Source organism: Manis javanica, chromosome 6, assembly GCF_040802235.1.
Source record: "Manis javanica isolate MJ-LG chromosome 6, MJ_LKY, whole genome shotgun sequence".
Taxonomy (NCBI): Eukaryota; Metazoa; Chordata; class Mammalia; order Pholidota; family Manidae; genus Manis; species Manis javanica.
In genome coordinates, this window is record NC_133161.1 from 117,720,535 (window position 1) to 117,864,713 (window position 144,179).

Sequence of the window (144,179 nt, forward strand, 5' to 3'; positions counted from 1 at the left end):
TTACTTCAGTACCTTGATGTGTAATCATTTGAAACTGAACCTCTAAATGCACTACAATAATTCTTTACTTTTCTCTGTATCAGGGGTACCCAAGACCACCCTCAGCCTGAAAATTTGTCAGAAGGACTCAGGATTCAGAAAAAACTGTTATACCTACACTGACAATTTATTACAGTCAAAAGATGCAAATTAAAATTAGAAAAAAATAAAAGGCACATGAGATGTAGTATAGGAGAGACAGACCCAAGCTTTCAGGTGTCATACAGAGAGACACACTTAATTCTTCTAACAGCGACGTGTGACAACACATGAAAAGTACTGCCAGTAAGGGAAGCTCACCTGAGCCTTGGAGTCTGGAGTTTTTATTGAGTGTGAGTTATGTAGGCATTCAGTACTTGTACGACAGACCTCAGCTACTCAGATTCTAGCCAGCCCCAGAGCAAAAACAGGTATTCATCATAAAACATATGATTAGGGTAATTTATCTGGTCAATCTATAGCATGACTCAAGGCCTCAGGCATACAAAACATTCTTAAGAGGCAGAATATTCTAAGGAGTCAGTCCCGAACACAGGTCTTTATTTGGATTGTACAACCCAGACCTGCTAAGTCAACCCTTTCCTGCCTAGTTTTTCTGTCTTTAATTCCATTTGGTCGTGTGTTTTTCCAATGTTTTTATAACTGGAAAGTAGTTCTCTTTTTTGATATTATGAAAGCAAAATTGACACAGAGTAGTTTTACATTCTCTCCCTGATTCAAAATTTTATATTTGCACTAATTCATCTCTACATCAAAGAGATTCTTTTTAATGTAAAATTCAGATTTTGTTATATATTGAAACAGCATACTTAAAGTGTACTAAAACAAATTGTCTTTTGCTGTTTTGGTACAATGCATACTAGCTTTTTAGTGGTTTTCAAAAACATATTTTTCTTGTATATTCCCCCCTCTATTCATGGTCATGTGTTTTTGAGGAACAAATCTGAAATTTTAGAGAAATTTTGAAAAGGAAATAAAAGCCTCCAAACACTGACAAATAAGAAGCACCATAATGGCTGAGTGCTAGATGGCCCAGATCCCTGCTAATTGCATGATAAAATTATGACAAAAATTAGGAAATCCAAAAATTCTTAGTAAATTATATTTAACTAAATGAAATATCACTGTATTGGTCACCCATAGTTACATAGTATAAACTACCCCAAAACTTTGCCCATAAAGCACAAACTTATCTTACCATTTCTGAGGTCAGGAATGCTGTCAAGTATAGCTAGGTCCTCTGGCTCAGGGTCTCTCACAAGGCAGCAAACAAGGGGTCCCGGAGGCTGCAGTCATTTCTGGGTGCAAATGAGGGAGGATCTGCTTCTCATTCAAGTGGTTCTTAGTTGGATTTGGCTCCTTCTGAGCTATTGGATGGAGGCTTCCTTCATTTCTTTCTGTTACGTAGAAGGACAGACGTGAGCAGCTGGGAAGGGGAAGATAAGGTGCAAGAAAAATGGCCCAAACTCTGCCCAAGTAGGGGTCCCATGAGAAGACAACAAAGGCCATTCAGGGAGATAACTTCCTTGACTAATGGGACCAAGCCAAACTGGTCCCAACCAGATTCCCATGTAGGTGCAATTGAACAAAAGCAAGAACTTCCCAAACCGCACCCCATCAAGGGAAAGGAACATGTGCACTGAGAGGGATGGCTATAAAGGTGGACCTGCCAATCAAATGCCTTGTTAGTCAGAGAGGTGCCTCCCAGCCAGTAGGTAAGATAAAGGTCTTCTGCCTGACAGATTGAGGCCTTTGTCTGCCTTGACTCTACCACTCCTCCCTTGGAGTGTATTCAAATAAAACTTTCATTCTGCTTTGCTACTGTGTCGCTGCCTTTAAATTCTTTGCCTCAGTGGGGACAAGAACCAAGGAGAACAAACTCGACCTGCCACACCTCACTTGGAGCTCCCCATAAGGCAGCTTACAATACGGCATCTTCCTTTGGCACAGGGAACAAGGGGGAGAGAAGAGAGAGTGGGCAAGGAAGAAGACAGAGTTTTTTGTGACTTTATCTCTGATGTGGAATTTTATCACTTTTGTCATAGACAATTGGTTAGAAGCAAACATTAAGTCCATCTGACATTCAACAGAAGTTTGCACAAGAGTCTGAAAGGGACATGAGGACCACTGGAGGCCATCTTAGAAGCTGCCTACCACAGTCATTTGCATAAAAATATAAACACCACAGTGTATTATTTGAGTAAATATCACTGATTCTCAACTGATGTTTTGCCCTGGATATTTGGCAATGTCTGAAGCATTCTTGACAATCACAAATGCAGAGGAGGGAATATTATTAGCATCTTCTGGGTAGAGCCTAGAAGGCTGCTACACATCCTGTGTTGCAGGGAACAGACCACCACAATAAAGAATTTCCCAGTTCAACATGGCAATATTGCTGAGTTTGAGAAACCCTGGTAAATATTAGTAAATATTAAGAATATTAGATTATAATATTAAACCCATAAAGCCTCAACTGCCCTTTAGGTAAAATATGTTCAGGCCTTAGAAAATAACAGCATACCTAATCACTGACTTATTTTGGTTAATCTGAAATCCAACTGTTTTATGAAACAATTATAATAGATTTATTAAGTAGAAAGACAGACATGAGCAGGGTAGAGAGACAGTAAAGCCCACTAAAAGGGACTCAGAGTTAACCAGATAAAATCAGAGAGCAAGAAAGGACTCACAGAATTAATTAGTTAATTAGTTTAAGTTTCAAAGGCCAGGAATGTCCAGATATCCTACAGATGAAAAACAATTTCCCAGATAAAAATATTAGAGCACAAACACTCCCCAAATAAAGAAAAACATCAGAGCCCAGCCAATGTTTTCACTGTATCAGATAGATCAAGCCTCCAAAGCCAAAGATTGTCATTCAAGGACTTCTCTGCCGGGCCAAAAACCCCATAAAAAGAAGCCTTACAATAAAAGGCTGTCTGCTAACCTTAGGCAAGTGTGCTCTGTTACTGGGATCCAGAGTGTAATAATAAAACCTACTTTGCTTTATTGGCTTTGTTTTCACTCTGATTTCCTTGTGTCTCCAAACTGAATTCCTTCCCAACAGATTCATCTATGCAGAAACCATTGTCTATTTTACTGAAGAGAAAACTGCCTACCAGTCTCTGCCTCACAGATATTAAGTAGTGCTCCCAAAGTCAAAAAATAAGAAGTGATAGAGTAGAAATTTTAATGAACACAGTCTAAAATATCACAAGTATTTTAACAGCAAAATCTGACTTAATATTTAGGGCCATGTTTCTCAAGCTTTGCTGTATCTTTGAATCACTGGTCAATTTTTCTTTGTTTTAATAAAAATACTTGGACCACATTCCCAGACTAATTAAATAAGCCACTGTGAGGTGAGGCTTAGGTTTGGTATAGTTGAAATCTGCCTTCATGGGTGCAACATTTGGGAGGACTGCCTCTAGAGATGATAGGGAGATACTGGGAACCTCCCCTGTGGATGGTGGGGAGGCCCCAGTGGCTGTAGCAGTGGAAGGTGCAACTTCACCCAGGAGCCTCCTATCTGAGGGACTTCTAATTCGGTTGACCCTAGTGGGGGACTGATCTAGTGTAAAACACCTGCTAGAGGGGCAGTGTCTTCCCCAGAATCAGAGAAGAGTGGAGACACTGGAAGCTGTGAAATTCACCCTCCATGAGATAGAAGACTGCTTAGAAGCCCTGAGTGGCCATGCAGCAGAGGGGATTGTGGGATATCTGTTACTCAAGATAATGGAAAGGGTTATCAAGGAGAGAGAGAGAGACTTTGGCAGGACACACTTCAGGATCACTTGTAGGAGTTTGGCAGTGACCTGCATGATGCCCTTAATAAAGAGACAGTTATTGAGAAGACAGGTTACACTCCTGAAAGATACATTAGCAGCGAGGGAGGAGGCAGCAGGGGGCCATGGGTTAGGGGGAGGAAACAGTGGTGCCTTTAACCCTGGAGATGGTAGAGGAGATGTTGGGAGAGGATGAGGGGTGGGGCCGAGGGCCGATCTGTTGCCAAGGCCACTGCCCGAGACACCAGCCATTCCCATATTAGAGGCCCACTCAGTCGTACTTAAGAAAATTAAAATGGAACAACCACAGGCTCCTTAGGGGGAGGAGCTGCCCCCTACCCAGGTGTGGAGCACTCCATGCTCCACCCATCTAACCAGGATGAGCTGGTGGACATGAGTGTCCAGTTTAGGCAGAAGCCATTACAACTTCTGCCTACATGGCTTTTGCATCTCTGGGGTATGGGGATGGAAAATATTGTTATGTTGTGTTCTGAAATGGATAGATTATCTTCACGGATGACTCACCCTTTCTTCAACCAGTGCTTACAAAGTGCCTGTCACACCTCAGGGAATCAGGCACCTCTGGATTGGCTGACAGCAGCCATCAAGGCAGTTTTGCCTAATCAAGGTGATTTACTATACTTACCTCTAGCTAGAAAACGTATGCAGAGCTCTAGTAGATATAACAGAGTTGGGCATGAAAACATCATCTATAATATGGATCTCCAGGGCCCCGATGAGGAGCTGTTCACTGTAGGAATAAGAAATTTGGTGCTGCATACAGCTCCCCCATCTCTCTTTGGGTCCCTAGTGACTATTCTTGCCCCCACATAGGGCAACCCATTAGTGAGGCTGCTCATACTTAAGCAGATCTGGGCGAGTTTGAAGCAATAAAAGCACAGAAGGAAAACCAGGTTACAACTGAAAGGAGAGGTGCAAAGGGCTCTGTGAAGGTCTTGAGGACCCGGATGTGTGTTGATTTGATAAAGGCCGGGGCAGTGAAAGAAAAACTTGATGGGCAGCCCAATAGGATCTTGTTAGAATTGATCCATGGCACCAATTAAAGCCAGAGCAGCAGTTCCAGCCACTGAGGTTCAGGACAAGGAAGCCATAGGCAAAGCCCCATGTATGGCCTTTGCCCTTGCAAAACCTCCTGGGGGATAGTACTCAGGCTCTGCCTGGACCCCCGCCCACACAGGAGAATAATTTGGTGTTGCGGTTTACTGAGGAGGGTCAAAGCCCAACCTTGGGGGATGTGGTGGGGACTGGAGGCCACATGTAGAATTAGCAATTCATTGGTCCCCCATGAATGTACAACATGTCCTGGTACTGGTGGACACAGGAGCTGAATGTTCTCTGATTTATATCAACCCTGAACATTTTCCTGGGACCCCTGTTGTGATATAATTATGGGGGTAATGAAATTAGAGTGAAAAAGCCCCAAATTCCATTAGGGATAGGGCGTTTACCCCCAAAGGAGTATATTGCGTACTTTTCTCCCATCCCTGAAATATTTTGGGGGTGGATGTCCTGCAGGGCCTGTGGTGACAGACCACTGCAGGTGAGTTCAGACTGAAGGTATGTGTGGTAAAGGTAGTTCTGAGGGGACATGCTAAACACCCACCTGTAGCTCTGCCTATACCTTGGTGGGTGACAAATACTAAGCAGTATAAATTGCCTGGGGGGCACAAGGAAATTGGAGAAACTCTACAGAGTTGTAGAAGGTGAGCATCATAAAGCCGGCTCATAGTCCTTTTGAATCCTCAGTGTGGCCAGTGAAAAAGCCAAACCACTCTTGGCATGTGACCGTGGACTACAGGGAATTGAATAAAGTCACACCCCCTTTCCATGCTGCTGTCCCCTCTGTCACAGACCTTATGGACAACATCAGTCATGAATTAGGGACATATCATTATGTTGTGGACCTTGCTAATGCTTTCTTCTTTATTGATGTAGCACAGGAAAGTTAGCAACAGTTTGCCTTAACATGGAAAGGCCAGTAGTGGACATTCACTGTCCTTTCACAGGGATACCTCCACAGTCCTACCATTTCTCATGGACTTGTAGCCCAGGACTTGGTCATGTGGAAGAAAGCACAAATGGTGCAGCTGTATCACTACATTGATGATATCATGCTCACATCTGATTCTCTTGCAGGTTTGGAAGGGGCAGTTCCTAGACTGCTGCAACATCTGCAGGAGAAAGGATGGGCTGTGCACAGCACCAAGGTTCAGGGAGCTGGTTTTTTTGTAAAGTTCCTGGGGGTTGTCTGATCAGGTAAAACTAAAGTTATCCCAGAAGCAGCTGTAGACAAGGTCCAGTCTTTCCCTTTCCCTACCACTGTAGCAGTATTATAAGAGTTTTTGAGTCTTTGGGGCTAGTGGAGAGTGTTTATTTCACAAGTGGCTCAAATTCTGAAGCCCTTATACTGGTTGGTATGAAAGGGCATCAGGTGAGACTGGGATGAGATGTGTGCAGCTGCTTTTACTGCTGCCAAGCAGGCAGTCAAGGCCATACAGGCCTTGAGTGTAATGGACTCATCAAGGCCCTGTGAGCTAGATGTGCATATAACCAAAGATGGTTATGGATGGGGTATTTGGCAGCAGCTTGAACAGACCATCCCACCTATTGAATTCTAGTCACAACTATGGAAAGTAGCAGAAGTCTTGTACACCTTGATAGAAAGCAACTGGCAGCCATGTACCATGCCTTGCTTGCTTTGGAGCCCATCACCAGAACAGCTCCAACCAAGATAATAGCCACATATCTCATTGCGGGGTAGGTGTGAGACTGGACACAAAGGCCATGGAGTGGTGTGGCACTCATGCCTACACTGGCCAAATGGGGTGTATATTTTCAGCAGCATAGCATCCTTTCTACTGGCTCCTTAAGTGGAGAACTCCAATGTTTATTGATCCCAGTAACATATACTGGTAGAAAGTAAGAAGAACTTGCTTTTGAGCCATTGGTAGCAAAGAGTCCTTATCAGGAGGGAAAAACCCCCTATACCTGAAGATGCCTGGTATACAGACAGCTCCAGTCATGGGCATCCTCCTAAGTGGAGGGCTGTGGCTTTCTATCCTAAGACTGAGACAATATGGATGGAGGATGGAGACGGGAAGAGCAGCTGATGGGCTGAGTTGCAGGCAGTGTGGCTTGTGATCACCCAGGAGCCCTTCCCCTATAGTTGTCTGCCCTCACAGCTGGCCCGTCTATCGGGGTGTGACTCTGTGTCTACCATCATGGTACCATGACAACTGGATGGTCGGTTACTGACCCCTTTGGGGGCAGGAGCTGTGGCAAAACCTATGGGCTTTTGGTCAGACTAAGACTGTTACTGTCTATCATGTGATTGATCATTTTCCTTTGGCATCCCCAGGGAATGATGAAGCAGACACACTGGCCCAGTTGCACTGGCTAGAAGGAAAGCCTGCCTCTGATGTGGCCCAATGGCTACATAAGCATTTGATGTACATGGGACAAAAGGCAATGTGAGCTGTAGCCTGTCAGTGGAGTTTGCTACTGACCTTTGAAGAAGTCAGCAGAGCCCAAAGGAGTACCTTATGTGCTCTAAGAGGGACTAACACTAAGTACCACAGCAACATGGGACAATAGTAAAGGAGATGATACCCCTTGTCAGGTGGCAGATAGATTATATTGGGCCTCTGCCCACATCAGTAGGATATCGGTATGCCATGACTTGTGTGGACACAGCTACTGGACTGTTGGTTGCTTTTTCTGCACATCATGCAGATTAGCAAACCACCAAGAGGGGCCTGGAGCATCTCTTTGCAGCCTATGGCTGTCCACAGGTGATTGAGAGGATCAAGGCACCCACTTCACTGGCCATGTGTTCCAAGTATGGGTACAGAAATCAGGAATAAATGTACAGGAATAAAAGTCTGGTATACTAGACTATCATATAACCCTACTGGAACAGGCATGATAGAGAGGTACAATGGTTTGTTGAAATCTGGTCTGAAGTTGGACACCAACAGTCTACGGTGCTGGTCAGTTCACTTACAGACAGTGCTATGGTGTTTGAATGAGAAGCCCTAAAAAGGAGCCTTGAGCCCTGTAGACATGCTAACACACCTTGCTGTCTCTCCTATACAACTGTGTGTGCAAACCAAAGAGGAGTTATTGAAGCCAGATTATGGCCAGCAGAGCAACACCCTGCTGCCAGCCCCAACTGCATTAAACCCTGGAGACTCTGCTGAGTGGATGTGCCCTGGACATTTTGACATATGGACCAAGAGTGGCTGGCCCTTCTGGCACCTTGGGACAAGGCCTGGAAGCTGGCTTAATGTGTATTCCTGGAGAACAGTAGAGCGGTCCCCAAAGAACATGGTAGTGAACCCCCAACATCTGGGAGGTAAGAGCATCTTATAGAGAAGTTTTGTTTTATCTTTATGGCCAGTGCATGTACCTCCCATATTGACCCATCTGTAACTCCTACAGGAAAAATGGTGCAAGTCTGGTATACTAGACCAGGACAAGATCCCTTCCTGCCACTGTCCTGTCATAGGACCACTCTCTTGCATGCATCCTACCTGATGGACAAGGTTTACCTCTGCTACTGTCATCTAAACAAGTATCTTATCACTCTTAAGATTATTTCTTCTATAATCCCTGTGGCCCAGACCCACCCCCTGGCTGCAGCTGCTGTGTGATGACTGCTCTGTCCTTCTTACCTGTTCAGCTTCTGACCACCTTTGAGATGGGTGAGCTATGGACTTAATCTTCATAGGACTTTGAATTTAGCTGAATCATCCAGCTTGAGGATTGTCATAATTTTATTGGTGTTGTTACTGTAGTTTTTTTGTCTTGTTACAGTGCTCCAGTTTTCTCACACAGGGACCATTGTGGAAGATGGGGGGCATGTAGATTATGAGGTGAGATTTCTGGAAGAGTGGACTGTGGGTAAAATTGCAATAGTTCCAGAATCTCTTGCCTGGCCTTACTGCATCTCCATATCAATAGGTGTTTCCAAGGGTGAAGAGAAGTAGTCCATTTCCATATCAATATGTAATTACAAGGGGGAGCAGGACATAACTGGACCAGAGAGGTTGGGTGTGGCCTCTTTTTCTGCAGCTGGGTTGTAAGAGACACAGGAGAGCAGAAGTGGATGACTGCTTGTAAGAAATGAGTGGGTTTCTTCCACTTTCTTTCTGTCTTTGATTGATTTTGGTTCAAAGATATTTTGCCCCGGGCTGGAAAAATATATTTTCCCTGGACTTACATTGGACTATTGAAATAATTTTTTTTTCATCTCTGGTACAAAGTAGCACTATAACAAAAAATGTAGATATTCCAGAAATCATTTTTTTAAATAAATGATTTATTTCCAGGTATCATCAAACTATGCTCATTGGACTAAATCTGGATCACTGTCTGTTTCCAATAAAGTTTAACTGGAACACATCTGTGGAAGAAGAAAGATAATTTTTCCTCTATCCCTTCTAGGTTCGTGGATGAAACACTCTTATAGATTAACAGGAGAAAATCAAATTAAAGTTTAATAACATTTATATTTTCTGTATGCATAGGAGAGTCCCAGAAAACTGAGAAACTCCCTGAAATGACAGAAACTATCACCTTAAATATCTTCTCCAAATTAAGACAAAAGATGTTTGGGGGCTGGGAAGTCAGTTGTGGGAGGTTACCAGCAAAAGCACTCTAAAGAAGGTCAAGGTTATTATGCAGATTTGTCTTTATCTTCTAAGTTGATAAGAGTTTCTAGAGATTTGGTCATCCCCTGTTTACTTAGACAGCAAGTCAGACAACTTTACAAATGGAGACTACCCTCATATATGTAAATGCTTCTTACAAAAGGGTAACTTCTACCTGGTGTTCAGATCTTTTCTCTTGCTGTTGTTTGTTTAATAACCAACCTAAAATAATCCTTATGGCAAAGAGACATATTTTGGGGTGACAAATTCTCCTCCCCTTCATAGCCATAGCCATTGTTTATATACTGTTTCTGGGTGCTCAATAGAAGATTTAAGTATTTGCAACAGAGACTGTATAGCCTACAAAGCCATAAATATTTTATATCTGTCCCATTAAAGTTTGCCTTGTCCTGATCTATTCCAGTAAGAGGAGACTCTTTTTATTGACTTAGTTTTGATATAATTAATTGTTCCTGTCCCCTCTTTTTATGGTATATTTCAGCATGATGAATTTAAAAGGAGATAAGACATAAAGGGGTAAATTCTAAAATAAGTAAGATTTTCTTCATATTTATGTATGTTACATTTATTATATATTACATTTTATTATCTAAAGATGATCTCTCCTGATCAATTTTCAATTACTTCAAGGAAAATAGATACTTCTAGACTATGATTTTTTCCATTAAGTCAATTGGAGGAGTTAGTGATTATTCTAAAGAAAATAACAGCAATCATTTAAGTTACCTGTGATTACATAGTAATATGCTGATTCAACTATAGAAGGCTATTTCTGGGGTCTGGGCTATTATCCGTAAAACAAAAAAAAATGCTTCTGCCTATAGGATAACCACTTATTTTAACATCCATATTTCAAAACTCCTCAAATCCTGAATTGGACCATTTGTATTCTTTAAGTTGGCTATTCAATTGTTGTATGTAATTAAAATTAAGAAAACGTTTTTCAAGCCACATGACATCCTTTGCCTAAAAATATAGCAGATGTCTGAATGAGGGTACACTGGGTTGCACGTACAGTTAGTTCTACTATCACACTTATTTGGAAACAGAATTTTTTGCCAGTGCAACTAATCTGTTAGGGAACAGTTCTGTTTGGATTGGTCACACAATTCTCTCAATATTCTTTCATTCTTAGAGATCCTTTTTTCTCTGTGCCTCAGCTTCTTTGTATTCCTCTTCTCTAGTTTCTATTTCATTTATCATCTCCTCCACTGTATCCAACCTGCTTTTAATACCCTCCATCGTGCTCTTCAGCGATTGGATCTCCGACGTGAATTCATTCCTGAGTTCTTGGATATCCTTCTGTACCTCTATTAGCATGCTGACAATTTTTATTTTGAACTCCCTTTCAGTAAGAGTCACGAGGTCCATGTCATTTAAATCTTTCTCGGGAGTTGTATTAATAATTTTCCTCTGGACCAGGTTCTTTGGCTTTTCATATTTGTATATGGTGCCCTCTAGTGTCCAGAAGCTCTACTCTGGAGCTGTTCAGCCCCTGGTGCAATGTCAGGGGTCGCAGGGGAGTGTTATTTGTGCCCTGTTCTGTGAGGTCTGCTCTTTTCTCCAGGTGTATGCAGTCTGGTACCATCCTCTTTCCTGTTGCTCTTTCAGGATTAGTTGCACCAACTGTATTTTCTAATTGTGTACGATTTTAGGAGGAAACCTCTGTCTCTCCTCTCATACTTCCATATTTAATCCTTTCCTCTACATATCAACCTCTAAGTAATTTTACAACTACTTGTAAACCTCTGATAATGGAAGCTGAGTTCAGGGTAAAGATCAAGAAGGGACTATATTAGGGGGAAAAAATTTAAATTGGTAAATCAAGAGCCACCTGTAGTTTCAAAGGTAACTTATTGAAATAGAGTGTCTTTTCTCCACACAGTAAGATCGTTTTTTTGATCATCTGTCTACCACATTCCAGATATTGTGAAAAGTGCTGTAAGAATACAAAGATAAATAAGACACCACTCCCACCTTTAGAGAGTTAACAGTGAGGTAGTAGGAGGAAAGACACAGATTACTACACTTCAGTCTATGGAAACTACCAGTGGAAACTGTGCTCCATGAGGTCAGAGGAGTGAACTTCTGTAGCTCTGGTTCCTAGTACCTAGAACATTATCAGGTACATAGTAGGCATTTAGCAATTACACACTGAATGGATATGTGAAAAGATGGTAAGAACTTGGTGCAAAGATAGTTTAAAGAGGATCACTTGTCTGTGAAGGTAATAGCAGCCAGGAATAAGTAGCATTTATGGAGGTCCTCAAAGATGTAGGAGACGACAGCAAGAGAAGATGCTAGATGAAGAACACATGAGAGACTTCCAGAAAGAAGTGCTAACCAATCCAAAATCAAGACAAGGTGGCAGGAAAAGAAAAGAACAGTGAACAGATAACTGAATTGTCTAAATTTGGATAGATAAAAAGTAGTAGAGCTGTAGAAGTGAAATGGATTTTTGCAGGGGTAGGAGTGATAATTTGCTCACTGGGTAGAGTTCTAAGAGCTTAAAGGAAGATAGGCATGAATGGAGTGAAATAGGTATATTTCTTGATTTGTATCATGCTGGTGGGACAGTGGGAGCAAGAGATTGGACTGGGAACTGAGAGCAGAGCCAATGACCATAGCTGGTCACAACCTATAGCAATCGCATCACGTTTTCATTAAGCTACAAGCTTTTGCTCTAATAAAATTAATAATAATTATTTTCCTGAACATGCCTTAAAGAAAAATTTCCCATCCATTAAGTTTTGTAATAAATAACCACTAAAATTTTTTTAAAAGTATGTGATTGTCTTTTTTCCAAGATTTTAATGATACATTAACAGATGAAAAACATGTATGTAAAGAAGAAAATATCATTTCATTTTTTTCCTGAAAGAATGAATAAAGCACTCTCATTACTTTAAATATTTGTATTTTAGTTTTGCTACTTTTTACTTTTTAAATATTTTAACAAATTATTGAATGCAGGTTACATAATTTTAAAGCTACTGCTGTACAATGTAAATAGTATCACTTATGCTGATTATAAGTAGGTGTCAATATTTTTATATGAACATTTTAATCATCAAAACCGTGTTAGTCATTTTGATATATATTGCCTGAAGCACTGAAGTTGAAGATGCCTTGGGGATCTAGTCTGGTGCTTTAAAGAGAAAAATAACTTTTAGCTGACTAATATAAAAGTGAAGGATTTGTTTATGTATTGAAGATAGTCGCATGTCACAGATACATTTCAAATTAAATAGTCAACTTCCATTAATTGTATTCCACCTTTAGGCTTGCAAACTAAATATAATAGTTATGATATTTTTCTTTTATCTCTTAAAATTATGTCTGATTCAAAATACATTTGGGCCACATCATAGTAGTGCATTTTTATGAATCTGATACTCTTAGATGATAGTCTGAATTACTAATGCCCTGGCAATCATCTCCTTATAGAATAGAGAATATTTATTGTTTTCCAAAATGTAAAAGGTGTCTCCAGGCATAATTAGAAATTTTTAATTATATTAGAGAAACGAGTAGCCTAAGGGTGATCCAGAGGTTATTTGGGAAATTCAAAAGCCTTTATGCAAGGTAAATTTTCCATTATGGTAGCCTAGCCTTGGCTGTTGTTTCTTAAGGAATGGTAAGGGATAACATGCCTCAGAATAGGCTGGGGAAAATTCGTTAAGAATGAAGATATTTGAACTGAATCTCAGATATTTACAATCAGTATCTATCAGCAAAAGCCCATAGAATCTTCATTTAAAAAAATCTTTCTAATTCCCTAAAACTAAAGCAATTGAATCACTTCACAAATGGCAATAATTGCCATTGTTAAAAAAACAGTATTTAAAAAAATATTTTTTAAAACCACATTGTTTAGGGCAGCACATGCAGATGGACCTTGTATAAGGTCAAATAAAAATAAAAAATAAGGATATTAAAGATGCTCCACATCACTAAGCATCAGGGAAATGAAAGTTAAAACTACAATGAGATAACACCTCACACTAGTTAGAATGGCTACTATGCAAAAGATAACAAGTGTTGGTGAGGATGTGGAGAAAAGGAAACCCTCCTACACTGTTGGTGGGAATGTAAAATGTTGCAGACATTGTGGAAAGCAGTGTGGAGGTTCCTCAAAAAACTAAAAATAGAAACACCATATGACCCAGTGATTTCACTTCCAGGAATTTACCAAAGAAAATAAAATCCATGATTCGAAAAATATATGCACCCCTATGTGTATGGTTGCATCATTTACAATAGCCAAGATATGGAAGTAACTAAAGTGTCCATTAGTAGATGACTAGATAAAGAAGATAGGGTACATACACAAGAGAATATTCTTCAGCTATGACAAAGAAAGAAGTCCTGCCATTTGTGACAATAGGCTGGATAGACCTAGAGAATATTATGCTAAGTGAAATAAGCCAGGCAGAAAAAGGCAAATACCATATGATTTCACTTACATGTGAAATATAAAAACAAAACAAAGTGGATAAAGTAACAGTATACTCATAGACACTGAGAAAGGACTGGTGGTTACCACTGGGGAGGGGTTGGGATGGGTGGAGGGGGAGACAGATAAGGGGACACAAAAATTTTCAATCATAATATAAGTTGGTCATGGGGATGGTAGCACAGCATGGAGAATATAACCAATGATCTTGTAACATCTTCCTGTGCTGACAGATAGTAACTGTCCTAGTTGGGGTGAAGATTTAATAATGTTGGTAACTATTGAACCACTGTGTTGTATACTTAAAACAAATACAAGATTATGTACCAACTATATTTCAACAAAAAAAAATTTAGGGACTTAATTTTCCCTGCTGAAAGTAGGGGAAGAGATTCTCTGTGCCCCTTTTTCTTAGCACATTTACTTTAGAAAAATTACCCTTGTAAGTACTTTCTCATTTAACTGAAATGTATAAAAATCCTGAAAACTAGATAGGCCTTTGTCAGGGGTGCCTTTCTCCAGGACCTCGGACCCTTTTTTAAGAAATACAAACACTAAGGAAGATAGTGCCCCATTTCCCAATTTCTGTGGGAACATAGGAGGCTAACTGCCCCAGCACTTTGCTCCAGTTTGCAAAGCTGCCTCCTGTCATTAAAGTAGATTTGTTTTTCCTGGAGATAAAGTCAATAAGCTAACACGGATGGTCATTTATTAGTACATTCAGCTAGGAAGAAGTATGTGTGATTAAAGGTCCTGTCAAGTCTTCTTACTGTGGACTAGTTATTTATCTTGGAAACATGGGTTTTATCTGCTTGGCTCTATCAGGGGATGAGATTGCCTTTTGTCTTATTAATCTCTTAGCAGATCACTAGTGATGCATTTCACATTTTGATTAAGCACTTATTCAATAATAAAAGGGTATTCTTTCTCTACTAAGTCTGTGAGAAGAGTATCTGGGTTGGGGGAATATTTAATTTTAATTTTATTTTCCCAGTACCTGCAAACCCAACACCTTTCCAAGTTGAGCTGGTAACATGGGTACGTGAAACACTGTGGTGTACGGAAGTGTAAATAGCAGTTACTATGGCAAACTAGACCACAGATATCCCTGTTAATGACAGAATAATTCAATTTTTAAGCACCAGCCAATAAAAAAAAAAACTTCAGGTCATGGATTGCCAGTTTATAGCCTTGCTTTATACATTAGCTATGTTCTTGGAAAGGAAAAGTACACATGTATTGTTAAAAACAAGAGAACATAGCTACATGGAGTCACTTATGCTAAGCCCCATATCCCCGAACCTACACTTACTTACAGTTTTAGCTTTCCCAGAAATGGAACCTTAATTCAGTCCGTCAGGCATCACCTGATCAGCACCAGCTAGATAATCCACCTGATTGACTCCTGCCTTCACCTGAAGAAAAATAACTTGGTATAACTAACCCTCTCTTTTGCCTTGTATGACCTCCTTGTCCCTGCTCCCTTCTGTTAGTTGTACATTTTATACAGCTCCTCAGAGCTCTTGTCTATCTGCTAAATTGGACGATGCCCAAGTTGAGTAGATTTTTGCTTGTCAAATAAACTTTTAAAATTCTAATAGGTCTCAATTCATCTTTCAGCAGTTCTGGTGGCAGCTGAGGGAGCCAGCTGCCAGAGACCCCTGACAGAACCGGGCAGCAAAGAATGAGCAGATGTGGGAACCTGGGGACCCTTCGAGCTCCCTGCTTTCTGGCTGCCAACAGGAGTCATGGCAACTTTCTTTTGGGTCTTGGCTCCCCAGCTTTCACATTGGGAGCTTTCAGACTTTACTTGAGCATTTCTTTTTCTGGACTGATCCAGAAACCAGCCAGAGTCTGACATAAAAAAACAGACCAGGTCCAGACTCGAAATGAGTCCAGCATAAGTTGGACTGGGTCCAATGTGACCCTTTGGTTGAATAAAATTTTATTTTAAGGCTGAACAAGCTGGTTAAGCTTGCCAAATATAATCTTAAATTACAATGGCCACAGTGGAGAATTTTTAACCTACATAAGCATATCCATTTGTGAGTGCCTGAGAGATAGAGGGGTCTTAACCAAGCACTTAACATAAAGGGTGGAGACAAAATTACTTTTTTCTCCTCTGCAGTATCTGGTAACCAGGATGAGACCTACTGGAGCACTGCACTTGCTCCAGAGACTACAGATGAAGTCCTGGGAAAACTGGCAGAAGCCAACAAAGGATGAGATTTCTTCCAGTCAGCTCTTCCAGATTTTTATCTACAGAGCCTAGTCAAGACCAGAAGTTAAAATTTCACATTGTCCCCCACTTCCCCAATTCAGATTGGCAGGCAAAAAACATTTGTAAGATCTAAATCTTTAAATTGTGACACATGAATTTGCTTTCATGTACCCATTGATTGTTGATCCTTTTTTTCCCGGGGATGGCTACTGACATCTTGTTTGTCTCATTTTGTGTCCTGAGAACTTGGCTTGGCAATTGTCAGGTTGGGGGCCCCCAAAATATGGCCAGACAGACATGTGGACTGCACCCTATGTGGCTAGGGTCCTGCTGACTATTGCCAACTTTCAGGCAATTGTTTCAGTCTTTCTTTCTTTTGGTTATTTTTGGGAGTGGCTCTCAATTTTGGTGGTGGGGGAGTGGTTAGTATCCTTTCCATCCTCTCTGGGATGCCACTTGCACCCAGTGGGTTGTTCAAAATTACCAGGAATATTTCTTGTTTTCCCAGTTGAAACCTGACAAGATATTTGGAAGAACTTTTTTAAAGAAGTTTTATGGTCAGATTTGGCCAAATCAAGAGCTGATATTTAGAGCCTGACTGGTACTTTCTTAGGCCTGCTCCTCTAAGCTAAAATGAAACTGCACCAAGAAGGAAACAAAAACATTTTGAAGCCTTTGTGGCAAGACTTACTAAAACATTCCAAAGACACACAGCTTTAACCCTGTAACATAGGAATATTTCGATTTCCATCTTAAGATCATCTTCCTAATGTAAAGAAGGCAACTGAAGATAATGCAGGTAGATGGGTGGGGTAACCTTTTGATAACATTCAAGTTGCAACCCAAAGCTTTTGATTAATTAAAAACAACTGTACTTGTCTTACAAACCTAGTCTTTATATGAACAGAAACGTGGCTCTAGAAACGATTCAAAGCTTACCTGTCCTTTTTGCCAATCCCCAAATGTCCCCTGTTCATCTCAAATAGTATAGATAGTATTAAAGATCTGAACTCATGGAATAAAAGTTCCTCTTGGTGGAACTTGCATTCTTTCTGTGTCTTTGAGATATTAGTATTCTTCCTGGTTTTCTCCAGGAACCAAGATAATTCTCATCAGAAGAGAAAAAAAAGGAAAGGATATTTTGAAACCTAAAATTAGGTCTATGAAAAAGCATAAAAGTCTCTCCCACAAATAAGAGTTAAGAGTTTTAGGTATCTAAGCAAGTAACTTTATACTGTTTTCTAGAAACACAACTTGGATCCAATTGTTCTTTTATAAATTATTGAGTTTTCCATTAATGAACCTGTCTTGAACCTAAAATTTTAAAATAAAAGCTATAAGATCTCTGCTTGCATCTATCTGTATGTTTATGCATGTCTATGCATGCTTGTTGTAAATATACATGCTCTGGGTGGTATTGTTAAAATAAGTTTGTGAAGAACTGTATTTCATTGGCTTAAAGACAAATAACCTTATATAAATCAAGTATACTCTCAGATACAGAAAGTAACCCAAATGCTTTTCAAGTTCACATGATCTAGGATAATCTCCAGTAAATAAAAGCTAGTTTAATTATGTTGGTTTAATTAAATCAGACATGTCCTTAGAGTTAGCAACATTAAATATAGAACTTTGATCTTATCTAGGTTCATTACAAGTCAAATAAGCACATTCTATCTCTGTTAGAAAATTTGTAAGGAAGAATAACTTAAGATGATGGTTAGCTACTTACTGTCTCATGAAATTTCCATGAGTAATCTAAACATAATTATTAAGAATGAGTGAATAAAACACAGACACAAGATAAAAGCTTATAAATGAGCTTTTTAAGAATAATTGTGCTTTATGATATGTCTACTTAAATATAGTTTCCAAAATCTTTGGTAACTTGAAACCTTCGCACTATACTGAGGTAAGTTAAATGAACAATATTCATTTAAAATCTAGATTATTTCCAAATAAGATAAAATACTTAAACATTAATTATTGAACACAATTTTTTCTACTTTTTGACTTCTTATTATGAAGGAATAAAAGTTATTCAGGTCTATCAATAAACCTGTCTTCTGTCACATTGAAAAATTTACTGTGAGGAAGTTATGAAATTTACTTGTAAATTTGCCAGCCCACAAAATACTAGTCCTGACAACCACAGTTGCTTTCTTTTTAGTTTTCACCAGGAATGAAAGATTCTAAGTGTTAAAAATCCTAATCGATGTATGTGATTAAAAATACTTAGAAATAATAAGAGTGAAAGGAAACAACTGTGTGTAAAGTAGGTAGGAAAGTAAAATGACTGGTGTACTAGAATGAAAAAAAACTAGGACCAGATCTGAATGCATAAAGAAAATTGTAGAAGATTGAAAGTGTGGAAGGTGGAAGAGGAATTTTATGTGTGGTCAGTCTGGCTAAGATTGGAATAGATTTATTTACATTTTTAAAGAATAAATTCTAATATTAAAAGTACACAGATGCAAACTTAGAATTGGTTTCCTCTATGTTAAAAGGACCAAGTTTTCCCTATTATTGGTCTGCCCTTGATAAGAAATTGTGTTTTTTATTTCTTTTTTTTAACATTTTGGGTAATATACCTGGAAAGCAAGGATTTTGTGCTTTATCAAGCACAAAAGATTTGTAAGTTTTGTTCATGAATATGTAAACCTTTTGTTTTGTCTTTAACATCTTCTATTGCCATTTTGGTTACATAGATAATTATTATTTCATAATGACCTGTGATCCTATTTGTCAAATGTTTAAACCTTTTGGCAATATCCCCAAATCAAATTCTAAATGGAAACTTCTTGACCTTAAAAAGAAATTTCCAGGACTCTGGAAAATCTCAAAGTATTTATCTTTCACCCTATAAAAGAGAGTTATTAAACTAATTAGATTTATTTTGTATGTTAAATTAAATAAGACACATTGTCAAATAAGTGGTGATAAACCTTTTTGGATTTTTTGTGTGGATGAATGTTATTATTGTAGGTGTTCTAGAAATTGTATGAAATTCCTAAAAATATGCTACATCATGGTATAATGCTATGAGTCATAATTCCAGTTACTATCTTTAAATGTATGTCATAGAAATAACTGAGTTTCTTTGTCAATTCCTTTATAATGAATTCTCACCAGATCTTTTGTTACTTATAGGCAGTTATTATGTTACTTCAATGCTTTTGGAAAAGTGAATTTATAGACAGGACCTTATCAAGTGTTCTTGACCACTGACACAGCTGCCAATCACAAGGTATTGAAACTTGGGTGTCTATCTCACAGCTGAAGAAGGCTCCACCTGACATGGTCCTGTGCAAATGCTAGACCTCAAAATCAAACTGACTAGGGAGCAAAGTAGCCAACACTGAGGTAGGCTGCTTCCTCCCAAGACATTTCTTTATGAACTTCCTTCCTCTGTTGACCATCTTTTTCCTGATTCTTACACCATGAAGAATTTTGACTTTTTTGTTCGCCTTTTCCTTGAAAGATAATGCGATTGTTCATATATCTCAGGCCATTGCAACGGGAGGTAACCCAACCTTCAATCAATTGTTGAATTTGCCATGATGTTGGTTAGTCTGTAGTTCTGCCCATAAAAAAACTTCGCCCTTATTCTCAATGCCTTGGTTTCTTCAGAACACACTCAGTGCCCCCTCTATGTCATATCAGACTCTAACTCTGGAGTTACAGAGTTTCCCTGCCTCTGGTGAACAACTCCAAACTGGGGAGACCTTGCAGCAGGCTCTATATAAAGAAAGCAATACAAGGCAAAAGTAACTAGAATAAAACCACCTATGTGGTCTACAGATCCTTAAATTTGACTATCCTCTATGACTGTCAAATCCCCAGTCTTGAGCACAGACCTAAATGACAATTACTAGGAGGCATTTATGATGCAAAATCAGCTTCCACTGGCAGATCCATACTGCCCTGGATACAAGTAAGTACAAATGAGGCTATGATTAGCAACCTCTCCTTAACTCTTGAAGATATAGTGGAATCTGCTTCTAAAGCAATATTACTCAACAAAAATCCCTGGACTCTCTGGTCAAAGTTGTTTTTGATGTCAGGATAGACTTTGATTAACTTGTACCTGAGCAGGGAGGTGTCTGTGCCATGGCCAACATCACCTGCTGCAATCAAATTGACTCTTCTAAGGAAGTTGAGGTACTGAACAAACCAGTTACCTTATGAAAGTGACTCCTTCCGTAGGACCTTTGTTTGATTTATTTGACTCTAATTGATTTGGGTGCTAGGGATCATGGCTATGAAGTGCACTCCAGTCATCAGGAATTATCTTGCTTATAATAATCACAGTAGTCTCCATGGTCTACTATATTCTCTCAAAAGCTCTTACATGCATGTTCACAGCCACTAACCACCAGTAAAATGATCTTCCAAAGTCTAGAATGTCAGAAAGGGAACAAAGAGAATGACCCACTTAAAGAATGTGAACCTGACATTGTGACCTGTGAATACTACTACAGAGATTCAGCAAAAAAACTGCAAGAACTCCATAGTGGTAACTGGGAGTCATACTAATGTTTTAAATTTTGATCACATCTTTCAGGCTGAGAGTCTAATCAAAAGGGGGGAATTGTTAAAAACAAGGCAACAGGCCCCAAATGGAGTTGCCTATGCTAAGCCCAATTCCACCAAACTGAGGCTTAATTACAGTTTGAACTCTCCCAGAAATGGAATCGTTAACCAGCCAATCAGGAATCATTCAGTCAGCACTAGGTTGGTAATCAGCCTGATAGACCTTTTCCACCACCTGAAGAAAAGTGACTTTGCATAACCCACTTGCTTTTTTGCCTCATATAACTGCCTTGTTCTCTCTCCGTTTTGCCTATAGAAGCCTGTCACTTTGTACAGCTTCTCAGCTTTTTTTCTCTCTACTAGATTGAATGCTGCCTGATTCAAATCTGTTCTTGCTTAAATAAACTCTTAACATTTTAAATATGCCTCAGTTTATCAGTTTATCTTTTAGCAGTTCACATACTTGAACATGCACACAAACTTTTTACTCATTCCTAGTTATCCCTCTTACAGCTTCCTGGTACCAACAGCCTCCAATCAGGGAATCCCTAAAGCCTTACCTTTTTTTCTTTCCCACTTCTGTCAGCCTTTGAGCATCTGCCAGGATACAAGTGGTGGTGGCTCATTCCTGTACTATTACAAACTGAGAAAAATAGTTGTTGCCTTTAGGTTGTGGTCTTTAGATATTTTGGTAGTGGCCACTTTTGGAATTTCATATCCTTTTGCCAATCAGCAGCAACAAACATCTCATCTTAAATTCAGATTTCTCTCTATAAAACTACTGGAGATTTAGCACTTACTATATGGGATGAGATTGCCTGCCATGTGAGCCCCTGACCACTCCTAACCCATCAATGACCATTATGACAGACTGGATACACGGAAGCACCCCATCAACTAGATTTGTTTCAGGAAACAGGCAGCCAGAGAAAACCTCCGTTTCTAACACTCAACAGCACTTCCTGTACTGAATGCCCCAAAACTGCTGGTTTGCCCCCTTCCTGCCAACCAAAGGTGGTCAACGATACAAGAATAATTCCCCTCCACTTCCACATCCAACTTGGTGAGTTGCTTGCCAATCAGAGACTGTTCAGTATTTCTTCTTTTAACTCTATAAAATTTACTCTCCTTTCTAAAATACCCTTTCCCTCTAGAGAAATGAAAATGATGGTATTCCTTTACATTTATGAATAAACGTAATTCAATTATTGGATTGTGTGTCAAATTTGTCTCCAGCTCAGTTTTGTCTTTGACAGTAGTACAATGTCTATTTCCTTGTTATTTCCCTCACAAGATAGAGGCTCTCTGAGGGCAAGAGTGTGTATGTTGATTATTTTATCCTCTCTGCCTGATACAGTGCCTGGATCACTGAGAAACCCAATTCATATTAGGTGGACAGATACTTGATATCTCATTCAAGCTGTTGTTTTAAAAAGCAGCTTTAATTTCAATTGTAGTGCATTTTGTGGAAATAAAGAACACCCAAATGATAAAAGGCAACAACTATTTTACTCAGTTTGTAATAGTACAGGAGTGAGCCACCACCACTTGTATCCTGGCAGATGCTCAAAGGCTGACAGAAGTGGGAAAGAAAAAAAGGTAAGTCTTTAGGGATGCCCTGATTGGAGGCTGTTGGTACCAGGAAACTGTAAGAGGGATAACTAGGAATGAGACATCCTCTGTGGTTGGTTAGGAGTACATATTTGGTTTTATCTGATTGGTCCTAAATTGGAAGCAGGGATAAAAATTAGGGAAGTCTTGCCATTTTCAACTAATTGTTATTGTTTGTCTTCCTGGTTTGGTCACTAGAGCTATCAATCTGACTTCCTACACGTCTGACTTACAGATAGCAGGTTGGCCTCCTGGGCTGGTTGATGTAGATACTTGATTGGCTCACTGAATTGTTCCTGTAAATTGTGGGTCAAAGTTCTACCTTTATACATGGTCTGTCCATTGGCCATTTTTATATTAAGTCTCTCAGCTCCTAGAAAACATGATATTACTAGCCATTCTTCTTAAGGAGCAGATCTGGTCTGTTCTATCCAAACTCTAAAACCTTTAGGGAGCTTCATAACCTATGAGGAAAGTCAAAATTTTTTAGTCTAACATAATCCAGTTTCAGCCTTTATAGCCAGCTATTCTGCATGTTTCCTAGGCTGTATGCAAACTGGAGTCCTTGCTACTTTTAAACACATCCAGGCCTTCCGGCTTTTGTGCCTTTGACTTAGGCCCTTCCTTTATCTGATCTCCTATCCATCCATTTCCCATCTCTGCCAATTTCCACCCTGCTGTTCCTAAAAGGCAAGTCTAAATGTGCTTTCCTCTTTTGAAAATTTGCTTTAAATGCTTTCTCACAGTTTAGGACTAGGTAGGTAAAACATGTATGACTTGTCTATGTCAGAAAAATTAGCCAAAGCTTGAAAACGAGGAAAAATGAGGGCAGCACATTTTTTTCAATGTCATATGAAAATAACATATTATGTGTAGGAATGTAAATGGCTAAATTCATTGTTTACTCAAGTTTTCAGCTTAAGAAAGTTATGGTTTAACTTGGAGATTTATTTAAGAAAAATATTTTGTAGAAATAATTTCTCTCAGGGAGACTGCTGACCCCAAATCTCTCTCCTTTGAACATTAACTAGTTTTGTCTCTAATGCAGTGATTTCAACATAAAATCACCTATGTGTCATTACTTACAAAATGCCCTCTGAAACAGTTAAAATATCTGTTTCCCTCATTAATTTATAAGTAGAATGAAATTGATGACATGTATATTTCATTTGTTCATGAGTCATGCTTTTAATCTTTTGAAAATTACACTTTAATATAGATGTGTTAAAAACACTCTTAGGTGTGCCTAAAGTCTTTTCCATTATTTACTCTCCTAAATATTTTTATCCTGTGTCATGAACGTATGTTCAGTACATGTTGGATAAACAACCCATCATATGTTGGTTAATAATGATCACAAAGATACATTTTTTTTGATCACCAGGATATAATCTTGTATCTTTAATGAAAAATAATATTTTGGGTGTTTAAGAGTATTTGCTTGACAAATAAACTGATTAAAATGTGGAAATGAATTGTACTCATACATCAGATGATGAGAAATAATTTGCATTTTTATGGAGTTTCGTTAATGTGGAGTACACAGATAAGTTATAACATCAATAAAAAAGACAACCACCACTTTTTTTTATTAAGGTATCATTGATATACAGTCTTATGAAGGTTTCACTTGAGCAACATTGTGGTTACTACATTCCCACCTATTGTCAACTACCCCACACACACCTCATTGCAGTCAGTGTAGTAAGATGCTATAGAGTCACTACTTTTCTTCTCTGTGCTATAATGTCTTCCCTGTGTCCCCCCTACATTATGTGTGCTAATCATAATGTCTCTTAATCCCCTTCTCCCTGCCTCCCCACCTACCCTCCTTCCATTTGGTAACTACTAGTCCCTTCTTGGAGTTTGTGAGTCTGATACTATTTTGTTCTTCAGAATGAACACCACTCTTAAAGATCCATCCTACCAGGTGATATCACTCAGCTATAGGCATCTTTATTTAACCCAAGCCCATAACTTGGCCTATAATAGCCCTAGCAATGAATTTAATTTCTAGTATCAACACAAACAACAACTTCAAAGTGAAATTTTCTGCATACATGTAAGGAAGTTCTCTTAAGTTTCCTGATAGAAACCAATCTATGTACTAGCCAAAAAGATGGTCAGTGGACTCCAAACAGGAAAAGATAAGAAAATAAACTACTAAGAGACTAATGAGGATAATGATATGAGAATATTGATAGATCTCATTTCCAACTTTGAAATCAACATATAATTATCAGGAAACATACTTGTGAAGTACTTCTAAAGAAAAGCAGTTTCATATAAACTGCAGGAACAATATATAAAAAAGGTGACATATGATCTTTAGTAGGTTTTATCTAAAGAATGAAAAGCTGTGTTAACACTAAAAAAATCAATGTAATTCACCCTATAAACTGAATAAAGAAGAAAAACTATATGATCATCTTAAGAGTACAAAAAAGCATTTGACAAAATTTGATACCTATTCCTGAGAACAACTCTGCACAGACTGGAACTTCTTTAATCTGATAAGGGATATATTAAGAAAGAAAACCTACAGTTAACATTCATCATACTTAATGGTGAGATACTGAGCTCTTTCCTGATGAGATGAGAAATAAGTCATGGATTCTGATTCTCACCACTTCTATTCAGTATCGTCCTAGAGGTTTGTTTATGTAAAAAATCCTAAGGCATCTAAAATGCCCACTAGCTAATAAATGGACTTTAGGATGCAAAGTTAATATGTAAAATCAACTGTTTTTATTTACCAGCAGCAAACATTTCAAAGATTAAAATTTAAGAATGCATTTGTAATAGCAACTGGAAACATAAACTATTTAGGGCTTTTTTTATTTACAGAGGTTTGTGGGCATTGTATTTTGGGCAGTATTTTACATATGGCCTAATTTAATCTTCAAAACACCTGTTGAGGTAGATGTTTTTTCTATATTATCTGTCTAAATGACATAGCTAGAAAGAGACAGAGTTCCACTTTAGGTTTGAGGGACTCTAAACCCATTGAGAAAGATACAAAGTGTAACATTAGCCCATTAGTGTTCTAATAAATCATTTTCCATAGATATCAGTATACTCAAAGTAGCTTTAGTAAAATGTATACATCTTAAAGTACTTCTATTCATCATAAATAAATGTTACAGGATAAGAGAGACTAATTTGCTCGAAGAAAATGTAAACCAAATTTAACAAGAAAAAAGAGTAGTAATCAGTATAAAAACTGGCATACTAATATGGGGTAAAAAATATATCTTCAATATGCTTAGTTTTTTAAATGTCTTAAAATATTAAAAGTATCAGATCACATGGAATTAAAATGAAATATTAAAATATGCATGCATACAATTTTCTTTTTATCCTTAGATGATATTCTGAAGTTTTCTTATAATGTACCTTGTAGATCATTTTTCACTTTCTCTGCTAGACACTTAGTGACCTTTTCAATTTTGGAAATTCATGTTTGGAAAACTGTCTTTATTTCATCATTAAAATTTCTTCCCCCTCTAATTCCTCCTTTTGTTCTCTTTCTGGGTCTGTTACTGGACAGATATGAGATCTCCTAGTTATTTTCTTTCCAAATTCCCGCCTCTGTTACTTTATAACCTACAGAGCCTGTGGCTCAGCGTGTCTGGGAATGACAACATCAGCATCACCTACAAGCTTGCTAGAAATTCATAGCCTCAGGGGCAACCCTGGAAGTAATGAGTCAGAATTTTCATATCAAATCCTCCACATGATTTGTATGCACACTAAAATTTGAGAAATACTGCTTTAGAATCACTGAATTTGTGCTCCAGTCATTATGTTGAATTTTTAAATTTCTGCTAGCATATTTTTTATTTCTGTTTTTTTTCCTCTGATATTCCTTTTTATAACAGCATTCTTTCCTTTTTTAATGAATGAGACATCTCATTTTATGTCTCTAATGATATAATTTTATATTTTGAAGCTTTTCCTCTCTATTCTTTGCATGGTCTCTATTTCTCTAATTTATCTAGCACATTCATTTGTTCTTTTCACTCATGACAGGTTGTTTTTGGAATATCTGGTAATTTTGACTGTACACTTTTAAAGTGAGAAAGTACAAAGCTGAGCAAGAGCTTTTGTTGGCTGAAATGAAGAAGAGGTGAATACCCTGCCTTATCATATCAATAAGTAAGGGTGTTCTTTTTAAATCTTAGATTAATGAATGTCTACCATGTTTATATGGCTGAATATTCTCAGCATTCTGGTGAATTCTGGGAAGAGAACTGAGAAGCAATCATTAGTTCACAAGACAGATTTTACTTAAGCCTCTTTGTATTCAGTAAGACCAAATACCCATTTCTTTAATCGGCCTAGTAGCCCTGAGCTGAAACCTATTACATCAATATATTAAGAGACTAAATCTCCCATCTGTTGTCATAGAGGAGGGAAGAAAACCTCTGCTGTTGGTGTGTGTGATCTGAAGGTTTAAATGACCCATGCACAACTTTCCTGTGTTTAGTGTCAATTAGCATCCTCATCTTTGGATAAACTATATATCAATTATCAAAACTTTGTGAAGTTTTAGGAACACATGTCAGTTTCCTTCTTTAGAGCTTTGCTCCTGCAGATACTTGATTTTCAGCTTTCTTAACTCTAACAAAGCAGTTGCTATTCATATCTTGGCTTTCCAAATGAAAAAATGTTGTTGATGTCTCTGATATCATTTCTCCCATCATTTTTCCTTTGTGAATTGATTCTTTCTATTCACTGTCATGACAGCTGTCGAGTAAGGCAAAAGGGTTGTGATGGGTTAAGTTTTTAAAAACTTTGTGTCTTATGGTGTCTGTTTACCAGTTTGTCAATATTCTTCCTTTTTATCTTTATGACAATCGTGCTTCCTACTGATTTAATTGCTTTGAGCTAAGGTGACAGGTTAGAAAGATAACATGCTTTGCCAAAGTTAAAAAATGACAAAATAGGATAACTTGAAACCACATTTTCTGACTTTAAGTCTTCTGGTATTTCTACTATTCTACAAAATAGAGGTGGGTCAGCAAATTATAGTCTGTGTAATTTTGACCTGTTGTGTGTTTCTATGAAAAAAAGTTTTATTGAAACAAAGTCAAAAGAGGATTAAAGATGGTGGTGTGAGACATGAGACAGAGGCCTCCTCCTAAACCCATATATAATATGAAAATATAATTAATAAAACTAATCCTGAAAGATCAACAGGAAAGAAGGCTGCATCAGACTACATACACCTGGAGAAAAGAACAGACTTCACAGAACAGAAGTTCCAAAGTACCAAAGCCATGACCTGTTGGAACCCAAGCCCTTCCCCAACCCCAGGTCACTGGCAGAAGAACAGAGCTGGGAGGGAGTGGAGGCCTGGGACTACTAAACACCTAGCTCTGGAGATCTGCTCTGGGAGTACAAACCTACATTGCATGGTGCTTTGGTAATTAGAGGGTATGGAAAGCTAAGACAGGCAGAACACCAAGAGAGACTGAGGTTCCAGCTGCTTGTGGAAAACAGGTGTCCATATCCAGCTGCTCTGGGACAAAAGAAAGGCGGGTAGTCTTAGGGACTTCCTAACAGCAAGTGGACTGCTAAAGCAGCAAGGATTGCACAGAGCTTACTGCTCAGAAGAAAGGACAGGTAGACAAAATTGTCTGGGTGCACTCTGCCCAGCAGGTTGGGAACTTTAATGATCCTCAGGTACTCCAGGCCTCTGGCTGGTAATGCAGCTCCAAGGCCCCACTCTGTGATATGCAGCCTGCTGCACCTTCCACCTGGTCAGCCTACACCAGGCTCACAAACCAGCAAACCCTGCCCTGGAATCAGGCCAGCCAGAGGGAAGCCCCACCTACAGCAGCTACAAATGCAAAGCATAGAGGCTTATACCAGTGTGCTCAGCCCACTGGTTCTGGCAGTGCAGTGGAGAAAGGCACAGCAGCTGGGAAGCAGGAAACAGCTCTTTCCTCCCCCCATGCACCAGCACCACTCCCCTGTGGCCCCCAACATTGCTCCAGGGGCTGAGCAGCTCCAGAGAGAAGAGCTTCTGGGCACTAGAGGGCAACACATACAAATGCTAAACATCAAAGGAACCTGGTTCAAAGCAAAATCCTGCATACACCAGAAAAAGAGTCAAATGAAACCAATCTCATGAATCTTCCTGAAAGAGATTTCAAAATAAAAATCATAAACATGCTTATGGAGACACAGAAAAATATTCAAGGACTTGAGAATGAATTCTGATTAGAGATTCAATCAGTATGGAACACAGTATCAGAAATAAAACGTACAATAGAAGGTTATAAAAGCAGATTAGACAGGGTGGAGGAGACAATAAATGAAACAGAAATTAGAGAAAAGGAATACAAAGAAGCTGAGGCACAGAGAGAAAAAAAGGATCTCTAAGAATGAAAGAATATTGAGAGAACTGTGTGACCAATCCATACTGAACAACATTTATATTATAGGGGTACAAGAAGAAGAAGAAGAGAGAGAAAGGAATAGAAACTGTCTTTGAGGAGATAATTGCTGAAATCTTCCCCAGTATGGGGAAGGAAATAGTCTCTCAGGCCATGGAAATGCACAGATCTCCCAACACAAGGAACCCAAGGAGGACAACACCAAGACATATAATAATTAAAATGACAAAGATCAAGGATATGGACAGACTATTAAAAGCAGCCAGAGTGAGAAATAAGATAAACTACAAAGGAAAGCCCATCAGGCTAGAATCAGACTTCTCAGCACAAACCTTACAGGCCTGAAAGGAGGGGCATGATATATTTAATGAAATGAAAGAGAAGGGACTTGAATCAAGAACACTTTATCTGGCAAAATTATCAGTTACATTTGAAGGAGGGATTAAACAATTTACAGATAAGCTGAGAGAATTTATCTCCCACAATCCATCTCTACAGTATATTTTGGAGGGACTGTTATAGATAGAAGTGTTCCAAAAGTTTAATAGCTGTCACCAGAGGTAATAAAACCACAGTAAAGAAAGTAGAACAATTTATTACTGAGCAAATGCAAAATTAAATCAACTACCCCAAAGTCAGTCAAAGGATAGACAGAGAGTACAGAATATGATACCTAATATATAAAGAAAGGAAGAGGAAGAAAAAGGAGGAGAAATAAAGAACCTTTAGATTTTGTTTGTAATAGCATACTAAGTGATTTAAATTAGCCTCTTAGATAGTAAGGAGGTTAAACTTGAACCTTTGGTAACCACAAATCTAAAGCCTGCAATGGCAATTAAGTACATACCTATCAATAATCACCCTAAATATAAATGGTCTGAATGCACCAATTAAAAGACATAGAGTCAATGAATGGATAAAAAAACAAGACCCATCTATATGCTGCCTACAAGAGACTCACTTTAAACCCAAAGATACACACAGACTAAAAGTGAAAGGATGGAAAAAGGCATTTCATGCAACTAATAGAGAGAAAAAATCAGGAGTTGCAGTACTTGTATCAGACAAAATAGACTTCAAAATGAAGAAAGTCACAAGAGACAAAGAAGGACATCACCTAATGATAAAGGGGTCAATCCAACAAAAAGATACAACTATTATAAATATCTATGCACCCAACACAGGAGCACCTACATGTGTGAAAAAAACACTAACAGAATTAAAATGGGAAGTAGAATGCAATACATTCATTCTAGGAGACTTCAACACACCACTCACTCCAAAGGACAGATCAATCAGATAGAAAATAAGTAAGGACACAAAGGTACTGAACAACACATTAGAGCAGATGGACCTAACAGACATCTACAGAACTCTACATCCAAAAGCAGCAGAATACACATTCTTCTCAAGTGCACATGGAACATTTACAAGAATAGATCATATATTAGGCCACAAAAGGAGCCTCAGTAAATTAAAAAAGATTGAAATTGTACCAACCAGCATCTCAGACCACAAAGGTATGAATTTAGAAATAAATTACACAAAGAAAATGAAAAACCTCACAAACACGTGGAGGCTTAACAACATGCTCCTAAATAACCAATGGGTCAATGAACAAATAAAAACAGAGATCAAGCAATATATGGAGACAAATGACAACAATAATTAAACACTGCAAAATCTGTGGGACACAGCAAAGGCCATGCTGAAAGGGTAGTATACTGGAATACAGGCCTACCTCAGGAAAGAAGAGCAATATCATATGAATAGTCTAAACTCACAATTAATGAAAATGGACAAAGAACACATGAGGCCAAAAGTAAGTAGAAGGAAGGACATAATAATAATTAGAACAGAAATAAATAAAATTGAGAAGAATAAATCAATAGAAAGAATCAATGAAAGCAGGAGCTGGTTGTTCAAAAAAATAAACAAAATACATAAACCCTGAGCCAGAATTATCAAGAAAAAAAGAGACTCTATTCACATAAACAGAATTAGAAATGAGAAAGGAAAAATCACTACGGACACCACAGAAATACAAAGAATTATTAGAGAATACTATGAAAAATTGTATGCTAATGAACTGCATAACCTAGAATAAATGGACAAGTTTCTAGAAAAATGCTTTCCAAGGCTGACTCAGAAAGAAACATAAAATCTGAACAGACCAATTACCAGCAACAAAATTGAACTGGTAATCAAAAAAACTACCGAGGAACAAAATGCCTGTACCAGATGACTTCACAGCTGAATTTTATCAAACATTCAGTGAAGACCTAATACCCATCTTCCTTAAAGTTTTCCAAAAATTAGAAGAAGAGAGAATACTTTCAAACTCATTCTATAAGGCCACCACTATTCTAATACCAAAACCAGAGAAAGACACCAGAAAAAAAGAAAATTACAGACCAATATCCCTAATGAACATAGATGCAAAAATACTCAAGAACATATTAGCAAACCAAATTCAAAAATATATCAAAAAGATCATCCATCATGATCAAGTAGGATTTATTCCAGAGATAGAAGGAAGGTACAACATATGAAAATCCATCAACATCATCCACCACAACAACAAAAAGAAGGATAAAAATCACACGATCATCTCCACAGATACTGTAAAAGCATTCAACAAAAGTCAACATCCATATATGATAAAAACACTCAACAAAATGGTTATTGAGGGCAAGTAACTTAATATAATAAAGGCCATATATGACAAACCCACAGCCAACATCATACTTAACAGCATGGAAGCTGAAAGCCTTTTCTTTATGATCAGTAACAAGACAAGGATGTCCAGTCTCTCTACTTTTATTCAACATAGTTGTGGAGGCCCTCGCCATAGCAATTAGACAACACAAATAAATAAAGGACATTCAGATTGGTAAGGAAGAAGTTAAACTGTCCCTGTTTGCAGTTGACATGATATCGTACATAAAAAACCATACAGAATCCACTCCAAAATTACTAGATCTAATATCAGAATTCAGCAAAGTTTTAGGATACAAAATTAATACACAGAAATCTGTAGCAGTCTTATGCACTAATGATGAACTAGCAGAAAGAGAAATCAGAAAAACAATTGCATTCACAATTCCATCAAAAAGAATAAAACACCTAGAAATAAATCAAACCAAGGTAGTGAAAGACCTGTACTCTGAAAACAACAAAGCTCTCATGAGAGAAATTAAAGAAGATACCAGTAAATGCAAACACATCCCATGCTCATGAATAGGAAGAATTAATATTGTCAAAATGGCCATCCTGCCTAAAGCAATCTACAAATTCAATACAATCCTTATCAAAATACCAACAGCATTCTTCAACAAACTGGAACAAATAGTTCTAAAATTCATATGGATCTACAAAAGACCCCAATAGCCAAAGCAATCCTGAGAAGGAAGAATAAAGTGGGGGGGATCTCGCTCCCCAACTTCAAGCTCTACTACAAAGCCACAGTAATCAAGACAATTTGGTACTGGCACAAGAACAAACCCATAGACCAGTGGAACAGAATAGAATACAGATATTAACCCAAGTATATATGGTCAATTAATATATGATAAAGGAGCCATGGATATACAATGGGGAAATGTATTTTCTCTTCAACAAGTGATGTTGGCAAAACTGGACAACTACATGCAAGAGAGTGATACTGGATTATTTTTTATCCCCATACACAAAAGTAAACTCTAAATGGATCAAAGAGCTGAATGTAAGTCATGAAACCATAAAATTCTTAGAACACAGCATAGGCAAATATCTCCTGAATATAAACATGAGCAACTTCTTCCTGAACGCATTTCTTTAAGCAAGGGAAACAAAAGCAAAAATGAACACATGGGACTTCATCAAACTAAAAAGCTTCTGTACAGAAAAGGATACCATCAACAGAAAAAAAAGGCATCCTACTGTATGGGACAATATATTTGTAAATGACATACTCAATAAGGGGTAAACATCCAAACTATATAAAGAACTCACTCACATGCCTCAACACCCAAAAAGCAAATAACCCTATTAAAACAATGGGCCGAGGATGTGAAGAGACAATTCTCCAAAGAAGACATTCAAATGGCCAACAGACACATGAAAAGATGCTCCACATCACTAATTATCAAGGACATGCAAGTAAAAACCACAATGAGATATCACCTCACACCAGTTAGGATGACCAGTATCAAAAAGACTAAAAACAACAAATGCTGGTGGGAATGCAGAGAAAGGGGAACCCTCCTACACTGCTGGTGGGAATGTAAGCTAGTTCAACCATTGTGGAAAGCAGTATGGAGGTTTCTCAAAAAATAAAAACAGAAATACCAGTTGATCCAGGAATTCCACTCCTAGGAACTTACCCAAAGAATACAAGTTCTCAGATTCAAAAAGACATATGCACCCCTATGTTTATTGCAGCACTGTTTACAATAACCAAGATATAGAAGCAACCTAAGTGTCCATCAATAGATGAATGGATAAAGAAGAGGTGGTACATATACACAATGGAATACTATTCAGCCATAAGAAAGAAACAAATCCTACCATTTGCAACAGCATAGATGGAGCTGGAGGACATTATGCTCAGTGAAATAAGCCAGGTGGAGAAAGACAAATGCCTAATGATTTCCCTCATTTGTGGAGTATAACAATGAAGCAAAACTGAAGGAACAAAATGGCAGCAGACTCAGAGACTCCAAGAATGAACTATTGGTTACCAAAGGGTAGGGGTGTGAGAGGGTGGGGGGAGGGAGGGAGAGGGGATTGAGGGGTATTATGTTTAGTACACATGGTGTGTGGGGGGTCACTGGGAAGATAGTGTAGCACAGAGAAGGCAAATAATGAATCTGTGGTATTTTACTACACTGATGGACAGTGACTGCAATGGGGTATGTGTGGGGACTTGATAATATGGATGAATGTAGTAACCACATTGTTTTTCATGTGAAACATTCATAAGAATGTATATCAATAATACCTTAATAAAACAAAAGAAAGAAACACAATCAATAGATGTATTTCTTACCTGTGACTGCTTCTACCTTATAATAGCAGAATAAAATTATTTCCAAAGAGACTGAACAGCCTAAAATATTTACTATCAAATCATATACAAAAAAAGTTTGCCACTCCCCATTGTAAATCCTTACATAGGTGTTACTGCTAATCACTTTATTCTAACAACCCTTTCTGCACCTTTGCACACAGTCCACTTCTGGAAACCTACCTCTCTATCTCACTGCACTATGCCCTTTTTAAGAATTGTGTGCATGTGTGTGTGTGTGTGTGTGTGTGTGTGTGTGTGTGTGTGTGTGCATGCACATGTGTATGTGTTCAAGCAGCTCCTTAAATAATTGTATAAGATATATAATCCCTGAGGTTTTTTTACTCCCCAAACTACCCAGAACTAATTTTTCACTTTGTGATTTATTTAACTAATAAAAATATAACTGAGTAGGTTATAAGCACCTAGTAGATTTTGGAAAAGTACATTTAGATACTTTAGTTCTTTTTTCCAAAATGTTTTGTACAGTTGATGACTTCAGAATGTCATCACACACTATACGAATACATCTGGATTTGGTCAAACAGCATGATCACGTCTTCGTTAAACAAATAGAAACATGTGTCATGTTTTTGTATCTTATTAAGTCCAAAGCAATACTGGTCTTGTTAAGTGTGGAAACTCAAACAAATTCTAAGACTGTATCTCATTCATCTGATGGTAATTTACTTACATGGATCTTTTCCTATCTCTGAACTCACAAGATAAGTAAATCCAGAAGGTAATCTAGTGGCACAAATAGGCAATTCTCCAGCACAAATTTAGCAACTTTAATACTTTTATTATGCTTTCAATTTATCTCATTTAAGAGCACTGTTTTTAACTCAAGCCATGGCTACGATGAAGAGTTTTCATGCGTATAATTCAAAACACAAGGATCAACATTTCGAGTATAATGGAACTTACTGTTTTGCCATCAAAGACACGTTCTTTGGTGATTACCCATAATAAAACCTCATATTCCAAAAAAAAAAAATGAAAACCAACAATTAGGAATACATTTCAAAATGAAAATAACAATCAAAATACACTGAAATAACTCACAAAATGTGAACAGAAAGACAAATTGAGAAAGAACAGGCTAATGGTACATATAGCATTTATAAAAGAAAAAAAAGGATGATATAGAATAAAAGCACCTGCACTGCACATCAAAGGCCCTGATTTCCATTTTCATCTTTGCACTAACTCACTCTATGTTTGCTTATCATAGGTTGTAGTTTCATCATAAAAAGCAAAAACTCAAATAAAAACAAACTTGTGGGGTGAATTAAGAGATTTCATGAGTCTTCTCAGATCTCTCCATTTTGAATCCCCAGCTATAAAATTTACTGGTAATTCTGTTTCATACAATATATTAATAATCATATAAGCTTGGTATACAAATAAAATTCTCACCACATTGTCTAGTCCAATAATGAGTGAGAATATTTTTTCCTAATCTCAAATTTTCTGATCAGACCTTGCCTGGTGCTGAGCACTCCAGGGCATTAGTGTAGTAAATCTACCTCGATGTTTTGTCTGTTGGTGCTCCATTAAAAGTAAACTGTATCTTCTAATGCCGCATAATTATCCAGGTAAACCAGACATGAATGAGTATACTGATGATCTTTACATGTGCACCCCATAGATGAACAAGCCTAAGAGCACTTAAATACTTAACATATTTCATGCTAAATAGAAGAAATATTGAACTGTCACACTAAAAAAGTGAAGCTCACCATAAATTCCCAGGACCATTGTGTGAATTATTTGATGAGATATATAATTAGAGGTTTCCATTAACTGATTTCTGTCAAGAAGGTTAAATTTGGAAAATGGGCAAAAGCCGGTATTTTCCAAGTGGGTAAAACCTTACAGGATAACTGACTGTCATCTCACAGCACTATTTCTTCAAGAGAACACTCTACCATCTTTTCTTTTCCTTGCACTGATTAAAGGAAATTAGAGAAATATAACTCTGATAGCAGACTCATGCTGCACGTAGCCTTAAAAATATTTCCAGTTTCATCACATTTCAAAGGGAACTTTTTGCAGAGCAAAACCCTTACATTCAAAATCCTGAGGAGAAGAAAAAGGAGGAATAGTTTCTAAGTGAAGAGAAATTAGTGAGTCAGCCAACTCAGGAAGCAACTTCCACAAGTGCCCCTTTGAACAGAGAACTAAGGGAATGGCTCTCTGATTACAATATCCCAAGAAGATAAAATCAGAAATTGAATATTCATGTCTGAGTCAAGTGTCTTAATGGATGGCATATAATTATCCATGGATATATTGAAATGCACTGGAAAACAGTTCAAATTATGTTATGAAATGACATTTTTAAAGACCTTTTTCTTAGAGGATTTTTAGGTTCACAGCAAAATTGAGTGGAAAGTACAGAGATTTCTCATTACACCTTGTCCCCATGCATGAATAACCTTGTCCATTATCCACATGGGGACATCCAGATTGGTACATTTGTTACAACTGATGAACCTACACTGACACATCAAATCACTTGCAGTCAGGAATTTACTTTGGGTTTCACTCTTGGTGTTGCCTGTCCTATGGATCTGGACGAATGTATGATGACATGGAATGTATGATGACATGTATCCATCATTGTAGAATCATGCAGAATATTTTCACTGCCCTAAATATCCCCTATGCTCCATCTATTTATCCTTCTCTTTCCCCCTGACAATGCCTGGCAATCACTGACCTATTTTACTGTCTCCATAGTTTTGTCTTTTCCAGGATGTCATATAATTGGAATCAAAGTATGTAGTCTTTTCAGATTGGCTTCTTTCACTTAGTAGTATGTATTTACATTTCCTTCATGTATTTTTATGGCTTGATAACTCCTTTCTTTTTCTTTTGTTGAATAATATCCCATTGTTGGACTATACCACTGTTTGTTTATTTCCATTCACCTACTGAAGGACATCTCGGTTGCTTCTAAGATTTGTCAATTAGAAATAAAGGTGTTCTAAGTATCCATGTGCCAGTTTTTGTGTGACTAAAACAATATTTTGGCCAAATTTTGGAGTTACATCCAAAATTAGGTTAGATTTTGAGTATTTGATTCTCAGCATTAGGCATTCATTTCAAAGAAGATTGGGTTGACAATATTGTGGGTTGAATTGTGTCCACCAGAAAGATATGTTGAAATCTTAGCCTCCCAGTATCTGTGAATGTGACTTTATTTAGAAATGGGGTTTTTGGAGATGCAGTCTTGTTACAGTGAGTTCATACTTGGTTAGGGTGGGCCCTAATTAATATAACTAGTGTCTTCATAAGAAAAGAAAACAGACATACAGACACACAGGTAGAGTGCCATATGAAGATGAAAAGGAGATTGGAATTATAAAGCTAGAAGCTAAGGAATAGTAAGAATTGGAGGCCACCACCGAAAGCTAACAAGAGAGAAGGAAGGATTCTACCAGTCCCAGAGACTGTGGTCTTGACAACACCTTGATCTCAGACTTCTAGGTTCCCAAAGGTGAGAGAATAAATGTCTGTCGTTTTAAGCTACCCAGGTTGTAGTATTTTGTTACAGCAAACCTAGGAAGCTAATGCAAAGCTATGAAAATTAAAGAAATTCAGATTATCAGACTTATCTTCCACATAAGAATTTTTTGGTTACATTGACTATCTTGAGTACAAATAAAACAGAGTGACATATTTGAAGGAAATGACATTTGAAATAGGAAAATCTTGAGGGTGATTTATTTAATCTCATTTTTCCCCACACAACATAAGTAGTTGTTTTCCACTGAGGAGAGTATATACGAATACAAACTGCAAATAAACTACAAATTTTTCTTTGTCCTTTTCTTTTTTTTTTTTTGCCCAATAAGCATATTGATCAGTCTTATTTTAAGTCCAGATTCTCATGCACCATTTCCCTAAAACCTGGAAAAAGCCTGAGTTTCACAGTCAAATGTATTTAGGCATTTCTTTCAGATTGGTTTTGTTAGCCTTCTGGAAAACATTAGTGTAAAATATTTCTGGCCTCATGTGGGGGCTGAAAATCCATTATGTAGAGAATAGTAAGGAAATTTTTTGTTGGGGAAAGAATTGCTGGCAGCAGGTTTAATGAATATTCTATGTTAAGTCATGCTTGGTTGCCTGTTTTAGTATGTTTAGCTAGATGCCTTTGTATATCAATGTTCTACAAATTTGAGATACTGAAATCCTTCTAAGAATCATTGCGAAACCTAAAGAGTGATAACAGGAATTTGTAGTGAATGCATAGGAATAAATAGGAATAAAACAATAAAATCGCTTGTTAACCAAGAATCTGGAATCCCAGTATTTGTGGAAGATGATACTTGTGACTTTTAAACTACTTGGGTTTTAAGGTTTAAACTGGAATAGGCTCACTTGCTTCAGAGCTTTGATCTTTCCAGCTATTGTGAAAACATCTTGACCTTGAGAGGCACAGTGGGAAGAACAGCTGCCTAGAGAATTTTACTTAACAAACTAAGTCCCATATAATCTATCATATTTGATGGTTGGGGAGGAATTAATATTTGTTGAAAAATTTTGGTCAACATTATTGATTGGTAAAGTCACTAAATGTAGGTCAAATTAGCAATACACAGACTTATCCCCTCTAATTTAATCTCCATAAGGATGTGGTGGGGTATTTACTCCATGCCATTTTATTGATGAAGGATCCTAGGTTCAAGTCTCTGTGTCCCAAGTTCCAAAGATAAAATAGGAGTTCAATGAATGTTTGTGGATGAAAGAAAATAAGGAAAGAAAGAATAAAAGATGAAGGGGAAAAAAAAGAAGCAAAAAAGGAAGAAAGGCAGAAAGAAATGGAGAGAGAAAGGATCAAGGCAGGTCGGCTGAGCCTCAATAATACTGCTAAAATTTAAAGTCTAAAAACTCAAAATGAGGCAACAGTTCTAATATATTTCTTTGGTAATGTTTCTGTTTCTTGGTTTTTCTTTTTTAAGTCCTGTCAATCTTCATCTTTCCTAAGTGCTAAGAAAGAGATCTTACCCTTCTCTCAAGTATCAGACAGAATACTAAGGACAAAGAATAGAAGTTGAGCTCTTCCTGTGGTCCAATATGTTTTATTCCCATATTCTGTGGCAATTTTCACATCCCAAAATAAAGTGTGGAAATAAGGAGAAGAAAATTACTAAAGAAGTAAGCAATATGTATAACAAAATTACACAAAGGATAGTAAATTGAATGAGGTAAATTGAATTATTCTGTTAGAAGATTCTCATATTTTACATGAAATGATAGAATATTAAATCTATGCAGATTACACTAAATTAAAAAGTATATTTTAATCCTCAAAATAACTACTTGAAAAATAATGCAAGGAAGTATATTTGAAAAGCTAATAAAGGAATAAAAAAATAAAATAATACATAAATATTCTGTTAATGCAAAAGAAGACACAAAAAGAAGAGAGCAGATGAAGGGTCATATGGGAACAAATAAATAAAAAGAACTATCATGATGAATGCATAAAACTACCTTTATTCACAGTCCATTAAATGTAAAAGTATTTAAAACTCCAAATTTAAAAGATGTTCTCCAGCTGATTGAAAAGCCAAGATTCAACATATTGTTTTCTATGAGATGGATTTTAAATATAAATACAATTTCAGCTGAAAGTAAAAGTACGGAAAGAGATATACTACGCAAGTGTTTTAAGCATAAGAAAAGCTGGCATGCCTATGTAAACGTCAGACATAATAAACTTTAATACCCAAATATGAGTAGAAATAAAGCAAGGCATTTCATAAAGATAAAATGACCAGTCAAAACGGCAGAAGACACAAATACCTCTGAAAGTGTAGACACTGAAAAGTAGCTGCGAAATATATAAAGTCAAACTGACAGCAGTAAGGTGAGAAAGAACAAGAGAAACAAATCCAAACAGAATTTAATATTGTGCTTTAGACACTGACAAAGCAAACTCGACAACAGTAAGTACAGAGGATCTTAATGATGCTACTAAATAAAAGCCTTGACCTAACAGACATTTATAAAATGCTAAACTCAACAATTGGCAGGATGCACATTCTTTTCAAGGATATATGGAATGTTCACCAATATGTACTCTGACTAGAACATCATTAAATAGAATGCTACAAAATAAAATATCCAGAAACTTCCTAATATTTGAATCGTATATACACCTCACTTCTGCATGGCCAGTGATGGACAAACCAAAAGTCAAAAGAAAATTAGAAAATATTTCAAACTGAATAACAAGGAAGGCTTAACACATTGAAATATATGGGATGCAACTAAAGTAGTGATTAAACAGGAAATTTAGAGTGTTGAGGGGTTATATTGAAAAACAAGATTTAACAGTAATGATGCAAGTTTTTCCAAAGAAAATATAGTAAAAGAAGACCAAATTACACTCAAGTAGAAGGCAGAAAATTATTATTATAAAGGCAGAAATGAGTGAAACAGAAAGTGATCAATAGAAAAAAGAATCAAAGTCAAAAGTGGATTTATTGAAAAAACAAGTATAAAAAGTCACAAACCTATAGAAAAACTAAATGAAAAAGAGAGAAAAATAAATGACCAAACTCAGGAATGAAGGAGAAGATGCCACTGAGAATCTTAAGATCTTGGTGTAAAGAATATGATAAACAATTTTTGTCAATGAATATGACCACTAAGATGAAATGGACACATTCTTTTTAAAACAAATTTAACAGAAAGATAAAACAAAATCAGAAAAGGTTTTTAAACGTTGAATTATTAAAAATCTTAGCTTAAAGAAAACACCAAGCTCAGATTGTGTCACTCGTGAATTCAAACACTTAAGGAAAACATATCACCAGTTGTACATAAATTTTTAGGAAAACACAGGAAAAAACACTTATTAGGCTTTATGTGGCTGGCATAATTCTGATACCAGAACTTGAGAAGAAATTGGGATGAATTTAAAAATTGGACCAAAATCTCTAAGAAAAAGATTAAACATCCTTAAGAAAATATTAGCAATTAGCATACAATAATATATAAAAGAGTAATTAATCATTAGAAAGTGGAGTTTGTAAGAATGCAAAATAATGCAATTTGCTTAAACTGGAAAATGAAGGTTAATCACCACACAATTTATTATGCAAAAAATCCTAAGGAATATAGAAAACAACAACTTGAATCAACATAATAAAGGTGAAAATCATATCTCAAATCATCTCAATAAATGCAGAATTGAACATTTCACAAAATGCAATACCTATCATGATTTAAAAAAACGATTAAGGAAAGAAAACATCTTAGGAAACTAGGAAGAAAATGGAAGTTTTATGCCCAAGAAAGGAAATCAAAGAAGAATTATAGCTAACAGAAAAAAAATGTTGGTGAAATACTGAATGTGTTCCTACTAATATATAGAACAAGGTAAGGATGTTAGTACTCGCAATTTTGTTCAACATTGTACTAGAAGTTTTATCTAGTGTAACAGAATAAGAAAAAGTAATTAAAGCTTAATGTTTAGATAGGAAGAAGTAAAATTTCACCATTCACAAATGACACAATTTATTATGCAAAAAATCCTAAGGAATATAGAAAACAACTTGAATCAATAAATTAATTTAACACATCACAGGTTAAAAATAATTATATTTTCAATCACTAGCAGAAATAATTAAAAGTTAAATTAAAAACCCCACTTATAATACCTTCAGAAATATAAAATAAACATGAGATGTTTAAGATAGCTACACTGTATCATTAGCAAATAATTATCAAAACATATCAAAATAAAATACAGAAGAAATAAATAGATACATGCTATGTTTTTCGATTGGAATATTGAATATTGTTTAGATGTCAACTGTCTCCTAACCAATCTAGGGACTAAAAATAATCTTAGTCATAACCATAGCAGGTTTTGTAACAGAAATCAACAAATTGATTTAAAAATTTACATGGAAATGCAAAGAACTTAGGGTAGACAAAAAAAAACTTGGAAAGGAATAATAAAGGTAGAGGATTCATAATATATGGCTTCACTATATAATGTAGAGCAGCAGTAATCAAGACAATGTGATGGCATAAGGAGAGTGAAATCAATGAATCAAACAAAATAGTTTTTTGATTCTGAAACAGACCCACACAGACACAGAAATTTGATTCTCGGCAAACTCATTAAACCTATTGATTTATGAAAGAAAATTATTTTCAATAATTGGTGCTGGAACAATGGAATATCCATATGTGGAAAAAATAAAACCATCAACTTACCACATACTACACTAGAAATTAATTTGACATGGATTATTCTTAAACATATTTGTTGAAACTATTAAGATTCTAAAGAGAAACAATATTTTTGCTACTGTGGGCTAACAAATCATTATTGGAAAGGGCACAGAAACCAATAATTAAAGAAAATTGATAAAACAGACTGTCAAAATGAAAGCTTCTTATCAAAAGATATCAATAATAGACAAGGAAAAGATCTTGAGAGAATAATGAATAGTCATATCTCATAAAAGACTTGAATCCAGAATATAAAGTATTTCTACAACTTGGGGGAAAAAATGGATGAAGGACTTGAACAGACACTGCATGAAGGAAGATATAAAAATTCCAATGACACATTAAAGTGCTTAATACTTTTAGTTTTTATAAAATTATAAATTAAAATCACAGGATACTACTATAAATATACTAGAATGATTAAAATCAGATTTCAGATGATTATGGATGGTGTTATAAAATAATACAACTCTTTTGGGGAAAGATAATTTCTTTAAAAGTTAAATATTCATTAGCTTATGGACAAACAATTGCATTTCTAAATATTTACATAGGAAAATAAAATTTGTTCTTAAAAATAATATAATATTCATGGTGTCTTAATTCACATTAGTCAACAAACAAACGTATATTAAAAGGGGACTGAACAAACAAATAATGGTATATTCATTCCATGAAATGCTACGAAGGAATAAAGAAAAGAACTACTGACATATACAACAATATCAGGGAATTTGAATCATTATGATGAATAAAATAAGTCATACATTGAATACACATTGTTTGATTTCAGTTACATAACATTCTAGTTTGGACAAAACTAACCTATACAGAAAAAATCCTGCTTTTATGCAGGATTAAGCCAAAAAGAACACAAGTGTTCTTTATCCCTTATGAAATATTCTGCATCTTGATAGGGATATGGGCCGCAGAGGTGTAACTTACCTCTAAATTTGAAAATTCTAACTCTAAAAACTCACTGAATTACAAATTTAAGATCTGTGCATGCATTTTACTGTATGTCAATTGCATCTTAAAAAGGAATTGTAAAAAAATATTGAGTCACACTAATAAGTTTGTTTTTCATAGTGATAAAGGGTTAGAAAAGCTGAAACTCGTTTGAATCTTCTAAGTGTACATAAATGAATAAATACGTTGAGAATACTGGAAGCCACTTTTCTCACTGTTGAGGAGGTACAAATATAGACATGACAGCTGGAATGGAATTGGAGCTGGACTTTTAATTGTAGTATGGTAGGTACACAATATTATATTGGTTGCAGCTATACAACACAGTGATTCAACAGTTATATATATTATTAAATCCTCACCCCAACTAGTGTAGTTATTATCTGTCAATAGTTACAGAACTATTGACTATATTCTCTTCACTGTAACTTCATCCCAGTGACTAATTTACATTGTGATTGAGATTTTGTGCCTCTTTATCCCCTTCATCTATTTCATGCACCCACCTCAACTCCCCAACTTCTCCGTGGTAATCAATAGTGACTTCTTAGTGTCTGAGTCTACTTCGGTTTTGCTCATTTGTTTTGTTTTGTTTTTAGATTCCACATATCAGTGAAATCATACTTGTCCTTCTGTGCCTGACTTATTTCACTTAGCATATGTCTTGCCAACAGGTTTCAGTCCTGGACAAGTTCACTATGGATTCAATGTGACCAAAGAAATGACAGTAGAATGTTTCTTTGGGGTGAAAGGGTTTATTACCCGGCTTGTTCTCCTGGGAGTAGGTCAAGCACTAGCGTCTCTGCCTCCGCCCAGAGCACTGGGCCGAGCTCTCTATATAATAGCTTATTGCCTAAAGGTGTGGAAGCGGTAGCGTAGCAACAGACCAGTTACATCATCAGGTGGTTTAAGTTCAGTGAGGGTCCTGGCCATAGGAACCTGAACTTCCCCACAGCATAATACCCTCTAGGTCCATCCATATTGTTAAACAGCAGGATTCCTTTATTTTTATGGCTGAAGAACATTCCACTGTGTATGTACCCCACCTTATTTATCCATTTATCTATTGATGGACACTTTAGTTGCTTTCATACCATGGCTATTGTGAAATATATGGCAATAAACATAGGGGTGCATATTTCTTTTCAAATCAGAGGTTTTGTTTTCTTTGGGTAAATTCCCATAAGTGGAGTTACTGGGTCATATGATATTCCTACTTTTAATTTTTTGAGGAACCTCTATACTGCTTTCCACAGTGGCAGCGCCAATCGACATTCCCACCAACAGTGCACAAGGGTCAACTTTTCTCCACATCCTCACCAGCATTTGTTTATTGTCTTTTGGATAGTGACCATTCTGACTGATGTGTGGTGATGTCTCCTTGGGGTTCTGACTTGAAATTCCCAGATGATTAGTGATGTGGAACATCTTTTCATTTGCCTGTTGGCTATCTGTATTTCTTCTTTGGAAAAATATCTGTTCAGGTCCTCTGCCCATTTTTAATCAGGTTGTTTTTATGGTATTGAGGCATATGAGTTGCTTCTATGTTTTGGATGTTAACCCCTTATTGGATAAATAATTTATGAATATATTCTCACGTACTGTAGGATACCTTTTTGTTCTGCTGATGGTATCCTTTGCTACACAGAAGCTTTTTAATTTGATGTGGTCCCACTTGTTCATATTTTGTTTCCCTTGTCCAGGGAGACATATCCACAAAGATAATGCTCATGATATGTTCAAAAGATTTTTGCCTGTTTTCTTTTCAGAGGTGTATGTTTTCATGTCTTATATTTAGGTATTTAATCCATGTCAAGTTTATGTTTGTGTATGGAGTTAGGCAGTAATTAAGTTTCATTCTCTTAAATGTAGTTGTCCAGTTTTGCTTATACATATTTTCAAGAGAGTTTGCCTATGTTTTCTTCTAAGAATTTTATGGTTTCATGTCTTACATTCAAGTTTTTGATCCATTTTTAATTTATATTTGTATATAGAGTGAGAGAGTAATCCAGTTTCATTCTCTTGCATGTAGCTGTCCAGTTTTCCCAACACCTTTTATTGAAGAGACTGTCTTTTACCTATCCATTGTATATTCATGGCTACTTTTTTATGTATTATTTGACCATATATGCATGGCTGTGTATCTGGACTCTCTATTTTGTTCCATTGATTTATGGATCTGTTTTTATGCAATTACCATACTGTTTTGATTACCAGAGCTTTATAGTATAACTTGAAGTTAGGAAGTGTAATTCCTCCAGCCTTTTTCTTCTTTCTTTCTCAAGGTTGCCTCAGATGTTTGGGGTCTTTTGAAGTTCCATATGAATTTTAGGATTATTTGCTCTCATTCATTGAAAAATACTGTTGGTATTTTGATAGGAATTTCATTGGATTTGTACATTGCTTTGGGCAGGATGGACATTTTGACAATATTAATTATTCCTATACATGAGCATGAATTAGATTTACATTTATTTGTGTCTTCCTTAATTTCTCTCATGAGTATCTTGCAGTTTTCAGAGTACAGCTCTTTCATCTCCTTGGTAAGGTTTATAATAAAATAAAATGTATTTTATTCTTTTTATGTAGTTGTAAATGGAGTTGTTTTCCTGATTTCTCTTTCTGCTAGTTATTCGTTAGTGTATAGGAATGAAACAGATTTCTGTATATTGATTTTGTATCCTGAAACCTTTCTGAAACCAGTTTTAGTTCTAAGAGCTTTTTGGTGTAGTCATTAGGGATTTATATCCCTTGAGACAAAAGAAAAGTGGGTGCTTTCTGCAAAATATAATGTCATCTGAAAGCAGTGACAGCTTTACTTCATCCTTACCAATTTGGATAACTTTTTCTCTTTCCCTGTTTGATTGCCATGGCTAGGACTTGCAGACTATGCTTAATAATAGTGGTAAGAGTGGGGATGCTTGTCCTGTTCCTAATCTTAGAGGGAAAGATTTCAGCTTTTTGCCATTGAATATAATATTACCTTGGTTTTGTTGTATATGGTCTTTATTACATTGAAGTACGTCCCCTCTATGCCCATTTTGTTGAAAGTTCTTGTCATAAATGGATGTTGAATTTTGTCAAATGCTTTATAGCATCTGTTGATCATGTTTTTTATCATTCTTTCAATGTGCTGTATCACATTGATTGGTTTATAAAGATTGTATCATCCTTGCATCCCCGGAGTAAATCCCACTTGGTTGTGATAGATGATCCTTTTGGTATAATTCTGAATTCAGTTTGCTAATATTTTGTTGAGATTTTTGCATCAAAGTTCATCAGGTATATTGATCTATAATTTTCTTTTTTGTGGTATCTTGCTATTACAATGATGTTGGCCTCATAGAATGAGTTTGGAAGTATTTTCTCCTCTTCTACTTTTTGTAATACTTTACTAAGAACAGCTCTTCTTTAAATCTCTGGTAGAATTCAGCTGTATAGACACCTTGTCCTGTGCTTTTGTCTGTTGGGAGTTTTTTAAATTATCAGTTCAATTTCATTACTGGTAATTAGTCTGTTCAGATTTACTGTCTCTTTGTAGGTCTATCTTTCAAGGTTGTATTTTTATAGGAATTTGTCTATCTCTTCTAGATTGTCCAATTTATTGGTGGATATTTCACAAAATTCTAGTAATTCTTTGTATATTTATGGTGTCCATTGTAACTTACTCTTTTTCACTTCTGATTTTCTCTGTGCCCGCTTCTTTTCTATACTCTGTCTATCCCTTGATTGACTTTGGGGGTAGTTGATTTTATTTTGCATCTGCTTTGTAATTAATTGTTCTACTTTCTTTGCTGTGGTTTTATTTCCCCTGGTGATAGCTATTTAGCCTTAGGAATACTTCCATCTATAGCAGTCCCTCCAAAATACACTCTGGAGGAGGTTTGTGGGAGTTAACTTCTCTCAGATTTTGCTTATCTGAAAAATTTTTAATCCCTCCTTCAAATTTAAATGATAATCTTGCAGGGTAGAGTGTTCTTGGTTCGAGGCCCTTTTGCTTCATTGCATTAAATATATCATGCCACTCCCTTCTTGCCTGTAAGGTTTCTCTTGAGAAGTCTGATGATAGCCTGATGGGTTTTCTTTGTATGTAATCCTTTTTATCTCTCTAGAAGCTTTTAAAAGTCTGTCCTTGGATCACAGGAAGATGGTGGCATGAGTAGTTCAGAGGAAATCTCCTCCCCAAAACATATATATTTATGAAAATACAATAAATACAACTATTCCTTAAAGTGACACCAGTGGATGCAGTACAACAGCCAGGATACATCTACATCTGTGAGAACTCAGCATTACATGAAGGGGGTAAGATACAAGCCATGGCCAGGTGGGACATGAACGTTCCCCCACCCCAAAACCTGTGGGTGACCCCACCCCAAAAACAGTGGGAAGAAAGGAGTCAGAACAGGGAGGGAGTGAAAGCCCAGGACTGCTAAACAACCAGCTCTAGAAATCTGCACCCAGAACGCAGACACAAGGTGCACAGGGTGCTGGATATTAGAGAAATGGAAAAGCAAAACCTGTGGGCAGGTCGCCACAACTGGCGCCCTTGAGACAAAAGAAAAGCGGGTGCTTTCTGCAATTTTTAAAGAGACAGGGACCCCATAGCTGGACGAAGTTGTCCCGGCAGCTGGAAATACCGGGGAAACTTAGGTGCCCTAAATGGAGGCAGTGCAGCTCTGTAGCCCCTCACAGGACGAGGCAGCCTGCCAGTTGTTCCTCCAACTGGCAGGGACCCTGACACATGGGCCCAGTAGCAGGAGAGTGGGAGCAAGCACCGGGGGTGGAAGAGCTAGAAGGAACCAAGAGCAGATCCGTATGCCTCAGGGCTAGCCCGCAGCAGTGTGACCAAACAGCCTGAGCATGGCTCGCATACGCTGGTGGCAGTGAAGCCAGAACCCCATAGAAGCCTGCACAGAAAAGCCCCGTGCGCATCAGCAGTGGAGCCAGAGGGAGCAGGTGCACTCCGAGGAGTGAACCAGAATCCCAGCCTAACACACAGCTGCCCAGGCCAGACCCAAAGGCCGCTGCTGCCACACAGCTGCCTGGTAGGGTCACCGCTAGCATGGAGGAGTGCACCTGGTGTGCCTGCCACTCCCCGAAGGGCTCCATGCTGCTCTGACAGATACCCCACCCACAGCAGCTTAGGAGATTAACCCAGTGGCTGCTCCAGGAGTGCAGGTAGCCATCACAGGCAGCAAGGAAGGGAAAGGCATCCAGAAAGCAGGAAAGGACTTTCTTCTCCCAGCTGACACAACCGCAACCTGCCTACAGCCACTGCAATCACCATGAAAAGGCCAAAAAATCTGGTCCAGACAAAGATAGTTACACCTGAGAAAGGATCTGCAGAGGCAGACCTAACCAGTCTACCTGAAGAAGAATTCAAAATAAAAATCATAAACATGCTGACAGAGCTGCAGAGAAATATGCAAGAGCTAAAGGATGAAGACCAGAGGGAGATCACAGACATCTGGAGGGAGATCACAGATGTCCAGGGGGAGATTACAGAAGTGAAACAAACTCTGAAAGGATTTATAAGCAGAATGGATAAGATGCAAGAGGTCATTGATGGAATAGAAACCAGAGAACTGGAGCACATAGAAGCTGATGCAGAGAGAGATAAAAGGATCTCCAGGAATGAAACAATATTAAGAGAACTGTTTGACCAATCCAAAAGGAACAATATCCACATTATAGGGGTACCAGAGGAAGAAGAGAGAGGAAAAAGGGATAGAAAGTGCCTTTGAAGAAATAATTGCTGAGAACTTCCCCAAACTGGGGGAGGAAATAGTTGCTCAGACTATGGAGGCACACAGAACTCCCAAGAGATGGGATCCAAAGAGGTCAACACCAAGACAGATAATAATTAAAATGGCAAAGATAAAGGACAGGGACAGAGTAATAAAGGCAGACAGACATAGTAAAAAGGTCACCTACAAAGGGAAAACCATCAGGCTATCATCACACTTCTCAACAGAAACCTTACAGGCCAGAAGAGAATGGCATGATATATTTAATGCAACGAAACAGAAGGGCTTTGAACAAAGGATACTGTATCCAGCAGAATTATCATTTAAATATGAAGGAGGGATTAAACAATTTCCAGACCAGCAAAAGTTGAGGGAATTTGCCTCCCACAAACCACCTCTACAGGGTATCTTAGAGGGACTGCTCTAGATGGGAGCAGTACTAAAAAGAGCACAGAAAACACCCAACATATGAAGAATGGAGGAAGAGGAAAAAGAAGGGAAGGAAATAATCATCAGACTGTGTTTATAACAGCTCAATAAGCGAGTGAGGTCAGACAGTAAGGTAGTAAACAAGCTAACCTTGAACCTTTGGGAACCACAAATCTAAAGCCTGCAATGGCAATAAGTACATATCTTTCAGTAATCACCCTAAATGTAAATGGACTTAATGCACCAATCAAAAGACACAGAGTAATACAGTGGATAAAAAAGCAAGACCCATCTATATGCTGCTTACAAGAGACTGACCTCAAACCCAAAGACATGCACAGATTAAAAGTCAAGGGTTGGAGAAAGATATTTCATGCAAACAACAGAGAGAAAAAAGCAGGTGTTGCAATACTAGTATCAGACAAAATAGACCTCAAAATAAAGAAAGTAACAAGAGATAAAGAAGGACATTACATAATGATAAAGTGCTCAGTCCAACAAGAGGATATAACCATGATAAACATATATGAACCAATACAAGAGCACCAATATATGTGAAACAAATACTAACAGAATTAAAGGAGGAAATAGAATGCAATGCATTCATTTTAGGAGACTTCAACACACCATTCACTCGAAAGGACAGATCCACCAGACAGAAAATAAGTAAGGACACAGAGGCACTGAACAACACACTAGAACAGATGGACCTAATAGACATCTACAGAACTCTACATCCAAAAGCAACAGGATACACATTCTTCTCAAGTGCACATGGAACATTCTCCAGAATATACTACATACTAGGCCACAAAAAGAACCTCAGTAAATTCCAAACGACTGAAAACCTACCAACCAACTTTTCAGACCACAAAGGTATGAAACTAGAAATAAATTGTACAAAGAAAGCAAAAAGGCTCACAAACACATGGAGGCTTAACAACATGCTCCTAAATAAACAATGGATCACTGACAAAATTAAAATAGAGATCAACAAATATATGGAAACAAATGACAACAACAACACAAAGCCCCAACTTCTGTGGGATGCAGCAAAAGCAGTCTTAAGAGGAAATTATATAGCAATCCAGGCATATTTAAAGAAGGAAGAACAATCCCAAATTAATAGTCTAAAGTCACAATTATTGAAACTGGAAAAAGAAGAACAATTGGGGCCTAAGGTCAGCAGATGGAGGGATATAATAATGATCACAGAAGAAATAAATAAAATTGAGAAGAATAAAACAATAGAAAAAATCAATGAAACCAAGAGCTGGTTCTTTGAGAAAAAAAACAAAATAGATAAGCCTCTAGCCAGACTTAGTAAGAGAAAAAGAGAGTCAACACACATCAACAGAATCAGAAACGAGAAAGGAAAAATCACAATGGACCCCACAGAAATACAAATAATTATTAGAGAATACTGTGAAAACCTATATGCTAACAAGCTGGGAAACCTAGGAGAAATGGACAACTACCTAGAAAAATGCAACCTTCCAAGACTGACCCAGAAAGAAACAGAAAATCTAAACAGACCAATTACCAGCAATGAAATTGAATTAGTAATCAAAAAACTACCAAAGAATAAAACCCCCGGCCCAGATGGATTCACCTCGGAATTTTATCAGACATACAGGGAAGACATAATACCCATTCTCCTTAAAGTTTTCCAAAAAATAGAAGAGGAGGGAATACTCTCAAACTCATTCTATGAAGCCGATATCACCCTAATACCAAAACCAGGCAAAGACCCCACCAAAAAAGAAAACTACAGACCAATATCCCTGATGAACATAGATGCAAAAATACTCAACAAAATATTAGCAAACCGAATTCAAGAATACATCAAGAGGATCGTACACCATGACCAAGTGGGATTTATCCCAGGGATGCAAGGATGTTACAACATTTGAAAATCCATCAACATCATCCACCACATCAACATAAAGAAAGATAGAAACCACATGATCATCTCCATAGATGCTGAAAAAGCATTTGACAAAATTCAACATCCATTCATGATAAAAACTCTCAACAAAATGCACATAGAGGGCAAGTACCTCAACATAATAAAGGCCATATATGATAAACCCACAGCCAACATCATACTAAACAGCGAGAGGCTGAAAGCTTTTCCTCTGAGATCGGGAACAAGACAGGGATGCCCAGTCTCCCCACTGTTATTCAACGTGGTAATGGAGGCCCTAGCCGCGGCAATCAGACAAAACAAAGAAATACAAGGAATCCAGATTGGTAAAGAAGAAGTCAAACTGTCACTATTTGCAGATGACATGATATTGTACATAAAAAACCCTAAAGAGTCGACTGCAAAATTACTAGAACCAATATCGGAATTCAGCAAAGTTGCAGGATACAAAATTAACACACAGAAATCTGTAGCTATCCTATATGCTAACAATGAACTAATAGAAAGAGAAATCAGGAAAACAATTCCATTCACAATAGCATCAAAAAGAATAAAATACCTAGGAATAAACCTAACCAAGAAAGTGAAAGACCTATACCCTGAAAACTACAAGACACTCTTAAGAGAAATTAAAGAGGTCACTAACAAATGGAAACTCATCCCATGCTCCTGGCTAGGAAGAATTAATATCGTCAAAATGGCCATCCTGCCCAAAGCAATATACAGATTTGATGCAATCCCTATCAAATTACCAACAGCGTTCTTCAATGAACTTCAACAAATAGTTCAAAAATTCATATGGAACCGTCAAAGACCCCAAATAGCCAATGCAATCCTGAGAAGGAAGAATAAAGTTGGGGGGGATCTCGCTCCTAACTTCAAGCTCTACTACAAAGCCACAGTAATCAAGACAATTTGGTACTGGCATAAGAACAGAGCCACAGACCTGTGGAACAGAATAGAGACTCCAGACATTAACCCAAACATATATGGCCAATTCATATATGATAAGGGAGCCATGGACTTTCAATGGGGAAATGATAGTCTCTTCAACAGATAGTGCTGGCAAAACTGGGCAGCTACATGTAAGAGAATGAAACTGGATCACTGTCTAACCCCATACACAAAAGTAAACTCCAAATGGATCAAAGCCGAATGTAAGTCATGAAACCATTAAACTCTTAGAAAAAAACATAGGCAAAAATCTCATGGACATAAACATGAGTGACTTCTTCATGAACATATCTCCCTGGGCAAGGGAAACAAAGGCAAAAATGAACAAGTGGGACTACATCAAGCTAAAAAGCTTCTGTACAGCAAAGGACACCATCAATAGAACAAAAATGTATCCTACAGTATGGGAGAACATATTCATAAATGACAGATCTGATAAAGGATTGACATCCAAAATATATAAAGAGCTCACATGCCTCAACAAACGAAAAAACAAATAATCCAATTAAAAAATGGGCAGAGGAGCTGAAGAGACAGTTCTCTAAAGAAGAAATCCAGATGTCCAACAGACACATGAAAAGATGCTCCACATCGCTAATCATCAGTGAAATGCAAATTAAAACCACAATAAGATATCACCTCACACCAGTAAGGATTGCCATCATTGAAAGGACAAACAACAACAAATGTTGGCGAGGTTGTGGAGAAAGGGGAACCCTCCTACACTGCTGGTGGTAATGTAAACTAGTTCAACCATTGTGGAAAGCAGTATGGAGGTTCCTTAGAATGCTCAAAATAGAAATACCATTTGACCCAGGAATTCCACTCCTAGAAATTTACCCTAAGAATGCAACACTCAGTTTGAAAAAGGCAGATGCACCCCTATGTTTATCACTGCACTATTTACAATAGGCAAGATATGGAAGCAACCTAAATGTCCATCAGTAGATGAATGGATAAAGAAGATGTGGTACATATACACAATGGAATATTATGCTCCCATAAGAAAAAGACAGATCCTACCATTCGCAACAACATGGATGGAGCTAGAGGGTATTATGCTCAGTGAAATAAACCAGGTGGAGAAGGACAAGTACCAAATGATTTCACTCATATGTGGAGTATAAGGACAAAGGAAAACTGAAGGAACAGAACAGCAGCAGAATCACAGAAGCCAAGAATGGACTAAGAGTTACCAATGGGAAAGGGACTGGGGACGATGGGTGAGAAGGGAGGGATAAGGGTGGGGAAAAAATAAGATGGCATTACAATTAGCATGTATAGTGCATGGGGGACACGGGGAGGTCTGCGCAACACAGAGAAGACAAGTAGTGATTTTACAGCATCTTACTATGCAGATGTACAGTGACGTGAAGGGCTATTTGGAGGGACTTGGTGAAGGGTGGAACCTAGTAAACGTAATGTATTTTTGTAATTGTAGATTAATGACACCAAAAAACCCCAAAAAAGTCTGTCCTTATCCTTGACCTTTGATAGTTTAATTATTATAATGTCTTGGTGTTGTCTTCCTTGGGTCTCTTGTGTTGGGAGATCTGTGCACCTCCATGGCCTGAGAGACTACCTCTTTCCTCAGATTGGGGAAGTTTTCAGCAATTACCTCCTCAGTTTCACTTCCTATCCCTTTTTCTCTCTTTTTCTCTGGTATCCCTATAACATAAATATTGTTCCATTTGGTTTGGTCACACAGTTCTCTCAATATTATTTCATTCTTAGAGATTCTTTTTTCTCTCTATGCCTCAGCTTCTTTGTATTCCTCTTCTCTAACTTCTATTACATTTACCGTCTCTTCTACTACACCTAATCTGCTTTTAAATCCCTCCATTGTATGTTTCATTTCAGATATGCAATTTCTTAATGATTGACTCTCCATCCTAAATTTGTCCCTGAGTTCTTAAATATTTTTCTGTACCTCCATGAGCATGCTTATGATTTTTGTTTTGAATTCTCTTTCAGTAAGATTGGTGAGTTCAGTATCATTTGGCCCTTTTTCTGGTGTTTGTGAAATTTTGTCTGAACCAGGTTCCTTTGATGTTTTGTATTTTTATGTGGTGCCCTCTAATGCCCAGAAGCTCTGTCTCTGGAGCTGCTCAGCTTCTGGAATGATGTTGGGGGTTGCAGGGCCCAGGTGGTGGAAAGAACTCTTTCCTGCTTCCAGCTACAGTACCTGTCACCACTGTCAGAGCCAGTGTGCTGAGCCACAGGTGTAAGCCTCAGTACTTTGCATCAGTACTTTGCATCTGTAGCTACAGTAGGTGGGGCCTCCCTTTGGCTGGCCTGACACAAGTGTAGGGACTGCTGGTTTGTGAGCCGGTGCATGCAGGCAAGGAGGAATGCACAGCAGACTGTGTATCACAGTGGGGGGCCTCAGAGCTGAGTAGCCAGTCAGGAACGGAGCTCCTGAAGCTCCTGAACATTCCCTACCTGGTGGGCAGAGCATGCCCGGACAATCTTTCCCATCTATCCCTTCTCCTCTACAGCAAGCTCTGTGCAAATACCTCCCCTTCAGCAGCCCTCTTGCTGCTAGGAAGCCTCTCAGGCTGCCTGCCTTTCGTTTGTCCCAGAGCAACTGGATGTGGATCCCTGTCCTCCACAAATGGCTGGAATCTCAGTCTTTCTAAGTATTCTGCCTGTCTTAGCTTTCCAATGCCACTAATTTGTAGGGCACCATGCAATGTAGGCTTGTGTACCCAAAGCAGATCTCTAGGGCTGGGTGTTCATCAGTCCTAGACTTCCACCCCCTCCCTGCTCCATTTCTCTTCCTCCCGCTGGTGAGCTGGGGTTGGGGAAGGGCTTGGGTCCCATTGGATCAAGGCTTTGGTAAGTTACCCTGTTTCATGAGGTCTGCTCTTTTCTTCAGGTGTATGTAGTCTTGCAGAGCCTTCTTTCCAGTTTCTCTTTTAGGATTAGCTGTGTTAACTGTATTTTTGTATTATATGTGGTTTTGGGAGGAGTTCTTTGTCTCACCTCTCATGCCACCATCTTGAATCTGGTGCATATATAATCACTACATCCTCTTGTTGGACTGATCCCTTTATCATTATGTAATGTCCTTTCTACCCATTGTTATTGGCCTGAAAATTGGGGAGATTAAGAAATTACATATGTATATGAAGATACAGAATTACATTATATGAGTGTGTATTATCTTATTTGTGCAACTTCTCTGTAATTTTGAAATATCAAAGTAAAAGGAAACATAGAAAAACAACTTAGAAGATATCTACAATAGTGGATTGGTAAATGTAAAGCTGCAACTGGTTGACAGATGGGATGATTACTCAGGAGAGTGGGTTTTTATAGATGGGTTATCTTTTTCTTGAGCTGTTACTTCTGTGTGTGATACAATCAGTTCAACTTCTAGGAGACTCACAATAAAAATCCTAAAGCTACCTGGAAGTTATGTTCCTGCTAGCAACAAATTGTTTTTCACTGCAAATAGCAAATCCTTTCATTTCAAAGGCTATTTCAGAGCAATTCTTCACACCCAGCTGACTACCCCATTTATCCTATTTTCCTAAAACAGTTAGGTCATTTGTAAACTGTAACTCTGTTATTGCCTTCCAACACTTCATATCTCTGAACACTTTCCTGCTTCAGAAGGAAAGTTGCCCCTTTTTCCAAATTGAACCTCTTTCTTTCCAAAACAACCTTTTCTTTGACAATTGATGTCATCTTGCTTGGCCCTGAAAATAAGGGGTGGGAGGGCTCACTTTATCACATTGTCAAAAAGCTTCTGATCCTCACTTTCTTCTCGTATCTTCATTGTAGGTAAAATAACCAAAAGCAAAACCCAAAATTCCCTTGAATATGTTGTCTCTTTGAATGATCTTCTCCTGTACCTTCTCCTATCAACAAAATGGTCCCCCACCCCCAAATAGTTGCTATTTCTTTTTTAACAGCGTAGGTATTTTTAGAGTTGTTTTAGATTTACAACAAAATTGAGAGGGAGGTACTGAGACTTGGCATTTACCTCATGTCTTCACTCCTCCACAGTCTCTTCCATTGTCAGCATCACTTGCCAGAGCAATACATCTTTTTATCAAGGCTGAACCTACATTGAAACATACTCACCTAAAGTCAATCGCTTACCTTAGGGTTCACTCTTGGTGGTGCGTATCTAATGGGTTTGGACAAAAGTGTAATGACTTATATCCATCTTTATATAATACAGAGTATTTTCACTGCCTTAAAAATCCTCTGTGCTCTGTCTGTGCATCTTTCCTATCATGAATAAATGGTTTACAAACAATTATGTTTACTATGTACCATGATGTTTATACAGGTTGAAAACTTTCAAGAAAAGTTATTGATTTAATAGTCACTGTACACCTCAGAATTTGATACTGTTCATTCTACAGACTGGAAAAATAGAAACTCAAAAAAATTAATTAAACTTGCCTCAAATCATGTGGCTTATTGTTGGAGGTGATGGGTTTTGGACCAAAAAGTCTGACCCCAGAGTTTATTGCCTTGGTATGTTATGTTCTAAAATCCTAAAATACTTTACTGCTTGCAATATACTTTTTTCTCTCACTGTAGATCTGGAAAGAGACCACAGAAGTTGTCCATGGCTTTTCTTAATGGTTCCAAGGCTTTACAATGTTAAGAAAGAGTATAACATTGTGGTTTAAATGCTAAGCTACTGGAACAACAAAAAAAAATGAATTTCAATTCCAGTTCCCCTATATCCTAGCTGTGTGATTCCAGCATTGAGTCAGATTCTTGATCTAGAATCTACCTCATATGGTCTTTTTTAAGAATTACATTAAATGTGGTCATGCATTATAGTGTTCGGCACAGTACTTAACACTGTTAGGTGTGCCACATTTAGGTCTCAATAAATGGTAGCAATTGCTCATGAGTAGAATTTCCTTGCTTCCCATGCACCATGTTGGTTCATTTACTTGGTCACTGAAGATTTGTTGTAGTTTCCAGGCCCCTCTTTTTCAAATTGCAAAATCTCCTTTGACTCTGTCTCCACACATATATTACCTTGTACTTCCCATCAAGAAACACAGCTACAGCTGTCACATTATTGTGGGTGATAATGAATTGCTTATTCTGAACCTGCATGCTGTCTAATCCTCAGAACTAATTCAGCAATTACATGGTGGTCGTCATTTTCAGCCTTCACAGCAGCATACAAATTCTCTAAGGTTTTGACCCTCCCCATGTTCATCTACTTCTATGCTTGCCCATTTCTTCACACATCATTTTGAACTGTATTCTTACCTGGAAAATAAATGAGAATATGACCAGTGAAGCATGATGCTAACTTTTGCCATAAACTGGTCCTGTCAAAAGTGTAAAGGCAGTAATCAAATTAAGGCACACAGGAGCTGGGAATGTTAAGTGGCCAGTCCAAACAGAGAAGATGGGTAAGTTGTGGCCACAGATATGCATATTTGACAAGGTGTGAGAAGGCAGAGATTAAGATGGGCTGGCAGAAAGACAGCATCCAAGCGGTCAAACACAGCTTGGCAAAAAGAAAAATTATGTTCTGTATAGTTCCTCAGGTAAAATTTTGTACTAATGTAGTTTAAAGTTTCATTATTTTCCCAGAGGTGTTTTATTCTGTAATCTCTCTTCAATTGACTATATGTTATGCTTTGATTGAGTTAGTTTTAAGGAGATGTGATCCTTTTGCCTAGTAGGTCACTATAGACCTGGGAAAGTATTATATTTTCTCTGAATTGTCACTCTAGGAAGTCCTGTCTCTATGCCCTAGTTTAGAGTTTTCTGGTCTAAGAGTCTTTGTGTCTGGGCAATGGAATATTATTCAGCCATAAGAAGAAAACAAATCCTACTATTTGCAACAACATGGATGGAGCTAGAGGGTATTATGCTCAGTGAAATAAGCCAGGCAGAGAAAGACAAGTACCAAATGATTTCACTCATCTGTGGAGTATAACAAAGCAAAAACTGAAGGAACTAAACAGCAGCAGAATCACAGAACCCAAGAATGGACTAACAGTTACCAAAGGGAAAGGGACTGGGGAGGATGGGTTGGAAGGGAAGGATAAGAGAATTAAGGGGCATTATGATTAGCACACATAATGTAGGGGGCACAGGAAAGGCAGTATAGCACAAATAAGACAAATAGTGCCTCTATAGCATTACTCTGCTGATGGACAGTGACTGTAATGGGGTATGTGGGGGGGACTTAATAATAGGGACAATGTAGTAACCACAATGTTGCTCACGTGAAACCTGAGCATAAGATTTTATATCAATGATACCTTAATAAAACAAAAAGAAAAAAAAGAACCTTTGGATTCAGGGATGGGAAAAGACCAATCATTAGTGTTATTAGCTGAACTATATCTGCCCACGAATTCATATATTGAAGGTTTAACATCACTACCTCAGATTATAATTATATTTGGAGTTAAGGTCTCTAAAGATATAATTTTAAAAAATATATAGAAATATAAAATATAATGATATAATTAAAATTGTGTTGCTTCTGACCTAGATGGTATGGGGATCCAGGGAAGAGTAAAGACACATCATGATGTGAAGATGAATCAGTCTATGAACAACAGTGATTGGACAACAAAATGTTTGCTGATTCCCTTCCACCCTCCAAATTTCCCAGCAATAACTTTTGTAGTTCATAACTGGCAACACAGTAATAGTAACTTGGGGAAATGTAATTCATAGGCAAGGTGATGCTTTAAGAAAAAAAACATCCTCAGCTTCTATACCCCAAGGTCAGTTCTTCCTAGTCTCCCCTAACCCTATCCTTAATTTTTTCATATGTATCCAGCATCATTTCTCAGGTTCCTAGAAAAGAGCATGGGAATGAATGGTAACTTCATTTGTGTCTGGGGAACCCAGGAGTTCTTCCTGTCATGCGAGCTCACACTCCTTGTGATTCTGTAGCTCATCCAGCATGTTCTCTTCTGGGAGGTTGGGAGCAGTGCTGAGTTTCCAGATTTCTGTGCCCTGGGCAGCAGAGGTGCCAGACTCCAGATATTACCTCACTGTTCACAAATTCAGTTTCGGATATGACAATCTAGTTATTTAAGATATACTTCTTCATCATTTTTATATCTCCCATATAATGACTCCCTAGAGGTGTATGTTCCCTTAGATACAAATTTGGGTGACATTTTTCAGAATGGTGTTTGATTTAAATATGCTTATTTTAAATGAAGAAGAATCTTGACATCTATAGGACAGTGTGGAAAAGAAGTAGATTAACAACAGTTCTTATGAAGACAAACATTGATGGCATTTTAAGCTGAGAACAAACTAAATATTAGAAGACAGCCTGATGCGACTGCAAAATAAACCAATGCATGTTTTAGTTACTTTATCAGAAGAATATTTTCAGCAATGCATATTGAGAATTGGAAATGAGGAAGAGGAGTCTAAAAACAATGCCTTAGATAGAATAATTGTGGTGACTAAGAATAACATACTGGAGAAGATGGGTTTGGGAGCATCTCAAATATCAAGAACTGCCGTATGGAAGACAGAGCAGACTGTTCTGTATAACTTCATAGGAGAGAAAAATAGGTAAAGGATAGAACTCACAATGAAGCAACTGTTGCTTCAATATAAGAATGAACTAAAAATAACCAATTGGTGGTCATTTCCATGAGAACCTTTGGAATATGGAGCTGGAAGAGACAGATAAGAAATAGATCAGTAGCTCTGAATCTGCTGGCAAAAGAGCATCAGCTGGGAAGCTTATCAAATATAAAAATGTCAGGACCATTCATCCCAGAGATTCTGATTTAATAGATGTGGGTCTTGGGCACAGGCATCAGTATTTTTGAAAATTTTCCCTGATGAATCTAATATATTTAATGGCCAAGAATCAGTGGATCAAATGGTCTCTAGGACCTAATAAAGTTTTCTAACCTTAGGATACTTTAACTAGGCTTAATTTCTATCTTAAAGATGGAAAAATGGAATAGAGAAGCATTCGATTTACCACAGTTATCTTCTGAGATTGTTAAGCATAAAGACAAATCAATAAATCTGCCTTTCCCTGGCCTATTTTCTGCAGCTGTCCTATTCCATAATTGTATTCCCATTTACTTAACTAACAATTGCTGCCCAATTCATCCAATTCTCTAGCTCTTAATGGCTGCTCCAATTCTGAATTTTCTTTATCCCTGTGCTCTTCAGCCATACACTTTCTTATTTTATATATTCTTTTCAAGAATAAAGTTTCTCTGGCTTAGTGTACCCATATTAACACCATTCTATGTGGCTGAATCCTTAACCACTAAATATTTCCAAACTTTCATTTCCGTATCAGTCAAATAACTTTCTAATTTAAGCAAACATGGATATCTGTAGAAGATATCTATAGTGATAAAGACATTCTTTCCCTTCTATAATGAAGACTTTTAGTGGATTTTCAAAATTTGATCCAAATAACCCAGCATTTTGACTCTTGTCATCAAGGCCCTAATGATCTATCATCTCACTTATGTTGTAATGATTTCATTACTCTACTCATTTACTCTTCCCTAGTTTTGTAGGCATTCTTGTTCTTCTTTTTGCTTACGAAGGATACGTCTTTCTCTTTAGGGTCACTGTTCATGTTCTTTTGTCTGACTTCTGCACTTTTCCCAGAAAGCTACATAACATTCTCTCCCTCTTTCTTTAACCAATGTCACTCCATCAGTGATGCCATCCTTGACCAACCTAACTCTTAGGCTTCTGTATTTCCTTTCATAGCTCATAACACTTCATTACTTCATGCCATAACTTAAATTTATTTGCCTTTTTCTTTCCATCTTCTTTCCAACTAATATGTAGGCTCCAGAAGACAGAGATTCAGTTTTAAATACTGGTTTATCCCTGTGTTCATATCAGTGTCTTACACATAATAGATGCGCAGTAAGTATTTATTGATTGGATGAGTAACTGAAAGAGTAGGGAATTTCATTCCTGGGGATCACAATTTTGGTAGTCAATCTAGGGCTGGTGGTAGAAGTCTGGAATATCCAGGACTCCTGCTTTTTCTCTGTACTGAGGCCACTGGTTGCAGAGAGAAGAGTTAATATGAGAGGCAAAGGGACTGGGAGTTAGCTGAGTGGAGCTTTAGATTTTCATTCTTTCAGTAATGATTGTAAGAATGTGTACTACTTAATTTAACTCATAGTGGAATACACAAGAGAACCATCATGCACAAATATGGGAGCAGGTAACTATAAGGACTAGGAGGCGTGATTTCCAGACCATGCACAACAAGGGTGCATGCTATGCATTGCTATACTTCCAAGGTAAAATATTATCTTGGTTTTTACAAAGTATTTCCCTAAAGCAATAAACATAGTAATTCAATTATCAGTTCAATTTAATTACTGGGTAATATACTTAATTGGTATACTCTAATTTCAGTCCTGTTAAATACAACAAATCTCTGGTATAAAATAATTTTAACAATTAACATGAAAATAGTGATCACATTAGTGTAATTTTATATTCTGCATAGATCTTACAGTTTAGCTCAACCTATAATTAAAGCTTGCATTACAAATATGAATGGCTTGTATACCTAAGTGGTTTAAAACAGCAGCCCTATAAATATATTGTAAAGATGCATTTATCAAGTGAACTTGATTTCCAATTTCTCTGGAGGATATATTTGAAAAAAAAATTTGAGCCATCAGAAGTCTACATTTGTGAAATTTTCAATGCCACTGCTGTACATGTGAGGCATTTACCAATGCCAGTTAATCCCTGTTTAGTTTTTAGACTCTCTCCTAATATTTCTCATACCACTATGTTGATGCTCCAAAAATCTACCTGAGTCAGGAACTTGTTCACTATTTGGAAAGTCTTATATCAGCTCTAAAATAAGTCAGTATAAAATTTGTTTTCACTTGTTGCCAAATGTTTTAAGATTGAAATTATATGAAAATTTGTGTAACATAAATAAAGGAAATTGATGTGGACAAAGAAGCTATGTAATCAAACAACCCTGAGTATAGATATAAGTCAATCATCCTTGAAAATACAATGCCATGATTTAGATACACTGCAAAGTAGGAAGAAGAAAGAGTCAGAAGAAAAAGAGGAGGACCTTGAAAAGAAGAGCTCTCATTACACACTGAGGGAAAAGCATAGACAGGAAAATAAATTATGTACCAAATAAGGTGCAAAAATATTAAAACCCACTATCCCTTCATAAATAATAAAATACAAAATTTTCTAACATTTTAAGTTTTGTTAATAGTAATTATTTGCCAAAATTATCATAGCTGGCAGGAGAGAGAAAGAGATACATAGATTTAAATATGCTGAATTACTAACAGGACAGAAATGAATCAGTTGGAGGGCATGGAGACTAGACTCCTAACTTAAGTCTTACTGCAACTTCAACATTTTTGAGCCCCAGCCTGTTCATCTGAAAAATGGTATTAATAATATCTATGCTACCTACATATGTCCAAAGATTATTTTTAGAGTTCAATGAGAATTGATTAAGAAAGGCTTTGCAACTGTAGTCATGAGGAGTCCAGCGAACCAGCTGTTTGATTTTCTGTCTCTCATAATCCATCTCATTCTGACTAATGGGTATGGAAAATAAAATTTCACAAAAAGCAGGACTGTGTCTTGGCAGCAGACATGGCTTTAACCATGATCTTGTCTTCCCTCATGATCCATGGCTGACCCCAGCATTCACATCTTCATGCTGCAGACAGTCCCAGGAATCTATGTCTCTAGAATACATTACATAGTTTTCTTCAAATCTAAGCCATTGTTCATTTTTAAGACATTTTTATGGCCTCAAGAAGAATATTTTAATATACAGGATATTCTGTAAATTGCTGTGCATTGATTTAAAAAAATAATACCCTTTATTTTTAAAGCAGTTTTAGATTTACAGAAAAATTAAGTAGAAAGTACACAGTTCCCATAAAGCCCCCTCAGTTTCCCCTATTATTAATATCCTGCATTAGTGTAGTACATTTGTTATAATTGAACCAATATTGATATATTGTTAGTAACTAAGGTCCATAGTTTACATAAGGGCTTCACCCCTGGTGCTATACATTCTATGGGTTTTGACAAATGTATAATGTCATGTATTCATCATTATAGCATCATACAGAACAGTTTCAATGCTCTAAAAATCCTCCCTGCTTCACCTATTCCTTCCTCCCTTCCTCCTCCTTTCCCAGATACATTTTTACTGTTTTTATAGTTTTGCCTTTTCCAGAATGTCATAGTTGAAATCAAACCATATGGAGACTTTTCAGACTTTTTCCCCCCCACTTAGCAATAGGTGTTTAAGTTTCCTCTATGTCTTTTTGTGGCTTGGTAGCTCATTTCTTTTTACCACTGAATAATAACTATTCTATTGTATGCATATAACAGTTTTTTTTATCCATTCACCTATTGAACAACATCTGGGTTGCTTCCCATTTGGTGAAATTATGAATAAACAAAGCTGCTATAAATGAAATTTTTCTGAACATACATGTGTATCACACTGGGTAACTATAAGGAGATATGATTGCTGGATCATATGGTAACAGTACATTTAGCTTTGTAAGAAACTGTCAAACTGTCTTCAAAGTGGTTGTACCATTCCCTCCAGCAATAAATGGGAACTTTCTGTGCTCCATATCCTTGTTAACATTTGGTGTTTGTCAGTGTTTTAGATTGAAGTCATTCTAATAGGTATTTAGAGGTATCTCATTGTGATCTTAATTTTCAATTTCCTAATGAATTAAATATGATTCTGAGCATCTGTTCATATACTTGTTTGCCATTTATATATCTTCTTTGTTGAGGTGTCTGTTAAAGTGTTTTGTTCATTTTTAGAAATCATGCTGAATAGGATGATCTCTGCTTTCACAAAGCTTAGAAGGCAAGGAATGAAGTAAATAAAAGGAACAGATGTTATTCCATAACGTACGTTACGAAGCGATGGCAAAGGGGACTTATTTGAAGTGAACACAAAAACCATAGGGAGCCAGGAAAGGCCTGTTGAAGGAAATGCCTTCAGGTCTGACATTCAAAATATGCTAGTAAATGAGGAAAAGACTGAACGAAAAGGAGGCATTTTTGAGGCAAGTCTTGGACTCTAGAAGTAGCATTGCTTGGAAGGGCACCATAAGCCTTTTGGTGTCTTGAGTCAGGGAATGACAAAAGATGAGAGTGGAAGGCTTATGTGGAATAAGATGGCGGAGTTCCTCGGAAAAGCCAATTAAACAGACTGGAATATATTTAAGATATGATAAATGGGAATATTTGGAGAAACTTACACCCTGAATAAAACTGGAGTTCTGTGATTAAGAAAGAAGAATAAAAGAATAAAACCTAGGTAACAACAATAAAAATAAAACAAAACCTAAGTAACAAATAATATTTTTGCCACTACCTCTTATTTGTACAAAGTGGATTGTAATCGGAAGCAAGGGCTCCACTGAGGGAAGGGGCAGGATTCTAATAAAAGAGAGCTTGGATCTTAAGGAGTTTGCAGTAGCTCACCGGAAGAGCATGGATGTTGAATTAGGCAAACAATACAAATAGAAAAAAGTAAACAAGGAATCATACATAACTGATAACAACGAGGCAATAAGTCCCAGAAGAGGATGGATTTTCTCACTGGCTTTTTGAAACAAGTCTTAGGGGCTAATTTATATGGAAATGTCTCCATTTTTATGTGTAGTTCTGTCTTCGTGGTGTGACTATACCATAATCATAGTAGTAATTCTTTTTTATTTGCTACCTTACTTATTATATTCTGTAAAACCCCAAGTCAACTCCAAGTCATCTCCTTAGGTTTCTAAGCTGAAGACATGAATTTGCATTTAAAATATTTAAGGTATTACTGCCAGGGTTTGCATTCACTGGGTAGCTCCTAAAATTGTTAAATGTGCTTAAGGGCATCAGAAATCATAATTTGGTCTCACTGAAAACCTCATTTTTGCTAAGGTCCTACTTTGGATGGAGAAAACTGGAAGGTGCATTGTTTCTGCCCAAAGAGGAGAAAATGGACTATAAAATCACAAATGTTCTTGAATCCACCAGAAAGTTGGTGTTGTATGGCAATAAAGTAGACTGCAATCTTCCCAGAAAAGACAGGTTGTGAGCCCAGGATCACCTGTGGCAGAGCATGGAAGGAAGATATGCCAGATGGCATAACAGGCGGTAAATGCTAAGCTACATTTTTAACAAGTTCCTAAAGGTAGATCTCAGGTTAGCACAAGAGCATGAGGGAATGGGACTCCTGAAAGCCACGGACAAACTAGCATTTCATTCACTTTTATAGTTGCTCACGCATCTCCACCAGGGGCTCACCAGGACGACGGGGCCGTGGCGAGAGGCGTGGTGATGTGTATCTACCCAAATACAGATCGGCAGTTTCCTATAAAGTGAAACATACATTTACAAAACACAATTGAACCAGAACAGAGCTAAGTATTTACCCTTTAGACTGCCTTTTATTCACACAATATCCTACACGTTTATCTTTATAGCGGTTTTATATTCATAACTACCCCAAATTGGAAATAGTGTAAATATCCATTAAACAGTGAACAGATAAACAAGTTGTGATGCACCCAAATAATGGAATACTAGTTAGCAACAAAAAGAAATGAACTTTTGATACACTCAACAGCATAGAAGAATCTCATTCCCTATATTCAGTAGAAGAAGGCAGACTGGGGAAGCTGAATACTAAAACAACTTTATTTAAATTACATTCTGAAGATAAAAATATAAAAAAGGAAACAGATCAGCGCTTCCATAGGGGTATGGTTTGACTTTAAAGAAGCGTGGATGAATTTTTTGACGTGATTAAACTAAACTGATCTGTATTTTGATTGCATCAGTGGTTACATGAATGCATGCCTTTGTCAAATCATAGAACTATGCACTAAAAGGCTGAATTTACTTTAAATTATGCCATAATAAAAATAAAAAATACACAACAGAATCTCCTCCTCTGTTACAAACTGAGTGGTTGTCCCTGGCTTGATGAGTGAGAAGAACTGCATGCAAAACAATTTTAGTTTTAGAGGTCAACCAAATACCACTGTTACAGTGCTCATTGTAATTCTGTTCTCTTTTCTTTAAAACCAAGTTCTAAATGGATGAATGGTCTATTTGGAAAATTCATTTCAAAACAGCAGGTTGAATTGGTTGGGAATGGATGTAGGCCTATACGTTTTAATTTGCAGCCACACTCTAGACTAAAATACAATAATACTCTGAACAAAAATTGCATATTTATAACAATAGGAATAATAATTCTATAGCAGTTTTTAATCAGCCTGTTATTTTTAGGGTAAATATGAAACCTTGAATAAATGCCACCACCATGCACTTTTAGAAAATATACATTTTTTAATTCCAGTAAGATAATGTAAAATTCAGTCCAGAAAGGTTTATGAATGTGTGTGTTGAATGCATATGCGTGTGTGAGTGTGTGTGTGATTAGCCTACATTTTCATAAACTGCTAACTGGGACAGCAGTCTCTACTACAGATTAAATTTGCTGTGAAATGCAAAAACAGGCAGTGCCCTTGGCCTCCTCAAAAAATAGATACACATGCCACCTATAATTTTCTTTTGATTATTATTTTCATGAAAGGAATGCAACCAGGACTATTACAAGTGAGAAAAAAAATAAGGATTTAAATAACATGCTTTCTCTTCAAACACTGAAGAGAATAGTAAATGAATACCTTTGTCCCTAGTGTGGAGCAAGGGAGGACTGCAGCCCACCTGAAATCGCAGATGTCGCACGGGGAGCAATGGCACTTCCCACAGGGACCGACTGCTTGGCAGACTCCTCCAGAAGCAGTTGGTGAGACTAGCAGCTCCTGAACTGCCTGAAGGGCTGTCATATGCCTTGGTGGTTGTTGAATTAATGGTCCTCTCAGTTTGCCTGACCCAAGATTCTTCAGTTTGCTTAGATTATCAAGCTAAATGAGTCAGTGGATGAAAATGAAATAAAATTAAGATCATTTTATGATTTAAGCAGTCTCATGAAATTAAATGACAACCATTCCCAGATTTCATATTTTGCGATTGGTGTGTCAGAGTCAAATAATTGAAAATGAACAATTTATCTTGCCATTTCATGTAATCAGGCCCATTTCTTTGAGACTGCTTATTTACTGAGCAGGCGCTGGATGCCCACTATTGTGGTAGGCATTGCACACACTTCACTGAACAAGGCATGAACCTGTGCTCAGGACTGAAAGTTTAACAGAAAGACAGATAAGTAACAAAAGTGGTGCATCACTGCCCAGTGAAGTTTTATACATTTGTGAACATTAGGCCACGAAATACAAGGAAATGGCAATTAAATCTAATTCAAGGCATTAGGAAAAGTTTCACAGAGATTGGATATAATTGATGTGTCTTAAAGAATAAATATGAATTTATTTATTCATATAAATTGAGTAAATTAAAAGAAAAAAAGAAAAAGGCATTTCAGATAGAAGAAACAGCATGTAGAAAAGCAAGTATAGGGGAAAGGACATGATGTGTTGGTAAAGGGTGAAAAACTAGGAATAACTAAAGAGAAATGCGTTGAAGTTACACACTGTAAAACTACAGAGCTGGGATGTAGATTACATTGTATTTGTTTATTCTAGAAACTACCCTTCTGTTGAAAGGCATAGAGAATCTTAAATAGATAAAAAGGAATCTCTTCATATATAAGGACAGAAAGCACATAGACCTCGTACGTGCTGAAACTCCACAGGACTCTGTGCTCTCCTCGTTGCTCAGTGCAACGAGGGGAGGAGAAACGCATGGTTCCGCATTCCTGTTTTTTCTGCATTTATTCCATTATTCTCTTTTGATAGACATTCTCCCTCGTAGTCACCATTTTATTTTCCTGTAAGACAGTGTTGTTTGCTATTCTGTGGTCCTTCCCAGTGTGAAGCTTTGACGTGGTTTCCAGCAAAGAAATTTCTTTTTCTGTTTTTGCTTGTAGATTTCTTATCTCTGCCCTTTCTCCTAAATACCTTGTGGACATTGCTGGAAGGTCTGGATCAGTTCTCTGTGTACCGTAACTCTTTTCCGTCGTGTCATACACCTTTGTTCTCTTGCATTTCGATATGAGAGAATTGCTTAGGTCAGTTTTTATTACCTCATTCCATTTTCTATTATATCCATTCTATTAAAGTCCACCTGCTGAGGCATTCCTCACCGCCCCTCCCCTCCTGCCTCCTACATCTTATGAATATTCATCAGGTTAGGCTATGCTATAACATAAGCCTAAGTAGTATGTGATAAAAAGTTAATCCCTAATTATGTGATAACAAATTAACCCTGAAATTTTAGTGGCTTAACACAGTAATAATTTATTATCGACTCAATACCTTGAATCCACTCAGGGAAACTGCTTCCATTTTTGGACCATGAAATCTGAAACGTCTCCTTTGGGATCACAGTGGCAGGGGAGGAGAGACTGAATGAATGCACAGAATACTACTGAGGATCATGCCTACAGAACTTGCACACGCATCCCATCGCCTGTAACTTGTCGCTCAATCTAACAGCCAGGAGGTTTAGAGAATCCGTTCAGAAAAAGGAAAACAAAACAATACCTGATAAAGAACGCATAGCTTTGCCTCTGCCAAAATCTTAATCTCCAAGATATCCATAGGTGATACCATTGGGAATATTGCTTAGATATTACTTAAATTTATCAGAGGTTCTCTTTGTTTTCTTATACTCCCTATTAATTGTCTCTGCCGCAGCAAATTGGTCCTGATTGTAACTGATGTTCCTAATCTCCTTCTCCTGTTCTGTGATATCCATGCTGTTTACTTCCTATGCTTCTTATGTCTCATGAGACGTTCTCTAATAAATCAGTCATCTTTTCCCCTTATTCCACTCTCCTCCCTCCTTCACTAAGGATGCTACTTATAGTCTCAGATTTTTTTTTTTAATTTACTCTCAATTCTTTAGCATTTCATTCAAAGTTATGTAATCTGGCTCCAAAGCTCTCCAGGACTTCACACCACTTTTTTCCATACTTCTTTTATTTTAAGAACATCCAGATCTTCAAATATTTCTACAAACATGAGATATAAAAATGTGACATTGAACATATTTTTCTGGCTTTGTATTCTCTCATTCCTTGATTCTTCTATCCCTCCTGAATTCTGTCCCTGCGTTATTCTCCCTTTCCTGAATGTATCACATACTTTCACTTCTGCATAGTTTTGCCCCCATAGCTTTTTATGCAGTGCTGTATCTCATTCTTCAAGGCCCAAATCAGCTGTCACTCTTTCTGTGATCATTTTCTAATTTCTTAGATAAAATTAATTATTCCCACATCAGTGCTCCCACAGCACTGTTTATACCTTCAGGCGTTCGGAATCTATTAAAGCTTATTGTCTCTTGCCAATAAATTGTGAGCTTTTCAGGTCATGCACCTTCCTGATAGCTTTACACATAGTAGATGTCTAACTAAAGGCTCTTCAGTAGCAGCCAATCAGAATCAAATTAGTCACCAGATGGGATGAGAAGTACTGTTGAGAGGATGTTATTGCTTTTTCATAAGAATAATACTAAATTAACCACTCAGGATTAAAGAATGTAAGTCTTTAGTAACTTTTGAAATATGCTCATTTTATTTCCTAATCTCATTTCAGGCACTGCAGATGGGTTTGTTTTACTCTTAAAGTCCTCCAGGAAAATTAATTTTTTGAGTACAGTATAAATGAGAACCAGTTGTCCTATGGTAGAAAATGGTCCTGAATTGCTGTTGATAGACCAGTTGGTGTCCAGCCTCTGTGAATGGCTCAATTAGCACATAGGACAGACTCCACCTCACATTTTGAAATGATATTTGAAAACAAAACAGAACAAACTTAAGTAGAGTCAGCAACAAATAATATACATGATTAAATGGATAGAACTAAACCTATATGAGCAAAGGTTAATGGAGTAAGGAGTGTTTATCAAAAGGGGAAGAATATAAAGTCCCAGGATGACATTAACTATCAAAAAGTATATTAAGGATTATTTATTAAATGAGAATGCTGGCCAATTGAGCTCTACTTAAACAACACAACACAAAGTAAGTTTCTCCAAGAATTCTTGAGTAGTCAAAGACCTGATAAAGGCAAAACACAGAATCTCTATTTTCTAGGAAGATTACATTAAACGTAAAGAAAAATCTTCGTTTATTATTGCCTGTTGAGAGCAGACCAACAACCTAAGAAAATTTTGTCTTTTTAGCAGCAAGAAAATAAAATTCTAATTTTGTACCAGTGTAGTTTGACATTAAAATTATTTTTTCTTCTTAACTTAAATAAATCCATTCAAATCTTAGCTTGGCTTCAGATAGAATTCCTTTCTCAATATTCCTTTTACATAAACATTCTACAATTTTCCATACCCATTTGGCTTTTGTCTTTGTTGTTTGAAACACTCATTTTATCTAAGGGTAAACTTTTCTTTTTTCTTCTCCCTAAAAAACACCACAAAACCTCATGTCCTTCATATCTTTCCTTAGCCAAACAACACATTCTATTTTTCTTACTTATTTTTGTTTACATTCATTTTTTTCTCACCCTGATTATTTCTAGTAGTTTTGGAAAAACAAACCATAGCTCTTTCATAAATCAAGTTTGTCAGGGGGATTTCTACAGCAGTCTATTTCAAAAAGCCTTTCCCTCTCCACCCCACTTTTTTTTCTGGTCAGTCTCTGTGGGCAATGTTTTGGTTATCTCCTGGGGTGTTTATATTCGAAGATACGATAAGATTCACAACTTCAAGGAGCAGAAAAAGAATCTAAGCTTTCTCTTAGGCATTTCTGGATAATGTCTGTTTAAAATCTTCCTTTGCATTAGGGTTCTGAAGTTATGGGGCATTTAGTCCATTTTCTCTTCTATCACCTATTCATTCTCCCCACTGTCCATGAGACTCTATTTCTTAGAGTCCTAATTGGCTTTGTTTTAAATGCGTAGACCTTAATCTGAAGTATCTTGTGCCTTCCTAGCTTTGCACAAAGCACACCTGTCTCTCTAACTTCTCACAAGGCTCTTCCACCCTGTCTGCCAGCCCTGGAGCTATCAGAGGGGACCCTGCACATCCTCCTCCACCTCAGCCCTTTTCTTTACTTCCTCACTTGAGCCTCAGCCCTAGTTGGGCATCAGCGGCCAGACCAACCATCCACTGGAGAGGCCAGCCCCCTGAGGCAGTGTGACTCCAGGGAGGGGAGATCCTGGGGCAAAACACCTTTGAAATCAAAATCAGCCAAAGGGATTAATAAAGTCTAAAACCCATTTATCGCTTGCAAGCAATCATTCCACATGTCTCTCTCTCTCCTGCTGTGGCAGAAGCCAGTGAATACTCTCCCCAACCTCTTCAGTCCAGATAAACCGCCCTTGCCCATGTAATTACCCATTGATATGGAGATGGACTACTTCTCTCCACCCTTTGGAAACACCTGTTGATATGGAGATGCACTAAAGCCAGATGGGAGATTCTGGAAATACTGTGATTTTACCCACAGGTAGCCAGGCACTTTCCTCTCTTGCCACAGTGCATTTTGTGTAGTTCCTCAAACAACAGCATTAAAACAGCTGGTGTTTCTGGGGTGACCCCATACTCAGGCAGTGGTCCACTAGCATCTAACAGATAGGCCACCCCTCCCTCCCCACAGAGGTCTATGGCCAACCAGGAATTCCCTTGAAAATGCCTCTTTCTCAGGGTCCATTTCTTCGGTATCCTGGCTGGTTAGCCAATTACTGATTTGCAACCTCCTCAGGGGCTTCCTGGGTATAAACTGAAATTGGCTTCTTTACACTGAGGACCAAACAAAGAGGCAGGCCACTCCACATTGGTAGGTGGTAGGGTTAATAAGCAAGGGAACTTATTTATAAGGCTTCTTGGGCAGCTGCAAAACAAGGAGATTTCCATCCCTGTCCACCAGATCTGAAACGTTTACATAGAGTCCGTAACTGGGTTCAGTTACATTACCATCTAGATGGTCTCAATACCACATCACAATTTCAAGGCTATGTCCTTGGGGGCAATTTTCCAGAGTGGAGAAGGCAAGCAGAACACATATTCCAAAGGACGGGGAAGGGGATGAGGAGCCTCAAGGTCCAGCTGGTGGCCACGTCCTGTCAATGAGAATCTCTAACAACACAGTACAGAGTTATATCTGTAAGAATACCGGCAGAATACATGAAAGGTAAATGCGGTGAACAAACTTATAAGCATAGTTTACATGAAAAGATTCCCCATGTAACGGGCTGTGAGTATTATGGGAACATTACAAAATATAAAATAACTGTAGGATGATGCAATATTGTAAGTTATTATTGTGATTTGCATATTGTATGTGTATATGTGTGGATGGGTGCTTATTTCATTTTTATGCCAAGAAGAAAGAGGAACTTAGATCTATTATATGCTTTTTATGCAAACTACTTTCTAGTGTGCACTTTGAATGAATCTTCTACCCATGCCGATTTTATAAAAGCACGCACGCATAAGCCACTTGGAAAATATTGGTTAAAAATAGTTAAAAATATCTTCCATAGTTTGATGCATCTTATTATACCACATTTTTAAAAAAATCACATTTGTTAATACTTCCATGAATCTCAAATGAAATATTTCTAAGTATTGAAAAGCTCTCAAGTACATGATGGCAGATTTTCCCAAAAATCTAATTTTGCTTGAATGGTCTAATTTTACCATTGGCAGAAAATACTATTAGTTGTTTTCTTAAAGGTAAAAGTTTGCTTCATCTTTTGTTTTGTTGATTTTATTTTTAGAAACTATCAGCAAAATATTTAAGTCTGAATAATCAGCTTGTGTGTCTGTTGGACTTTCAAGTAAAATGGTGTTTCCTGAATAAAGAGATTTTTTTTATCTGGCCACAGAAGTAATCACACAAGGCTCTACTTAGGACAAACCATACTTCAGCAGGAAAGAGGACAGCTTTATGCACATTGCTCATACTGTCACACAGAATATTAAAATGACATATTATATACTCAAAGGTCAGTGTTTAATAAAACCAGTAATTTTTATTGCTTTATTAAGGACATTATTCATGAAAAGAAATTGGCATGTGTGTGTGTGTGTGTGTGTGTGTGTGTGTGTGTGTATGTGTGTGGTGGGGATGGACCGAAGGCATACAATGCCTACAAGTAATTTGTTACCACTGCTGTAATCTGTAATAATTTGCTGGCAGTTTTATCTACCATTGTTTTGGCACTATCAGTGAAAATGTCAGCACAGTAAAAAGGGCACATAATTTCAGTGTCATTACATAAATCCCCATGACCTTGAGGAATCCCTGCATGATTTCCGATGCCTTAAGGGGACCATGGACACCTCATGTCTGGCCCATTGCCTGAAGTTCTAGGGATAGTCTGCAGTAAGGGTATCTTCTGATTTGACCCATTAGTGACTGCCAACGGCCGAACACTTTTATCCCCATGTTAAAAAACACCTAGAGAAGCAGCCAGCACTTACACAGATGTGACACAATGCTCCCACACTGAGATGTACATACCCTACTTTTTCAATGTCTCTGACTGGTAGAAACCTGTACCATTTCTCTGTTTATATTTAGCCTCTCCAGATGGAATGCCTGATTTGTTCATTCTGGACCTCTGACCTCTGCTCTGTTTCTTGGTCTCTTGATCTCAACTTTCTCTTTCTGCCTCACCATCATATTAATAATCTTTTGTGTAAGTTTCCAGTTCATCCTTAAACTGGGATTCCTCTCACCAGTGTATAATCCTCCTGAGCTACTGAAGCATGCCCTACATTTGTGAACAGGAGATAGTATGAAATGACCACAGCTCATTAGTAGGAATTTTCCTGTAGGGGTTATCATTATTCAATACCTCTAAAATATAAGGTTTTTATCAATTATTAATTCACTGATAAATATTTTCAGAGATTAATGACTTGCTGAAATCCAGACAAGCAGCATTTCCTAATTCCTGTGCCCAAGAGTCATACCAATAAAGAAACATGCATATATATTACCTAGATTAAACATTGGTGATTAGATATTCTATTTCTAAGGAAACAAACCACTATTTTTCAGGTTTCTATTCTCTAATATGTACAATCAACTTTATTTCATCATTTTAAAAGCTAGAAACATAGTTCTTTAGTTTCAAAATTATAATTTAGTATTCTATAATTTTGTAACATTAGTTCACCAAGATTATCTCTGCTTTTTTCTGATGACAGAAATTCATATTTTTGAACTTTGAACATTTGATTCATTTAGACCATGTATGAATTTTCCTATAATCTTCTTTCATGAATTAAAATTCAATCATTTGTTGTTATTTTATCATTATTTTTGGTATTAAAGAAAATCCATGGGCCTTATAACACATTCAATTTGTGCTTTACTACCTACTTTAAAGCTTGGCATCTTTAATCAATTCCTCTGTTTTTTTTATTTATTTGTTTGTTTGTTTGTTTGTTTTGGTATCATTAATCTACAATTACATGATGAACATTATATTTACTAGACACCCCCATCACCAAGTCCTCCCCACATGCCCCATTACAGTCTCTGTCTATCAGTGTAGTAAGATGCTGTAGAATCACTACTTGTCTTCTCTGTGTTGCACATCCCTCCCTATGTCCCCCCTGACATTATACATGCTAATTGTAAGGCCCCCTTTCTGTTTCCGCACCCTTATCCCTCCCTTCCCACCCATCCTCCCAGTCCCTTTCCCTTTGGTAACTATTAGTCCATTCTTGGGTTCTGTGAGTCTGATGCTGTTTTGCTACTTCAGTATTTTATTTGTTCTTATACTCCACATATGGTACTTGTCTTTCTCCACCTGGCTTATTTCACTGAGCATAATACCGTCTAGCTCCATCCATGTTGTTGCAAATGGTAAAATTTGTTTTCTTCTTATGGCTGAATAATATTCCATTGTGTATATGTACCACCTCTTCTTCATCCATTCATATACTGATGGACACTTAGGTTGCTGCTTCCAATTCTTGGCTATTGTAAATAGTGCTGTGATAAACATAGGGGTGCATATGTCTTTTTCAAACTGGGCTGCTGCATTCTTAAGTCAGTGTCTTTGAAGATAACTGAAGAATTTGTATTTTTCTTGAGAAACTCAGGTGGTTGTTTTTCCGACCTAAAGTTTGAAAACCTCTGCTCTGGCCTGTGTTCTTGAGGCTGAAGACTGTGTGTTCTGTAAGCAAAGGCAAATGAAACTTCTCTTTCACAGGAGGGAGCAAAAGTAAGTCTCTATCCAAATACTTGTATGGGGTTTTATTTTTGTGCTTTCCAAAATGGAGAATAAAAATCACAATCTTAGATACTACTCAGCAGTAAGACAATAAATCAAAATCTTGACATATGGGAGTAAAAGGCGAAATAGAATTAATCTCCCTTATCTGTTCTAATTGCATTTTGTCAAACAGATTTCGCTTTTTTAGTTTAGTTCATGCGTAACCCCTGAACCCACTTGTCACTCAGGCAGATGGGAAAGGGGAAGAGGAGACTGAGCAAGAAGAAGAAGAAGAAAGCAGAAAAGGTTACATCTCAGAGGTTTGTCCCACTAAAAGTAGAGATATTGAAACAGGCTTGGAGCAGAAAAAAAAGTATGTTAATAATAAAAGACAATTTTTAAAATGTCTGTATCAACACAACAGGAAATATGTTTGATGCCCCCACAGTTATGAGAGATCATAATGAAATTCTGACTAAAACATAATGAGTTTTCTGGGTAATGACTAAATGTAGAAAATACAGAGGAAAAGGAAAATTATATCATAAAACATGTATAACATCCCAAAATGCCAGCCAGAAGGCAATTTTAAGCAGATTAATAAATATTTTGAACTGATATTAAAGAGACAAGAGGATATATGGTTTTATGTAAAAAGAATAGGGTAATGTTATAAAAGCAATAGCATTTATAGCAATGTATTTCCCAGAGCACTTTCTGTATATTAAAAATACAGATTTACATTGTTATCAAAATGACTACACACAATAAATGCATTACGGGTTAGCTCAGATAATAGGAGACTTAGTTTTCCTTCCTCCTGTTACCTTCCTGTGCTTAGCAAACCATGGCCGCCCTCCCTCCAACCTTACCTTCCTGTTTGCATATTTATACATATTTTCAGTAATTAATAGCAGACACATCAGTATTTCCTATGCCAAATGATGGTGATGGTAAGGATCCTCTCTTCCCCAAAGATTGTTCTCAGGAAAATGTGACACACAATTTTCAGTCTGAAATATGACTTTAAATCACTGTATAATTCTCAGAAATCAGAGTACACATTTCAGGTTTGAGATTCTAAAAGTCTTCTCATACTGATAAAGTAGTTTCAGAGACTCTGGGACAAGTGGATAGTGATATAAAATATTAAGTCACTGTGGATTTCATATTTTGAAACTATTGTTAGGGATTTGAAAGGATTGTTTCTTTGCAACAGGAAATTGGATGCCTTAATAAACTGCATATTCACAATCTTCAAGTTAATGTTTCAAACATTTAAATGATAATGGAGTCTAATGTTAATATCTATTATGAGACATGTTTTATTCACTATTTCAAATACAGGCACCTGGTACAGTTTCTGGTACTTAATAGATGATTAAGTATGTATTGAGCAAAAACATGCCTTTTTACTATATTTAAGTTTCACGTTATCTTATTTGGTCACCAAACATTGTATATGGATTAATGCAGCACATTATCTATGATACAATATTGATTTAAAAAAATAGGTGCATGTTAAACTTTATGACTTGAGAATTTTCTTTTGTATTGACTTGATTTGAGAAGACCCAATAGTTTAAAGCAAATTGCTTTTTCTTTAGTGGCAGTGACAGATTACCTGCCCTAAAAATAAAACCTTGCCCAGATGAGGAAATTTAAGCATGAGAGGACTTTGCTAGGTCCCACTGCTGTTGATGATAAGACTTTGACCTAGGCAGTCAGAATCCTATGTCTGTGTAAGATTTACATTAGGTAAGAAGATAACCAAAAGACTACAGCTGCCTGCAGTTTAGGAGAGGAAGAATTTCTAGGAACAGGAAGGAAATGGATATATAATTTCAAATAGCAAATCCAACAGAGCATTCAAGCTCAGTGAGGGTTAAGGAGAGCCTTATAGAAAGTGAGTATGAAACCACTTTGCAAGCAGTTAAGGTGGACGTGAAAGGAAGAGGAAAACAGTAAGAATAAATTATTTTGTCATGATTTTTGACAGTTAAAGAAAGAAAAGAGAATGGTTAGTGAACCATGTCAGAGGAAGACCTTTTTAAAGATAGAGGCAAAAAGTGGGTGTGTCAGAGAGGAAAAAGCTAATGGTAAGAGAGAGAAAAAATATACAAGAAGGCAAAGCGTTGATAGAACAAGTTCTCAGAGGAGAGAAACCAGGCACCCTTGAGGAGGCTGTGTTACACAGAACAGACCATGTGTCGGAATCCACCATTAATGATTAGAATACAATGGGTCACTGTAGCGAAAAGCAATGTATTTCAAAATACAACAGTCTGTTTTGATATTTCAAGTTGACTTCAGAACATCTTGATTACAGCTGTAGCTATATTTCCAAGGGTAAGATTCTTTAAGGATTTTATCTACAACTTTGACAGTGCCTATAAACTTCATTTATGCACCATGAAGGCAGTTAGGAGAGAGTCATAAATATCAGTGTGAATAGTGTAAAGTGTTGATGTGATGACTGGTAGAGTCATGGAAAATCAGCTTGTTTAAATATAACCCAAACATCTCACTGAGTAGAAGAGGTATTGAAAGCTTTTTTAACATGTTTCTTTGATGCTTTTTCTATGGGGGCAAGGATCTTCAATTTGTTATCCACATAGAAAACCGGATGAATCATTCCAAAAATGCATTGCTAAGATCCACACAGTATATTGAGTGTGTGTGTTTAACCTTTACACAGGCAGTTTGAAGGAAAGACTTTTTTTTCTAATACTTCAGTTAAAAATCACTGGAAATGTACTTTCTCAAAAGGTAATTGATTCAAGCAATACTGCTCAACTAAAGAGTGGCAGGTATGTTGGTTTACACCAGAGTCACTCCTCTGGTGTTCTGTTATAATTTTTGAATATTTTAATAAATAAGATTAAGTGTAAATACAAGGATATTAAGTGAAGTTAAATTAATATTTGTCTGTGTATCATGAATGCCCTAAGTGATGGAGAAGTATTGGGAAAGAATATTATACAAAATTTATATGCTGTTAAAAAACACAAGAGAATGTTATATTTGCCCTATCTCATGCATAAGTAGGTACATTTTATAATGGACAAAATTTCGTAAGAAAATGAGATTGAAAGGGGCTGGATCTGTCTGATGCGTGCCCTAGAATGATAGTAAGACGAAGTAGGAGACAGAAGATTTCTTCCTTTGGAGACCACATTGGAAAACATATAATCTAGCCTGCCACTAATATAGAATTTTCTCGACAGTGTCCACTTCAACTTATATAATAAGTGTTGACTACACACCGGTCACCAATTTTGCAAAGATAGATACATTTTCTATCTCAGGAAAATTATCTATAAAAATAAAAAAGAACAGGGAAATAAATAGCTTTTAGGTAATAAGTGCAAAAAAATTCTCTTTTTCAGTAATACAACAATGTAGAGGAAGAAGTAACTGGTATGTATGGGGACAGAGAAGACATCGGGGAGAAGGTAACGCCAATGTAGAAATATTATAAGACCTTCTCAGAACTCATTTGAATTCAACATTATGCAGATAAATGTCTTAAGTATGAAATAGAATGATGTGTTTTTGTACTTCTGAATGGTAGTACACATGTCTGTCTATACCTGCACTGGAGACAAAGGGAAGGTTGAAGGACAATGAGACTGGAAAGATGGGTAAGAGCCAGAACATCCGAGTTTTTGTGTGCCAGACCAACACATTCCAACCCCAAACTGGAAGCCTCAAGAGGCAGAGGAGAGGATTAAATGGTAACTGGTATGATCAAATTTGGTTTTAGATAGATCACGATAGAGAAACATGCAGAGCAGGGCCAAATTAAGGAGAGGGTGGTTACGTAGAAGGTCATTACAGTCCAGACACAGTAGAAGAGAATAGAGTTGAGAGACATGCAAGAGGTTGAATTCCAGGATCCATTCTTTGATTGGATGTGGGGTTAAAGTATGAGTTGAAGATAAGTGCTTGAGCAACACACGGTAATTTCATTGAAATTAATATTTGTGTAATGCTTTACCCCTGGATGGAACAGTGGTTTCAGCCATTGGTGCTCAGAGTTCTAAGAAAGACAGTGAGCTGCCTCTAAAGGAAGTAAAAGTTTCTGTGACAGTTTTAAGACACTCAGGATGTCACTTACTTCATGGTGCTTCTGTCCCATGTGCCTGTGATTAGTGGGCACTGCCTTCTTCATAGACCTTTAGCTGCCACATAAATTAACAGTATATGTGCTTCAGTGAGCATTTATAAATAATTTATAAATTAATTGCTCCTGTTGTTCAGATAATTCTGCAGAAAGATAAATTAAATTGAAGTTGCTCTGTGGCTTACTTGTCAGAATAGAAAGAAATTGAAGTTTCTATTAACTTATGCAAAGCAGGACATATACATACATTTTATGGTTATCATAATAATCATAATTAAGAAAAAATCCCTTTGATGTTTCAGTATGCACTGTATAAGGTTAACTCCCTCATAACAAAATGATATCTTGGATCATTTTACAAACAAAGATGCTATAAAGAACAAGGTTCATCTTTGTTGATATTCCTTTCATTGAGGTACTGGTACCAAAGTTTATTTCACAGCTAGCTTCTCTGTGCTTATGTCATCCTCAAGATGAGCTTTATAGAAAATAAAATAAAGTAGAATGACTTGCTTCTCATTTTAAACCCTTTGCATAATTCTCTTGGGACTGTTGTACTAAGTTCTTGGCTCAAGAATTTAGATTGCTGAGAAGAAAAGAAAGTGACCCAAGAAGCTTTGACATTTTACTTTTAACTTTTGAATGCCCAGTCTCGAGTTTTTTAAAGGAAAGATATCTCATCTTAATTTCTCTTAATGTATTTCTATATGTGATTATCTCTAATCCCATTTAATTATATCATGAAAAATGTAGAACTCAATGTTCTAGTGTATAAACTGATGAGGCTTGCATCATCACTGACAATCTAATCACGGGAAAATCAGCGATGTGACTTACAAATTTAAGAAATCATAAAATAACCTGGTAGAACAATTTTATTAAGATATTAATTCACATAAATTCAAGCCCACCCATTTTAAGTATACAGTTGTTGAGTTGTGAAAATTTTATAGCGTTGGGGAAATACTACCTAATCAATATTTTTCTAGAAAAAGATTTCCCTCATTCCATAAATTTCTCTTCCATTTGCAGTTGATCCCTTCACTAAACTCCTGGTCCTAGGCAAACAATGATTTACTTTTTGTCACAATAATTTGATTTTTCCAAAACTGTATATAAATGGAATCATACAGCTGTAGTCTTGTATCTGGCTAGTGTAACAGCATTATGTATTCAAGATTTATCCTCACTGTGGTTGTACCTCTTGCTGAGTAGTATTCCACAGTAGGGATGTACCAGGATTTGTTTACCCATTCACTTGTTGACAGATAGTTGGATTGCTAGAAGAGTGTTGTTGTGAATAATGCTGCTATGGTCCAGTGGGGATGTACTATGGGAACAGTAATAGGGACGGTGTGAGGATGGGTCATGAGCTAAGCGCTGCACGTGGCCTCTTAGAAGCTGAAAAATACAAGGGAGTGGATTATTCCCTGAAACCTTCTTTAGAAGGAGTGCAGCCCTGTCAACACGTTGATTTTAGACTGTCTTGCAGAACTATAAAGAAAAAATCTGTGTTGTGTTACTAGTTTGTGGTAATTTGTAACAGCAGCAAGATTAATACAGATTTTGGGTCATCCATGCTTTGGTGTTTCATTTATTTTGAATAAATATGTAGGAGTGGAAAGGCTGAGTCCTATAGTAAATATATAGGTATTATTTCAAATAACCAGATCACCTTAAAACATACTGTTTTAGGAGAGGAAAATTTTATGGTCAATGCCCAAGATTGTTGTCACAGGTGACTTGTCACTGAAATTAACTTCAGCACTGTCAGGACAAATCAATTTTTATGGTGACAAATATGGGCATGGGAATAAAACAGAATTAAGCTTTAGTACCTCATTAATTATGTAGTGTTGGGAAAGCTGTGTTATCTTCTTTAGTTTTCAGTTTCCTTATCTGCATGATGGGGATATTAACGTAAGTGAGAATATTCATATGAACTGAATTGTAGAATCAGGAACATTGTTCATATTAAATATTATGATTGCCAATATTTGGCAATTCCCACAAAGACAGTCCTTAAGACAATGTATATGTATATGCCTATCCCAAGGGACCCACTGAAATCATGACAAAATATGATTGTGAATAGTTATAAAACATATTTTCAAATTGAGATTCATATATGATCTGTCCAATTCAGGTAATATCAGTTAGAATACAACTTTGAAAAAATATATTTTAAAGTGGTATATGTCAGTCATAAGAGGCTGAGCATATAATCAAGAAGTATGTTACAGTAATTAAAGGATTTATATTATTCCTAGATTATGTAAGAAAGACTAGAATGTGTGTGTATGTGTGTGTCATGCACATGGTGAATGAGAGAGATGAATCTGATCAAGCCTCTGAATCTAAGCACCAATTATCCATATCCACACCTAATCTATATCTATATATCTGAAGCCAGGGATGGTGGTATATTCCTTTGTGTTGTCTATCTGCTTTTATGTTGACCTTAGCCATTGATGACTATTGTCTAGTTCCATTAATTCCTCTGAAGGTGCAAAATGGAGATGTCCTAATTCTATCATTCTGTCCTTATTTGTTATTGGAATATTAATATAAAAGTAAATTTCCTTTATCAACTATCTGGTGGCCTTGAGGTGACTTTGTATATGAATGACAAGATAAATGCTTCATAATATTCCAGATACCTAGCTGCTTTACTAGCATCTTCTTAAAGTGACACCACCACCCCCATCTTGGCACCTAATATGAAAGTAGCATTCTATATCCTGCTATAATTTGGAGGGTGATTATCATAACTGCACAAGAGAAACTATCTTAGGGAAAAACTAAAACACAGTTTTCATTAGAAGAGGAAACTTTTATTAAGCAATTAGATAATTTGAGCAGTAATAAATTTTTTAAAAGTTTATTCAAATATGTTTTCCATTTCAGTGGTAGGAAATTTCAGGTATGTAGGAAGATAAAAAGTTATTTATTTTCTAAATCTTTGATTAATTTTGCCTTTTACAATATATTATTAAAAATAACAACAAAACCCAACACAAAAACAACCAAGCTTAAATTTATCCTCTTTCAACATTAACATTCTAAACCATCTTTCATGTATCTAATTCAACATCAGAATTTTATATAAAAAAAAGATTCTGTAGAACTTGAATGTCTATTGCTTTGAAAATCAGTTCATTTTTAGTTATGTGCCATTCAAGTACCCATTATAGACAAACTCAAAGCTAAGAAAAATTAGAGAATAGAAACATTTACTTCAAAATAATACATATAATGAAGACCATGCATTGGATAAATCATATAGGATAAATCTTGAATGAGATTATCAAGTTACAATTCTTAATAAAATAATGAATCAAGGAAAAGCCCACCAACACTGCTAAAATTATAAGTGAAAGTTTTATGGGAACTTTATGATAATGTTGAACTTTACCTGAGTCCTGAGCTCCTGGAAAACAATGACAATTAAGAAATCTCCCCATCCTTTTGTATTCTGGGAAGTGGCTTACTGCAAAAAAAAAATCACCCTTCTACATACAACAAAAAAAGACTCACAAATGAGTCCCTTCTGGCCGTACACAGATGCTCCAAATCCCCATTCTCCATCTCATGAGTGATTAGCTGAACTGTCTGTTCCAACTGACCAATCAGGACAAAATGACTGATAACTTGAGTTGGCCAACATTGGCTAGGCCTCTTTCCATGCTGCCACTGGACTTTGACACTGCCATTTGTGCCATGTCAGAATGTGGAACAACTCTCTTAAACAGCAAGAAAGAAAACAAGGAAGGAGGGAAGAAAGGAGAGAAGAAGGAAGGGGAAGAGAGGAGAGGAAAAGGAAGGGAAGGAATAGGAAAAGAGGAAAGAAAAGAAAAAGAAGACCACAAAGAGAAACATGTGCTCAGTTTCTGATTTTGCTAAAACATGCATCTGGTTATTTTTCCCTTTGCTTACTCCTTTCAGTAAAAGGGAAGACCTTCTGCCTCATCTCTGAGACACTTGCAGGTCTTATAATCAGAGTATTCTCGATTTCAACACTCCCTTTTCTCCTGTTACCATGGCCCGCCTCGCCTTTTTAATAGTGCCTCAGCCCCTATTGCAATGGTCTTTTCCAATAAAGTCTCTCTTACTAAAGTTCAGATTTGTATTTATTTGCTGTTTAAAATGGATGGATTAAACTGATACAACCCGAACTGATCAATCTTATCACAGAGTTGAAAAATCAGGCAGTATAAAATACCTGCAGTATTAAGTACACACCACCACCTGTGAAGTATTTTAGATAAAAAAAGCCCACTTGAAGCAGAATTTAAGCAGGCCTCTAGCTCCGGCTGCCCATTAGTAGGGAATGGAGAAGATGGAAGAACAGGTCACACACACACACACACACACACAGACACACACACAGACACACACACACACACACACACACACACACACACACACACACACACACACACACACACACACACACACACACACACACACACACACACACAGACACACACACAGACACACACACACACACACACACACACACACACACGGCAACAAAAGACCAAATCAAGACCATGGAGGATTCTACATGACAAATAACCCAGTTGTTTTAATGAAACAATGTTTGAACAAAATAAGGAAAAGAGGGGAAATCTTAGGTTAAAGGAGGCTTAAAAGATGTATTAAGAACATCTTTTAAAAAAACATCTTAATACATCTTTTAAGCTTTGGATCCTGACTTTAACTATCTGTAAAAAGGGTATTTTGAGTAAATCAGGGAAAATTTAACACAGACTGAGTTTTAGATAGGATTATGGAACTATTCATTTCTTGGGGCTTAGATATTGCAATTGTATTTTTTAAATAGCCTCATTTACTAGATGATATGCTGAAATATTTAGGGGTGAAATGGTACGATGTTTGATATTTGCTTTAAAATACTGACCCAAAATAAAAACATAGGAGGCATAGATGAAACAGACTGACAAATGCTATTTGTGATCAATGGTGTGATAGACATATACAGGTTGTGTATACTATGCTTTATAATCTGTGTTCAAAAATATTCATAATAAATGTTTACAATGATGGTTATGGATGTCCAATTTCAGTTTTGTCATGTAAAGAGTTTGGCAGTCATCACTGCTGCCCTTTCAACAAGAAAAAAGCCTAACATACTGCAAACTGACAACTTTTCTTGGACCCATCAGAGAATTCAAGTCACAGGACTAACTGGAACCACAAAATCTGGAGAGACAGACAAGTAAACACACAGAGAGTCAAGCTGAGACCAGTTTATCCAGAACAAAAGCTACTGCAACCGTAAACAGGTAGGAACCCTTAAGTGGTCATTTGGATGAATTGCTAGAGGCTAGCTGCGGACTGCCATGAAAATTAGAAACTTCTGGAGGCTGAGTCTCAGGGGACAAGCACACATTCATGGGTTTTACCTGCAGGAACCCCACACCAAGTTTTCCTAGCAGAAAAAGAAAAATTTCCTTGAGTTTCTGGCAGGGAGAGGAGAAAACTAACCACTTTGAAACACTCCCAGAGCACTTCCCATTCCAGGCCTGCTCCCTGAGGAAGGCCACCAGGTCCTTATCCAGCCTAGGGGAGGGAAGCTCTCCCTCCCCAGTTCTGTCTGCCTCCCTGTCTCACCTAAGGAGAGAAAACACTTGTGAAGACTGCAGCTGTGGGGCTCAGGCCCACTAAAAAACTGAGATTTGTTCATAGAATCATAGAATACTTCTTCCCGCACTTGACTACCACATCAAAAGGACTTCAGTATTACAGTGGATTACAGCTGAAGGGGCTGCAAGACAGACGACTGCAGAAGGAGTTCTTTGTTCCTCTTTGACAAAATAACGGGAGAGAAAAACAAGGACACAAGGAAGAACTGAGCCTCTGACGCCTATGGTCACAGCAAACATTCAGCACAGCCCAGCTCCTAGCGGGATTATAACAACCCGCACACTGAAGGCCTCACTACAGGTCCTGTTACCTGAGACATCTTGTCTGGCTTTCAACAACAAAGTACACGGCACACTAAAAAACAAGAAAAATCAAAGCCTGGAGACTTCAACACGGAGCATGGTTTATTCGGATTTCAAATCTTTAGCAAATTAATTACAAAAGATGCGATTAATAAATATTTGCAACATTCTGGGTGACAATGTTTATTCTTGTTTCTTTTCATCTCAAAACATTTCTAGAAAAATTTGCTGACATCTGTAGAATTATGTGAGAGTTGATTTTATAGCAAAATACACCCATAATTTTTAAAACCAGTCATTTTAAAAAAATTGTAGTATTTTTTGCCTAAAACTATATCACTTTGATAGATTCTTTAATTTTCCAGGGAGAAAAAAAACCTCTGAACCTCCAATCCCTTTTCTTAAAAGGATTTTTTTTTGTAAATAAAAAGTTTTCTCTAAATAAAATCAGAGTGATGGAAAGCTTTGACTGTATTACTCATTCAGTGAAAAAACTCCTGCTGACTGACTTGAAGAAATAACATCTGACAAAGTTAATAGAAGCAATTTATTCCAAAGGTGAATGCTATCTCAGTAACTGTAGAAATATTTCACAGGAAAAACAGAGAGGAGCAAAAGCCACTATGGGTAAATGAACAACTTTAACTGTCATGAATGACATAACAGCTGCAGTATATAAATAGAGGGAAATTACATATTTAGAGGGAAAGACTGAGATGTTGAAACAAGAACTAAATTAGGGAAGGCTGGACTCAGAATGGGGAAGAAATAGAAGCCACGAAATGCAAAACTCAACGCATTAAAGTAAATTAATTGAAGTGACTTAATAATTATTATATATCCCTTGATGCTGTACTCAGGTTTTATTGGTGCTAAGCAACATTTACTTCAGGTACATTGTCAGGGAGAGGATCAGAAGTAGGTAAGGATATAAATGAAGCAGATTGGCAATGGGTAGATAATTATTAAAAATCTGTGATGGATATAGGAGACTTCGTAACACCCTGATCCTTACATTTTTAATTGCTCAAAGTTTTCTTCAATATAATGTTTTATATTTTTCCTTGGACATTGAAAATACAAATGTGTGTTTGCTGTCAACCTACCAATGGAACATCAAGACCTTTCATCTTTATATTTATTGTTTATCAACATCAACCATGTACTGAATCAAAAACACTGGACTTACCACACTTTTCCACATTTCAAAGAAGAATTTAGAGGGGAAGTAACACTGAGAGTTTGTCATCAGATTCTAAAGAATACCAGAACAATGATAATCGGGATGAATGTGTAGCAATTATACAGTATTCCCCAAACTTCACAGAAAATAAATGAATAAACCCAAAGTAATCAGTAAACTGGCAGAATAATCAACAGTTTGTTTTTGAAATTTTTGCCAACCACAGCCACCTGCATGAGCCTGTGCTGCTTATTAAAGAGGCAGGATTTCACACGTTGCAATAACAATCTCATCATAAGATCAGAATATTTGTTTATTGTGAAATACAACTACTCAACTTTTTGCAATAACATTTCCTTTTTATTACAAATTCTTTATATTGAAAAAAGGGCAAATGAAATTCACTTCATTGTTGGCAAGACAGAAAATAGGTAAGAAGTTTGTCAGTGAGTTGCTGCCTCGGGCCCTCAGCAGGCAAATTCTCTTCCTTATCACGGCTACCGCTCAGCATTTCCTGGGTGTCTGCTGAGAATGAGGGTGTTATAAATATCCTGGGTGAGATACCGTTCAAGCAGAAAACATGATTACCAATAATACAGACACATCACTGATGATCCACAGTCATAGGTTTTATTCTGGTAAAACTTAATGAAGATACCTGAATGTTGGGTTTAGGATACCTGAACTCTACTGCCTGTGCTGCCTAAAAGAGACCCATTCTCCAGGCTGAAACTTTATCTAAAGCACTAGTCAGAAACTGACTGGAAATGACTTATTTCTGTTATGCAAAATATTATACTTAGTTTTGAGTCTTTTTATTTTCTCACCACCACCTTTAAATTTAATTCATTTCCAAGAGCTGTTTAACCTGTTTATTCTTTCATAATATTTCCTCCTTATATACCCGCTTTGTTGTGGGCCCACATTGTTTCTCATGTGGAGTGTTGTACTAACAATTAACTTGTCTCCCTTAATTCAGCAGTGCCCCTTACCCCCCCATCCATCATACACTCTGTGTGACAGTGAACTATCTAAACAGTTATATGATCTTGACACTTCTTGCCTAAATTCCTTCAATAATTGTTAATTGTCTTCAGGAAAATATCTGAAGTTCTTGGTGTCTTAGATGTTTGATGACCTCATCTCTCACCCTTCCTTCGCCTACCATGCCTTCACACCTACTCCTGGCTTTGACCACTACTTGCTCTTCACAATCACCATTCTTTGTATTGTTGTACATTTTTTTTCCATTTGGCAATATGCAACTTTTCAAAACAAGGTACCTTCTATTAACTTTCAGAACCAGTTTCCTCAGGACCATTGTTATAGAAGTTTTCCATCACCTCCCCTCCCTGAACCATCCCAGGTAAACATATTTTCCCTCGTATTCCCAGTGCCTAACATATCTGTATCTTCACTTTTATATACTACACTTCAATTGTTGATTTTATTAGTGGTCTTTCCACAAGATTGAGCTCCTTGTGGACAGGAACTTTGCTTTAATTTCTATATAGTTTTGTGTCAATATTCTGGAATATAATTGAAACTCACTAAATGTTTATTAAATGAATTTAGCTTTATAATTATAATAACTGTTTTCAAAGCAGGTCTCCTTTTTAATTCTATCTTTCATTCTGATTTCATACTAATCTTGAAAAAATAACTTACAGATCATTTTACTTCCATTTTGGATCTTTTCAAACACTTCTCATTGCCAACCAAGTAAATTTCAAATGTGTCTTCTAGTAGTTCAACTTTTTACCCTATTTGAAAAGCCTCTTTTTAAATATTATGTATCCCAGTTAAGTGAAAATAATTATTCTGTCTTTACATACTCCATACCCATCACTGTCTCCGCATCTTTGAACATGCATCCCTTATGCCTCTAATATGTTTTGTTATTTAAAAATACAGAATTTGTACTTAGAAAAGAGCAAAGGCAAATAATATCTATTTTTATTTCACTTTGCATTCTACCTTCAGAGTAATTTTATTTCCCTATTAGATTAGTTGATAGCAAGAACTATTTGTTATTAAATTTTATCTCCCATAATATGTCGCCCATCACAGTTGATCAATAAGTCTTCGTTGGATGAAAAAACATATTAGCAAATGAATAATAAATGAGGGTTGTTTATATGAATATGTGTGTGTGTGTGTGTGTGTGTGTGTGTGTGTGTGTGGATACCAGGTTGATTGTGATAACTTAATCATAGAGATCATGTCCTGCATTTTCCTGAGCCTAATTTTTTATAACTAATACATTGAGGATTTCAGTTAACTCTATCATATAAATAAGGTAATTGTATAATAATTAGCAGACAGATAAGCCATTTTTAATAACTAAAAGCAATTACTCCAAATCTTTTAAAATTAAAGTAATGGAAAAGCCAAAGCTGTAGCATTGCAAAACAGAAATGATTACAGAAAATGCATTTATCATTACGGTTTAGGCATATGTGTCTAAATGATGTCATTTCCAATCTCTTATCTTAGGCAAAATTACAAAGAAGAAAGAGAAAAAAGGAAAAGAGAGGAAAGGATACTTTGAATAATTTTCTGACAAAAGAAATTGACTTAGATCAGTAAAGACCCAGGTCCCAGAAGGCATGAAAACTTAACCCAACAGTACTTCTAATTAGACTATTTTTAGAGCATGTTAACACCCCGTTAATGTGAGTGGGCTCTGACCTTAACATGTTAGGCATTTTAATAATTACCTTGGGAATACCAGAAAGTTCCCTTCTTTGTAATTTAACTGTTTCTCTGAATTTAGGGAAATTTCAGATGCCACTGGTTTAATTTAGATTCAGAGCTTACCAATTGTATCCACTAATAATATATTTAATGATGTCAGAAATGCATCCATGTGATCAGAGACAAGATGGACTTGTGACTGTATCAATGTAAAACATCATTACAAATGATTTTAAAGCCATCATATATTCCAGAATCATTACTATAGGAAAAATTTAAATACAAGTATAATAAATCCTTTCTTTAGGTCAATTAGTGCTGTTTAATAAAAGGTCTTACACCATACAAACAATTTATAAAGTCCATTTCTAGGAATTATAGGTAAATAAATATAGATCAGTATAAAGATTTAGTTAGAGGGATGGTTACTACAGCACTGTTCATTAGGAAAAAAGTGCTATAAGCCAAATGTTTAATATTATAATACCGCATTGAATACTGTGCAGCCATTCAGATATGAGAGGAATTACACTTACTCTATTGGGTAGTCATTCACAAATGCAAAAGAATAGATATACCGATGATATATAACAGAGTCCATGATTCATTATTTATAGTATATCATCTAGGCAAATTGTTTAATATTTATGGGTCTAGGTTTTTACAAGTACAAAATGGTTTGCCTAATAAGAGAGTTTTAGATACTTAATGTATTATAAAAGGATTTTATTTTAATGTTAGGTATAACCAAAAATCTACCCCTCCCCCAAAACACACCCCCACAGCTCAACTCTATTTTGTTTCTGGTTTGTAGTACTTAGCCAGCTAGCAAGATATGAAGTTATGAGGTGATGCTCAAAATTTATGTACTCAATCCACTTTGTTACTCTTTGCTATATGTTTGGGAACTAGAATACAGGCAAAAGTGATTTCAACTGTATTATTAACCTATATTATACAAACATTAGTGATACTAGATTTAAATAGAAGAAATCTTCCATGTTCTGAAAATGATATAATTCATTATTACTAAATTTCAAATGCATTGTCTTACAGCATTAAATAACTTTTTCACCATATGCATAATTCTCCAACAAAACAAGAAAAATAACTTGTAAAGAACAGGGATTTACATATAGAGTCTATGCCTAAGTACATATTTCAAAATACGTCAAGTATTTTCTCTTTTTTCTAAGTGGTATGCTTAATCTCTTTACTTTCTAAACCTGGGTTCTGATAAACCCTAAAAAATTGTCTTCTCCACTTTCCCATTTTTTCACTTTCTGTATTAGTTTCTCATGTAACAAATTACCACAAACTTAGTGGCTTAGAATAGCCCAACTATACTGCCCTTGAGTTCTAAATGTCAGTAGTCCAAATTGGGTCTCCCTGGGTGTGAACAGGACTGAATTCCTTCTGCAGGCTCCAGGTAAAATCTATTTTCATAACTTTAGCAGTGTCTAGAAGTCACCTGTCGTTGGCTCACAGCTTTTCTCTATCAGCATATCATCTTCAAATCTCCTTTTCTTTACACACACACACACACACACACACACACACACACACACACACACACACACACACACACACACACACACACACACACACACAGACACCCTTCTGACTCCTGCCTCATTCTTCCTCTTACAAGGGCCCTTTTGATTACATTGAACCACTCCAGGATAGCGTCTCTATCACAAACTCCTGAACCCTTTGCCACGTAAAGTAACATATTCACACGTTTCAGAATTAAGGACATTGACATCTTTGCGGCGGGGAACGGGCATGATTCCATCTGCCAGGCCTTCCTCCGAAACACTTTTTTACCACCAGAATAATTTTGTTTTCTGATAATTGCGCGGACTTAATATTCTTCAGTGATCCCTCATCAATTTCAGGTTGAAAACCAAGATCTTACGTGCAGGACCCTTCTCTGTAGAACTCCATTCCCATCCATAGCTCCAGTCTTCTGCTCATATCTCTCATTTCAGCTATGCGGACATTGTTCTGTCTGCTCCTTCCTACACACAGCCTCCTCCTTTGGTCCGGGCAAGAGGATGGAAATAAGTGAAGCAGTAACATGATGAATAGAGAAAAGAGTAGGTTTAGTCATCTGTTAAGGAAGCAAAGTTATCTTTCTGAGGGATCTTTTAATTATCGGGTTGTTTGAGCTGAGGGGTATGAGAGAGGGAAGTAAGAAAACAAAATTCTGAATAAAGAACAGAGTTCAGGGTGGAGGAAGATCATGAGTTCAGTTTGTGACATACAGATGAAAATACACAGAAGATGTTAAAATAAGAGAATTATTAACTTTCATGGACCTTCATACGAAATTCAAGAGTACCTTTTAGGTAAATGATTTAGTATATATTTTAATTATTTATATATTTGAATTACACATTTTTAAAAACAAGATAAGCATCTGACAATACAAGGAGTTATTGTCTAAAAATACTCTCCCGTAAGTGATTGGGTGTTCTTTTTTTCCATTCTGCACAATTTTGCAAGACCAATGCAATTGATAAATGATGAAATAACTTTTTATTTGCATGGTAGTGCCAAGCATCTTGTCAGCTGTAAAAGACAGTTGGCCCACAATCTTTAGATTTTAGTCTATTCAGTGCTTTTGATTTAACTCCAGGGGCAGGCTATGAATAGCTAACTTGGGGAGATTTGTGTTCTGTTTGCTTGCAAAGCTTTATTTGATGCCAATTCATAAATTATACTTGCTGCATTACAGAATTTCATTATCCTTCATTAGAAAAAGCATACTAAATACAAGCTAGTATTCTGTGTCAAGCACTGCCTGTGGATGAAAGGGCCGATGAAGGTGATGCAGTTTGCTGCCACGAAGAGGCAAGAACATGTAGGCTCTGATTCCCATGTGTTTGATGTGAAGCATAAGATGTCTTATGATACAGGACCAAACTTAGGCTAATGTCTGGTTAGTAGATAAGAACAATTAGTAAACCCTTAAGTGAGAACTTGTTTATTATATTCCTGTCCTCCACAAAGGACCGTGGCTAGTACAGTGCCTGGCACACTGTAAGTGACTGATAAGTCATCTTTAGGTAAAGGGGAATAGTAACTTTAATTATTCCCCTGAGTGAAATCAATTGTGTTTGTTAATCAGAAAAAATAAAAACCCTTAGAAAGGGTATTAAATACTCTTTATTAGAAATTTTTAACCAAGATGTGCAATGTTTATGAAGAGTTCCCTTCACATTCGCATGCACATGCACACATACACACGACTTAATTAGACAAAGTTTAAACACCTGTCTGTAACATTTTTTGTGTTTTGTTACAATGCTTGCAAGGTCTCTTAAATAGACAAAGAAATGAAAGAACAGTTCCCTACAGCAAACTGGATATGGAACACTAGAGATGACAGAGTAAGCACAATGAAACAAACCAGAATATGCCTAATAGTCAAGTCCCTAATTTCAGATACATTTGTATCATTTTTAAGATGGGCATATTAAATATTAAGTGTTAATGTAAATAAAAAATGATTTTTACTAAAACATGAAACCAACTTCTTAAAAGAAAGAGTATTACTTAGAAATAGGGGCATTTGGATTTTTGAGAAGGCAGTTTTGAGGAGGTTTAGAAACAAGTAGAAGTAATGATTCAAAACACAGAAGACATTTAGTTACAGGTGGACAGAACTGTGCAGTGTAACACCATCACGGTGTTAGTACCATTCTTAGCTGTTCAAAGGCCCATATTCACAGATGTACAGAAAGGATGGGGATGATAGATAACAGAATCCACTTGTAGGAGAGCTGGACAGATTTCTTCAGATATAAGCCAAGGCTGTAAGGTATTTTAAATTGCTGGGTCATGGAGTAGCATGGGGGTGATGGTGACTACAAATAGTGTAAAGGAGTAATAGAATTATGGGTGGAAATAAATATATATTAACTTTTTCTAGGATATTTTCTTAATAAACAGAAATTTATGGTTGCATTGTCAAAGTATCATATGTGTGACTAGAGAAAGAATGTTCATACAAATACCAGGAGGCTCTGCACTGATTTTATTGTTCCAAACCTAGCATAGGTTGAAGATGAAAAAATCTATAGCAATCTAACCTATTCAGATAAATGAATGCAGAGAGAACTGACCTGATCAATCTCCACAGGGAGCCATAATAAATGAAACAGACTCAGAATCAATGCACTGAAAAGATGAATATCATGATAGACCCATGTGGTTCCCCTATGAAATGAAACTGGGAAAGACAGAAAAAGTCAAGTTGAATTTCCTTATTCTCTGCGTGTAGTAAGTAAATATTAAAATGACGTTAGAGAGGGAAGAAGAAAAGATGGCAAACATTTGGACTCCCAAACGGTTTTATTATTTTTCTAAAGAAGAATTTCATTAAGTACATGTCATTTTAATATGGGTAAGCCAAAGGATTATTGAAAAAGAAAAGAACAGGATGTTCCAGGATTTTAATTTTTTTTGTCTTCCTTTAAAAGATTATATTAGTCAGGGTTCTCCAGAGAAACAGAATCACCACCAAGATCTTTTTATAGATAATGAAAGAAGCAAACCTAAATGACAATAGCAGATAAACAAAATATAAATTATTTCTCCATCTTTAGAGCCTGATTTCTCAATTGCCTGCTTCATTTTTTTCTAATAGTTTTTAGAGGACTAATTTTTAGTTCTTTTATTTTACAATGGAGGACTTTTTTAGCTGGTAGTAGTAAACCCCAGGAAACAGCCAGATTCAATGAAGACTGGAATCACTTACTAAACCCCATTGCAAATGAAGAAAATATTCCAATAGCTTTTCCCTTGTGGCTAATTAAATATTTATATGAAAAAAAGTAATGTATCTCAATAAAGAAAATACATGCAATTTATAATAGTTCCAGAATATATTGTCTCTGATTCCAAGCAGAGAAGTTGCAGAGAGAACTGAGTTCACATGGAAATGCAAAAACACTCTAGTCCTGACTTTCTTCTTTATGCAGTGATATTCTAATATTATTGTACTAATTTATTAGGTCTAATTTTCTTTCATTTCAACTTGAGCTACCTCAAAATTTCCAATTTGCGAGTTTTAGTGCCTAAAACAAACATCTCACTACTTGAAGGTACTCATCCTGTGTGTTGTTTTACAATATTGCTGTGCTTGCCATCCACCTGCATCACCCATGGTCAAATATTATAGTAATAGGAAGAGCAAAATGCTTAGAGCAGCTGAAAATTGACTTGCTGCTCCTGACTCCTAATTTATTTTTAGGGTTTCCAAGAAACCAAATTGTTCAACCATGCTCAACTCTGCATCTAAGGTGTAATGTCAGCTTAGAAAAATGAGTTCATTAAAAGTTTCAACATCATAAATGCATTTCAAAGAAAGCCCTCTTGATGGCCTTTCTGGCTTTGAATAGGCATTAAGACTCAAATATGGTCACAAAAATAAGAATTCTTTGAGGTCATAGTTTTGGTGCCTCTGAAAAAAGATACAGTGCTATTATTGGTCGCTGTTTTTCTGGGGAGATGGGCAGAAGTGGCAGCAAAGATCCACAGTAGCTTCATTATAAACTTTGCAGAAGCCAAATCTTCATGTAAAGAAGTGGTAACGTTTTCATGTATTATTCAGAATGGGTAGGAACAGCTTAGACAATACAACGGTGACTGGAGCCAGGCTGCAACGTGCCGCCTACTGAAGTCTTCGTAGTTCTGCCTTACTTCCATGGACAATTGAATGTTCGCTGCTTGTTTTACCTCAGGTTGATCAATTGCTAAGGGAAATATACTCCGCATTTTCCCATGAATGGGAATGATTCATGTCTGCTTCCACGAATTTTTATTACATTCTGTATGAAATTGGCAGCTTTGCCTGTTGTATATTTCCAAATGAGAAGTTATTACTGAAAGGTTTTTAGCACTAATTAATTGGTTCGGGTTTAGAAGCCACCAACTCACATCTGTATATCTAGAGGCCCAAGTGTCACAATTGCAAACTAACTAAAATTTTTAATATTGCTTTGTTAATATATTTTATTGGTAAACATCCCATGATATGAAATGGCAAAGTCATTTAGTATAAGATTTGTATGTCATATAACTTAGTTAGCCCTGGAGGAAAACCATATTAGGTTACTTTATTATCCATGAGTAAAATGGATGGTAAGCAGAGATCTATTATCATAATACTAGAGGACACACTCTTTGTTCCTAAGATTTTCCACATGAAAGATACAAGAATAAAACATACTTATTTCTTCACAGTGTGAAAGTGAGTTATTTTTAATGTCCCATTTAGGTGGTTAGGAAACTGCCAAGGATCTGAGATCTTCAAATTGTAAGTTCCTATCCAATATAGGCTATTTTTTCCTCCCAAGTACTCAAATAACATTAGTGATGATGACCAAAATAGTAGGTCAAAGTGATTTTAGAGCTGGTATAAAATCAGATTTTACTTTTATTCTGAGCATGAAATTATGGCCCCCAGAATTAGTATCCATAAAAGGATGCTGTAGGTATTGAATCATGTGTGAACATGGTTCCTAATAGTGTACAGCTTCAAATTTTCAAAAAGTTAAGTTTAATAATTTATTCAACATATTTACACAACAGTGAATGCATATAACTTTATAAATTAGACAATGTATATATTGTATATATTTAAAGTTGCAAACTCAAAAAGTTTACTGAAGAGGAATAAATTCTGACAAATTAAACAATTATTGCCTTTGATTATATATTATACAGTGATTGCACATTAGGCCTTTTTCTGCTTATTTTATTCAATTTTGAATACTCCAATTCTAGAAGTGTCTGGCACTTATTAAGCACTCCATGAAAGTTTATTCAATGAAGGAAGGTCGTACATCCATAAAACAAACATAATTCATGTTTTATTTTGAATGGAAATTTAAAGGGATCCTTTAAAGCAAAGACTATTAAACAGTTAAATAGACACAGTAATATCCAGCTTAAGAAAATAATACAAGCGATTTGGGGGTAACATTCTTTAACATACAATAAAATTCAACTTCATTGACAAACAATACTAAAATAAATAGAGTAAGAGTCAGGATCTGGTTCCTTTTAGCTACAAATACTTGTACATTTCACCACAGGGTGTCAAAGAAATGCAAAATGAAAGTATACATATGAGCTGGGCAAACACATTTTAGAAGTCATACACAACTTATCTCCCTCTCAAATAGCCTTGCAGCAAAAGAATATACTTAACTCAGCATCTCAAATTTATTTGGTTGTGAAATCTTTTATTCAAGAGATATTTATTAATATCTGATAAAACTAACATTCTAAAGATCACAGTTTTAGGGAATGTAATAGCATTGCATAATTATAATTATTTCCCCAAATAACGTATAGATTTAACACAGTTCTACTCAAAATCTAAAGAAGTTTTGAGGGTCAAGTCGGGTTTTATTTCAATTTCTACAAAAATATATGTACATATATGTATACAGGTACATAGAGATAATTACTTTTTATCATATCAAAAAATTATTTTTAGATTCTTTGAGCTTTTTTAAATAAAGTATTAAAGGATGTAGAAATTTACCATATTTACTTTTGTCATCTACTGAGATAAGCACAGGGATTTTTAAAAATTTATTAATGTGAAGAATTAGATTTTTTGAATATTTAAGCATTATTCCATTTTCTACTTATGGCTTATAGGTTATGGCTTATCACTCAATTGCTTATCTATTATATTTGATTCTCTAAAATTTAATTCAAGATTTTAAATCTTTATGAGTGAGACTTATTTAAAGTTTTATGCACTGTGTATATAGTATTTTTGTAGAAGAGTCACTCTATATATATGTAAATTTGGGGAAATTTTCATTTTTCTTGAAGTTCTGAATGAGTTAAACAGCCACAGAATTATTTGCTCAAAGTTTACAATAAACACAACTATGAAACACTGTGGGAGCACTTTTTTGTTACTAGTTTCTGATGATTATTTCAAAAATTTCCCAAGGCTCTTTGTTCAATTTAGTTCACTTTATGGTCATTTTGGTAGTTTACATTTCTGAGAATCATTTCAATCAGATTCAATCCTATTTGCATAATAAAATACAAAGTTATCCTTGTATCTCTTTTTTCACACTAAATTTTATATATTTTTTTCTGTTTGCATTAATAATTGCTTTATATATTTTATTGTTTAAAAGGAACCAACTTATGACTTTACTTAAATATAAACTTTTATCTTGCTTTCTACTTAGCTAATTACATATTTTACTTTTTTAAGTCCTTGTAATTGCTTTTCTTACCTTGGTTTTATGGTTATATTTCAAACTTTGGATATGATTTGTGGTTCAGTTTATTTTACTATTATGTTATCACATAATCAAATTATTTATGAAGATACTTTCTTCTGACAACATGCTTTTTCCACAATGCATATAGTCTGACATGTAATGCCATTAATATACACATAATTTTATTTAGAGTTAATTTTTGGAAATATAAAATAGTGTTAAGAAATGTTTCCTGGCTAGCAGTATGGAATGTTTTTAGTATTTTACTAATGTCTGTCATCTATTTTCAGGTTGCTACAGTGAACATAAATTATATTATCAGGAATTTTTTTTTTTGTTCTAGTCAAAATGGAATATAAATTCATGATTGGAGCAACACAAAGCACTGAAATGACTACAAACATATGTCCTAGGAAAATATGATATAGAAAAAAAAAGATTGAAAGAATAAACCCTGATTCAGGAGAAACTATCTGCACGGAGGACAATCAGAATGAAGCCTCTGTCTGGCCTGTGAGAGGCAGGAAGCTTGGAGAGATTGGTTTCAGAAGCAGTTCAAGGAGTAAAATCATTGCATGTGAGGTGGGAAACAGAAGGGAAAGTCAGTCTCCTCCAAAAAACCCTTAACCTCTCTAGTAATCAGAGGAAAGCAAATTAAAGCAAACATGAAGCACTATTTCACCCCCATCAATTAGGCAAAAAATAAATAAATAAAAGGAAAGAAAACAAACAAATCAGACAAGTTCAGCTACTAGTAGAGAAATGGTGACTTTCCAGGTATGCTGGTGATAGTTTTGATAGCTAATATTTATTATACACTTAACGTGTTGTAGACATCGTTCCATATACTTTACACACATAATTTATTTAATCTCCACTGAAACCCAGTAAGACAGATGCTACTGTTATATTCATTTGACATAGGAGAAAACGGTCACAGAGAAGTATCTTATTAAGGTCGTACAGTTAGTTCTCAGCAAGTCTGACTCCAGAATCCATGTAATCCTGAAAACATAAAATAGTACAATTACTTTGGAGAGCAGATTGGAAATTACATTAAAGCAGTAGAAGTACACACCCAAAGACAATACATTTCCACTTCTGGATGTCATTCCTACATCTTACACGCTGAATCAGAGAGGTGGGTGCATAAAGGACCCTTGCAACATTATTTATAATAATAGCAGATGCATACAGTATCTATTTGGCACCAAGCACAATTCTTATATTTATTAACTATTTTATTCTACACAATGTCTTATGAGACATTGTGTTACTATGAGACATGAGTTACTATTAATATTCCCAGTATAAAAATGAAGTGGATGAGGCACAAAAAGGTGTGTATAAAATAGCATAAAATTGAAACCTAAATGCTCATTAATAAGAGAACAGATTTTAAGCCTGATATATTCATACATGGGAAGCTTACAGCAGTTATATGCACTGAGTGGTCTCTCTATATCAAAATGCACAAATCTAAAAAATAAGATTTTTTTAAAAAGCTTATTGATCCTAATATATTTTTAAAGGTAGGAAAACATGGGTAATGTTCTACCAGTACTGACAAGATTCATTTTGGACTGGGAGGGAAGAAAATGGATTGAGAATTGTTTAAAAAGGGCTACCAGTATCTATGTTTTATTTTTTTTGAAAAGTACAGACTCTGAAGTTAAAATGGACAAACATGAAGATTTTTTTTTTGTTTTTTTTTTGTTTGTTTGTTTTTTTCTTTTTTTTCTTTTACTGCATTCTGCTTTATTTCATATTTTTCAAACTGAAGATTTGTGGCAACCCTGCGCTGAGCAAGATTATCAGCACCATTTTCCAACAGCGTTTGTTCAATTTGTGTCCTTTTGTCTCATTTTGTTAATTCTCCCAATACTTCAAACTTTTTCCTTATTATTACATTTGTTACAGTGGTCTGTAATCAGTAATTATGACCACATGAAAGCTCAGATGATTGTTAGCATTTTTTTTTTTGAGAGGGCGTCTCTCATATTTATTGATCAAATGGTTGTTAACAACAATAAAATTCAGTATAGGGGGGTCAACGCTCAATGTACAATCATTAATCCATCTCAAGCCTAATTCTCGTCAGTCTCCAATCTTCTGAAGCATAACAAACAAGTTCTTACATGGTGAACGAATTCTTACATAGTGAATAAATTCTTACATGGTGAACAGTACAAGGGCATTCATCACAGAAACTTTCAGTTTTGATCATGCATTATGACCTATAAACAATCAGGTCAAATATGAATATTTGTTTGATTTTTGTACTTGATTTATATGTTGATCCCACATTTCTCCTATTATTATTATTATTTTTATTTTTAATAAAATGCTGAAGTGGTAGGTAGATGCAAGATAAAGGTAGAAAACATAGTTTAGTGCTGTAAGAGGGCAAATGTAGATGATCAGACGATCAGGTGTGTGCCTATGGACTAAGTATTAATCCAGGCTAGACAAGGGCAGCAAGACATCCACGGATGCAGAAGATTTCTCTCAAAGCAGGGGGGGTGAGGTTCTGAGCCTCACCTCTGTTGATCCCCAAATTCTCACCTGATGGCCCCCCTGCGACTGTGCCTGTCTTAGGTTGTTCCTCCCTTGAGGAATCTTACCCGTCTCTGGCTAACCAGTCATCTTCCGGGGCCTTACAGGGAAATGTAAAGTTGGTAAGTGAGAGAGAAGCCATATTGTTTGCAAAGGTTAGCTTTTTACTTCTTTGCAGATTTATGCCCTGTGGCTTCTATGCCCAGCACTTGTCTCGAGGTATCTTTACCACCTGGAGGAATTATGATACTCGGTAAATTCGATATGAGGCACGAATTCTATTTAAGGGTTGTAATTAGGAAGGAAGAAGAAAAGCTATAGATGTAGCACATGAGGGAAACTTGGGAGGATTGATTATTTCTTTGACATATCTTCTTGTATAGTACCTTAAGTATGTATAGGTTTTAAACTACTAACTAATTTGCACACACATATTAACATAATAGGAATACGGTGACATAAACAAAGCAAATCTATAATTACCATCCATCTCCAGTGAAGCCAAGAAAACCATTTAGGCACCCTAGGCATTTGTGAAAATTTATCTATGATATGATGGATATTGTCCAACTGTACTTGAACCATCAGACAAATTAAAGCAGCCCATTTCTGGGATCTGTTCACATCCCATATGTTCTTTTAACCATAGATAGTCTATAGTCATGAGATTTTGGAGTGCTACAACTTGCACCCCTCCCAACTCCTGGTTGAGTTCCAACAGTACAGATCCGGTCAAATTCGTTGCCTAGACATCTCCCTCCTCATTCCTATGGCAAGTCCAGGAGACGGTGGGCTGAATGTAGCCACAACCGCGGCATCGTCTGGATACCTGTGGAGGCTTTTTGATGATCATCCCCCCGCACAAGTCCTCCAGAGAGAGCTGATGCCGGAAGCTCCTCCTCATATCATATCTTAGTTCATTTTCTGGGTATCCAAGCTAGGCCTTGATCTTCTGCATAGAAACAAACAGACCCTTTGCCCACACTTTGACATGCCCTCTATACCACTGTGCAGAACTCATTGGAGGTCAGCACACAGTAACTGCTTTTTTTTTTTTTTTTTTTTAATTAAGAGAGAGGAATATTATCAGAAAAGAGTACCTCCATAGCTGATCATCTGACACCCTTTAAGTGATCAACATTAAGGATATTTAAAGCATACGTTGATCTTTGATTTACCAATAGTTTTATCCTGTCAAGGAGTAATCCCCCTTTTCTTTCTTTTTTTCTTTTTTTTTTTTTTTTTAATTTTTAATCTACACTTACATGAAGAATACTATATTTACTATGCTCTCCCCTATATCAGGTCCCCCCTAACAACCACATTATGGTTACTGTCCATCAGCTTAGCAAAATGTTGTAGAGTCACTACTTGTCCTCTCTGTGTTGTGCAGCCCACCCTCCCCTTTCTCCCTCCCCCCCATGCATGCTAATCTTAATACCCCCCTTCTTCTTCCCCACCCTATCCCTCCCTGCCCACCCATCCTCCCCAGTTCCTTTCCCTTTGGTACCTGTTAGTCCATTTTTGGGTTCTGTAATTCCGCTGCTGTTTTGTTCCTTCAGTTTTTCCTTTGTTCCTATACTCCTCAGATGAGTGAAATCATTTCGTATTTCTCTTTCTCCGCTTGGCTTATTTCACTGAGCATAATACTCTCCAGCTCCATCCATGTTGCTGCAAATGGTTGCATTTTTCCACTTCTTATGGCTGAGTAGTATTCCATTGTGTATATGTACCACATCTTCTTTATCCATTCATCTACCGATGGACATTTAGGTTGCTTCCAATTCTTGGCTATTGTAAATAGTGCAGCGATAAACATAGGGGTGCATCTGTCTTTCTCAAACTTGATTGCTGCGTTCTTAGGGTAAATTCCTAGGAGTGGAATTCCTGGGTCAAATGGTAGGTCTGTTTTGAGCATTTTGACGCACCTCCATACTGCTTTCCACAATGGTTGAACTAATTTACATTCCCACCAGCAGTGTAGGAGGGTTCCCCTTTCTCCACAGCCTCGCCAACATTTGTTGTTGTTTGTCTTTTGGATGGCAGCTATCCTTACTGGTGTGAGGTGATACCTCATTGTAGTTTTAATTTGCATTTCTCTGATAATTAGCGATGTGGAGCATCTTTTCATGTGTCTCTTGGCCATCTGTATTTTTTTTTTGGAGAACTGTCTGTTCAGTTCCTCTGCCCATTTTTCAATTGGGTTATTTGTTTTTTGTTTGTTGAGGCGTGTGAGCTCTTTATATATTCTGTACGTCAAGCCTTTATCAGATCTGTCATTTTCAAATATATTCTCCCATACTGTAGGGTTCCTTTTTGTTCTATTGATGGTGTCTTTCGCTGTACAGAAGCTTTTCAGCTTAATGTAGTCCCACTTGCTCATTTTTGCTGTTGTTTTCCTTGCCCAGGGAGATATGTTCAAGAAGAGGTCACACATGTTTATGTCTAAGAGGTTTTTGCCTATGTTTTTTTCCAAGAGTTTAATGGTTTCATGACTTACATTCAGGTCTTTGATCCATTTTGAGTTTACCTTTGTATATGGGGTTAGACAATGGTCCAGTTTCATTCTCCTACATGTAGCTGTCCAGTTTTGCCAGCACCATCTGTTGAAGAGACTGCCATTTTGCCATTGTATGTCCATGGCTCCTTTATCAAATATTAATTGACCATATATGTTTGGGTTAATTTCTGGGGTCTCTAATCTGTTCCACTGGTCTGTGGCTCTGTTCTTGTGGCAGTACCAAATTGTCTTGATTACTATGGCTTTGTAGTAGAGCTTGAAGTTGGGGAGTGAGATCCCCCCTACTTTATTCTTCTTTTTCAGGATTGCTTTGGCTATTCGGGGTCTTTGGTGTTTCCATATGAATTTTTGAATTATTTGTTCCAATTCATTGAAGAATGTTGCTGGTAATTTGAGAGGGATTGCATCAAATCTGTATATTGCTTTGGGCAGGATGGCCATTTTGACGATATTAATTCTTCCTAGCCATGAGCATGGGATGAGTTTCCACTTATTAGTGTCCCCTTTAATTTCTCTTAAGAGTGACTTGTAGTTTTCAGAATATAAGTCTTTCACTTCTTTGGTTAGGTTTATTCCTAGGTATTTTATTCTTTTTGATGCAGTGGTGAATGGAATTGTTTTCCTGATTTCTCTTTCTATTGATTCGTTGTTAGTATATAGGAAAGCTACAGATTTCTGTGTGTTAATTTTGTATCCTGCAACTTTGCTGTATTCCGATATCAGTTCTAGTAGTTTTGGAGTGGAGTCTTTAGGGTTTTTTATGTACAGTATCATATCATCTGCAAATAGTGACAGTTTAACTTCTTCTTTACCAATCTGGATTCCTTGTATTTCTTTGTTTTGTCTGATTGCCTTGGCTAGGACCTCCAGTACTATGTTAAATAACAGTGGGGAGAGTGGGCATCCCTGTCTGGTTCCCGATCTCAGAGGAAATGCTTTCAGCTTCTCGCTGTTCAATATAATGCTGGCTGTGGGTTTATCATATATGGCCTTTATTATGTTGAGGTACTTGCCCTCTATTCCCATTTTGCTGAGAGTTTTTATCATGAATGGATGTTGAATTTTGTCAAATTCTTTTTCAGCATCTATGGAGATGATCATGTGGTTTTTGTCTTTCTTTTTGTTGATGTGGTGGATGATGTTGATGGATTTTCGAATGTTGTACCATCCTTGCATCCCTGGGATGAACCCCACTTGGTCATGGTGTATGATCCTTTTGATATACTGTTGAATTCTGTTTGCTAATATTTTATTGAGTATTTTTGCATCTACATTCATCAGGGATATTGGTCTGTAATTTTCTTTTTTGGTGGGGTCTTTTCCTGGTTTTGGTATTAGGGTGATGTTGGCCTCATAGAATGAGTTTGGGAGTATTCCCTCTTCTTCTATTTTGTGGAACACTTTAAGGAGAATGGGTATTATGTCTTCTCTGTGTGTCTGATAAAATTCCGAGGTAAATCCGTCCGGCCCCGGGGTTTTGTTCTTGGGTAGTTTTTTGATTACTGTTTCAATTTCTTTGCTCGTAATTGGTTTGTTTAACTTTTGTGTTTCTTCCTTGGTCTGTCTTGGGAGGTTGTATTTTTCTAGGAAGTTGTCCATTTCTTCTAGGTTTTCCAGCTTGTTGGCATATAGGTTTTCATAGTAGTCTTTAATAATTCTTTGTATTTCTGTGGAGTCTGTCGTGATTTTTCCGTTCTCATTTCTGATTATGTTGATTTGTGTTGACTCTCTTTTTCTCTTAATAAGTTGGGCTAGAGGCTTATCTATTTTGTTTATTTTCTCAAAGAACCAGCTCTTGGTTTCGTTGATTTTTGCTATTGTTTTATTCTTCTCAATTTTGTTTATTTCTTCTCTGATCTTTATTATGTCCCTCCTTCTGCTGACTTTAGGCCTCATTTGTTCTTCTTTTTCCAGTTTTGATAATTGTGATGTTAGACTATTCATTTGGGATTTTTCTTCCTTCTTCAAGTGTGCCTGGATTGCTATATACTTTCCTCTTAAGACTGCTTTTGCTGCATCCCACAGAAGTTGGGGCTTAGTGTTGTTGTTGTCATTTGTTTCTATATATTCCTTGATCTCTATTTTGATTTGTTCATTGATCCATTGATTATTTAGTAGCATGTTGTTAAGCCTCCATGTGTTTGTGAGCCTTTTTGTTTTCTTTGTAGATTTTATTTCTACTTTCATACCTTTGTGGTCTGAAAAATTGGTTGGTAGAATTTCAATATTTTGGAATTTACTGAGGCTCTTTTTGTGAGCTAGTATGTGGTCTATTCTGGAGAATGTTCCATGTGCACTTGAGAAGAATGTATATCCTGTTGCTTTTGGATGTAAAGTTCTATAGATGTCTGTTAGGTCCATCTGTTCCAGTGTGTTGTTCAGTGCCTGTGTGTCTTTACTTATTTTCTGCCCGGTGGATCTATCCTTTGGGGTGAGTGGTGTGTTGAAGTCTCCTACAATGAATGCATTGCAGTCTATTTCCCTCTTTAGTTCTGTTAGTATTTGCTTCACATATGCTGGTGCTCCTGTATTGGGTGCATATATATTTAGAATGGTTATATCCTCTTGTTGGACTGAGCCCTTTATCATTATGTAGTATCCTTCTTTATCTCTTGTTACTTTCTTTGTTTTGAAGTGTATTTTTTCTGATATTAGTACTGCAACCCCTGCTTTCTTCTCACTGTTGTTTGCCTGAAATATGTTTTTCCATCCCTTGACTTTTAGTCTATGCTTATCTTTGGGTTTAAGGTGAGTTTCTTGTAAGCAGCATATACATGGGTCTTGCTTTTTAATCCATTCTATTACTCTATGTCTTTTGATTGGTGCATTAAGTCCATTTACATTTAGGGTGACTATTGAGAGATATGTACTTATTGCCATTGCAGGCTTTAGATTCGTGGTTACCAAAGGTTCAAAGTTAGCTTCTTTAGTATCTTACTGCCTAACTTAGCTCGCTTATTGAGCTGTTATATACACTGTCTGGAGATTCTTTTCTTCTCTCCCTTCTTATTCCTCCTCCTCCATTCTTCATATGTTGTGTGTTTGTTCTGTTCTCTTTTTAGGGGTGCTCCCATCTAGAGCAGTCCCTGTAGGATGCCCTGTAGAGGTGGTTTGTGGGAAGCAAATTCCCTCAGCTTTTGCTTGTCTGGGAATTGTTTAATCCCACCATCATATTTAAATGATAGTCGTGCTGGATACAGTATCCTTGGTTCAAGGCCCTTCTGTTTCATTGCATTAAGTATATCATGTCATTCTCTTCTGGCCTGTAGGGTTTCTGTCGAGAAGTCTGATGTTAGCCTGATGGGTTTTCCTTTATAGGTGACCTCTTTCTCTGTAGCTGCCTTTAAAACTCTTTCCTTGTCCTTGATCCTTGCCATTTTAATTACTATGTGTCTTGGTGTTGTCCTCCTTGGATCCTTTCTGTTTGGAGTTCTGTGTAATTCCATGGTCTGTTCGATTATTTCCTCCCCCAGTTTGGGGAAGTTTTCAGCAATTATTTCTTCAAAGAGACTTTCTATCCCTTTTCCTCTTTCTTCTTCTTCTGGTATCCCTATAATACGAATATTACTCCTTTTGGCTTGGTCACATATTTCTCTTAGTGTTGTTTCATTCCTGGAGATCCTTTTATCTCTCTCTATATCAGCTTCTATACGTTCCTGTTCTCTGGCTTCTATTCCTTCAATGGCCTCTTGCATCTTATCCATTCTGCTTATAAATCCTTCCAGGGATTGTTTCACTTCTGTGATCTCCTTCCTGACATCTGTGATCTCCTTCGGACTTCTCCACTGCTCTTGCATTTTTCTCTGCTTCATCCCACTGCTCTTGCATTTTTCTCTGCATCTCATCCCATTGCTCTTGCATTTTTCTCTGCATCTCTGTCAGCATGTTCATGATTTTTATTTTGAATTCTTTTTCAGGAGGACTAGTTAGGTCTGTCTCCCTCTCAGGTGTTGTCTCTGTGATCTTTGTCTGCCTGTAGTTTTGCCTTTTCATGGTGATAGAGATAGTTTGCAGAGCTGGTACAAGTGACTGCTGGAAGAGCTTCCCTTCTTGTTGGTTTGTGGCCTTCTCCTGGGAGAATTGCGACCTCTAGTGGCTGTGCTGGGCAGCTGTGCACAGACAGGGCTTCTGCTTCCTGCCCAGTTGCTATGGGGTTTATCTCCGCTGTTGCTGTGGGCTTGGCCTGGCTGGGGCTGTTCCTCCAAAATGGTGGAGCCCCGTTGGAGGGGGAGCAGCCGGGAGGCTATTTATCTCCATAAGGGGCCTCTGTGCTCCCTGCTGCCCAGTGGGTTAGAGTGCCCAGAGATCCCCAGATTCCCTGCCTCTGGTCTAAGTGACCTGTCCTGCCCCTTTAAGACTTCCAAAAAGCACTCTCCAAACCAAAACAACAACAGCAACAATGAGAGAGGGAACAGAAAGAAAAAAAAAGGAAAAAACATGCGATTTTTTTTTTTTTTTGGTCCTCAGGTGCTGGTCCCAGGCACCCGCTCACTGGTCCTGCTGCCCTGTCTCTCTAGCACCAGGGTCCCTGTCCTTTCAAGGCTTCTAAAAAGCACCCATCCACCGGTCCCGCAGGGAAAGAACGCTCGATGTTCTTTGTCCTCAGACGCTGGTCCCAGGCACCTGCTCACCAGTCCCACTGCCCTGCCTCCCTAGCACTGGGGTCCCTGTCCCTTTAAGGCTTCCAAAAAGCACTCACCAAAAAGAGAGAAAAAAAGGGGGAAAACACGCGATTTCCTCCGTCCTCAGGTGCCGGTCTCAGGCACCTGCCCACCGGTCCCACAGGGAAAAACGCGGGATATTCTTTGTCCTCAGGCACCAGTCCCAGGCACCCACTCACCAGTCCCGCCGCCCTGCCTCCCTAGCAATGGGGTCCCTGTCCCTTTTAGGCTTCCAAAAAGCACTCACAAAAAAAGAGAAAAAAAAAGGGGGAAAAACGCGCGATTTCCTCTGTCCTCAAGTGCCGGTCTCAGACACCCGCCCACCGGTCCCGCAGGGAAAAACGTGGGATATTCTTTGTCCTCAGGCGCTGGTCCCAGGCACCCGCTCACCAGTCCCGCCGCCCTGCCTCCCTAGCACCGGGGTCCCTGTCCCTTTAAGGCTTCCAAAAAGCGCTCGCCAAAAAGAGAAAAAAAAAGGGGAAAAACGCGCGATTTCCTCCGTCCTCAGGTGCCGGTCTCAGGCACCTGCCTGCCGGTCCCGCAGGGAGAAACGTGGGATATTCTTTGTCCTCAGGCGCTGGTCCCAGGCACCTGCTCACCGGTCCCACCACCCTGCCTCCCTAGCAACAGGGGCCCGTCCGTTTAAGGCTTCCAAAAAGCACTCGCCAAAAAAAAACCGCTCTGGTTTCTTTCCTCCCACCGGGAGCCGGGGGGAGGGGCGCTTGGGTCCCGCAGGGCCGGGGCTTGTATCTTACCCCCTTTGCAAGGCGCTGGGTTCTTGCAGGTGTGGATGTGGTCTGGATGTTGTCCTGTGTCCTGTGGTCTCTATTTTAGGAAGATTTTTCTTTGTTATATTTTCATAGCTCTATGTGTTTTTGGGAGGAGATTTCCACTGCTCTACTCACGCCGCCATCCTGGCTCCGCCCCCCAAACATCAAGATTTTTTAAAAGATGAGTAGTGGGTACACTGTTGCTTTTTATATGATTCTTTATATTTTCCATATAATGGATGCATTTTATGCTAAAATATATTACCATAAATTTAAATTATATACATCATGTGGTAATCAACTTGACTATAACTCTACTACTTTATTAAACATTTACTTGTGCATGAGAACAATGATGGAAAATAAAAATAGCTGGTAGTATTTGCCAGTTATTGAGAATTTATTTTCTAACATTCAATATTTTATATTAGTCATTTAATTATTCTATAAATTCTATTAAATTTGTGTAAATATTGTTGAAATTGCTTGTTAAAGACAAAACTAGGAATTGAGCTGGGATCACTATGAAAGTGTGTCTGGTACCCACTTTGTGCTATATTACCTCTCCAGAATGCTATAAGTGCCAGTATTGATTACAAAACTCCAAGACTCATTAAAAGAAGCTGTTGTTTCTGGCCTCAACAAGATAATCTTTTTTTCTGGACATAAGCCCAGTACAACTGAATCAACCGGACATGAGTCCAATGCCAAAACCTTACAAGCTTCAATGACATGGTTCGCATGGTCATTGTACTGTCACCCCTTTCTGGGGTCTGGGCTTTGCTGGTGGCTTGAAATTGGCAATGAAGAAGTGATGTATGTCATGCATGAAAATAGGAAAAGTTCAGCATAGTTAGGGAGAGGAGGAAGAGGTCAGCTTTAGCAACACAGGTTTCTGAAGTAGGGTGTGAAAATTGTCCTCAAAATGACACCACGTATGCTTCTCTCAGCTAAGATATTTTTTCTTTCCTTAGTAGGATTACTCCACAGATCACTAAATTCAAAAAATTTTGATCATTTTCTTTGGGATTCATCTTTACCAAGGAAGCTTAGGTTTTGAAATAGCATGTAGTAAATGGTGTTTTATGTTTACAACTACGATGACACTGAGAATGAAAACCTAGTCCTACACTTCAACATTTAATCAAATACAAATAACAGGATGGGACTTTCATAGTTGCTTCATACTGCTGATTACATGTACACATCAACTTCAGTGAATTGTTTTTGTCTGCCAGGTTATAGGTTTCCAATTTTGTAATGTGCAATACAGTTGTTAAATAGGGATATACGTCCACGTTTTCACATATGTTGACATACACACACAAGAAAAGTGGGTAAGCCCAGATTTTCCTTCTCTCTGTGCTTACTGTATGAGTATATGATTGAGGCATTACATGTAGGATGGAGCGCAAAATACTTCATGAGGGTCAATACGTAGATGCACTGCATAAAGATATTCTTTTACCAGCCCTTTTCCTTTTAAAAATCAGGGTCTATTTATATGTCTCTGTAACAGACATAATGGAAAGTCGTATTTGAATTCTACCCTATCTTTAAAATCTTTATTAACTTTAATGTTATTTATCACTAAAAACCCTTTATTTCTTATCCTCCTCCATACTGAATATTTTCAGGAATTAAGAAAGCAGCAATAGTGAAATCTAACCTACTGACATATAGCTAGTCTCTTCATCTCATTTGTGATCAGTTTTTTTTCATAGGTGAAACATGGCTAAGAATATGTCCAAAGTTAATTTCAATATGAAATCACACCTTTTTTGCATTACCCCTGTACTATATATTCCTCCAATCCTTAGACAAGAAACATTCACATATTTTTCCAGCATATTCACTAAGGACCAATATCCTGACAACCACATTATTGTCCTGTGTTCCAGCGATCTATTGCTGTATCACAAAACACTCTAAAACTTAGTGTTTTAAAACAGTAAAAACTATTTTTGACATAGTCCTGCAGTCTGGACAAGATTCTGTGGGGATGTGTTTCTGCCCCATCTGACTTGTGAGGTGGCTGTCATCGCTCTTGGGACCACAGCCAGTGGGCAGCACTTCAGTGCCCTGCTCTCTCCATCTTCTAAAGCACAAATTCAAATGACCCCCAAAAAAGGATTTATAGAAAAAAAGAAATGTGCATTTAGCATGTATAGATTAGTATGAATGAAGGATAATAGAGAATCCTTAGAAAAGAAGGAAAAGATATAAAAAGTTGTAAAAGTTATCAAGGAAAGTTAGTAAATGGAAAGGCTGGAGGGGTGAAAGATAAACATTGCTCATCTAATAAGTCTTCCTACTTGCCTATATATCACTTATGGAAATTGAGCAACTATAAATCAAACTACCAGTTACTTCCAAATTAACATATCAGAACCCAAGACAAATTTCCCTTTGAATCTTCTATACCCTAAAGTTGAGCAGCTACATCTAAAATTCTCTCAAACCCCAAGAGAAATACATCATTAAAAGTGTGTGAAAAAAAGATTGACTTAGTTGTTGCTTCCTATAACATTAACTTGGAAAACAGCTCATTTCCATATACCTTTTCAGGCCCTGTAGTTATTTTAGATACTTTAACACATGCTAAATCATTGCACCCTGCAATACAATTTTCTCATTTTATATGTGCAAAGCTTTTTTTTTTTAACAGAGCATCAGACTAGCATTTTTTCCCCAAGAAAATATTTAAATTCAGTTTTCAAGTTGGCAGATAATTGTACAACTGAATGAGGGAACTCTCTATCAATAAGCCTCCTTTCCACTGAGGCTAGATGAGTTCCGTGTATATACCACTGCATCTCATTTTGGCTCACTGGCACTTAAGATACCATTGCCTTAAAGAATGTGAACTGTTTTCCTTCAGCTCAGAAAACAAGTCATTGGGTCAGTCAGATGAATGCTAACAGCAATATTCATTATCTTATGACAGTTACATGTTTTAGAAAATCTTATGGGTTTGTTGGTCTATGACTAGTAAACTTTTCAAAGGCAATTTCCTAACCTTCAAGAAAGGATGCATCGAATCAACACCAAGTGATTCTGGAAAAATAAGATAGATCTTATTTGCATGATTTAGACATGCATTTTTTTAATACCTACTGAGTATTTGATTTGTCCTAAGGGATATATTAATTATATTTATCGCACCAAAGAGTTGAAAACTGAACTGAAGACGTGACAAATCTACATAAAGCAGTAGAGATGAATAACCAAGTGTTGAAATTAAAATTCAAATAATTAATATAATAAATATTAATTTTAAAGGACAATGATCGAAAAAGGGAAGGTTTGAGAATTCCTGAGAACTTTAGGGATTTGAATTATATCCTACAACATGTACAAACTTTGGAAAGGACTAGGAAATGTGGAGAGTAACAGCATAAGAACTAACATTTTGCACTGGTTTAAAGAGAAAAAAGAAAATACATTATTTGAAATAAAAAATACTAACTACTGTTTAATAAACTACTTGTTTTGTGTATTTTTTTAAATTTATAATTCATAAGCTCATTCAAAGAAATGAAAATAACTAGAGTTTAAGGTGAATGTTTTAAAATATACCTGCAAACCCTCATGCTATTTATGATTTATTTTTTAAATAAATATTCATTAATCTTTTAATTTAACTTAACCAAGAGTCTCTGAGAACCTATTAAATGCCAAGAAACAAGCTAGAAAAAGAAATGAATATGTGCTATTGTTATTTACTTAATTTCACAGACCTTAGGAAGGAATGGTTTAAAAGTACTGAGCTCAATTTTGGACATATAAAATGTGAGTTGTTTCTGCAAGTTTCAAGTAGAGGAGATAAATATAAAACCAGATATATATTTGTAGAGCTTGGAATAGAGGTCAAGAGTGGAATAGTAGATTTGGAAAACGGCAACATAAAGAGTTATAGAAATTGTGGGAATAGATGAGATCACCTAGGGAATATAAGACCAATTCAAAATCCCTAAAGACCCAGACAATAATGAAATACAGAATAAAATAGAACAGGCTTTAAAGTACATTTTCATACTACAGCAAACGTGCCCATGAAATCCATCAGAATATGGTCGAGATGTCTTCAAAGTGGATATTTTTATTATTTGTTGATGTCATTACCAAGAGCATCATAGTAGAATATAATAGCTTGAGTGGTAGAGTTTAGGGGTCATTTTATTGCATTGTATTGTGCTGTGTATTGCTGTGTTACACGGATATTAGGAGTGAAGCTCGAGGGTCTTTGGCTACTGAGAGGAAGCCCACGGAAAGGATGCAAGGTCTCCAAAGAACACTGCGAATGTCAGAATTAGCTTGGATATAAGCAAGAGAGAAAAATCATTCCTCTATTAATGGAATTAAGATTTTTAAGATAGTTTTACTCATATAAACATGAGATAGTTAAAAAATTTTTGAATCCCTGCTTTCTGTTATACTCTTCTTGCTCAGTGGCAGTCCCCTTAAAAAATTTAGCTTATTTTTACTGTTCTCTAGTATATTTGTTATTAAATTTTTAATTTTAATCTTGAGAACTGATCATTCAAAACCATCAATCTAATTCCCCATCTAAAGCTTTTTTATTCTTCTTCTCCTCTCTCTGGTGGAACCATCCCTGGTTGCTCTATCAGGTTAGAAATGGGATGCAGTTTACTGTGAGGACCTTCCCTCTCTGTTCCCTGGGCTTCACTTCTGGTGTTAGGTAGGCTGACGAGGAGGGGTTGAGGAGACAAATATTTCCTTATCTTCTAGAAGGTCCAGAACTTTCCCTAATTCGTGTTATTATCAAGTCCACAATTTCATCTTCCTTCTGTGAGTTGCGGCTCTGGGACTCGGAAGCAGGCCTGACATGTGATTTCAGACCCCCTCCCCTCTCGGACTCGTGCCTTCTCTCCCGGGGCCGTGGCCGCCTATCCCAGCATCAAAGGGCCGGTCAACATGTCCACAAGTTCAGTGAGTTTTCTGCCTATGAACAAAAGTCTATGCCCTATTTTTGCAGGGCACTGCCCTTTACAAGCGATGTGCTGGTTTCCTTTCTCCCTTATTTGGGGAGGAGAAGCAGAGACTCTGCCTTTCCATAGGGAAGAGAATGAAGTAGCTTATTTTAAAAAACAATGAACTCTGAGCTTATTCTTATGTAGTAAAAAAATACCCACATCTCTTCTCAATTTTATAATTTTATTGGCTGGGTTTTGTGAGGCCATGTTGCTGGCTGGGTTCTTTGCTGGCACCTTTCATTAAGCCCTATGGAAGATGGGCAGTCCAACAGTCAGTCGATGGGTCTCTGGGTTTAGAAGATGGGTATTTAGGAATTTCTGTTCTTAACTTTGGACGCTTAGCACCAATTTTAAGATAACAGGAAAATTCTATTCAGAACACAGTACCCCTTTACATAAGAAGGAGTAGGTTTCAAAGAGGAAAAAGGAAATCAAGAGTATTGGTATGTATTAGAGTTTGTTTCTGTTGGAAATAAAGTCAGGATTATACTGGAGTTGGAAATAGTCATCATAAGCTAAGAAGTAAAAGTTTATAACTATTGGGAAATGAAGAAAGAGTGACTTGTAAAATTAATGCTGTGGACTTTAAAGACCCATTTATACTGAGAAGTTTTTCTCTTCAATGAACCCAATCAGCATATTTATATAATTTTCTTAAACAGGGTAGTTTTAGTGTCCAGGCTTGATTCTGAGTTGAAGATCCAAAGAACAGATGTGGCTGAAGGCCATGGGGATCAAGGGGATTGAGGAAATTTGGGAAATATGTTTCAGGTCATTAATCTCTTAGTTAATCTCCTTGAAAAGGGGCCTTAGAAAACCAAATACCAGGAGCCAGTGTTGAAAACTGAATAGATCTTATAGCCAAGAATAAACTGTGTTAATCCAATGCCATTCAAATTGAAGAGAAGAACCATGGGTGGGAGAGAAACACATTCAGAATTATGAAAAGAGAACCAAACCAAGACAAATGGGCTAGCAAATAAGAGGGGGTAAATGCAGCATAGCTGACCGGAATATCAGAAGCTGGACTGTGGTTCCACGAACTGAAAATAGGAAAGGATGACAAGGCCTGACTAAAAATCGTTTCAAGTTTACCGTTAGGCATGTTGAGTTTCAGCCACCCATGAAACCTCCAGGTGTGCATGTCTAGTTGGATATAGAAGTTTTACATTTAGGGAAAGATCAAGTTTGAATTTGGGAATCTAAGCATGTAGATAACAGTTAAAAATCTGAAGGTAGTGGAGATTTCCCAAGGACAGACAGGAGTAAGATCAGTAGGTGAAGGATGCAACACTGATTCTTAAGGCTGTTGGAGGGAGTGAGGAGAAATAGAAGACTTGATAGAGACTTAGAAATAGAAGTAGGGAAAGAGGAGACTTGATAGTGAAGGCTCAGATTTGTGAACATGTCTAGAATTAGTGTGATACTTTTGAGAAATAATTTTATTAGCTTATTAAGATTCTAATTAAAATATATAGTCTCATCCAAATTTTAATTTTTCAAACTAAATTTTGTTTTCTCTTGTTACATAAATCTTACAAACAATCATAATTTATGACCAACTATTTAAAATTTTTTTAAATTAATTATGGCCTAAACTAGGTTAATGAATAATAAAGATCTTCAAAGTATCTTAAATACTCATTTATCATTTTGAGTATAAAATCAGAGCTAGAGAATGAGATAAACATACAAAGAAGAGGCTATTTATACTTTAATCTTAATTTGTAAGATTATTATTGTGGGACTAGTTTATTTTCCTATATGAATGTCTGCCTCCAGACAAGGTAAATAATTTGGAAGGGCAAATTTCTTTTGTTAATCCATTTGTAACTCGTGCAAAACTTATATCTATCTAAAAGTTGTATTTTTTCTCAGTGGCCTAACACCATTTTATGGCAAACTGAAATATTCTGGTCCTGCCCTTCTTGGTGTCACTGTACTGTTTCCTGGTTCTGGACCTCATATGGACCCCCTGTCTCTCCATGACCTCATGACCTCCTGTACTGGAGTGAATATAAAAAAAGAAGCGTTTTTGGTCTCTGTCTGCAGTTGCTCAAATTCAGACTTTAAAGTATCCTCTTCTTGGGCTGTATTTCTCTCATTCTAGCTACTTGTCTGGATTTGCTTCTGCCCCGCACAGATGTCTGTGATAACAGGACTTGCCAATATAAACTTCCTTTTAGCGTGTCCTCTGCCCAAATGCTCACCACGGCTGTATGGATAAGGTTTGTCCCTCTCCATGGAGAGAGCAGAATTGGGGTTATTTAACTTGTTCTGACCTTTGGAATAGGGCAGGGTGAAGGGAAATACTTAAAGATGAGGCTGGCTTTAGAAAATCTTCCTTTAGAGCACTACAAAAAGAAAAAAAATCCTCTCTGGCTAAAAAATTCTTAAATTAAAAATAGCTTTACTAATAAAATTGGCTCATTTAGTTCTCAACAGCTTCATGACATGGTACTAGTACTATCACTCTTATTATTCCCATTTTAGATACAGTGAGCTTTAGAGGCCCCAGGTCATACAGATAATAAGTAATAGAGTAAGGGCACCAAATTTGTTGTTCTTGTTTTTTAGACATGTTATGCTTCTTCCTATACAGCAAGTCTCAACAAGGATTGGAGGTGAGAGCAGAAAATGCTGAAGCCTTAGGCCAGAGCTTTGTATATACTTATATGTGACTGCCCATTTATATCCATAATGCTACGCTTATCAGGCTTCTGACAAGCTCGCAGAAAGGTAAACGCCTTGACTGTTTTCTGAGTCACTGGGCAGACATAGAGAAAATGGACTGTCATGCTATCTTGTTTCAGGTGGCCAGCATATACTGCTGCATCTCTTACAGTAAAACATGGTTGGGCAGCAAATCTTTGTCTCAGTCCAGCTGCATTGTCCTGAGAATAGGCAGACGTCTCCTTTAAAACATAGCAATCATTTGACCATCAGTTATGATCCTCTATATTGTGACTATTCTGTTTTTCTGAGCTATTTTAGATATTTTAGTGCAAGGTTTGAAATGAGGCTGATTCAACGTCTCCCAGAGAGGTTTCCTCTTAGCTGAGAATCTTCCATTCAAAGCTCTTGGTGAGGTGAGTGGCAGCCTTAGAACTGTGTTTCTGAGAGAAATATATCTGGCAACAGTTTGTAAGATGCTTTGAAATGGGTTAACATAGATTTTAAAAATATTATGTTCATTTATGCATGATAGACACTGGTATCAAATTCCCTGATTCATGAACTAATACTGATTACAGGAATTTCTTATAATTTGCCTCAATAGCTCCAAGTAATATTTGGTTGTATGAGAAAAATCTGGTTGGTTAACTCTGTTGACTCACGTAACTGATAACAGTCGGTCAGGAAACTCACCTAAAAATGCTGTGCTCAAAATTTTAGTGTTTGATATTTTTAGTATCTGGGCAAAAAATCCATCATTATTCATAGACCTAATCTAGAGTTAAACCCTGATATGTCTTTTGATCCATACATTTGCATCCTCTGACAAAGAGGTACAATATGGAATATTGCAAAGATTAATAAAGATTAATAAAAGACCACAAAGATTGAAGACAGTCCTTGGTAAAAAGAGACCATCCTCAGAAGGCAACAGAGCCACAAATCCATAGTGAGATGAGATATATAATATTGGTTCTTTATGAACATTTTAATTATGTAAACTAATTCAGTGACACCAGAGCAACCTGGTAGTTTTTAGAACCAACAATGTTAAACTTTTTATGATTTTAAAATGGATTTAGTGTGTCTCATACAACTATAAAATTGTAATATTTCCTCTTGAATTGTAGGTCCTGAAAATAACAGGAGGAATATTTAACAAACATACTGCTTTACAATTTATGAAAATAATTTTTTATGATTGCAATAAAAAAAGCCTTTGGAAACGTTTTTCCTCTTTTTTCATAGGCTGCTGCCAAGAAAAAAATGAATAGTGTCTTTGAGATATTCATGAACATCCATAGATGGGAACACTTTGAGAGCCAGAATTTATTCTGTTTTTTGTATTTGAATCATTTTCAATAAAAGCTATTCCTAACCCTACCTGCTACAGTGTCTTACTGCTGCACCAGATATTGGAATAATTTTCTATCCTTTTCTTCTTCAAACTATCATTCTTCTTCTTCACCTAACGTGTGTGATACACAGCTTACAGAGTTTTATGTACTATTCTAATAGTGCCAATACAATTCTCTAGGAATACAAACATTCAAATATAATTATAATCATACTTTCTTTCCTATCTTTAATTGGCTCCAGCAATGATACATTGTAATGACCCACTCGCATCAAATTTCCATGATGTCAGATCTCTTGTTTATCTCCAGGCCCACCTATAGCATCTCCTACTTATGGAAAATGATATTTCCTGTGCTTGATCTGCAGTCCCAGTGGCACTCCTCTCTTATTCTCACTCAAGCTAATTCTTAAGATTTAGCTGGCCTTGCTCTCTGTTGAGATCTACCTTCTTTTTCTCATGTGGTATCTCTGGCTCTAGTTCCTTCCTGCTCTAAAGGATTTAGTCCTTACCTTGTCCTAGCATGTACAATTTCTAGCTTCCTAGTGGATGCAATTTTTAATTTTCTTCATCCTTTAGCCAGTTTTCAATGTCATAAAATATTATTGTCATAAAGATGTGAGCTGGTGAGCTGTGAGCCATGCCTGAATCAAAAGCTGACACCATTGGCTGGTACATGGCTGTCTAATTGGTGGTTTAAAGAAGTGAATGTCAGTAGGAGAAGATCACGAGGACAGGGAAAAATAAAGAAGTATCAAGAGCTCTCCCTTTTGGTCACATCATCCCATATTTTCTGAAATGTAACTCATGCTACTCTTCAACCCTGCATTTGCCTTTGTTTCCACTACTTAATTTCTTTCTTCCCTCCCCAGGGCCCACAACATTAACTTTTAGTTGTAATATTGCTAGTGCACTTCAACCTGGGGTAATAATGCAGGATTTCACACTTGGAGTAAAACACCAATAGAGGAACAGTGAATGTCAGCAGGCTTACCCTCCTGCTGACAGAATGTCTGCAGGCACTCTACCCACATTGGTAAACCCACTAGATTCACACAAGTAGACTCACTGTTCTAGTGGGGGGGCCTTGAAGGCCTGTTAGCCTCTAATATGTACTTTTGCTTCTATCCAAACAACTAGATATGTGATGAGGTAGAAGTTCCTAAATCTGTTCTAGGAACAACCAAACTTCTTAACAGTTACTAAAGATTTGCCTCTCTCTTCCATTTCCATTACGCTAGATCAGATTCATGAAACAATAGAGCTGCTTTGTTAGAATACAAAGAGAAAAAAAACATCAGCAAATTAGTGAAAAGTTTAAATGATTTTACCATATTTTTTAGGTTGGAAAAAAGCAAGTACAAAGGTTACACCTTAAAAAGTTAATTGTGAGCCAGGGACTAATATGTTATCTTGCCGATGGATTTCAGCCCTGGGCAAGCTCACTATGGATTCGTGAGACATAAAAAATGACAGTAGAACATTCGTGGAGTAAAAGGGTTTATTACCCAGCTTTGTTCTCTAGGCAATAGGTAGAGCCCTAAGAAGTACATCTGCATCCAACAGTCTGTAGTCTGTAATCCTCCCTCTTCTCTGCCTCTGCCCAGAGTACTGGGCAGAGACCTTTATACAGTGACTCAGTCAGTAAGTCAGCTTATTGCTTACAGGTGTGGAAGCAGTAGCCTAGCAGTAGGCCAATTACATAATCAAGAAGTTTCGGTTCAGGTGAGGATCCTGGCCATAGGAACTTCAATTTTCCCCAGATATATGGTCTGACATCTTGAGGCCCAAAGTCCAATTACAAGCTTGGTTACATCATCCTGGAAGAGAAGGACTCACTGAAGAGCATCTCTAGAGGAAAGCCGTGCAGCAAGAACTGAGGGATGCAAATATCAGTCAGAGAGGGTTCACTTCAAGGGCCCTAAAGAAGACATGAGATACTGAACAGGTGGATTGGGTTCCAAAAGGACAACTACTGAAAACAGCATCACAGAGCCTTCAATTCTACCCAGTTTACATGTGGCCTTTAGGACAGCATGGATTGTATAAATACAATCCCTGCTAAAACCCCTAAAACTTTTTCCTTTATTCACAAAAACATAATTTTTGAAATAAATTATAAGAAATCAACATGATTTCTAAGGAAGAAAAGAAATTTTACAGCTTCTGTTTTCACGCTGACTCATTATTCTCATTAAACACTGCGTATTGTACTATTTTGCCAGTGGGTTTCAGCCCCAGACAAGTTTGCTATGGATTCAGTGTGACCAGAGAAATGACAGTAGATCGTTCTTTAGGTGAAAGGTTTTACTACCTGACTTGTTCTCCTGGCAGTAGGTCAAGCACTAGCATCTCTGCATCTGCCCAGAGCACTGGGCCAATGTGGGTAAGCTGGGGTTCCTTTGGCCAGGATCCTCACTGAACTTAAACCACCTGATGATGTAATTGGCCTGTTGCTAGGCTACTGCTTCCACAGCTTTAGGCAATAAGCCATTACTGCTCTATCTAGAGAGCTCAGCCCAGTGCTCTGGGCGGAGGCAGAGACACTAGTGCTCCACCTACCGCCGGGAGAACAAGCTGGGAAATAAACCCTTTCACCCCAAAGAATATTTGCTGTCATTTTCTTTGGTCACATTGAATCCATACTGAACTTGCCTGGGGCTGAAACCCATTGGCAAGAAAGCCAAGCTCTCTATATAGTGCAGTAATAGCTTATTGCCTACAGGTGTGGAAGCAGTAGCCTAGCAACAGGCCAGTTACATCATCAAGTAGTTTAAGTCCATAGGAACCCCAACTTCCCCCACACTCCATCCCTCCAGGATTCTTGCCTTATAATCTACATGCTCTCAGTCTTCTGCAATGGTTCCTGTGTGAGAAAGCTGGAGCACTGTAACTGGATTCCACAACAACAACAGAGGATAATAACAACTTAGAGATAATAACAAAAATTAAGATACAAAAATATTTTGATACAGGTAACAAAAATTTTAACAATCCTCAAGCCAGAGGAGGTTCTCAATCCACAAAGAATTTAGGGGCAATAAGACAATGTTTTAATGACACCAACATAGGCAAATCTTGTCCATCAGGTAGGATGCACACCAGAGAGTGGTCCTGCATTAGGACTATAGCAGAAATGGAATCCCTTCCAGGTCTAGTATACCATACTTTTACTTCTCTACCATGGGGGTTACTGAAGGGTCTATATATAGTGCTTCTGGAGGTGCATGCACTGGCCATAACAATAAAACAAAACTCCCATAAGATGCTACCTTCTAGCTCTTCAGGATATACTACTGTGTTCTTTGGGGGCGCTCTGCTGTTATTCCAGGAATGCACAGGAAGCCAGCATCCAGACCTGTCCCCAAAGTGCCAGAAGAGCCAGTCATTGTTATTCCATGTGTTGAAAGGTCCCAGGCCACATCCACTCAATAGAATCTCAAGGGTTTAGTGCAGTTGGTGCTGGCAGCAAGATATTATCTGGGTGGCCAAACCTCGGCTTCAATGATTCTTCCTTGGTTTGTATTTGCAGCTCTATAGGGGCAGCAGCAATATGGGTTAACATGTCGACAGGGATCAGGGCTCCCTTTTAGGGTTTCTCATTCAAACACCATAGCATGGTTCATAAGCAGACTGACCATCCCTGCAGACTATTGGTATCTGACTTTAGTCTGGATTTTAACAAGCCATTGTGCCTCTCTATCATGCCTGCTGCAGTAGGATTGTATGGCACATGAAACTTCCATTTGATTCTGAGCTGTTGCACCCATTCTTGCAGTGCATGTCCAGTGAAATGGGTGCCCTAATCAATCTCAGTTACCTGTGGTCAGCCATAGGCCTCTTTTGTTCATCTGCTGGTGTGCACAAAGGGCAGGAAAAGCAACCAGAAGTCCAGTAGCTGTGTCCACACAAGTCATGGCATACCAATATCCTTCTGACAGAGGTAGAGGCCCAATATAGTCTATCTGCCACCTGATGATAGGCCCCTTAGCTATTATCCTGTGTTCCTGTGGAACTCAGTGTAAGTCCCTTTTGGAGCACACGACACACTCCTGCCAGGCTCTATTAACTTCTTCAAAGGTCAAAGGCAAGCTCCACCTATGGGCTACAGCCCTGTGTCTTTTGCTCTCCATGCAACAAACACTGATGTAACCATTGGGCTGTATCAGTTGCAGGTTTTCCTTCTAACAAATGTATCTGGGCCAATTTATCTGCTTCATCATTTCCTGGGGATGTCAGTGGCAAATGACCCATCACATGGTATACTGTAATTATTTTAGTCTGACCACAGGCCGATAAGTGTTGCCACAATTCTTGCCCCCAAAAGGGTTGGTGACCGACCGACCAGCCAGTTGGCATGGTACCAGGTCGGCAGCCACAGGTTCAAGCCCTGATAGACAGCCCAGCTGTCAGTGCAGACAACTATAGGGGAGGGCTCCTGGCTGATCACATGTCACATGGCCCACAACTCTGCCCACTGACTGCTCTTCCCCTCACCATCTTCCATCCATACTGTCTCAGGATGGAAAGCTATGGCCCTCCATTTTGGGGGCTGCCCACCGCTCGAGCCCTCTGTGTACCATGCATCTTCAGATATAGGGGCTCTATCCTCATGATAAGGACTCTCTGCTGCTAATGGTTCTAAAGTAAATTCTTCCTGCTTTTCATTCATATATGTCACCGGCCCCAATAAGCATTGTAGTTCTTTACTCAAGGGGCTACCAGAGAGGGCACTACACTGCTGTACATAAACACTGCACTTGGCCAGTGTGGGCATTTGTGCCACACCACTCCTTGGCTTTTGATTCCAGTCTTGTGCCCACCCCAAGATGGGATAGGTGGTTATTACCTTTGTCAGGGTCATTCCAGTGATGGGTTCTGTAGCCAGCAAGGTGTGATACATGACAACCAGGTTTTTTCTATCAAAGTGTATCAGACCTCTGCCCCTTTTCAGAGTTGTGACCAGAATCCAATAGGATGGTGAGTTCATTCAAGCCACTGCCAGAGACCTCAGCCATAACCGTCTACAGTCACATGAACATCCAGCTCACAGGGCCTTGATGGGTCTATCACACTCAAGGCCTGCATGGCCTTGACTGTCCATTTTGCTGTAGTAAAGGCAGACGCACATGTCTCATCCCAGTCCCAGCTGACGCCTTTTCATACCAACTGGTATAAGGGCTTCAGAATTAGTGCCAAGTGTGGGATAAACACTCTCCAGTAGCTTAGAAGACCCAAAAACTCGTGTAATAATGCTACAGTTGTGGGGGTAGGAAAGGCCTGGACTTTACCTATGACTGCTTCTGGTATAGCTTTTGTCTTACCCGACCAGATGACCCCCAAGAATATGACAGACAAACCAGGTCCCTGATCCTTGGCGCTGTTCACAGCCCATCCTTTCCCCTGTAAATGTTGCAGCAGTCTAGGTGCTGCACTTTCTAGATTTGAGAAAGAATCGGACGTGAGCATGACATCATCAGTATAATGGTACAGCTGCACCATTCGTGGTTTCTCCCATGTAGCCAAGTCCTGGGCTACAAGTCCATGACACATGGTGGGGCTGTGGAGGTATCCCTGTGGAAGGATGGTGAAAGTCCATTGCCATCCCTCCCATGTGAAGGAATACTGTTCTTTACTCCCCTGTTTAATGTCAATGGAAAAGAAGACATTAGCCAGATCTACCACATAATGCTGTGTTCCTAGTTCATGGCTGAGTGTATCCATCCGGCCCTCAATAGAGGGGACAGCAGCATGCATAGGGGGTATGACTTCATTCAGTTCTCTGTAATCCACAGTCATATGCCAGGAACCATCTGGCTTTTTTACTGGCCACACTGGGGAACTGAAAGGACTATGGGTGGTCTTTATAATACCCACCTTTTCCAGCTCCTGGAGAGTTTCTCCAATCTCTTTATGCCCTCCAGGCAGCTTTCATTCTTTGGTACTAGCCACCCACTGAGGCACAGGCAAAGCTATGGGTGGGTGCCTAGCATGTCTCCTCAGAACAGCCTTCACCACACATACTCTCAGTCAGAACTCGCCTGCAGTGGTCTGAAACCATAGATCCTGCAAGTATTAATTCCCAAAATATACTCAGGTATAGGAGATATACACACAGTATACTCTTTTTGGGGGTAGATGCCCTATTCCCAAAGGGATTTGGGCTTGTTTGACTCTGATAGCCTTACCCCCATATCCATCTATGATAGTGGGGGGGTCCTGGGGAACTGCTCAGGGTTACCATGACTCAGTGAACATTCAGCCCTTGTCCACCAGAGCCACAGCACTTTGTTTGTTTACTGGGGATGAATGGAAAGCTATTTCAACATACAGCCTCCAGTCCTCCCTGGTCCCTCTGGGCATGTACCTCGACCTTCCCCAATCACCTTCCTGTGTGGGCTCGAGTGAGGTTGGCCTGCTTTCCAGCAGAATGTCTTGCTAACACACAGGCCGGACTCGTAGCTTTGTCTCTGACCTCTGCCTCTTTGGTCTTAATGGCTGGAACTGCTACTCTGGTTTCAGTTGTTGTCATAGCTTCAGTAAGATCCTGTTTGACTTCCCATCTAATTTCCTTCCATCTGCTCCTGCCTGTATTAAGTTAACCCACATCTGGGTCCTTGTAACCTTAATGGGGCCCTTTAAATTCTTCTTGTGAATAGCATATCTTATTTCTTTCCATGTTCTCATTGCTTCAGCCTCTCCTAAGTCTGCTACTGTACATGTCACCTCACTTATGAGCTGCCCTAAGTGAGGGGAAAGAATGGCCACTATAGACCCAAAGAGGGATGTGGAAGCCATTTGAAGCATGATATCACAATATTTCTCATCCCAGTAGTGAAAAAAGTGAAAATCTCTTCATCTGGGCCATAATTCTCTGGACTATAGATGGCATTTCTTATGCCTAGCTCTCATAACACCTGTTGGAGCTCAGCATACGTCTGCCATCTAGCAGGAGAGTATGGTAGATCACCCTGATTGGGCCACACAGCACGAAGTGCAGCCATAAGCCAATCGAGGAGGGAGTGACTCTCTGGGGTCTGATGTGCACTTTGTAACCACTGCCTCAACGTGGGCTAAACCATCAGGGATGCCAGCTTTCCCATCTCTGATCCTGACAGAACAATTCCATCCACCTCTAAGTCCCACAGACATAGGAGCCAAGCTGATACTGACTCTGAGGACTTCTGCCTTAGCTGGGAACCCAAATCCACCACCTCATCCTGAGTATAAGGGTGGAGCATAGAGTGCTCCATGACCTGGGGAGAGGGCTGTACCTCTTCTTGGGGATCCCTTGGCTGCTGTGTCTTTATTTTCTTTACAATCACTGGGCATGCATTCAATACAGCAGGGGTCCATGCCCCTGGCACCACCCCTTCATCCTTCCCCAGCTCTTCCATTTCTGGGGCTGATGGCAACTTTCTCTCCCCTCCCCTGAGTGCCTCCTCTTCTACATACTTTACCTTTTCTATTGTGTCTTGCAGCAATGCCAGCTCAGTCTTCAGCATCTCTCTTACCTTCATCTCAAAGCTTTGAAGCTGGCATTCTCATGCCACCTCCACCTGTGCTTCTTTCAGGAGTTCTTTTTCCTTTATGGCCTTTTTCTCTCCTTCAGAGGACCTGGCAGTGCAGCCATCTTGTTCTATAAGGATTATTTTACATCTTCATTGGCACCTCACTGCTGACATTCTTGTGCTGCCTCCTCTCACATCAATGCCATTTCCTTCTTCTGTGAATCCACAGCAGTTTGCAGCTTATGTTCTTGTGCCGCCATTTATTGGGTCTTTTTCAAGATCATGTCCTTCTCTTCTGTAGAGTTTTTAATACTGTGAGAAGCAGCCAATCCACAGTCCCCACTGTCTCAAGGCCCTCTGTCTCTTCAAAGACCAAGGGCTATCTGTACTGCCTCAGGTATCACCTTCACTTGCCTCCAGTCCTGCAATGGGGTCCAGCCCTCTAGGAGGCAAGCTACCTCAGACCACATACCCACTGGGGGACAATCCAATGTCTCCCCATTCACAGGGGCAGCCTGCTGAAGCACCCCTCCCATAAGGGCAGGCTGTCTTTTTCCTTGGTCAACAATGATCCCTGCTGACTATTACCAATTGTCTTGCCAATGAGTTTCAGCTCCGGGCAAGTTTGCTATGGATTCAATGTGACCAAAGAACTGACAGTAGAGTGTTCTTCAGGTGAAAGGGTTTATTACCCAGCTTGTTCTCCCGGCAGTAGGTCAAGCACTAGTGTCTCTGCCTCCGCCCAGAGTACTGGGTCAAGCTCTCTATATAGTAAAATTATAGCTTATTGCCTAGGGTGTGGAAGAAGTAGCCTAGCAATAGGCCAGTTACATCATCAAGTGCTTTAAGTTCAGTGAGGATCCTGGCCATAGGAACCCCAACTTCCCCACATGTGCCCATATCATCTATATCTCTGTATTTAAGTCTATCTATTTTACTATACATAGATGGTGATACTATGCAAAGTATCTCTGAAAAGAAAAATCGTTTCACCTTTTCCCTTATGGCTTATTCTCTGGAAATTTTGAGAGATGCCTACTTTTTCACATTTGAAGCAATAAGACAGCTCTCCCGAGGAATGCCACGATCAAGGTGAACATAAGTAGTTAACAGCTCACATGAGCAAAATCTCAAAAGACAAAACATAATAACAATGTACAAACACCCTTTTCAGCATTAGTGGAGTTTTTAAAGATCTCTTTATACATATGATGAGTTTCCATATTCCCATCTGACTTTTTATTTATGTGAGTTTTTCACTTTTCTTACTGGTATCAGAATCAAAAGGTTTTTTTTTGTTATGAAATTTTCCCCCTCTGCCAAATTTCAAAGCAGTGGAAATCTTAACAGATATAGAAAATGTGTGGACATTTAAGTCATATAGGGTATGAGCTCATTTCACATTTCACCAATTACTAACTTGCAGTCTGTTGCAAGTTATTTAACTGCAGGCTCATATGCATGTAAAGAAGATAGTGATGCCAGGCAAGTCTGATGACAGGACTAAATGTTCTGATTCATGTAAAGTTTATAACTGATATCTCTTTGGGATTAAATAAATGCACATTATTGGTTATTGCTACAGACTATATGTATTAGGGTTAAGATCTTGAGAGTTTTCCCTACATGGGATTGCTGAGATTTGAGTAAATGATAAATGAGGAAATTAAATTATTTTTATTTTTTAACCAAGCATTTGTTAAGCGTCATATTCTATTGTGTCACATCCTGGAGATAAAATGAGTAATCTTACCTTCCAGTAGCTCAAAGATAAGGAGAGAAGGCAGAAACCAAAACAAATAATTACAACAGACTGTGTAGTATACAAATCAATACATGCATAAGGTACATTTGTGACTGACATGAAGCAGTTCAGCACAGTCTTCACCAAAAAAGTGACTCAGGCCTAGCTTTTAAAGGATGGGGAAATGTTCTCCAGACATAAGGGAACATATGTGGATTTATCTGAAACAGAGGACTGTCTCACAGTTGAGCGAGAGGCTTTATGAACCATGAATGATACACAATACATAAATGAATGAATTAATAGTGAACAGAATAAAAAATGGTGGGGTGATCTTGATTTATAAAATTAGTTCAGCTTGCTTGAAACTATGTATGTATTGAATCATGAAAGAAGCTATGAATTCCCCTACAGTTGCTTGTTTCTTAGCATCCAATTTCAAATAATTTCAAGTACTAATATCCAGTTTGTTTTTGGCACTACCACTTTTCTATTGTTGGTTATGCAATTTTGGTGCGTTGTCTACGGTTTACTGGCACAGATTATTTCCTTGGCGAGAGTGACTGAGGTCAAGGAAGGGTTTCAATGTATTGCTTTATTTACTGGATGAGTTCACAAATTAACAGATGCGTACAGACTTCAACCAATAGGCACATTATATTTGCCTGGCCATCAGGGCTGCTTCAGACACTGACTAGTAATTTAATCCAGTCCCACAAGAATGCTTGCTAGGTGTACAGACAATACTGTCACTGCAGTGGGTGGTAGGAGATTGTGAGGACCGCTGCCCACATTCTCCATCCATGTAAGGCACCGTTCAGAGAGCTAAGCTAGTAGGGAGCAGGGGCGGAGGTGTAATAAGAAATTCTAATCATTATAATTCTAGTTTCTAATTATAAACTGAGATTTTGTTTACACTAGCCAACAAGAGTCCAGGTTTATTTTTCCAGTTTAAGTTTAATTCTTGATCTTTTAGAGCAGAAAAAGCCTAAAAGATCTCACCCTTTTTGTCACCTAGTCATAATTCGTCATTTGAATATATGTGGGACTTCTCACTTACCAAATTTTGAGATCTTTTCAGTTTGTAAAAGTCAATCTCTTTTTGAGTTTTCCACACAGTTCATAAAATCAGGACAATCAGTAATCATCATTTGTGGAACTGGGAGAATTTGATGTGCGATGCTTTCTGGTGCCTGCTGCCACCTTATTTTCTCCTTCATTGTATGATTTTCCTTCTGGTTCAGAAAACCAATTTCCATTCCAATGGGTCTCCCAGTGGCCCTTCAGTCCCTCGGTTTTGTATGTCATCTTAATTTTACCACTTTTATTTTAGATTTATTTTATGGATATATGCAGCTAACATACAAAAAACATTCTTATATTCTGTGCCTTTAGGTAACTAATAAACTGATCCACAGCTTATCAGAGCAACCATCTCTAAACATCACTCTACCAAAGTTTAAAATTATTTTTATATAGTAAATTATTAAAAACATAATGACCTATCAAGGAGTATTTCAAATTACCAATGATAAGACTTACTGGATTGCCACAAATTGGGTATGAATAACCAATATTCAAAAATATTAAATATACATAATATAACAAACATATTGTGTATACTGTAATTTTAATCAATTTTTTTTTCTTAATTAGCAAGTGTGTCAAGGCCCTGAACAAACAGTAATTAGCATTTTATTGTTAATTTGTAATGGAATTCTAAATAGAGAATTCTGGTTGACCGCCTAATAGATAAGTAAAGTTGTATGTTATTAAAATTGACTGTGCTACAATCCATTTTTTCTCCCTTAAGTTCTCTCTATAAATATGCATAAACTGTTAGCTGATAGCTATTCCCATTGTTTCTCCTGCATCATTCATTTTCTTCAGTAAGTGGCTTTAGGGAAAAATGAAACTTGTTGGCTAAGGATTAAAAACAGTTACATGTTCTCATCCAATTTACAAATTAGTATTTCTAATTAAACTCCAACCTTAAAATTTTCTTTGTTTTGAATCCATCCTGTTGAGAAGCTACAGAACTGTCCAAGTATAATTCTTCTATCTCAATGCTAAGAGATAATGTGTGAGCTTATACATCTTTATAATTGTTCATTAGCTGTGAGCAGTGTGCTTTGACTTTTCTGTCCTTGAAACTATGAAATGATTTTCCTATAATTCAGTTCTTCTCAATGTTTCTACTTTAAACAGAATGTATTATGAAACCAAGATCTAAGCATTTTTAGAAATTCTGAGCTGAGGATATCAGTTTAGTCAGAACAGTGTCAAATGTGGAACCCAAACAACATAATTGGTACTTTGGGGTTGAGGTTGATGTGACATTCCCTTGAATATGTTTTAATGCTTGTGCATATTTAAATTAAAATTTTAACCTCCTGACATTCAAACCAACAAACCATTCACAATCCAACTAGAGAGGCATGTCTGACAAATGAGATGACACAGCGAAAATCACGTCTTGAATCTGTGCAAACTGCACAAGAGACTTCAAAAAAGCCTAGCTGTTTGCTAACATTTTTGACAGTGGATTCTGATATCAGTACAGATTTTCTGACTGATTATACAGCAATAATTCACCTAAAATACTTGTCTGTATACTAATGGCTGCTAGTTAGAGATGATGCTATATTGGTGTGTATTCAAGTCATGACATCCAATTAACTTTATGATTTTACTTTTTTGTATGGCAGGTAAGTTTCTGGTTAGCCCATACAATACAATTTCTTGCTTCCAAGAAGACTGGATTAGACTGGAATGTGTACTGGACAAACTCTACCACTCCCTAGCAGAACCCACCTGTCCAGAAAAGCATTACTGATCTGATCCCTTTTTGAGTTGTCAGCTTCAAAGTAGCAGGGCTTCTGCAGAGAAGCTTATCTGTGAACATGGCCAGAGACAGGTTGGCAGGTCAGATGCCACAATTTGTTTTGTTGCAACACAATCTTGTCATGACCCATTTTGATGCCATGCATCTGCAGGTATGTTTTGGTTGAGGATTCTAACTTCAAATGGAAGTGGTGTCCCCATGCACAGCTGGGTCACAGTGGGAGAAAGGACTGTCATTCAATCTCTCAATGTCATTTCAAATTTGTAATTTCCTTTCACATTTATCATAGTGCCAACTTTGGAGTAAAATTCCACAACAAAAATTCTCATGTTCAATAGCAAGCACAAGTGAAAATTACTGTATCTGGCTGAATCTGTATTTGCAATGAAGAGTTGACATTTAAATTGGGACACTGCCAGGGGCCTTTGGCTTCACTCCATAATTGTCAAGTTCCATGGCATTGAGGAGGTTATTTTAATTCCAAGTAGCAGGAGTTATTTTGCATCCTGAGATCTAATGCTGCTACTTAAAACCAAAATATGCCAACATTTATGGCACTGAAATACAGAAGCCCCTGCTTGCCAACTGCCTCTGTGTTTATTTACTTCAAGTCCCAGAAGAACAACCCAGATTGGTTTTGCCACCCACATTATAAGTAGCATAGCATTCATGAAGGGTCTTTCTTCAAAGAAAGGAAATGACACCGAAGTCTGATTAAACTCACAGCATCCTTATGAGGGAGATGGGAAGAGGCAGAGTATTTTTTTTAATATTAAGTTCAAGAAAGTAAAAAGTACAAAAGCTAAGTGTCTGGTCTCCATTTATTCAAATAAATTTATTCAGGATAAAAGCCAGAAATAAAGATCAAGTCTCCTGGCCCATACACCAGGCCCCATGCTGCCTCACAGCTTTCAAAACCTTCATTTGCTTGGTAAATGCTAAAAAACTTTCCCCTACTACAAAACTACATTCAGACATACTGCCATCTACTGATTCCTCACGAAATGTACTGCGGTCCCTTCAGCAAGCCGTCCCCAGGATGCCAGTGGCCTCTGTTTACTGGACTATTCAGGAGAGTGGTATAAGAGGTGAACAAATTTAGAACATTTCCTTCCCTACCAAAGATTAGTATACTATAATTCTTTTCTTTCCTTTTGGTATTATTAATTTACAGTTACAACATTGTGATCACTAGATTCCCCCATGATCAAGTCCCCACCACATACCCCATTACAGTTACTGTCCATCAGCATAGTAAGATGCTAGAGTCACTACATCTCTGTGCTATACTGCCTTCCCATGCACGCCGCCCCCCGCTATATTATGTGTGCTAATTGTAATTCCCCTTTTTCCCTTTATCCCTCTCTTCCCACCCACCCTCCACAGTCCCTTTCCCTTTGGTAACTGTTAGTCCATTCTTGAGTTCTGTGAGTCTGCTGCTTGGGTTCTGAGTCTGTTTTGTTCCTTCAGTTTTTTCTTTTTTCTTATATTCCACAAATGTGTGAAATCATTTGGTACTTGTCTTTTTCCACCTGGCTTATTTCACTGAGCATAATGTCCTCTAGCACCATCCATGTTCTTGCAAATGGTAGGATTTGTTTTCTTCTTATGGCTGATGAATATTCCGTTGTGTATATGTACCACATCTTCTTTATCCATTCATCTACTGATGGACACTTAGGTTGCTTCCATTTCTTGGCTATTGTGAATAATGCTGTGATAAACATAAGGGTGCCTATGTCTTTTTGAAACTGGGCTCCTACTCTAATTCTTATTATTTATATACCAGTGCAACAATACACTGTTGTTTGTACTAGACATACTTAAAATCATCTCTTCTTCTCTGTGACCTTATTTTGATATTTTCTTCAGGAGCTGAAGAGTCTAAAATGGCCTTCTTTTCATACAACACAGTTTGAGGAGTGTCATACATACTTTGTGTTGTCCATAATTGTCTTCTACCAATGTCCTATGAGATGTGTGAGTTATCCTACACAGTGCCAAGAAAGGAATAATAGAAACCAAGCTAAATAGCCATAGTTCTGTGTTTCTAGAAAATGCCATAAAATGTCCTAAAGGGGCTCTAACAATAGTAGAACAGGATCCTAAATATATTTTTGACAAGATTCCCTTTGTCAGAGCCAAATTATTCTTTTCTAAGAAACTCTTGTCAGTATCTTTTCACCTTGTCAACCCTTTACAACCTGCCTGCATTCTCCCTAGGATAAAAATAACATTTTACAGACTGAGTTAAGTTATGATGAATACAATTACTTTTTTCCTCTCATTATTATAACTGAATTAAAGTTATGATGTTTGTCTTTCTCTGTTGCTCATAACTGTACTTACTATATTGTCTCTAAGAAAAAAAAGTGGAGTTTAAATATTTGGAGGTGATATTTCTTTTGATGAAAGAGATTAAATAACATTAATATCCTAATACAGAATCAACATTTACAAGAACAACTCACACAGTAGCAAAGTGGCATTTCTGCCACGGTGGTTAAATGTCTACATCCTTCTCAAAGGTCTTAAGAAAAATTTCTTTCCTGTAATGGTGGTTCACAGATACCATGCTTAAGAAATGCTGCATATAGAACTTACTTTTATTCTTTCAGAATATTAAAGCATAAGTCATGACAATTTAACTTTTCATAAAAGAATATTGTTGGTCTTCACAATTAGTTAAGCAGAACTTACATTCTGAAATTCACAGCTTGAAACTTAATCTGAAGAAGACCATTTATTGAATTAGGAATATATGTCTATATTTGTCCATTCAGATCTTTAGAGGTAATACCTTATTTTGAGGTCATCTTAGGTGGAAATGAGACATAGTGCTGTTTCCACATATTTTAAGTATCAAGAGGGTGTCAAAAGTCACAAAAGAGGTGGGGAATACAAGTAGAATTAAACTCCCTAACATTAAGAATGGAAATATTAGGTAGTTCTACTGACTCAGTGAAACCAGAACATTGTGGGATTTTAATTGAAAAGTCTGCGAATAGAAAACTCCAGCCCAGAAGTCTGGCCCTCACCTATTGGGTCCTTACTGAGGGCCTATTAGATGTTGAACGGTAAGAGCGAGGTCAGGGAACAGTTAGATGGAAAATGGGAAGACACGAGGTGATGAGACGAAGAATGAATGGAGGTGCCAGGGCATCTGCACATCGTTGGTCTGAGCTTAGATAAGTAGCCAGACGTTTAGAGGCTTTATCTGAACTAAACCGAACCACCGAAGTTTCTGAGAAGTAGTAACAAGAACAAAATGTTCTTTAGCCTTTATCTATTTAAACCACATGCATCTATGTTTCACAATATGATTATTTATGCTTGCTTCTATTTACGACATGGTGACAAAACATCACACTGCAGGAATAGTTACATTTTTTAAATGCTTGCAGAAAACTTCATTTTCCTGACACTAGAAAGGTGAATTAGTTTAATAGTGTTATTCACATTGCCTACATTTTTATCCTTTTTTTCCCTATGCTTTTATATTTTAGATTTGTTTTAAAGAAGAATTATAAAATCGTACTTTCTTAAGAGTGCAAGAATAATTCCAAATGCGATTTCAAGCCTACTAAAAAATATACAGGGTTTATTTTAACTAGAAAATCATGCTATCAGCTATAGTTTTCATCCTAGATAAACTAGAAGAAGCACAGTCAGCAGGTGGCATTCTGGGTAGGCTGAGTCGAGGAGACTTGAGAGTTCAGAGGCCAGCGCAGCCAGCGACCACAGACAAAGCACCAGAGGGTAAACAGTTGCAAAGAAAGTAATCTCTGGTGATATGCAGAAGGTCTGTCTCAAGTTTTTCAGGAGAGGACTGATCGGTACAGGTGTGAGGAATGTTTCTGAAGCTGAGGAAACCGTTACCTAGAAACATTAAGGAGAATAATTATTGTGGTTCATAGAGAGCCAGGAATATGGGCTATTCTTCCCATCCAGAAGAGTCGATTCATCAAGAGGATATAGTAACTGAGCTTTGAAATACGTGAAGCAAAATTAGGTAGAAATGCTGAGAAGAAATAGACAGATCCTCAATTTTCTATTGGAGATTTCAATACCCTGTTCTCAGTAACTGATAGAAGTAATGCCAGTTCTAGGCAAACTTCAAAAAACTGAAGAGGAAGCAATACTTTCCTAATCACTCAGTGATGATAGCATTATCCTGACAATAAAACTAGAAAAAGCTTTACAAGGAAAGAAAATTAGAGACCAATATTTCTCATGAATATAGATATAAGTAAATGGAATCCAACGATATGCAAAAGGGAAAATGCGTCACTATCAAGTAAAGATTATCCCAGGAAATATAAGGCTGGCTTAACATTTGAAAATTCACCATATTATTTACAACATTAAGAGATGAAAAAAGAAAACCAACATCCACTCCTGATAAAAACTCTCATATTTTTTTGAGGAAAAGACAAGAATATAACACCATGCTTGGTGTTAAGAGATTGATTGCTTTTGTCCTAATATCAGGAATATGAAAATCTCATTTTGTCTATTCAACATTGTATTGGAGGTTCTGGACAATGCTCTAAAGCAAGAAAAATAAACCACATTCAGAATGGAAAGAAAGTAATCAAACTTTATTTGTAAATATGCTCATTTGTGTAGAAAATCCACTGATATCTACAAATGTATATATATATATGTGTGTATATATACATCTACATATGCATATATACACATATATAGGTATACATGTGTGTGTATGTATATGATCTGTAATACATATATTAGAAGAATATATACATATGTTAGAAATATATATATTAAAACTAATAAGTGAGCTTAGGAAATTTGTGAGATGCCAGATCAATATGAATAAATTTTATTTCTATATCCTGCAATGAATAGTCAGAAATAAAAAAGAGCCTTTGTTATAAATATGCATATATATATAAAGGGCTTATGGATAAATGTGATGAAAGATGTGAAGACCTTGACACTGAAAACTACAAATTATTGATAAGAGGAAGTAAAGAAGACATAAATATATGGAGAGGCAGTCCATGTTCACAGATCATCAAGACTGTGATATTGGCATCAAGATGGACAAACAGATCAATGGAAAAGATTAATAAATGAAGAAATCAATTTTCAACGAAAGTTCAAAAACAATTCAGTGGAAAAAGAATAGTCTTTTCAAAAAAATAATCTTGAAACAATTGGATAGCCACATACAAAAAATAATGAACTTTAAATCATACCACATATCATGCAAAAAATTAACTCAAAATGGGTTATAGACCTAAGTATAAGCTAAAACTATTAAAATTCTAGAAGAAAATAGGATTTTTGGTTATCTTATGTTAGAAAAGATTACTTACACAAAAACTAAAAGCACCAATATATACAAGGAAAAATTTATAAATCCTAAGTCATCAATCAAGTCCATGTGGTCATCAAAAGACACTGTTAGAATGAAAAGGAAAAGCCACAGATCACAGGGAAATATCTGTAATTCATATATTTGGCAAAGGATTTGTATTTAGAATATATAAGGAACTTTCAAAATAAATTTCAAAACAAAAAATACACTAAATCTTCAGCATAAATTTTGAACAGACTCTTCACAAAACATGTGGACAAGCTACCTCCTCACTCACCTCCCCCCCCACACACAAAGAAGCATTCATGTGAGTACACGGAGAGGTGGCGACCGCCTGCAATCCAAGAGGCCTCAGTATGAGACTTATCTTGCCAGCACTTTTATCTTGGACTTCCCAGCCTCCAGAACTGTGAGATACAAATTTCTGTTATTTAGGGGGAAAAAATATGTGGACACTAAATAAACACAGGAGAAGGTGCTCAAATGACTAATTATTAGGGAAGGGCAAACTGCAGTAAGTTATCTGTACACACCAATTAAGATGTTTACAATTAAAAAGAGCAACTCAACCAAGTGTTATGAAGGATGTGGAGCCATCCATTTCAAGCATTTACACAGATAAATGAAATAAGATGTCCTTAGAAAAGGCTGTTCATAACAATGTTTTATATATATAATAGACAAAACCTGGAAACAACCTAAATTTCTACAGATAGGTGAATGGATGAACAAACTGTAGCAAAATGAGCTGCTTCTGCTCAGCAAATAAAAATAATGAAGAAATGATACACAAAGTAACATCTGAACTGAAATAAGCAAAAGAAATGTGAATACATATTGCAATAATTATATTACATAAAATTCTTGGAAATGCAAACTTATGCATGATAGAAAGTAGGTCAGAGGTGACCTGGGAATGGGTGTGGGTGGGGAGGTCTGGATGAATCGAGGAACACACACATAATTGAACAGGGCTGCTTGGAGTTTACCACTGTAGTCAACATTTATAATTTTGTGGCTACCTGAGCTTCACTAAAGCAGACCTTACAGAGACCCTATGAGGTATCACTCAGTATAGAATGGTTCAATGGAAAGAAAATCCATGAGGCCACTCAATGCTACCTGATTGTGGGATTTGGGGTAGAGTTCCAGAACATCTCTAAACCGATTTTACTGGAATATATAATGACATGGTCAAATGAGAAAAATATTAAAAATCTTTCCATTTCTAACATGACTATTACAGAAATTTGTAAATAAAGTGCAGTGTTTGCTGCAGTACATAGATTAAGAACAATCTGCCTGACTTGAACAATCCACTGTATAGTAGAGGAGGAGTGGTCACTTTTCCACTCTCTGGCTTTGAAATAAAACTAGGGCTATATACATGTTCTCTGAATACTAATTTGGCAAGGATTTATGGGCAGCTGTCACTTGCATGGAAGAAAACTCAACATGCCTTTTTATTATTAATCAGCATTGCTGATAGCAGCCAACTCTATAGTACCTGCATATGAATTATCAACTGCAGTATTACTGTATTTTATGCTCTTAGAAAATGGTCTCTGACATCATTTACTGGCATTCTTTATGCTCTTTGGAATAACATCTAATTTTAATGTTAACCTAGGTTAAAATATGAAAGCAAATAAATTCTGCGAAAGAAAACAAGCCAAACTTGCATCCCTAAGGCAAATATTACTGTGATAGCTCCCTCATCTAGACCACCTGGCAGCATTCAACTAACAGATGTAAGTTGCCAGTGTTGATTCTTATTCCTAATGTGGGCTAGGTACTTCTACAAACATTGATTCATTCATATATGTACTGAACACCTTACTATCTATCAGTCATTACACTAAGATAGTGGGAAGAAAGATAAATAAGACATAGCTGCTTGTCTCTGAGTATAATTTATTGTGGTCAGGATGGATAGAGGGAATGGGCAAAGTAACACAGAATTCTAATATGGAAAAATGGTTTTATAAAGATATGAAAAAGAGTACATGGCAGCACATACCAGATGTTATGGGAGAGGTCTCAAACATACATGCCATTGGACTGTACAGGTTATGCAGCTTTGCCACAATCCATATGCAAACCATGTGCATATTGTGAAGAAAAGGAGTTACCTCATAAGATTTGTGTTAGAATGATCATTCTAATAGCATGAAGAGAGGTAAGACTGACTGAAAAAGATCCTAATAAGGAGTCTTGTAAATAGACTAGAGGAGTTACTGTGAGATCCTGGAATAAGATTGGGGGAGTGTGGGAAGGATCAAGGTGAATTAAGAAAAAAGGAAGAGAGGGCAAACATACTTAAAGTACCCTATTTACACTATCGCCTGAAGTATGATATTGTTTTTGAGTTACAATCCTGGCTGAGGGGTGGAGGTAGTTTCAGAGGCTTCTTAGTCTTCCTCAGTATAATAGCTCTTGCCCCAAAGGCTAAGGAATCACAGTACACATGGCACCAACTGCTAAATTTTATAATTATGTATTTGGAAAACAGAAAAATGACCCCAGAATGAATCCACAGACCTAAGAGATCCACTATAAGCTAGAATTCTGCCAAGACTCCACGTATTACCCGGCCCCATGGGACCACCTCTTACTGGGAAACCACAATGACACTTTGGGTTTGCAGAGATCAATGCTGGCTCAGATGGGTGGCCAATAGTCTTTGAATGCTTGAATAATACCATTTTTCTCAGTCTATTGCTTAACCTGAATAACTGGCTATAGATCCCTTAGGGGAAGGACTGAGGGAATTATTGAATATAATTGCTATAATGTTGCAAAGTCCTTGTCTTGGAAACCTGGTCTCCTCTTCAATAAATGGATTCCATATCTAAAAACAGGCCTAGGTTGGGGAACTGAGCAAGGGATAATGACTTTTTATTGAGGCAACTTCCCTCAACCTCCTGGTCATACATCCTTGATTTCTTCTACCGGTACAGGCTGCCAGTACTGCTTGTTTTGGCCATAGAGATGCCATGTTCAAAACCCTTTGTACGTCAGATCCTTTGGCTTCCACTCCAACTTGCTAGGTAATCAGACAATTTTAGCCTATTAGATTTAGTATTCAACTCCACCACCTGTCCTCTGTTTTTAGGGCATCCTATCATTCTTCTTACTATCAGCAAGCCTTATAAAAGTTTCTCCTACTGATAACCACGACTTTACAGAATAAGGTTGTCACTGAAAACTTAGTGTTGGTGGTGCCCATCTCATCATCAGCTCATTCCTCATAGCTCTTGTAAATGGTGTGTCCTCTGGACCTTCCCATTGAACATAACCATCTGGAAGACTTTATAGTTATACATGGTATGTCCATTCCCTGATGTGCACTTTCATGAACATCTTTATTTCTTTTTGCCCCTTTCTACTATGGCAATTCCAGTCCTTTAATTCCCCTCAGTATAGACTATACTTTTTTACATGTTTCTCGGAGATATCCTAGTAACAAGTTTGCCCCATCTTCTGGATCTTTGTCTCAGTATTACATCTTGTATCAAAGGAGAGCATTTCCAAGTCAGTAGTCTCTTTCCTATACTATTTTATATGCTTGCCCCTTAATTAAGCTCCTTTAGAATACACGTAAATCCTACTTATATTCCCCTACTACCTCCTGGTATATGAAATCTATTTCTTGCCTCTCTTTTGGTATAGAAACAGCTAGGTTATGCCACAACTTAACCTTAGTTACAGGAGTAGAACTTGTAATGGAAAGTGGAAGCAGATCTTGAGGGGCACACCTGATAACATGTCTACACAAGGAGTAGAGAATAGGTCCTGCTGGCTTCTGATCGGAGTGCTATTTTGGGGGGCTTAGAAGGATTCTGAGAAGACTAGTTTCATAGCATACATCCTGTAGTCTCCATTCAGTGTGTCAAATCTCCAGATTATTCCCACCAGGCAAGATGATCTTGATGTAATAAAACAACCTTGCTAAGCATTTGACCATCTTCAAAGTTGGCCTCTCAAACTGTTACATTTTTTTCTTGATCCTTGGTTTTCTCACCTCTCACTGCAGAGAAGGCTTTCACATTTGGCTTTCAATTGCCTAGTATTCCCTTCATCTCTTCATTACCTTTCTGTGGAACATCAGTAACATGCGGCAACAGCCAGGCGAGCATTTTATCCTAACAGCTACCATTTTCACTATATATTTCAGACAACTAATGCATAGATTAACTAACGAATTCTCTTCCTCCAGTACACCCTCCTAATTCACTGTCAGTGAAAGGTTTAGCAATTGTTTAGCCATTAGTGAGAGTCAACATCATGATTCTGGCCTGCTAAAACCTTGACCACCATGGCAGGGAGCACTAAGCAGGAACTTCCCAAGAGTTACCTTGTATCAGGATGAAATTGTAGGAATGTAATGTCTTCTTTGATCAGATATGGGCTGGCCTTGGAAAGTCATGATCGGGAGCAGACCGCTGTCTACAGCTGAAACAGACCCTGAAGGTGATGATAGCTGGATGGTCTCTACTCACCACTCTCCCTAATGCTGGACAAAAAGTCCTTTGGAGAGAAATTCCCATTATACATTTCCATGTCTACATTAGTCTGTTCAAAAACCCAAGTTTTGGCTTTACCAATTTTCTCTGTGGTCTGTTTCTGCTCCTACTTAATTTCTCCTCTATTGATTTACTTACATTTAATTTGCTCTTCTTTTTCTAGCTTCATGAGATAAACACATAGGTCACTAATATTAAAGTTTTTCTCTTTGTCTATGGGAAGCATTTGCCCCTATAAATCTTTCACTAAGCACAGACTTAACTACATTCCACAGGTTTATAACTTAGTACCTATCCTTGACTCATGGGTTATTTAGAAGTTTATTACTTACCTTAAATTCTTTTCAAGTAATCTTTTTGTACTGACTTTTTGCATAGTTTCTCTGTAGGAAAGGAACGTGCTCTGAAGAGTTTCAGTACTACGTGTGTTTCTGACCCAGATCTACTTTGAAAATTGTTTTATATATAGTTAAAAAGAATAACCTTCAGTTGTTTGATGCAGTCTTCTATTTACTTCCCTTATGTCAACGATTACATGTGTTATTCTTTTTTAAACTTGGATTTTTCTCTGCTTATTCTAATATTTGCAAAGGTTTTAATATGATTATTTTCTAAGTTTTATTTTAGTTTTATTAGTTCTTGTTTTACATATTTTGAATTATAACTTTCTGGTAGATTGAAAATTTTATTTTGATGAAATGTCAATTTTTTCAATAGTCTTTATCCTTAAGTCAAGTTGTATATTGAAATTAATATAGCTACATCAGATTTCTGTGTTAAATAACTGCATTATCTATCATGTATCAAAATAGTTGTTTTCTTTCCAATTGAAAAGCTTTGAATTTAATTGGAGTTTTATATATGTATATGTAATGAATTACTGATACAGGCAGTTTTAAATCTACCATTTTAATATTTGTTTCCTACTTATCCCATCTGTTCTGTTCCTTTTTAATGCATTCTTGTCTAGCATTTTTAAACCATTCAATTTATTTTCTTCTATGAGTTATTTTTTCTTAGTAGCTAACCTCAAAATTACTATATGCATCCTTGATTTATGAGACTTTTCACAACTTGAACTGTCCTTACTGACCTCTGTGGTCTTATTTTTATGTATTTAATTTCTATACATATTTTAAGCCCCACAAGACATTGTTATTGCTGTTTACTTGTTGTTATAAAAATGTAGCAGTCTGAGTACATTTTGACTTGATCCTTGGTTTTCTCTACCACTCACTGCCAGGAAAGCTTTCACATTTGGCTTTCATTTCCCTTGTACTCCCTTAATATTCTCTTCCTTTTACCTCCTAGATAACATCTTTTCATAGTTCTCTTAGTATGATCACCCCACAAAGAATCTCTCTGATTTTCGTTTACTTATAAATTATTTTATTTACTTATAAATTATTTTATTTTCTTTACTTATAAATTACTTTATTTTCTTAATTACAAATTACTTTATTTTCTTTATAGAAAATAAAGCAGGCCAAAATCAAGATGTTGACTCTTTCTTTTATCATGAATAGAATTCTAAAATAAAAGTTATTTCCTCTTAGTATTTTAGGATATCATCTCTTTGTCTTCTAGTTTCCACTCTACCTAGTGAAAAGTTTGCTGTAAGTTTTATAATTTCACCTTTGAAGGAAACATGACTTTTTATATGGCTGCTTTTCAAATTTTCCTTTGTTTTCAACTTTTCAGTCAAACCAATATGAATGTGTGTGTGTATGTGTGTGCTTTATTCTTATTTGGAATAATCTGAAAGTTTTGTGAAACAGGAGCTTTTTGTTCTTCTTTGTTTAAGCTTTGTAAAAATGACTGCCATTTATTTTCTTTGAGTATTACTTATTTTGAATTCTCTGATGCCTTTCTTCTAAGTCTCTAATTACACAAATTTCCAGATTTTTCACTATGTCACTTTGGTTTACATGATATATTCTTTATTTCTCATCTTTTGCATTCTTTAGGCTTTAACCTGGGGATTTCTTGGCTGAACTTCCTTCATCTTCACTGAAACTTTTATTACTTTGTTAATTTCAATTACTCTGTATTCCTTCTAGGATTTATGTTTCTTTTTTTTTTATTTTAAGATTTTAGTTCTCTGGTTAAATTCCCTACCTTTTTCTCTGTTTTTTGAACATATTAATCACAGTTAGATTGAATTTTTATCTAATGATTATAGTAACTGAATCTATTATTGGTGTTTTACTATCATCTCTATCTTTTCCTTCTTCTTTTTTAGTCATTTTGTTCTGTTTCCTTCTATGACAGATACATTTTTTAAAACTGGACTTTTTAGGTAAGAAATATTGTAGTGATAGGGAGCAATATTGAGACAGGGATCATGGGTGTAGTCAGAGTAGGGTGTAGGCCTGTGGGCAAAAAAAGCAAAGTGAGATAATTACAGTCAGAACAATGTAACAATGTGCAAAGAAGTCCCTATAGAAACTGTGTTCAGCATTATGCAAAGTCAGAGTCACACTCTAGAGTAAAGATACCAGTGAGATCAGTTAATACTCAAAAGGCCAGGAGCAACTTGGCCTGGAATATTTGAGTGTTCCACAAATAAAGAAGAGTATCTCATCATAACACGTGACTTCACTGTATCAATTAGATAATGACACTGTAAAAGTTGTCTTATCCTGCTAAAAGGCCCAGCTTATTTTTAACTGTACCTGTGTGCTCTTTTTCATTCTCTAACCCTAATCAAGTAATCTGCAACCTAGGCAAAAGACTAATTTGGTAAGCAATCCCAACTATAAACAGCCCAAGCAAATAGACAACAACCCAGCCCACCTTGGGGACAGGGCAGGTGGTCTTACAAGTCCGTAGCCCTTTACCCCCATTCTTGAAAATATTCAACCGTGCATAAAACCCCTAGACAATGGCACCACCACGGGCTCTCTTGTCCCTTCCTGGCATGAGCCAGGAGCTCTGTCCTCTCACTTTATCTCTAAATAAAAGCTTCTCCCTTGCTCTTCTACCTTGAGTGTGTGCGAGGTTCATTCTTCAGCTCCATGAACAAGAACCCCGGTATCAATATCTTCCACAAGAGTAGGACCAGATCTCTTCATAGAGTCTGAAACCCAAGTTTTATGTCTTATTCTAGCTCTAATTTGTCTTTATTTTTAAACACGGTCCTTATTTTTTTATGTTGTTGCTCTTATTGCTAAGGGTAGCCCTTTAGCTAGGGCTACCTCAACTAGGGCATTTTCCTTAGCCCCTCCTGTTTTGTGTGTGTGTGTGTGTGTGTGTGTGTGTGTGTGTGTAAGATGTGACTTCTAAAATTAATAAAATGAGGCATGCTTGTTTTGTGAAATGGATGAATTCTCTGCCTTCTCAGTATCTTGCATCAAACCTGTGCACCTTAGGAGTTGGCAAATACACCCTATAAGATTACATGCAGAATTTGAAATTTACTTTCCTGCAGTGCACTCTCCTCTAGGATAATTTTCTCTCAAGCTGTGGTTGCCTTAGTTTCCTTGCACTCTGAATGTGTTTTCTCCCTCACAATAAGATTGCCACAACTCTAGGCTACTACTTTCTCTTCAGTCTTCATCCCCCTAACTGAGAATAGAAGCATATGTATAGCCTATCTTAATGCAATTTCCTGTTCTCTTAGGTCCAGTCTCCAGAAATCTTGGATGTCATGATTAAAGACAATATATTATTCTTTAATGCAGGAGAGACCAGAAAACTTTTTTCAGTGTTTAATTTCTAATGATAGTATTTCTTCTCTTTTCTTCTCCCAAAGAAAACTTTGGGAGAGTCTGATATGCATCTCTATTAGTGCCAGATGACCCTAGTCACTGCTGAGCAAATTTCTCTAGGCCTATGAGACATAGAAACTGCAATCAGAGAGTAATAAGAATGGATCATCAGAACATCTTAACCAAGAGAAGGGCTGAAACAGTTAAGTCCAGCATAGAGGGGTTATAAGGTACATGACTTCTTCTCTGAAAAATGCCAAAAACTAGAGGCCGAATTTCCCTGAAAAGAAATTAGAATCAGAAGGAAATCATTGCATTAAACAGAAAAAAAGACAGGAGAAAAGAGGAGGCTGAGAGAAAACTAAGAGCACTGAGAGAGTCAAAAACAGACTAGGTGAGGAGCACACCAGGGACTGTCCACAGAAGCTTGCAGCTTTATTCATACACAAGCCATGTTTCCTGGAGCCCTGCTTCTCCACTGGGCTCTGTGCAGGCGTGGAGGCAGAAGCATATGGGGAAGGGGTCTGACTGTATGTCTGCAGTCACCCTGGCTGCATGGAGGTCTGAACTGGGTGTTTGCATGCTGGGATGTATTGAGCAGATGTCAGTCATTTTGTAGAGGGCCATTCCTCCTACAGAAAAGAGACCCGTTAAGCTGATCACTATGCGTGCCCTGTGCTAGTTTTGCTTCTCTCCCCATACTGCCCACCTGCTTCCTCCTCTCCTACCCCTTTTCCCTCCTCATCCTTGTATCTTCTTCTTTCACTTTTCCTTTTGCCTCTTTCATATCCGCATTTTTATAGGAAGGGAAAGAGCAAAGAGTTACCCTAAGAATAGAATTAGAAAAGTGGAATGGAAAGAAAATTCAAGATCATCTATTTCAACCCCAACCATACACAAGGACAACCTCTGCCACAAATTAAAACATTTTCATATAGCTTTTATTGAAATACTCGATCACTACTTCAGAGTCAGCTTATTCTGTTCATGATCAGTTACAACTGTTAGAAAAATGTCTTATAGTGAGCCAAAATCTGTCACTGTCCAAACTTCAGCTAGTTTAGCTCTGCTGGCCCAAATTTATTTCTAACATGTATTTTCTGATAGGATACAGGAAATTTACCTGCCCCCAAATTAGTTTTACTTGTCTTTCCAACAGTCATGTATTTCCCAAACTAGTATTTTGCTTGTTTTTGGTGGAATGCATTGACCTCTCAATGTCGCTCTTTGTGCTACAAATTTCTGAATGGACTTAGACCCATTAAAAAAATGGAAACCTTTTATATCAACTAGAATATCTGGTTAATACCCACAGTCATTCTAGACAGCAGAGGATTATGCATTAATTAGCAATAAATCCTGATAACCTGTCTGATTTGGGACTCCTTTTATAATCAACTCTGGGTTTTCC